Source organism: Plutella xylostella, chromosome 14 (assembly GCF_932276165.1).
Source record: "Plutella xylostella chromosome 14, ilPluXylo3.1, whole genome shotgun sequence".
Classification (NCBI taxonomy): domain Eukaryota; kingdom Metazoa; phylum Arthropoda; class Insecta; order Lepidoptera; family Plutellidae; genus Plutella; species Plutella xylostella.
This window is the reverse complement of record NC_063994.1, coordinates 1,958,291-2,064,319: the sequence shown is the minus strand read 5'-3', so window position 1 is coordinate 2,064,319 and position 106,029 is coordinate 1,958,291. Positions and strand designations below refer to the sequence as shown.

General features: G+C 39.1%; 1 protein-coding gene across 1 annotated transcript; it reads left to right on the top strand.

The window, feature by feature from the left end:
• Positions 1–17,477: 17,477 nt before the first annotated feature.
• Positions 17,478–102,529, top strand: LOC105393020 (transient receptor potential protein). Its single transcript, XM_048625241.1, has 22 exons — positions 17,478–17,815; positions 30,486–30,536; positions 46,235–46,347; positions 48,445–48,589; positions 51,258–51,353; positions 53,131–53,273; positions 69,770–69,971; positions 72,241–72,414; positions 82,168–82,266; positions 83,194–83,329; positions 86,549–86,701; positions 90,698–90,843; positions 91,263–91,503; positions 91,734–91,857; positions 92,184–92,379; positions 92,805–92,969; positions 93,405–93,633; positions 93,869–94,031; positions 94,209–94,369; positions 99,190–99,378; positions 100,701–100,823; positions 101,148–102,529. Exons 1-22 carry the CDS (start codon positions 17,720–17,722, stop codon positions 101,837–101,839), a joined length of 3,837 nt encoding a protein of 1,278 aa, XP_048481198.1. The 5' UTR covers positions 17,478–17,719; the 3' UTR covers positions 101,840–102,529.
• Positions 102,530–106,029: the final 3,500 nt, after the last annotated feature.

Sequence of the window (106,029 nt, the reverse complement as noted above, 5' to 3'; positions counted from 1 at the left end):
TGCGCGTAACTAGTGATGTCCCGTTATTTCTCAAACATATCGATATACCCTCGCTGTACAAGAACTATCAACTCAAAATAAATAGACTGAGCGGGCCGCCAGATCCATACTTAAGCAATGGCATTAAGTTACGGTAAAATTGTAGAATTTCTGTTACAAATACAAAATCAAAAATAGGTATCAGGTAACAATAACGATATCTTGTACTTCTAAGTTTAAAGCTGCTCCCTCACCGGAAGCATTCACGTGTACTGAAATATTATAGATTCGTCTTTGAGCATTACATTACAATAATGATAGTCATTTTGCTGCTGTTGCTTCGGCAGCAGTCGTTAAGCCTGGTCAGAGGCCTGCGGACGGCTTGGAAACATCTGACAGTCGGGTTGCCCACTTACCCGACAACTCTCTCAGCACAAGCCTGCCTGTGTTGGGGTCCACCAACCCACCCCCACCCATTCCTTCATTGGAAGGAGACCCGTGCCCAAGCAGTGGGTCGTGATGATGAATGACAATCATTTGCGCGTAATGTAATCAAATCATACATATTATCATTACAAGGTGCGAATTCGGGGAGTCTCATAAGTCAGATTGTCTTTTTCTGACTGTCCCGTGTGCGCCAGACAGTGATTGATGTATTTTATAATAGGTGATACGATAGACGGTACTTTATTTATTTCTACGGGAGGCTCCTTTCATGCGCCTTTTTTTAAAATACTATCGATAGAAAAAATAAACACTTGGGACATCCTTTGCGTATAGCGGAGTAAGAAAAATAAATTGCTCGCAATGCGTCCCATGCTTGCGCACTTAGAAGTGCAAAGTGAATCTTTATCAAATTTGCTTCCTTTTGCCAGACTTGTTTCCTTTCCTACTGCGAGCAATTTGGACTAAAAGATGACTGTGGACGGAGAGTGTATTATTAATTGTATAATAAAACTTAAGTCGCTAGTTAAAAGCATTTTATATATTCATGTTAAGTGTTCCATAGCATAAAAAATCGATCAGATTCATTCAGGTCTTCTTCCTTTATGGCATAATTTCACAATACCTACAGGAAGAAACTATCTGTCAAAGAATCAATACTAAACCTAGATAAAACATGGCTTAAAATCGGCCATGTAGTCCGTAAAATCTGGTAGACTAGTAAACATCGTCTCCAATCCACTCCATCATGGTTACTGGTCGATAGCTGTCATGTCCCCAACACAGAAATGCATATTTCAAAACTGAATCTAGGTTAGGTTTTCCTATTAAGTACTAGAGTGCGACGAAGCTAAGTTTGCTAAAGAAACAAGTGTGTATCTTGGTAATTTCTGACATTGTCATGACTTATTATTTCTTACATTATGCAAAAATGAAAATGAAAAATATCTTTATTGTAAGAAAGTGGTTACACATTGTGTCCTGGCTCCCAAACTAGGATACTCTGTACTACGAGTATGGGTAGCCAGATTTTTTTACTCGATAATCGGTAATTATATTACATACTTATTCATTTATTTAGGGCTACCATACTAATTTTAAGAAAAGAGAATCTCCCATATTTTAACCGTTTGTTCCTTTATAGGCGATGTTACAGGAGCTAAGTAAGGAATATTGTTTAATATCTTAAATGCACTTTATAAATCACGTTCTTTACGTGCCAAGACTTTTCAGCTAAGTGGGTGTATCCCAGGGGCAATTATACCGCTTCTGCAGTGGGTCATGTTGTTTTTGCTATTATTTTACATGATTTATCCGGTTGTTTCTGTAATATTTATTGAAAAGTGTTACTTAGTCACTAATTACTTAACAAAACAAATATTGAGATTCAAACTTTACTGCCGCTGTGGTTCAAGGTACAATTAGGTATACCGATTGGGTGTATTTTTTGGAACATGTCATTAACAACCTTTATTCATATAAATAAAATTCTAGACTTAGATTGGCGAACCACCTAAGGGTTTCTATACAAAGGCAATTAATTACAATATCATTACAAAAGAATGAGATATTCAACTAGAGTACCTACATCACAATTGTAGCAAAATATGTATTTAAAATATACATTTCAATATAAATTATCGTTTTGTTAATCTTGATTAGGTATATTAGGATTAAATCAACATTGGTTCAAACTGTTATAACTGTACCTAGCTACACACAATACAATACAATAAAATTAATTAAAATAAAATGAGTAATGTTATGTAATAAGTTCATCAACTTTATTTAAACTTGACTGTCTAGCCGCTTAATCTTCGTAAAATAAATCTCATTCCAATACACAACGCTTAGCATTCTTCCAACAACCCACTATGACGATCTGATTTACACTAGCAAAGGTCATTAGGCCCTACTACTGAACCATCTAACCATCAATCTCGCTTTCAGCACTCGCCTGTTCACTCATCCGTTATAGTATTCGGTCAGATGACAAATTATACAGCATTGTGATACAAGACGAATGGAAAATGGACGAGTACTGGGGGGTCACTTTAGCTTAGACAGGGATGCACGAAAGATGCCTTCCAGAGTGACATATAAGAGCCCCCGCAGACTGCAGACTTTTAGTCGGCTGATAGTTTGGTCGGGCTCTTAATCAGTATGGAGATGTATGGTAGTGCACACATTCAACGATTATGTATCGGCCGATACTCCATACTTATTAAGAGCCCGACGAAACTATTGGCCGACTAAAAGTCTGCAGTCTGCGGGGGGTCTTAACCGTACTTCATTTATACAGTAACGAGCAATGACAGAGTTCCATCTGCCATTGTCGTTCCATATGTCACTGGAACTTTTTAAATGCTTCTGAGTGTTATATGTCCGGCGCACCTTGAGCAGTCAGCGACAGACGCTATTTTGATTGGCTAATCCATTCGCCACGGTAAAAAAAACCCTGGACATGCTAAGAAGAAGAACTCTAGATTACGAGTAAGAAAATAACTAAATTTTGAAACGATTCTGCGCCTGCCGACGCGACGTCTCTATCTCGTTGCAATAAACGTACCTATCGGTTGCACGACAGCCCTCGTTTGTTTTTTGTCAAGCTGGCGTACCCTTCAGATATTAAACTTTGATTTGCATGATATTTACATAACGGCTTGATAGCCGTTATGTAACGCCTATCTGTGGTTAAAAATAGCTATCTACTCACCCTGCATTATTAAATATTCGTGCTTACAAAATTAATGTTTTGTAACTTACAAATAAATAAATAAATAAATAATAAAAAAAACTTTCTGTAGTTTTACGTGAAAGGGTAACAAACATTACATGCATCCATTCATACTTACAAACATTCACGTTCTTCGGACGGCACGTTAAGCCGTGGGTCCCGGTTGCTGCTTCGGCAGCAGTCGTTAAGCCTAGTCAGAGGCCTTCGAGCGGCTTGAAAACATCTGACAATCGGGTTGCCCACTTACCCGAAAACTCTCCCAGCACAAGCTTGCTTGTGTTGGGGTCCACCGACCCGCACTTGGCCAGCGTGGTGGACTAGGGCTAAACCCTTCCTTCATTGGAAGGATACCCGTGCCCCAGCAGTGGGGACGTAATGGGTCGTGATGATGATGAGTGTATTAGGAGGATTGTGTAGCTTGCCGAGAAGGCTCCATGCTTGTCGAAGGCATTCGTACCAATATTTCCTTGGCGCAAATACGAAATACGTGGAGAATCTAGCTGCCTGTCTGTCTGTCTGTCAACTGCCGTATGTGTATGATATTACAAGGAAGATCGTTCTAAATGCAAAGCTTCATTTTAAATTCAATCATAATATTCCTAAACCAAAAATTTCAAACGGTCATAGCTCTATGTCAGCGTCTTGGATAGAATCATTGATTTTCACCAAGTAAGTAGGTAAGTATGTTACTTATAAATAAATAATAATAAATAAATATAAGGGGACATCTCACACACAGGTATCCGACCCCAAGCTAGGCAGAACCTGTGTTATGGGTGTCGGACAGCTGATATATCTACACAAATACATAGATAGATAGATACTTAATACATATAAATATCAACACCCAATACCCAAGTACAAATATCTGTCTTTAAACAAATATCTGCCCCAGCCGGGAATCGAACCAGGGACCTTCGGCATAGCAGCCAGGGCCACTAACCACTACGCCATTCGACCGTATTATAACTATTCTGTTTATTACGGATAGTTAAGGGTTTAGTAAACGTCCGTAAGATGATAGTGACACAACTTATTCTAAAAAAAATATCTCTAAATGCAACTCTTCAGCACTTTTGCCAAAGAGTAAGTATTCAATGCAAAAATTTGGTTCGGCAGCCTCATAACACCCCTCTTAATTTTGATAAACTAGAATAAGTAATAAACCTATTAAGTGGGGGAAAATTATGGCTGAAAACATTAAAGGCATCAAAATTGATACGGAAATTAATAAAAGGAATTAACACACAGGAAAATTTGCTAAATATATGTAAGTACATCAAAAATGTTATAAAGAAAATACCGAGTTTTTTTATTTACTTAATTTAAAAACTGTAAAAGACATGTACTGGAAATTACACCATAACTTTTATGTGAACATGCATACGTAAGTGGGAAAAAAGTTAAATTAGATACTTACCTTAGTATTTATATTTCAATATAGTTTATATTTAACACAAATTACAGTCTGCTGCTATACCACAGTAAAATCTTCCGCCCTAAAGTCTGTTTTTTAATCGTAGATACTAAATTGACAGACGGTTCATTACCAGACCACTGTCTGAGATTAAAACACAGACTTCAGGTCCATATCAACTGTCGTATGGCTGGTGTTAAAACAAAAAAAAATTGCTTTTGCATTCGTCTAAGACTGAATTTTATACTGAATCACCCTAAAAGTCTACTTTAGCACTTCAGCGGAAAAACACGAGAGTAATTAGACACTCTATTCAAACAGCCGTAGCAGCCATGAAAGTATAAGTATTCATAGCGACTGTAGGGTGCCTTTCCACCACAGATGTGCTATAAGCTATTCAGCGATGATGTAAACGAAATATGTTCTCACCAAAGCTACGTAATTGTACAGACCTATGTGAACCTTAAGCCGGGTCCAGACGAGTGTAACGCGAAATGTAACATTACGTCTAATTTAGCGTCAACAGTGTGGACGGCACACGAACTCAACCAAACGAGCACTGCGCGCGCTTTTGTGTTCGCGCGAAAAACCGACAGCCGATGGAACCGCGAGCGTTAGGCCTGGGTCTCCTATTTACACCGCAGGTCGCGTCACAATGCTCACTATAGAAATGTACTGATGCGGTCTCCCTCACACGCCGACGTTTGCGCGTAGATGTATGAGCATCGCGACGCGGCCTACGGCGGTGACACTTGACGCGACCTACGGAGTAAATAGGAGACCCGGGCCTTACATGTAATGCTCGTTGTGACGTCCACACGTAGAATTCGTGTTACATTACACGGTAAATTACATTACACGTTACACTCGTCTAGACCCGGCTTTAGATTAACGATATACGAAATACGAACAACGAAAGCACGCATTTTGTTTACCGTTAAACCATTTTGTTTGAGACACACAGACACTCCATCTTGTTTGTATATCATTACTCTTAGATGTGAACAAATACACATTATTGGTGGCTATCAAACGAATCCATAGCAACATAGCATAGCGAACCTAGTAGAACCGCACCCTTATCAGGGGCTAAAACCGCCTGACATCGTAAAATCTCTCATAACTCCCGCTGAATGAGTCATGCAACCCTCATCGTGAATGCAAGGCTGCTACGCACACAATGCCGCTACAGCCTACAGCCAGATATAACCGGATTGGCTGCATGTCGAGACACGCGAGGACGAGAGTGTAGCATTGCCCTCACGCGTCCGGGCCGAGTCTGCTAAATTGGAGTCAAAAAAATTGACTTGTGGAGGAAAAAAATGTTAAGGCCTAGACTTCACCAAAGCGGAGACAAGCGGTGATGTTTAAAAAAATAATCACCTTTAAAATCTAAATATTCACATATCGCTTCTTCGCTAAGCTCCAGTGGAAATTGCTAACCTAAATCTGCGCGATAGAAAGAAAGAAAGAAAGTAAAAATACAAAACAATAACAAAATACATAAAATTATACAATAAAAACCCCTAATGGCTAGATAAGTAGTCCGGCTAGATCTAACTTGCTAAAGGGTGCCGCTATGATTCTTACCTACCACAACTATCCGTTCTTGGGCAGATATGACACATAAGATTTTTGGACAGATATGGCCGCATGCGTAAGTCTTATACGCTGAGTTGCTGAAACGAACTTTAAGCTTATGTCGGCCTCAAATATATTTCTGCCTTGCTTTGACAGTAAACGGACAAAATGTGACAGACATAGATTTAATGTCGACATTAGCTTAAAGTTCCTTTCTGCAACTCAGCAATGGTGTCCTGGCGTAGCGCATTCATTTTCGCAGCAGAATCAGACCCGGTATGCTAGTAAGCTGATTACGAAGCCAGTGGTTCTCAAACAGTCTGATTAGCCATGTACCCACATGTGGGCAAGTGTTTGTTCTGCTTATTGAGATGTAAATTGACACTGCACTGCTGTATTATTGACACTGGTAATTGTTGGTGATTTGACAGAAATAGTTTGATGTATTCTCGGCTGAAAACCGCATGTAGACAAACGTGGCGTCGGACGCCCTTCGGCCTGCTGATGATGTTAAAGATTATTATTTATTACAAAAACTTTTTTTGCACCTGTCTACTTGTTTTCCTGTACCTCCTTTTGTATACTTATGTCATATTTGTGCAATAAAGTATCAAATAAATACATAAAAATAAATATACTTATTACTAACTAAGAATTAAATACATATTTATACTTACTTATTATGTCTTATCTGTTATATACAGATACAAATATCTGAGGGTTAAATATACTGTAATTAAAGTAATTACGCACGTACATTTCTACTTGGAAACTTATTAACTCTAACAACAGTCTTACTTTTGTCTTGACTCCGTAAGTAAAACGCCACCCATCGCTGTATATGAGAATTTATGTCATTTTTACTGAAGGAAGGGCATGCCTCGCCTCCTAATATTTCGGCTAACAAGCTACATACATAAAGAAGTCATAAATCAAGCGTTTTATCTCAGATTCTTTCATAGTATGGCTAAAAGACACAACAACTAGGAGCTATTTATAGATCTTACTTTCAGGATCTGAGAAGGACAAACTTTTCTGTTAACGGAGAGTTTTTAAACACCTGATAGAAAAGGAGGGGAGTTATAAGATTAAATGATCTGTGAATTCGTGTTTGTATTTTTCTGTGGTAGCGTAGGTTCCAAACAGCTGAACTTATTTTCGTTTTGTTTTTTTGAGTCATACGTAATAATGTTACCCTGAGTGCTCTTGAAGCATCCGTAGTCGAGCGGGCCTCAGTGATCGTAACTGATCGCTGAGGATAAGCAACAACTGACACGGTCAGCCATTGGATGGGTGACCAATTTCAAGTGGTGCTTTTCTGGACGCTTCCGTGCTTCGGACGGCACGTTAAGCCGTGGGTTCCGGTTGCTGCTTCGGCAGCAGTCGTTAAGCCTAGTCAGAGGCCTTCGGGCGGCTTGAAAACATCTGACAGTCGGGTTGCCCACTTACCCGACAACTCTCTCAGCACAAGCTTGCTTGTGTTGGGGTCCACCAACCCGCACTTGGCCAGCGTGGTGGCCTAAACCCTTCCTAACACCTAACCCTTCTAACCTTCCTTCATTGGAAGGAGACCCGTGCCCCAGCAGTGGGGACGTAATGGGTCGTGATGATGATGATGAGTGCTCTTAGCCTTTTATAAAAATCAGTTCAGCTGTTTGGGCGCTACGCAACTTTTAGTGCTGAATGTTGGGGTTTTTAACGTTGGTTAGGTAAAATAATCTTACTGAGATGCAGTACACATAAAAAGGTGCATTTTATTCCAATACTTAACCTCTAAACTGAGCGGTACGGGGGACCATACTAACCTCAAATTTTATTTACTTTTATTTCTTTATGTTTAAAGTTGCCTGTAATAGATCGCTCTTAGCGATAAGGCCGCCTATTGTTCATTGTTCCTAGTTTATAAGTTCTCTTTGTATGTTTGAATTTGTGGTGACCAATAAAGATATATTCTATTCTATTCTATTATTTTCTCAATGTTGAGAACCGTATTGACATTCCCCAGAGCTGTGGGTCGCACTGACCGCCATTCTAACACCCTTGTGCGACCAAGGGGCAGGCTGCGACCAAGTTTACACAATCAATTCATTGTCGAGTTTACGCAACTTGTTACTAGTGGGAGGTTTCCGTTGGTGGCTGAAATTGCCAACATCAATGTAGGTTGTATTTGTGATAAAGTGCATTCATTTATGAATATGAATGTAGGTATACTTACATACAATACAACGTCAAATTAACGAGTCACATTTTTTTTATTACGAGGATGGAATCTAACCAATTAAAGACTAAAATAAATAGTATTGACGAGTAAGGAAACTAACGACTTAGGGATAGCAGATTTATATAATACATCAAAATGATGAAATATAACGAAACTGACCAGTAGTATAAACCATCAACTAATAATTCTGCTCTGATGATTGTTCCTTTCCTCAAATAGTTAATCAACTCTGTCCATGAACTACCGGATACTTATCTAAGGTCATCGGTCTAGGATACTGAGGGTGTCCCACGCTAGGTAATCCCCACAACAGACAAAACCCTGGTTGTACTCATACTTATGTACGTTCACGTGGCAATCACCTATGTAATCTTAGGGTAGTTTAATGAAAAATAATAATAGAAAATGTAGTAGGTAGTCTAGTCTTGTTTCCGCCTGAGACGCTATTTTTTGCGTTCATTACTTAGACTTCTACATTTTTGGTACTGGATAGTGGGAGGTAGATTCTAAAAATTTTAATTAGATAGCATGAAGAGGGAGTGAAACAGTCAGTTTTAAGAAAAACGCCTTCAAACGGAAGTTAAGTATGTTTTTTTTTTAATACTGCCGGCGGCGCTAGTGGCAATGAACCTTAATTCTGAAACGACAACATTGAATAAAGGTGTCTATTTATTTCGCACGTGACAAAAACTATGAAATTGCAATGATTAATTGAAGGCCAAATTAATGGCAAACGATACCTATACATTGCCTATGTAGTGATGTAAACAAATATAAATTAAACTTATCGACCTAAACGGCGGTTGGCGGACTTATAGTAATGTCATTAGCGAACGACACAAAGTAGGTACACTAGGGATGGGCCACTGTGATTTGATCGTGTCGATAAAATATTCGTGATTTATTTAGGTACCTACTTAGTCATGCTTTTAAAATAATCTAATTAAGTACCTACTTACTTATAACAAAAGTCTATATATTAAAACCAATTAAGTCTGTAATTTAAGTTTACTACAAGAAATATAGATTACAAGCATAAAATTTATGCAATATTGTGTTAAAGGAAGACCTTTTATCAACCACACAAATAATAACACCGATCTCTATCTATTCCTCACCCTCTGGAACAAAACCAACACACGAGCAACCCCTTGTTAGCTGTAAAAACACCGGACTAAAGCGATCTTACAGCACCTGACATATAGCTCACAATCGCCTGTGGTTTTTTGCGTAGCAATCGCATACTTCAGTCTTCAGACTATCGATATTGACAGTGTAAGCAAATGGCCCAGCCCACACCGCAAATTCGATTAGTAACGTATTCACTTAGAATATTGTCCAGTGTCCCCATGGGTGGACCTTCTGGAGCTACGCACGAACTTTGACAGTTTTTTTTTAAAGTGCCCCGCGGCCGCGATCATGATTTAAACAGCCAAGTGGATTGAAAAAAGGTAAGTTTTGTTTTTTCTTAATTTTTATTTCAGTTGGTGGATGTTCTCTTGGTGGCCAGTGTTTTTTTTTCAATTATGATACTACCATGGATCAATCCTTTTTTCAAGATTATCCTAAATAGAATAGAATAATCTATGTGACCGGTAATTCCTGGGAAAAATCAGAGTTGTTGTAAGTTTCACGTGTGTCAGTCTGTTGCTACGTAGTTACGCAACCTAAACCGAATGACTGATTCGAATGGTTATGCCGATCAAAAGATATAGAAAATAAACTAATATAAAAAATTAACTAACTATAAGGTATAATTTAATAAGTACACATTTTAAGTTGAATTGTAACACGTGAAATAGGTTGCTCGCAAAACTTGGCTCTTTACATCTGTTACCCTATTTCATAATGATTGCAAATGAACCTTCTAAAAAACAAACATAAAGACAATGACATGGATATAAAATTCTATCTGGGATAAACCGTTAAGAAGTCCAATTCTACTAAAATATCAAAACGCATTAAAAAGTTAATTTTCACTTTTAGATAAGTAATCAAAACTTTCAGTGAGAGTCGGTAGTTACCATGAGTGCGATGAAGTACCTAGTTGTCTAGAAAATGGTATAATCCAAATTGAGCCAATCCTTCAAAATGGATAGACTACGGTATTTTCAAAACTGTCCGGCGGATTAACTACTGTCAGTGGGTGTGGTATTTAGATAAACGTTTCATCAAAATAGTCAGTGCTGTTCAAAAGTTATGAGCACAATTATTCTCTGTATACAGTTGAAGGGATAAGTAGCTGGGTAGATAATACTAGGTATATTATGAACTATTATTTCTATTACTTATATTATAAACTATTATTTCTATTACTTCCAACGCAGTTGGTAGCGACTGTGTTAGTCGAAAGATGGTCCTCCCTATCATTGATGTCATCATCCCTATCATCACCCACATCTTGAACTCCTCTATCACAGCACAAGTTTTTCCCGCAGCGTGGAAAGATGCTCAAATAACTCCTCTTCCTAAAAAATCCCAACCTTCTTCCTTTTCAGACTATCGTCCTATTTCTATTTGGGTAGCAATAAAACGAGTGACTGTAAATTACAGTTCTAAGTGTCAAAATTAATTAATTTGGCTTATAGAATTACTAAGTGAGCGACTGACTGCGAGTGACGAGAAATCAACAGAACAGCAACTTACAAACATTAATTTGAGTTACTTAAAATACAAAATGAGCAGCTTCATAATATTTGAGCGACCTAATATTTGTTTGAGTGTCAACGTTACGTCCTGCTTTTTTTCAATATTTGGCAAATATATTTTTTATACTGAGCGGCATTTTATCTTAAATGAAGTGTTTCGAATACAAAAACCACTTTGAAAAATAGGTACACTAATGAGCAGAGTATAAAAAACATACACTCACGCCTTGTACTAATGTACTCCCTTGCGGGGTAGGCAGAGGTGCATTGCTGCACCCAACTTTTCGCCAGAGCGTTATGTTAGTCCCAATGTAATAGGGGGCGGGCCTATTGCCATTTTACAGGCACATCCAAGACCCGAGAACAAATATCTGTATTTAAACAAATATCTGCCCCAGCCGGGCAATAGAACCCGGGACCATCGGCTCAGTAGTCAGGGTAAGATAAAAAAGATAAAAAATATTTATTCGGTGACCAGCACCACACACCAAAAATACACAAGGAAACAACAAATAAAACAAAAGAACTTATATGACTAAACTTATAGTATAGTTTAAATCTGTAGCATTTTCGTTGCAAAGCAAAGCAAAAAAAGCGTATCAAATTAAAAAACATAAGCCCTCAAATAGAATATCAGTAACCAATAATCATTAATAAAGCAGCATACAAAATTTTGATCAAAGTGAACTTTTTAGTAGTTCGCTAAGTATAACCTCACTTAGAAAAATCGAATCTATCTTATTATTGAAGTTGCCCTCTCTGTATTTCCAGTCGCTCACTTATAATGTGGCAAGTTACTTGGCGACCCTCCTTGCGGGGTGAAAGAAGTGGCGGGGGCGAGGTAGCACGACATGCTACACACGTAGAAAAGTGTGCCCGGATTAATCTCGCGATAGCTTGTAACTATTTCTGACGTAAGTAAAATTTTATTCTATGACTGTTCCCGTAAATGTCATATTTAGCTTAAAATTTATAGTTTGACAGCATTAAAATTTGGATGTTTACCTTCAGAATATCTACCAATTTCAATTTATTTATGTAAAAGTGTTATATTTTATAAATTAATTTCCATGTCACTTTCATGTTCACTCTCTGTTTGAACTTGTTCATCATCGTCGTTATCCTCATCTTCATCATCGTTTTCATTAACTTCAATAATAAATCTAAGACAAAAACCAAAAAACATTATACCTACTTTGAAGTATATAATGTACTAGAGTACGCCAGTCATATTAGTTCAGTGTACACCTATAATATTTTATGTTTAATTTACATTAAATTATAAATAAACAATAACATACCTGTCCAATACATCGTCAAATACTCTATCAGATTTATAATATTCGTCTTAATTTTTTATGACATGGTCGTCACAATTTCTCCACTTTTTAGGAGAATAATTAGAGAAAAGCAACTCAAAGTCTTTATCTCTTTATCTAAGTTAGAGTCAATCGACGTTCTTGCGAGCTCGCCTTTCACGTACCCCCAAACAAGTTCAATAGGATTTAATTCCGGGTGGTATGGGGGTAGGCGAAGCACGATATGACCATTTTCTTTCAAAATTTCATCAATTTTGTAATTTTTCTCTGTGTTTTGCTCATTAATTACTTTCATTAAATCACACAGTAGAAAGAAGCATGTTGGGTTTGAAACTGAGAGACAGGGTGAAGAATTTTACCATAAGAAAGCGGACTCGAGTCACAGATGCAGCGGAGTTGGCATGCCGGCTAAAATGGCGATGGGCTGGTCATTGCGCCCGTGCCAAAGACAACCGATGGAGCGAGCGAGTTCTGCACTGGTGGCCGCGCGATACACCTCGCCCGCGAGGCCGCCCGCGCCGCCGCTGGAGCGACGACATCGTGCGCCTGGCCGGCCACACCTGGACGCGACTGGCACAATGCAGGGAGCATTGGAACAGGATGGAGGAGGCCTTTACCCGCTTATGGGTGCTTCACAATTAATATAATAAATAAATTTCAATTAAGTATGTAACTACAACTGTAAAACATATTTAATAATAAGTAATAATAATTAATTATAACGATGTATAAATACAATTAAATTTAATTCGAAATGCATGAAACTGTAAAATATATTTAATAATAAGTAATAATAATTAATTATAATGATGTATAAATACAATTCAATTTAATTCGAAATGCATGATAAGCTTTGTGAAATGTCAGGAAACTGATTAATTACTTACCTATAGTATTTTGTCAATTTGTAAAAGTATTGTAATATATTGTATTTTGAAATTGCATGATAGTGAAAATAAAAGGCTATTTTTTTTTTTTTTTTTTATAAATCACATAAATTTTGGTTGCTTTCCTAGTTACAAGAACTGACAACTGACGCACTGTCATATGGACTCTTCGTCTTTGTTGTTTACTTTTTTGTATCTGACTGCGCAGTACCAACCTTTAGCCGCGTAGCATGACTGATCCGGTACGCTATTCTACAAGAAGCCCCTATATTGAGACATTATAACATTTGTTGTTTTTAACGTTATTTTGTTGATGAATTATAGATACCTAATAATAATATAATGATAATATTAAAAAGGCCTCAACACTCATCCTAAGACTAATGGTCTCAGGATCAATGATCTCATGTGGGTCGCACTCAAATTATGACAGACTATATAAGACATGTGGCCGCCTCGGCTGCGCGGCCGAGACTGCCGTAACAATGACATGCAGTGCACGCGTTGCCCTTCCCCGCTACCCTCCCGCTACCCGCTGTCGTCTTGGGTACCTCGTCCCCTCCACGTCTTTCACCCCGCAAGGAGGGTCGCCAAGCAACTTGCCAATCTATAGTAATTAAGTCGCTCGGATAAAATTTTAATATCTGAAATGGATTTATCATAATCCACTTTTTGTAAGCTCGTTTTGGATTTTATTATAAATCAATATTCGTCGTCAGTTTAGTTATTTTTTCGCTTACTCAAATTCATACCGCTCAAGTTATTAAAACAGTATGTCATCATCAGTCGCAAAGTTTTTTTTTGTTCGCTCGTTTTATAATTCCCCTTTCTATTTTACCATTCCTCTCAAAAGTTCTCGAACGTTTAGTTCATAATCAACTAAGTTCCTTCCTCTCCCGAAATAATCTCCTTAATCCCTATAAATCTGGTTTTCGTCCTGGCCACAGTACGGTTACGGCCTTGATAAAAATTACTGATGACATCCGTTGGGGCATGGAAAAAGGTGAGCTTACTGTATTGGCACTGCTTGATTTCAGTAACGCCTTTAACACAGTCGACTTTGAAATACTGCTAGGAATTTTGAGTTCACTCAACATATCTCCAGGAGCTGTTGGCTGGTTTCATAGTTATTTGTATGGGCGCCGACAGCGGATTCGTGTAGAGGATTCCTTTTCTGCGTGGTGTAACTCTTCTGCCGGCGTTCCACAAGGTGGCGTTTTATCTCCTTTACTTTTCGCTGTCTTCATAAACAGCATTTCTCATAAATTTTCTTCTTTCTACCACTTGTATGCAGACGATCTCCAAATATATATGCAGTCAACACCGATAGATCTTCCTGATGCGATTTCAAGTGTCAACTCCGATTTGAATAGCATATCAGTGTGGTGCAAATCCTACGGATTGAAAATTAATCCAACCAAAACACAGGTTGCAGTACTAGGCAGCCCCAGATTGAAGTCGAGAGTTGACTGGCCCCAGATACCTCCGATATCCTTTGATGGCAACATTATTCCATTCAGCAATGTTGTAAAGAACCTTGGTATCTACATCGACAGCAACCTAACTTGGGCTCCGCAAATGGCTGCATTGAGCCGAAAGATATTTGCGTCTGCTTCTTCATTAAGGCGTCTGCGCAATTTTCTACCAACATCTACTAAGGTTTCGCTTGTTTAAACCCTTCTTCTTCCTCTACTCGACTACGCTGACGCCAGCTATCCGGATCTCACTGAGGAGCAATTAAACAAACTTGAGCGCCTTCAAAACTTCTGTATACGAATAATTTTCGGCTTACGAAAATTTGACCATATTTCAGAATACCGCACTAAACTCAAGTGGCTCCCGATTCGCCTCCGACGGAATGCACATATTCTTTCTCTCTTGTACTCAATACTTTTCAACCCATGTGCACCAAACTACTTAAAGGAACGGTTTGAATTTCGTTTGAATGCGCAGGGAAGGCCTATGCGTTCATCTCAGCAACTTCTACTGGAATATCCTGCGCATTCGACCAAATTTTATACCGACTCTTTTACAGTTCAAGCAATTAAGCTGTGGAACTCTCTGCCTCTAAGTATCCGTAGCTCTAAATCACTGCAGGTTTTTAAAAATTCTGTTAAAAAACATTATCTGTCTCAATAGTTACTTACCTACTTTCGAGATGTTGTATGAATATAGGTATTTATTGTATATATATAGGATGTATGTATGTTTGTATGTATGTAAATAATGGTATGTAGGTATATTAGTTAGAATATGTAACTTATGTTAGTATTTATGTAGCTATAGTATGTATGGTTTATTTAGCTATATTATAAGTAGTTAGGTAGTAGGTACACCGCCCTCAAATTTTCTTTAGTTTTTATTTCTTTATGTTTAAGGTTACCTGTAAGAGATCGCTCTAAGCGATAAGGTCGCCTATTGTTCATTGTTCCTAGTTTATAAGTTCTCTTTTTTATATTTTAATTTGTGGTGTTCAATAAAGATATATTCTATCCTATATTATGGTTATTATTATTTCAATTCTAATGTGTTTCAATTTAATACGTCTTCAACTAGACCAAGACCATGAGTCAGGCACGACATTATCATTGATTAATTTATACTTATTCTTTGACACGATTAATAACTATTTTGACTTATATATTATTTTTTATTTTAATGTCTGTACAATTTGATAATTTATGTAATTTGACTTTCTTTATGATATCATAGCATGACATAGCATGACATTTAAATATTTTATATAATCAATTTATAACTAATATTATTTGTACACCTTTACGGTAGACCATAGCAGTAGATTTAAAAATGACTTTGTAAACACCTGTCTGAAACCTATGTGTCACAAATAAATGATTTTGAAGTTTGAAGTTTGACCAATTTTTACAGTTAACGTCTAGACATCTCTTTAGTTAGAATAACTTGGTAGCCAAAATCATAACTAAAATACTGAAATCAGCCCCAGCACCCGCGCAACTATAAACGCTTAAATAGCTCCATATACCTTAATAGTTGTTCTGTTATCTTTGATCCCAACTGCATCTCGGTTTGTTTAGACTTCAGCCTGAAAACTCCAGACTTGTTCGTGTAAACTACTCTTTGTAAACAAAGCAGCAGTTGAAAAACTCACAAGATAATAGTTAAAGAGTAAAAGACGTTATTTGATTGTAAGTTGTACAATGAGAGTTTTTAGAGGTAAAAAACTATTGGAACTTTAAATGACCTAAGTAGGTAAGTACATATTTGTTACAATGCGTTCTTACTATGACATACAAAGCACAGACAATACTTTCTATTTATCAATAATTTTTTTTATCATAAACTTAAATACATTTAATTAACGATGAGATAATACGAATTCTAAACAACAAGATACTTCGATATTATTAACAACTGTTGATACTCTTAGGTAGTAAATAAAGCTTATATTCTGCAATATACACTCACGAGTAGTGAAAGGTTCCAGCCACCCTATTTACTACGTCAATGTTACTTCGGTTTGACTTCGCGATAGGCCCCCTCAGGTAGCTCAGTCGGGTAAGCGCCCGCTTCTCACGCCAGAGATGCAGGTTCAAATCCCGGTGCTGACATGTACCAATGTGTTCTTTTAACTCAAGTACAATGTATACCATCGTTCTTACGGGGAAGGAAAACATCGTGAGGAAACCTGCATATCTAGATCTAGCACATCTAGATATGTGAACCCACAAACCCGCAGTGGACCAGCGTGATGGGAAATGGTCCAAGCTTAGGAAGGCAGTTTAGACCTTGGGGATATGCACAACAGTTCTATTCGAGAGAGCCAGGTGCAGGTATTTACACCCCCACAGAGAATAGAATAGAATAGAATAGGCCCCCAGTGACATATGGAACGGGTAAGGCACGTGGAACTTTTTCATTTCTCGCGAGTGTATATTCTACAAAAATCGATTAACTTTAATCGATCACCTAAACCCGACGAGAGAGCGAGCGTTATGACCGACACACGAGCATTTCCATTCCCAATACCATGATTCACTTCCGAAGTACACCGATGATATAAAAATAGAACCATCAGTCCAGGGGTTACTCTGGCTTACGAAAAACGGTGCTTTAAAGCTCTACTGCGCGGACCACGACTCTATCTCGTTGCATTAAGTGTACGGATTGCATGAACGATCTCGTTCGTTTGTGTTTTGTAAAGCTACAGTCTCCGGTTTATAAGATTCTTCAGCGAACGTTCAGTTTACCATTGATCGTATTTGATGACCGACTTAAGTTTAAAGTACTCTATTTTATACGTGAATCTGAATTCTTAGAAGTGATTAAAGTAAGATTTTGTAGAAAACATGAATATTTCGAAATTTACACGGCAGTGGAAGAGCGGTTGTGGAATGGATTTTGAATTCACAGTTATAAATATTATGTTTCGCTGACAGTGCAAAGTGGTTTATGGGATCCATTTTTTTTTCTGTTAGTTGTGCTGTGATGCATATTAGTGTAAGAAATGTGGTGTCCCTGTGTAAATAAAGATTGTAATATTAGAATGAGGAGGCGAAAGAAGAAACATAAGGTCCGGGTCAGATTTGACGCCTATAGCATGGTAAGTGAAGGTACATAAAAAGCATTTTTTATACGCTTCACATGTCTTTGCCAAACATATTAAGGATATATATGTTTCACAATGTCTGGATTATGCTTTAGAGAGTGACAGCATTTCTTTTATAAAAGGTACAGGTAAAAATTGGGTTGCTACCAGTAGAGTTATAGTTTATGAAATGCTAAAATGTTATAATGGCACGCCCTCCACCCAACTAGACCGACGACCTGCGACAGGTTTACTGGATGACATCCTCACGCATTCCCGAAGGAAAACTTTTAAAGAGGTTGCGGGCGACACAGTCATAAAATAGGCCTTAAAATAAACGGAAAAGTGAAAATGTTCACGATCATAAAATGAAGCCTTTGAGGCAGTGATGTTACGGTCACAGCAAGAGTTTGGTACATAATGTAAAGTGTAAGGCTAACTAGTTAGTTGCTAGTTGGCCAGATAAGTTCATCTTAAGTGACCATTATTTACTGAAGACTTATCGTTTACATAATAATATTCGTTTGTAATGCGTATTGCGAATATTTTAACAATCGTAATTAATTCAGTGAATAGATAGATCTACTCTGATTTCTATTTAATTAGTGTTACATAGTAGATTCGCAGCCCAATAAAACACCAACAGATTTTTTTTACAAAACTGAACAACAAAAATCATGTAAAGCCGGGTCCTATCGAATATTTGATCAAAGAGCAATTTTTTACGATGCCATTTTGTTTACATATTTATTGACATCCGCAAAATGGCGGCATACAAACAAACCGTTTAACAAGATTCGCTTATCGCGACAGGATCGCGGGGGTCACTTTTCAAATCGACGAAAGAACAAACGAGAATTGTCACGCAATCGGCACGCTTAATACAATGAGTTAGAACCGTGGTTCGCGCAGCGCTCCGAAGCTTCGGAAAAACAAAACTGCTGCACTAACCATCGCTCTATCTCGTTGTATTAAGCGTGCCTATTGCGTGTCAATTTTCGTCCGTTCGTTCGTTGATTTAGAAAGTGACCCCCCAGTGGCGGTTTTTGCCGCTAGTACTAATGTGACAATATGGCGTCACCACTCTAGTATTACCATAGACCTACGAATACTACAGAAATAGGGCATTATTAGATAGTCCATACAAAAATAAAATCGCTCATAATTTAAAAAAAAAAATCAGTCCAACAATTTCCCTGGATGGGCCCAACGATAACGCTGACTTGCAGAAAGGAACTTTAAGCTGATGATCGCATTAAATCTATGTCTGTCTCTTTCTGTCGGTATACTGTCAAGCGAGGCAGCAATATATTTAACGCCGACATTAGCTAGTACCTTTCTGCCCCTCAGCGTAAGTAGCATAATTTTACTATAATATCTGTCATCGGAGTAGCTAAGGTGGACCTAATCAGTTTCCCTATCATCGACTATAAATATACCGGCCACCTATCTAATTTCGTTGATAAAGGGCGTCCCACGCTTCCTTAACCTGTTGGCTGAACTCTACTTAAGGTCAACATCACCTGCTCAATTCATTTTATTCAGTTTTTCATCCCATTTTTTAAAAGCAAAGGTCATTAACATTTAGAGGTATACGTACTTACTTACAATAGAAGTTACTTAAGGTTTTAAAATAAGAATCATAAAAAAAACTGCTCAAAGTATTGAATTTCCTTCTTTGTAAACAAGCTATTATTTTGTCTGTTCAAAAATTTCTTTGAAAATTTTACAGCTGATTAGTTTAGAATAATTTTATAAAAAGGATACGATTTTCCCTAAAGAGAAATAAAAACATTAACATTTTAAATTCTGTTGTGTTTGCGCTACAATAAGGCAATTGATAAACATAGACTTCATTGCACGATAAACCAACAGCTACGATTAATTTCCCATTTTTTTAAAACTGAACAATTGCATGCTTATTATGATTAGATTTTCAAATGCTTTTGTCAGTTTTTTGGATTACTAACGGCCAGTTTCTAAGTCGATTTTGTCGTATATCCTTAGGGCCAGTTTTTCAACCCGTAGTGAAAACTCAACCATTGGTCAAAAATCGTAACCATTTGTTAAAAACCAGCAAAATTCGTATGAAGCTTTCATGCTTGACACGTGACTTGACTAATGACCACGCATTAAAAAAAAGCCCTTAGTGAACTTGAAAATTAGCAAAATTAGCGTCATTCCCACGCCCCTGGGGGGTCGCTCTATATATAACGAAAAACTAAGTGCTCCGAAATAGAGTCGTGACTCGTTGTATTAATCATGCAGCTTCGGCAACAGTCGTTAAACCTAGTCAGAGGCCTTCAGGCAGCTTGAAAACATCTGACAGTCGGGTTGCTCACTTACCCGACAACTCTCTCAAATCAACTCAAAGCAAGCTTGTGTCGGGGTCCACCAACCCGCACTTGGCCAGCGTGGTGGACTAGGCCTAAACCCTTCCTTCATTGGAAGGAGACCCGTGCCCCAGCAGTGGGGCGTAATGGGTCATGATGATGATGAATCATGCAGATTGCACGACAGCTCTCGTTCGTTCGTTTTTCGTCAGTATAGAGAAACCCTCCTGTTCCGAAAGTGCATAAAACTGTTAACACATCATTTGTATCTCTTGTTCTTCCCACGAAAACCTCACAATAGCGCCTAATAACACTGTCTGAATTCTAGGATTCCCTGGATCTACAATACAGGATGTTACAAAAATAGCTTACAGTGAGCCAAAATAGTTAACGTACATGTGAATTTCCAAAAGTAGTTCAGAATGACCCACACCCTTAACATTTCAAAGATTTTATGGCAAAATAAAATGTCCATTATGATTTCTTTTAACCTAACAATAATAACTAATCTTGAAGCTCAGTTTAATATACTAGTCATGGTAGTCATTAGCGATAGAGCACGACCACGATAAATAAATACTTATTAACTTTTCTAGACAGGGGGTTACTACCACAGAAGATACACAGACACACTGATTCGCAGACCTTAAACCTAAACATACAACCCTCTTTTTCGTCGAGGGTTAAACATATTTGTGCGAAGTATAACAAAAAGTGCCCCGTTTATTGTTCAACAAACAAAAAGTTATTTTATTAACTATTAAAGTCATCAAGATTAATGGTCTACAATGCGATTCGTGGTTTCTTTGTTTGTGTTATCTTGTTATGACTGGTAATGTGGAATATGTGGATGCATGCCTTGTGATCTCTCATACCACACCACAAATTACGGTGATAAAATAAAACACAGACTCGACAAACGCGCAAATTTCAAGAGGACGATTGATACAAAAAACATAATTTGACGAAAAAACTACTAGGTAGGTACTGCCGCTACATGCACGGGTTTGTTATTGACGTAGATAAACATCTCTAATTCTCTATATCGTGATTCGCCATAAATACAGCGCTATGATTGGTGGAACGCAAATTGTACGAGTTTATCGACGTCGATAACAAACCCGTGTTGGCCGCTGTTATTCTATCTTCTCAACTATTGTGTAATGATGAGATCTCGTCTTTTTCGGCTCAGCATTTGTAACATTTTTTTAATACGAATATTCAATATTTCCCACAGTGATTGTCCTGAATACAAAATCATGACTACTCATATTTTAATTAATTTCCATAATTCCTGTTATTATAAACGTTTTGATTAATAGATATTGTGCACCAGTGCATCAGCTATTGAATTCAATACTGTTGTAATATTTACACTCGAATTAACATTTAACAAATTCAAAACATATTCCATTATCAATTACTTTACCAATTCAATTATTTAAACACTTTATTGTATGTATACACAATTGCAAATTATATTATTTAAGTACACGTTCTAATGAATTATTTTACTTTTTTATTATATGGGTATAAACAACGACTTATCACCTAAATGCGATTTCTTCCAGTCCAACCTTTATGAAAATACAAACCAACCGAAACCCCAAAATGGCGATACGGTTCACAACCTATAACGTGAGTTACTAACTGAGAAGCGGATGACTCGCTTCCGAGTCACCTCTGACTAATATATACTATGTACATGATATGCGGTGTAAATTATAGGCCAAGGACGTTCGTATTAACGTAAAGAGTACTGGCTATTGTACAGTCAGCAATTGCGGTAAGTAACTAGGGCAAAACACCCAGTAACTGACCATGTGCCAGTAACTGACCACCTTCCTCTTCAACTCCAATAAATAAGAAATGTAGCCAAGCAGGGCCATCTAGTGAACATCCAGTCTATTTTGTGGTTCATTGAGAGCATTACTGATACAAAAGATTTTGCCAGCCGCCAACAGATGGATAGTGAGCGATCGAAAAAGTTCAGTTGGCGCGCGAACCGAGGAAATTGCAGTTGTGACTAACGTATTTGTTAAGGTAAGTGAATTTTTTGATCGTAAATTTTACCATGAAAAATATTGAAATCAATAAAAGAAAAAATTATACCATATAGATTTAATTATAAAGATTACGTTTTTGATAAGATTCAGCTTGTTATTTCCCGTTTGATTGTATTTAATGGGGTTGACAGTTACTGGACGACAAAACAGCGATTTTCCAATAACTGACCACCTATGTCGGTTATTGGGATTTTTGCTTGAAGCTGAATTTAGGCAAAATAAGTACGTAATATTATAGCTCATATGTGCCATTTTCTTGTGTCAAAATATGAGCATTCTATCTTTACTCCTTCCATTTACTGACATAGGTGGTCAGTTATTGGGTAAATTGGTGGTCAGTTACTGGTATTATTATATATGACATATTTTTACAGCTTTCAGCGAGATGAAGAAGCGCCAAGATAGCAAAAAAAGTATAGAAAAGGCAATTCCACTTGTCTGAGACAAACTAGGATCAACAAGACATTCCAAAATAATTCAGGGTCACATGCAAGCACCTTTTGAAATATAGGGAATTCCAACACAAAGTCCAAGTTTGTTCCAGATTCGGTATTAGCTGATGAGGAAGATAAAAACACTAGTGGAGCATACTATCAGCCTAGGATAATGTGGATTCTCCAGGATAAAGACAGATGTCACCATTTTTGCTTAAAGATAATCCTTGGAGCAGTCCCTTCAAGAATGCAAGACCAGGAGACAAATGGCTTTCACCATCTCACTCTATGAAAAGATACTCAAATGCTATCTTCAGAACAGCTGAAGGCATACCTAACCAATGCCAGCGCTTGTGAACCAGATGAAATTGGTTCCCCAAGCACAAAAGCACTTGGCGAACAAGACCTCAATGACGCTATTAATGACCCAACCAGAATATACGTTACCGACGAAACGCGCCTACACATTTGTCCAAAGACAGGCAGAGCCACTTCAGCAAAATAGGAAAAAGAAAGCATCACTACAATGCTAGATAGCCTCACACCCTCAGCTGGTGCACCAACATGCCCTTCAATGGCATTATGAACGGCCAACGGATTTCAAACAGAACGGTAAAATTGCCACACAAGAAATGGGGCATTCTTCTATAAGTTGTTACCACGACCAACACCCCAGCCATTTGGAACCGATACCACAACTATCCGGAATCCACTGGCAACGTTATAGAATCATTGGCGGACACATTAGTCCAGCAGCGGAAAATGCAGAAAGTACAGCGATGTTCTGCTTCAGTGACGCCTCTTCAACGAGGCAAAGATTCCCTGTCCCCCTTGCAGAAATGACTACTCATGTCTTTGGCAAAATACTTACCTACGAAAGCATGTTTCAACAGCATCATAAATATTCCAGTTGAATAGTCAACAAAGTCATTGAAATCCCGTTCGTCAAGGCATCCATCTTTGTATCCTGAAAAACTAACCTCCAATATCTGATTCAGTGATAATTACAATGGCTAGCCTCAATGACTCTTTTACCCGCACTGAAAGTCTCTGGGTGGGGTTTCAGCAATAATGAAAACCATCTATCTCTGGTCCTACATCCCTGAAAGGACCGGCGGGGAAAAGGCCTACCTTTCCGGCGGGGAATTTATATTTTCCCAGGTTGACAATACAATCCGCCACGATTCCTCCTCCTCATCAGTTGATACCGAATATGGAAAAAACCCGCTTTAGCGCTTGGATTCGCTACTTTATATTTAAGAAAATGCTCGTTTTTGGCACCATGAATGCTTCATGGGCCTGTCCCACTGATCCTGGCTTGTTCCAGACAAACGAAATCGCCCTTTCTATGACTTATCTGAAAGTACTACATTGGGGCCTCTTAATCTCCCTGAAAATTGTAAATTTAAAATGCGTGCTCACTATGTGCATGTGTGTTTACTTCTTTGTTTTTAGTATTTAACAAAAATGCATAAACTTGTGTTTTTAATAAATAAATGGTTGAGTATTAGGATATAATATCATTTGAATTATGCATTAAGCTGATGAATTAATTTAATGCACTTTTCAGTTAAGAAACCTTGAGCAAAAGTGATGTGTCACACATTAAAAGAGACCAGAGGATCGGTACTATTACATAAAGTAATCAAATAAATAAATAATGATAAGATTTAATGATAATCGGAAGATGGAGGGTGCAACAACCAAACGCATTAATAGCGAAGCCGACCTTCAGCAGTTGCTGCAATGACTAGCATTAAGTGCTAAGCCTATAGCTGAGTTCTTTCTCTTGTTTTATATTTTTATTATTAAATTTGCACTCACAACTTTGCACACACCCAATACACACACACAAAAACACGAGTACACAAACAAATACAAACATACCCAAACACATTCAAAAAGTGGATCATCCATAAAGTATAAACCTAGCCTACTCATACTCAAGTCTCGAAAGCTCACATTGCCGGCACTAGTGCAAAATCCTAGCGGTATATGTTTACCACGCATAAACCTTGAAATTCACCCTGATAATAACACCAACAAAATTCAATAACCTACAATTAGCTCAAGATATTGACTCAACGTGCAATATACCCTGCCATAAAATAAACGACTCGGAAGTTATTGACCAGGAAATTTACAGAAACAAAAATCTAAAAGGAAGGCAGTTTAATATAATTTCACAGAATATTAGAAGCGTTAACAAAAACTTGGACAGCCTTTTAATATACCTTACGAGATTTAAAACATATTTTGACATACTTGTTCTGTCAGAATGCTGGTGTGACGCTTCTTCTATACCCCCTATAATTGATGGCTATAATATGCACTTTACAAAAAAAAGTTACAACCAAAATGACGGTGTTATCATGTATATTAAGGCAGATATTGATGCCACCGTAACTGAAATAGACCTAGAAAACTCCAATTGCTTAGCTGCTAGAATTGGCAACACAACAGTACTAGGAATCTATAGACCACACTGTTTCGAGAACCCACAGACCTTTATAGATTCGCTAGATAGAAATCTTACAACCATACGCTCGCGAAATGTAGTGTTAACAGGTGACATTAATATAGACTTGCTTCAAACTAACGACAAATACACCATGGACTACACAGAAATCTTAGCATCACATGGACTAGTCCCAGCGGTAACCATACCGACACATGGCCGCACATGTTTAGATCATGTTATGATTAAATTAGCGGGTCGAGCTAGATGCTTTGTATCTGATACAGACATTACTGATCATAGCTCTATAATATTATCGCTGGCTGGCTCTCCCACCGACAAGTCAGAACCCATTAGACTACTGACGAGAACCAAAACGGATTACGATTCAATAGGCAAAGCACTACAGGAATACGACTGGACAGAGTTTCTAAACATCAACGACGCTAATGAAGCTGCTGAGACCATCATGACCTTACTTAAAAATCTAATAGCTGAAAACACAACCACTGTTACGTATGCTCGCAAACGAAAACCGCTTAAGCCCTGGATTACCAGCAATATTATTAGATGCTTCCATAAAAGAGACCGACTGCATTTACAATTAAGAAAAGACCCTAATAATATTATACTCAGAGCTCAATACTGCGCCTACAGAAACACTTGTAATGATACAGCGAAAAACCTACGTACAATGTACTACAAAAATAAACTCCAGACCAGCGTTGGGAACAGCGGAGAAACATGGAGAACTATTAAGGAAATATGCAATCTTCCAACTCAAAAATCATCAGCAACGTCCCTACTTAATCTGGCTGACACTCCAAAAGAGTCCCTGAATATAGTTAATAAATACTTCACATCGGTAGGAAGTGATCTAGCCAACGAAATATTGAGAAAAATTGACACAACAGATACAAAATTGGTGGCCTCCCAGCCACTTGGGGACAATGCTTTTTCTATAACCCTGCACCCTACCGATTATATAGAAGTAGATAAGATAATTGCCGGCTCTAAAACCAGAAGTGCCCCTGGTGCGGATACTATTTCATCTAACCTCCTGAAAAAGTTCCGAAGAGTACTGTGTTTCCCAATTGCCCACATGTGTAATTTAAGCCTTGCAACAGGTGTTTTTCCAGCAGTTTTCAAAGATGCGCTTGTTACCCCCATTCACAAGGCAGGGTCCAGGGACACCGTGTCAAACTATAGGCCAATATCTCTACTAAGCACTATCAGCAAAATCCTCGAAAAAGTTGTCAATGGTAGACTAACCAGTTATTTGGAAAAAAACAATCTTTTAGCTAGCAACCAATTTGGATTTAGAACAGGGAAGTCTACAGAAGACGCTGTGGCTACACTTTCGAAACTAATAACCGAGAAGCTTGATAGAGGACAAAAGTGTCTTGGAATATTTTTAGATCTTCAAAAAGCGTTTGACACCGTGTCTATACCACTGCTCCTCAAAAAACTTGAGAATATGGGAGTCCGTGGCACCCCGCTTGACTGGTTTACGGACTACCTCATGAATCGTCAACAAGTTACCAAGGTTTTAGATAATTCTAGCAATAAAGCCAAAGTAAAATACGGTATTCCGCAGGGAAGCACTCTGGGCCCGACCCTATTTCTGATCTACGCTAACAGTTTGTGTAAATTGGAACTCAAAAATGGTCAATCACTCGCCTTTGCCGACGATACTGCACTCATTTTTTATGGGTCCACTTGGGAATCTGTAAAAGAAACTGCAGAGAAAGGTCTTATGGCAGTTACCAGATGGCTGGAGGATAACCTGCTCACCATCAATGTTCCCAAAACAAAATACATATGCTTTAGAATTACAAACGCAAATAAGCCCACATCTAACTTTAACATAACCGTACACACATACCCCTGCAACCGACAAATTAACAGCTCCGACAACTGTAGTTGTAAAAAACTGGAACAGACTAGCAACATTAAATACTTGGGTGTTATAATTGATGAGAAACTCAACTGGCAGCCACAAATTAAAGCTCTTAGCAACAGAACCAGGAGACTTATCCCAATATTTAAAAATCTACGAGATGTCGCTGATAAAAGCCTTTTATTGACTGTCTACACCGCCCTATGTCAGTCATTGCTTTGCTACTGTATACCAATATGGGGCGGGGCAGCAGCTACACACCTAATAGAGTTAGAAAGGGCGCAAAGGATGGTTATCAAGATCATGTTCCGGAAGCGCAGACGCTACCCTACTGAGCTACTGTACAAAGAAACAAAAATACTTACAGTTAGGCAGCTTTATATTCAAAACACGATCTTGCGTTTCCACAAACATAACCCCCCAAAACCATCTGAACCTACTAGACGACGTAGACGCGTGCCAATCACACGGGTCAAAACAACTTTTGCCAGTCACCAATATACATTTAGAGGTCCGATTTTATATAAAAAACTTAACAACATTAAAGATATCCCGAAACTTAGTAAATATTGTCTAAAAAAAATACTGAAATGCAAGCTTAACGAACTAAACTACGACAGCACTGAGAAATTTCTGAATCCACTTTCATAAACACACCTTGATACATACACACATACTCACACGCACAAATACACAACACGCACACACACACACACACACTCACAACACACACACACACGCACACACTCACAACACACAAACACACACACACACACACACACACACTCGCACACACACACATACTACATGCATGTTAGATTTAGTTGTACTTACCGATTCACATTTTTTTATATAGTTATACCTTTTCCAACTGATGTAAATTTTTGATTGTAATTTCATACTTTCTTCTATATACCTACAAAATTATATCATGATCAATCTTCATGTTCATTTAGCTATGTTCAATCTTCACTGCTTCTGTTATTTACTTATAAAAATGTTCATTGAATGGGAAGGCACTGACTCTCAAGATACAGGGTTACCTAGTTTGGGAGTCAGGGTTTTCATGTTTTATGTTTACTCTGCTTGTTTTCAATAAAGATTATTTATTATTATTATTATTATTATTATTATAATTCCATTTTTTTACCATTTTAAATTGGTGGTCAGTTACTGGCATCGAGTGTGGTCAGTAACTAGATTTAAGTGGTCAGTTACTGGGAAAATCACTACTTTTTGTTTGCAAAAATATATAAAAAAATGAGTAATTTCTACATGTTTGCTATTTACTCAGGAATGTAGCTCTGTTATTCTAGTTTTTAAAACAAAAATCGGATTTAATAAGCGATAAGAATTGAGCCCGCTACAGACAAATTACTGGAACAACTCCCTTAAGGTGGTCAGTTACTGGGTGTTTTGCCCTACCGCCAGAGCAATAATTTTTATCAGAATCATAGGTAAATTATAAATAATATTTATTCAATACCAATGGAATGATATTTATCATTCGTCCATACATTTAAGTATGAAAGCGTAAGGGGTTACTAATCTTTTTTGCTGTCTTTACTCACAGGGGTAAGTAATACGAGGTATAAAAACGAATAGTATAACATTGACAAGCTATACGCCCATATTATATAAATTTATTAAGTATAACGTTCACTGTGTATAACAAACGGAAGGTATAATTACTAAATACATAATTTCGTAAAGGATAACGTTCAAAAAGTATAATTTCATTATCATCATCATCATCATCATCGATTAAAATGTATAACGTTCATAATATATATCGTTTATAACATATATAATTCAACGGAAATAATATCATTATGTATAATGAACAAAAAAATATATTATTATTGGAGCTATGTTGGGAGATGCTCCGCTTTGGTTTCGACGAACATGTGCACCTAACACGCTCCTCCTCGCTTTGCTCGTCGTCGCACCTATCTTTAGGATTTGGTACTAGGGGTTTTCACAGCATTATTATTATTGAAGCTATGTTGGGGGTCGCTCCGCTCCGCTTCGCTGCGCTCCGCTTTGGTTTCGACGAACATGTGCACCTAACACGCTCCTCCTCGCTTTGCTCGTCGTCGCACCTATCTTTAGGTTTTGGTACTAGGGGTTTTCACAGCGTTATTATTATTGAAGCTATGTTGGGAGACGCTCCGCTCCGCTTCGCTGCGCTCCGCTTTGGTTTCGACGAACATGTGCACCTAACACGCTCCTCTTCGCTTTGCTCGTCGTCGCACCTATCTTTAGGTTTTGGTACTAGGGGTTTTCACAGCGTTATTATTATTGAAGCTATGTTGGGATACGCTCCGCTTTGGTTTCGACGAACATGTGCACCTAACACGCTCCTCCTCGCTTTCCTCCGTGCTAGGGGGTTTGACGGCGTTGGGTAATTAACACAGATTATGTGATATGAGAAGAACTTTATACAAAATTTTAGTATATATTTTAATTGATATACGTAATGTATGTTATACGAATTGATATTAGTCCTCGTGAGTGTTAGTTATTTTGATATTATATGAAATGTACGTTATACCAAGTGAAATTATACATTTCGTTTTTATACGTCGCAATACGCACCCTACTCACAGTTGAAAGTCCTGTGGAATCAGCACATGGGAAGCCATACTTGAACTTTAGGAAAAGGATTCCTTTGCTGTCCATAATCGCCATACCACTACTCCAGAGAGTTGAGAATTGAGTTTCATATACAGTAATAAAATATTTCAGGCTAATTATAAAATCAAACGATACTTACTAGCTTTAATTGGAAAAGCTTTAGAAGATAACATATATTTCACTGTACAACTTATTTACTTAGTTGAAGAAACAAATCTGAGCGAAGTGATCTCCTCAATTTTCCGATAAGAACAGAAGATCTGGCGAATTAGATTGTAGAAATGTGTTAGCCCGGCGGCGAAAGTCTTTCTTGAGGAAAACCTTTTCCAAAAACTACTTACCTATCACTGCCAGCAACCTCTGTACGAAACAATTGTTGAATTTATATAACTTAACTTTATCCCCGTTTAGGTTTACAAAGTTTAAAAGTACCAAAGTACACCCTAAATACAGAAAAAATTTAGACTTAATTTTTTAACATTTTTCCTAGCTGTGAATACCTAGCTTTTATTATACTTAATAATTAGTGTAGGTTAAGTGTAACGGTCCATCAACATACTATTCTACAGTCCATTTAGATTGTGGTCCCACGGAATTTTTCGCCCTACAAACGTTTCGTTACAAATTTTTACTCAGTAAATTCTATGGGCTAACAGTTCATGGGTAAATCGATTATACGAGTAGAACCGTTTCAGAGGCCCTATCACGAAGTCCAGAAATAACATTTTCAAAGTGTCGTATGTCAATACAATTTGATACCGAAAACCGTTGTTAAAACAAGTTCGCGATAGGTGCACGGATTCGTAAACAGATTAATTATCTGCCTGAATGTCAAAACTTCTTACCATTGTCCCCAGACGAAGATGAACCGCGGGTCCCGGGAGGAGCTCCTCGGCAGCAGTCAGGAGGCGCTGCGGAACAGCCAGCACGACCTGCGCAACGTGTACGAGCGGCCCCTCACCAGGGAGGAGAAGACGTACCTGCTGCACGCCGACAGGGGCGACTACAAGACTGTTCAGAGGTGGGTGTCCCACGCTCTATATACGCACTATACTAACACTCTATATACATATGCGAAGCATATGAGGAAGGGGACTCCCACGCTCTATATACTTATGCGAAGCATATGAGGAAGGGGGCTCCCACGCTCTATATACTTATGCGAAGCATATGAGGAAGGGGGCTCCCACGCTCTATATACTTATGCGAAGCATATGAGGAAGGGGGCTCCCACGCTCTATATACGCACTATACTAACACTCTATATACATATGCGAAGCATATGAGGAAGGGGACTCCCACGCTCTATATACTTATGCGAAGCATATGAGGAAGGGGGCTCCCACGCTCTATATACGCACTATACTAACACTCTATATACATATGCGAAGCATATGAGGAAGGGGACTCCCACGCTCTATATACTTATGCGAAGCATATGAGGAAGGGGGCTCCCACGCTCTATATACTTATGCGAAGCATATGAGGAAGGGGGCTCCCACGCTCTATATACGCACTATACTAACACTCTATATACATATGCGAAGCATATGAGGAAGGGGACTCCCACGCTCTATATACTTATGCGAAGCATATGAGGAAGGGGACTCCCACGCTCTATATACTTATGCGAAGCATATGAGGAAGGGGGCTCCCACGCTCTATATACGCACTATACTAACACTCTATATACATATGCGAAGCATATGAGGAAGGGGACTCCCACGCTCTATATACTTATGCGAAGCATATGAGGAAGGGGGCTCCCACGCTCTATATACTTATGCGAAGCATATGAGGAAGGGGGCTCCCACGCTCTATATACGCACTATACTAACACTCTATATACATATGCGAAGCATATGAGGAAGGGGACTCCCACGCTCTATATACTTATGCGAAGCATATGAGGAAGGGGGCTCCCACGCTCTATATACTTATGCGAAGCATATGAGGAAGGGGACTCCCACGCTCTATATACTTATGCGAAGCATATGAGGAAGGGGGCTCCCACGCTCTATATACGCACTATACTAACACTCTATATACATATGCGAAGCATATGAGGAAGGGGACTCCCACGCTCTATATACTTATGCGAAGCATATGAGGAAGGGGGCTCCCACGCTCTATATACGCACTATACTAACACTCTATATACATATGCGAAGCATATGAGGAAGGGGACTCCCACGCTCTATATACTTATGCGAAGCATATGAGGAAGGGGGCTCCCACGCTCTATATACGCACTATACTAACACTCTATATACATATGCGAAGCATATGAGGAAGGGGACTCCCACGCTCTATATACTTATGCGAAGCATATGAGGAAGGGGGCTCCCACGCTCTATATACTTATGCGAAGCATATGAGGAAGGGGGCTCCCACGCTCTATATACGCACTATACTAACGCTCTATATACATATGCGAAGCATATGAGGAAGGGGACTCCCACGCTCTATATACTTATGCGAAGCATATGAGGAAGGGGGCTCCCACGCTCTATATACGCACTATACTAACACTCTATATACATATGCGAAGCATATGAGGAAGGGGACTCCCACGCTCTATATACTTATGCGAAGCATATGAGGAAGGGGGCTCCCACGCTCTATATACTTATGCGAAGCATATGAGGAAGGGGGCTCCCACGCTCTATATACGCACTATACTAACACTCTATATACATATGCGAAGCATATGAGGAAGGGGACTCCCACGCTCTATATACTTATGCGAAGCATATGAGGAAGGGGGCTCCCACGCTCTATATACTTATGCGAAGCATATGAGGAAGGGGGCTCCCACGCTCTATATACGCACTATACTAACACTCTATATACATATGCGAAGCATATGAGGAAGGGGACTCCCACGCTCTATATACTTATGCGAAGCATATGAGGAAGGGGGCTCCCACGCTCTATATACTTATGCGAAGCATATGAGGAAGGGGACTCCCACGCTCTATATACTTATGCGAAGCATATGAGGAAGGGGGCTCCCACGCTCTATATACTTATGCGAAGCATATGAGGAAGGGGGCTCCCACGCTCTATATACTTATGCGAAGAATATGAGGAAGGGGGCTCCCACGCTCTATATACGCACTATACTAACACTCTATATACATATGCGAAGCATATGAGGAAGGGGACTCCCACGCTCTATATACTTATGCGAAGCATATGAGGAAGGGGGCTCCCACGCTCTATATACTTATGCGAAGCATATGAGGAAGGGGGCTCCCACGCTCTATATACGCACTATACTAACACTCTATATACATATGCGAAGCATATGAGGAAGGGGACTCCCACGCTCTATATACTTATGCGAAGCATATGAGGAAGGGGGCTCCCACGCTCTATATACGCACTATACTAACACTCTATATACATATGCGAAGCATATGAGGAAGGGGACTCCCACGCTCTATATACTTATGCGAAGCATATGAGGAAGGGGGCTCCCACGCTCTATATACTTATGCGAAGCATATGAGGAAGGGGGCTCCCACGCTCTATATACTTATGCGAAGCATATGAGGAAGGGGACTCCCACGCTCTATATACTTATGCGAAGCATATGAGGAAGGGGGCTCCCACGCTCTATATACGCACTATACTAACACTCTATATACATATGCGAAGCATATGAGGAAGGGGACTCCCACGCTCTATATACTTATGCGAAGCATATGAGGAAGGGGGCTCCCACGCTCTATATACTTATGCGAAGCATATGAGGAAGGGGGCTCCCACGCTCTATATACTTATGCGAAGCATATGAGGAAGGGGGCTCCCACGCTCTATATACGCACTATACTAACACTCTATATACATATGCGAAGCATATGAGGAAGGGGACTCCCACGCTCTATATACTTATGCGAAGCATATGAGGAAGGGGGCTCCCACGCTCTATATACTTATGCGAAGCATATGAGGAAGGGGACTCCCACGCTCTATATACTTATGCGAAGCATATGAGGAAGGGGGCTCCCACGCTCTATATACTTATGCGAAGCATATGAGGAAGGGGGCTCCCACGCTCTATATACGCACTATACTAACACTCTATATACATATGCGAAGCATATGAGGAAGGGGACTCCCACGCTCTATATACTTATGCGAAGCATATGAGGAAGGGGGCTCCCACGCTCTATATACTTATGCGAAGCATATGAGGAAGGGGGCTCCCACGCTCTATATACTTATGCGAAGCATATGAGGAAGGGGGCTCCCACGCTCTATATACTTATGTGAAGCATATGAGGAAGGGGGCTCCCACGCTCTATATACGCACTATACTAACACTCTATATACATATGCGAAGCATATGAGGAAGGGGACTCCCACGCTCTATATACTTATGCGAAGCATATGAGGAAGGGGGCTCCCACGCTCTATATACGCACTATACTAACACTCTATATACATATGCGAAGCATATGAGGAAGGGGACTCCCACGCTCTATATACTTATGCGAAGCATATGAGGAAGGGGGCTCCCACGCTCTATATACTTATGCGAAGCATATGAGGAAGGGGGCTCCCACGCTCTATATACTTATGCGAAGCATATGAGGAAGGGGGCTCCCACGCTCTATATACTTATGCGAAGCATATGAGGAAGGGGGCTCCCACGCTCTATATACGCACTATACTAACACTCTATATACATATGCGAAGCATATGAGGAAGGGGACTCCCACGCTCTATATACTTATGCGAAGCATATGAGGAAGGGGGCTCCCACGCTCTATATACGCACTATACTAACACTCTATATACATATGCGAAGCATATGAGGAAGGGGACTCCCACGCTCTATATACTTATGCGAAGCATATGAGGAAGGGGGCTCCCACGCTCTATATACTTATGCGAAGCATATGAGGAAGGGGGCTCCCACGCTCTATATACTTATGCGAAGCATATGAGGAAGGGGGCTCCCACGCTCTATATACGCACTATACTAACACTCTATATACATATGCGAAGCATATGAGGAAGGGGACTCCCACGCTCTATATACTTATGCGAAGCATATGAGGAAGGGGGCTCCCACGCTCTATATACGCACTATACTAACACTCTATATACATATGCGAAGCATATGAGGAAGGGGACTCCCACGCTCTATATACTTATGCGAAGCATATGAGGAAGGGGGCTCCCACGCTCTATATACTTATGCGAAGCATATGAGGAAGGGGGCTCCCACGCTCTATATACTTATGCGAAGCATATGAGGAAGGGGACTCCCACGCTCTATATACTTATGCGAAGCATATGAGGAAGGGGGCTCCCACGCTCTATATACGCACTATACTAACACTCTATATACATATGCGAAGCATATGAGGAAGGGGACTCCCACGCTCTATATACTTATGCGAAGCATATGAGGAAGGGGGCTCCCACGCTCTATATACGCACTATACTAACACTCTATATACATATGCGAAGCATATGAGGAAGGGGACTCCCACGCTCTATATACTTATGCGAAGCATATGAGGAAGGGGGCTCCCACGCTCTATATACTTATGCGAAGCATATGAGGAAGGGGGCTCCCACGCTCTATATACTTATGCGAAGCATATGAGGAAGGGGGCTCCCACGCTCTATATACGCACTATACTAACACTCTATATACATATGCGAAGCATATGAGGAAGGGGACTCCCACGCTCTATATACTTATGCGAAGCATATGAGGAAGGGGGCTCCCACGCTCTATATACTTATGCGAAGCATATGAGGAAGGGGGCTCCCACGCTCTATATACTTATGCGAAGCATATGAGGAAGGGGACTCCCACGCTCTATATACTTATGCGAAGCATATGAGGAAGGGGGCTCCCACGCTCTATATACGCACTATACTAACACTCTATATACATATGCGAAGCATATGAGGAAGGGGACTCCCACGCTCTATATACTTATGCGAAGCATATGAGGAAGGGGGCTCCCACGCTCTATATACTTATGCGAAGCATATGAGGAAGGGGGCTCCCACGCTCTATATACGCACTATACTAACACTCTATATACATATGCGAAGCATATGAGGAAGGGGACTCCCACGCTCTATATACTTATGCGAAGCATATGAGGAAGGGGGCTCCCACGCTCTATATACTTATGCGAAGCATATGAGGAAGGGGGCTCCCACGCTCTATATACGCACTATACTAACACTCTATATACATATGCGAAGCATATGAGGAAGGGGACTCCCACGCTCTATATACTTATGCGAAGCATATGAGGAAGGGGACTCCCACGCTCTATATACTTATGCGAAGCATATGAGGAAGGGGGCTCCCACGCTCTATATACGCACTATACTAACACTCTATATACATATGCGAAGCATATGAGGAAGGGGACTCCCACGCTCTATATACTTATGCGAAGCATATGAGGAAGGGGGCTCCCACGCTCTATATACTTATGCGAAGCATATGAGGAAGGGGGCTCCCACGCTCTATATACGCACTATACTAACACTCTATATACATATGCGAAGCATATGAGGAAGGGGACTCCCACGCTCTATATACTTATGCGAAGCATATGAGGAAGGGGGCTCCCACGCTCTATATACTTATGCGAAGCATATGAGGAAGGGGACTCCCACGCTCTATATACATATGCGAAGCATATGAGGAAGGGGGCTCCCACGCTCTATATACGCACTATACTAACACTCTATATACATATGCGAAGCATATGAGGAAGGGGACTCCCACGCTCTATATACTTATGCGAAGCATATGAGGAAGGGGGCTCCCACGCTCTATATACGCACTATACTAACACTCTATATACATATGCGAAGCATATGAGGAAGGGGACTCCCACGCTCTATATACTTATGCGAAGCATATGAGGAAGGGGGCTCCCACGCTCTATATACGCACTATACTAACACTCTATATACATATGCGAAGCATATGAGGAAGGGGACTCCCACGCTCTATATACTTATGCGAAGCATATGAGGAAGGGGGCTCCCACGCTCTATATACTTATGCGAAGCATATGAGGAAGGGGGCTCCCACGCTCTATATACGCACTATACTAACGCTCTATATACATATGCGAAGCATATGAGGAAGGGGACTCCCACGCTCTATATACTTATGCGAAGCATATGAGGAAGGGGGCTCCCACGCTCTATATACTTATGCGAAGCATATGAGGAAGGGGGCTCCCACGCTCTATATACGCACTATACTAACACTCTATATACATATGCGAAGCATATGAGGAAGGGGACTCCCACGCTCTATATACTTATGCGAAGCATATGAGGAAGGGGGCTCCCACGCTCTATATACTTATGCGAAGCATATGAGGAAGGGGGCTCCCACGCTCTATATACGCACTATACTAACACTCTATATACATATGCGAAGCATATGAGGAAGGGGACTCCCACGCTCTATATACTTATGCGAAGCATATGAGGAAGGGGGCTCCCACGCTCTATATACTTATGCGAAGCATATGAGGAAGGGGGCTCCCACGCTCTATATACTTATGCGAAGAATATGAGGAAGGGGGCTCCCACGCTCTATATACGCACTATACTAACACTCTATATACATATGCGAAGCATATGAGGAAGGGGACTCCCACGCTCTATATACTTATGCGAAGCATATGAGGAAGGGGGCTCCCACGCTCTATATACGCACTATACTAACACTCTATATACATATGCGAAGCATATGAGGAAGGGGACTCCCACGCTCTATATACTTATGCGAAGCATATGAGGAAGGGGGCTCCCACGCTCTATATACTTATGCGAAGCATATGAGGAAGGGGGCTCCCACGCTCTATATACTTATGCGAAGCATATGAGGAAGGGGACTCCCACGCTCTATATACTTATGCGAAGCATATGAGGAAGGGGGCTCCCACGCTCTATATACGCACTATACTAACACTCTATATACATATGCGAAGCATATGAGGAAGGGGACTCCCACGCTCTATATACTTATGCGAAGCATATGAGGAAGGGGACTCCCACGCTCTATATACTTATGCGAAGCATATGAGGAAGGGGGCTCCCACGCTCTATATACGCACTATACTAACACTCTATATACATATGCGAAGCATATGAGGAAGGGGACTCCCACGCTCTATATACTTATGCGAAGCATATGAGGAAGGGGGCTCCCACGCTCTATATACTTATGCGAAGCATATGAGGAAGGGGACTCCCACGCTCTATATACTTATGCGAAGCATATGAGGAAGGGGGCTCCCACACTCTATATACATATGCGAAGCATATGAGGAAGGGGGCTCCCACGCTCTATATACTTATGCGAAGCATATGAGGAAGGGGGCTCCCACGCTCTATATACGCACTATACTAACACTCTATATACATATGCGAAGCATATGAGGAAGGGGACTCCCACGCTCTATATACTTATGCGAAGCATATGAGGAAGGGGGCTCCCACGCTCTATATACTTATGCGAAGCATATGAGGAAGGGGGCTCCCACGCTCTATATACTTATGCGAAGCATATGAGGAAGGGGGCTCCCACGCTCTATATACGCACTATACTAACACTCTATATACATATGCGAAGCATATGAGGAAGGGGACTCCCACGCTCTATATACTTATGCGAAGCATATGAGGAAGGGGGCTCCCACGCTCTATATACGCACTATACTAACACTCTATATACATATGCGAAGCATATGAGGAAGGGGACTCCCACGCTCTATATACTTATGCGAAGCATATGAGGAAGGGGACTCCCACGCTCTATATACGCACTATACTAACACTCTATATACATATGCGAAGCATATGAGGAAGGGGACTCCCACGCTCTATATACTTATGCGAAGCATATGAGGAAGGGGGCTCCCACGCTCTATATACTTATGCGAAGCATATGAGGAAGGGGGCTCCCACGCTCTATATACTTATGCGAAGCATATGAGGAAGGGGGCTCCCACGCTCTATATACGCACTATACTAACACTCTATATACATATGCGAAGCATATGAGGAAGGGGACTCCCACGCTCTATATACTTATGCGAAGCATATGAGGAAGGGGGCTCCCACGCTCTATATACTTATGCGAAGCATATGAGGAAGGGGGCTCCCACGCTCTATATACTTATGCGAAGCATATGAGGAAGGGGACTCCCACGCTCTATATACTTATGCGAAGCATATGAGGAAGGGGGCTCCCACGCTCTATATACGCACTATACTAACACTCTATATACATATGCGAAGCATATGAGGAAGGGGGCTCCCACGCTCTATATACTTATGCGAAGCATATGAGGAAGGGGGCTCCCACGCTCTATATACGCACTATACTAACACTCTATATACATATGCGAAGCATATGAGGAAGGGGACTCCCACGCTCTATATACTTATGCGAAGCATATGAGGAAGGGGGCTCCCACGCTCTATATACGCACTATACTAACACTCTATATACATATGCGAAGCATATGAGGAAGGGGACTCCCACGCTCTATATACTTATGCGAAGCATATGAGGAAGGGGGCTCCCACGCTCTATATACTTATGCGAAGCATATGAGGAAGGGGGCTCCCACGCTCTATATACTTATGCGAAGCATATGAGGAAGGGGACTCCCACGCTCTATATACTTATGCGAAGCATATGAGGAAGGGGGCTCCCACGCTCTATATACGCACTATACTAACACTCTATATACATATGCGAAGCATATGAGGAAGGGGACTCCCACGCTCTATATACTTATGCGAAGCATATGAGGAAGGGGGCTCCCACGCTCTATATACGCACTATACTAACACTCTATATACATATGCGAAGCATATGAGGAAGGGGACTCCCACGCTCTATATACTTATGCGAAGCATATGAGGAAGGGGGCTCCCACGCTCTATATACTTATGCGAAGCATATGAGGAAGGGGGCTCCCACGCTCTATATACTTATGCGAAGCATATGAGGAAGGGGGCTCCCACGCTCTATATACGCACTATACTAACACTCTATATACATATGCGAAGCATATGAGGAAGGGGACTCCCACGCTCTATATACTTATGCGAAGCATATGAGGAAGGGGGCTCCCACGCTCTATATACTTATGCGAAGCATATGAGGAAGGGGGCTCCCACGCTCTATATACTTATGCGAAGCATATGAGGAAGGGGGCTCCCACGCTCTATATACTTATGCGAAGCATATGAGGAAGGGGACTCCCACGCTCTATATACTTATGCGAAGCATATGAGGAAGGGGGCTCCCACGCTCTATATACGCACTATACTAACACTCTATATACATATGCGAAGCATATGAGGAAGGGGACTCCCACGCTCTATATACTTATGCGAAGCATATGAGGAAGGGGGCTCCCACGCTCTATATACGCACTATACTAACACTCTATATACATATGCGAAGCATATGAGGAAGGGGACTCCCACGCTCTATATACTTATGCGAAGCATATGAGGAAGGGGGCTCCCACGCTCTATATACTTATGCGAAGCATATGAGGAAGGGGGCTCCCACGCTCTATATACTTCTGCGAAGCATATGAGGAAGGGGGCTCCCACGCTCTATATACGCACTATACTAACGCTCTATATACATATGCGAAGCATATGAGGAAGGGGACTCCCACGCTCTATATACTTATGCGAAGCATATGAGGAAGGGGGCTCCCACGCTCTATATACGCACTATACTAACACTCTATATACATATGCGAAGCATATGAGGAAGGGGACTCCCACGCTCTATATACTTATGCGAAGCATATGAGGAAGGGGGCTCCCACGCTCTATATACTTATGCGAAGCATATGAGGAAGGGGGCTCCCACGCTCTATATACTTATGCGAAGCATATGAGGAAGGGGGCTCCCACGCTCTATATACGCACTATACTAACACTCTATATACATATGCGAAGCATATGAGGAAGGGGACTCCCACGCTCTATATACTTATGCGAAGCATATGAGGAAGGGGGCTCCCACGCTCTATATACGCACTATACTAACACTCTATATACATATGCGAAGCATATGAGGAAGGGGACTCCCACGCTCTATATACTTATGCGAAGCATATGAGGAAGGGGGCTCCCACGCTCTATATACGCACTATACTAACACTCTATATACATATGCGAAGCATATGAGGAAGGGGACTCCCACGCTCTATATACTTATGCGAAGCATATGAGGAAGGGGGCTCCCACGCTCTATATACTTATGCGAAGCATATGAGGAAGGGGGCTCCCACGCTCTATATACGCACTATACTAACACTCTATATACATATGCGAAGCATATGAGGAAGGGGGCTCCCACGCTCTATATACTTATGCGAAGCATATGAGGAAGGGGGCTCCCACGCTCTATATACGCACTATACTAACACTCTATATACATATGCGAAGCATATGAGGAAGGGGACTCCCACGCTCTATATACTTATGCGAAGCATATGAGGAAGGGGGCTCCCACGCTCTATATACTTATGCGAAGCATATGAGGAAGGGGGCTCCCACGCTCTATATACGCACTATACTAACACTCTATATACATATGCGAAGCATATGAGGAAGGGGACTCCCACGCTCTATATACTTATGCGAAGCATATGAGGAAGGGGGCTCCCACGCTCTATATACTTATGCGAAGCATATGAGGAAGGGGGCTCCCACGCTCTATATACTTATGCGAAGCATATGAGGAAGGGGGCTCCCACGCTCTATATACGCACTATACTAACACTCTATATACATATGCGAAGCATATGAGGAAGGGGACTCCCACGCTCTATATACTTATGCGAAGCATATGAGGAAGGGGGCTCCCACGCTCTATATACGCACTATACTAACACTCTATATACATATGCGAAGCATATGAGGAAGGGGACTCCCACGCTCTATATACTTATGCGAAGCATATGAGGAAGGGGGCTCCCACGCTCTATATACGCACTATACTAACACTCTATATACATATGCGAAGCATATGAGGAAGGGGACTCCCACGCTCTATATACATATGCGAAGCATATGAGGAAGGGGGCTCCCACGCTCTATATACTTATGCGAAGCATATGAGGAAGGGGGCTCCCACGCTCTATATACTTATGCGAAGCATATGAGGAAGGGGGATCCCACGCTCTATATACGCACTATACTAACACTCTATATACATATGCGAAGCATATGAGGAAGGGGACTCCCACGCTCTATATACTTATGCGAAGCATATGAGGAAGGGGGCTCCCACGCTCTATATACGCACTATACTAACACTCTATATACATATGCGAAGCATATGAGGAAGGGGACTCCCACGCTCTATATACTTATGCGAAGCATATGAGGAAGGGGGCTCCCACGCTCTATATACTTATGCGAAGCATATGAGGAAGGGGGCTCCCACGCTCTATATACGCACTATACTAACACTCTATATACATATGCGAAGCATATGAGGAAGGGGACTCCCACGCTCTATATACTTATGCGAAGCATATGAGGAAGGGGGCTCCCACGCTCTATATACGCACTATACTAACACTCTATATACATATGCGAAGCATATGAGGAAGGGGACTCCCACGCTCTATATACTTATGCGAAGCATATGAGGAAGGGGGCTCCCACGCTCTATATACTTATGCGAAGCATATGAGGAAGGGGGCTCCCACGCTCTATATACTTATGCGAAGCATATGAGGAAGGGGGCTCCCACGCTCTATATACGCACTATACTAACACTCTATATACATATGCGAAGCATATGAGGAAGGGGACTCCCACGCTCTATATACTTATGCGAAGCATATGAGGAAGGGGGCTCCCACGCTCTATATACTTATGCGAAGCATATGAGGAAGGGTCTCCCACGCTCTATATACGCACTATACTAACACTCTATATACATATGCGAAGCATATGAGGAAGGGGACTCCCACGCTCTATATACTTATGCGAAGCATATGAGGAAGGGGGCTCCCACGCTCTATATACGCACTATACTAACACTCTATATACATATGCGAAGCATATGAGGAAGGGGACTCCCACGCTCTATATACTTATGCGAAGCATATGAGGAAGGGGGCTCCCACGCTCTATATACTTATGCGAAGCATATGAGGAAGGGGGCTCCCACGCTCTATATACGCACTATACTAACACTCTATATACATATGCGAAGCATATGAGGAAGGGGACTCCCACGCTCTATATACTTATGCGAAGCATATGAGGAAGGGGGCTCCCACGCTCTATATACGCACTATACTAACACTCTATATACATATGCGAAGCATATGAGGAAGGGGACTCCCACGCTCTATATACTTATGCGAAGCATATGAGGAAGGGGGCTCCCACGCTCTATATACTTATGCGAAGCATATGAGGAAGGGGGCTCCCACGCTCTATATACTTATGCGAAGCATATGAGGACGGGGGCTCCCACGCTCTATATACGCACTATACTAACACTCTATATACATATGCGAAGCATATGAGGAAGGGGACTCCCACGCTCTATATACTTATGCGAAGCATATGAGGAAGGGGGCTCCCACGCTCTATATACTTATGCGAAGCATATGAGGAAGGGGGCTCCCACGCTCTATATACGCACTATACTAACACTCTATATACATATGCGAAGCATATGAGGAAGGGGACTCCCACGCTCTATATACTTATGCGAAGCATATGAGGAAGGGGGCTCCCACGCTCTATATACGCACTATACTAACACTCTATATACATATGCGAAGCATATGAGGAAGGGGACTCCCACGCTCTATATACTTATGCGAAGCATATGAGGAAGGGGGCTCCCACGCTCTATATACGCACTATACTAACACTCTATATACATATGCGAAGCATATGAGGAAGGGGACTCCCACGCTCTATATACTTATGCGAAGCATATGAGGAAGGGGGCTCCCACGCTCTATATACTTATGCGAAGCATATGAGGAAGGGGACTCCCACGCTCTATATACTTATGCGAAGCATATGAGGAAGGGGGCTCCCACGCTCTATATACGCACTATACTAACACTCTATATACATATGCGAAGCATATGAGGAAGGGGACTCCCACGCTCTATATACTTATGCGAAGCATATGAGGAAGGGGGCTCCCACGCTCTATATACTTATGCGAAGCATATGAGGAAGGGGGCTCCCACGCTCTATATACGCACTATACTAACACTCTATATACATATGCGAAGCATATGAGGAAGGGGACTCCCACGCTCTATATACTTATGCGAAGCATATGAGGAAGGGGGCTCCCACGCTCTATATACGCACTATACTAACACTCTATATACATATGCGAAGCATATGAGGAAGGGGACTCCCACGCTCTATATACTTATGCGAAGCATATGAGGAAGGGGGCTCCCACGCTCTATATACGCACTATACTAACACTCTATATACATATGCGAAGCATATGAGGAAGGGGACTCCCACGCTCTATATACTTATGCGAAGCATATGAGGAAGGGGGCTCCCACGCTCTATATACTTATGCGAAGCATATGAGGAAGGGGGCTCCCACGCTCTATATACGCACTATACTAACACTCTATATACATATGCGAAGCATATGAGGAAGGGGACTCCCACGCTCTATATACTTATGCGAAGCATATGAGGAAGGGGGCTCCCACGCTCTATATACGCACTATACTAACACTCTATATACATATGCGAAGCATATGAGGAAGGGGACTCCCACGCTCTATATACTTATGCGAAGCATATGAGGAAGGGGGCTCCCACGCTCTATATACTTATGCGAAGCATATGAGGATGGGGGCTCCCACGCTCTATATACGCACTATACTAACACTCTATATACATATGCGAAGCATATGAGGAAGGGGACTCCCACGCTCTATATACTTATGCGAAGCATATGAGGAAGGGGGCTCCCACGCTCTATATACGCACTATACTAACGCTCTATATACATATGCGAAGCATATGAGGAAGGGGACTCCCACGCTCTATATACTTATGCGAAGCATATGAGGAAGGGGGCTCCCACGCTCTATATACGCACTATACTAACACTCTATATACATATGCGAAGCATATGAGGAAGGGGACTCCCACGCTCTATATACTTATGCGAAGCATATGATGAAGGGGGCTCCCACGCTCTATATACTTATGCGAAGCATATGAGGAAGGGGGCTCCCACGCTCTATATACGCACTATACTAACACTCTATATACATATGCGAAGCATATGAGGAAGGGGACTCCCACGCTCTATATACTTATGCGAAGCATATGAGGAAGGGGGCTCCCACGCTCTATATACTTATGCGAAGCATATGAGGAAGGGGGCTCCCACGCTCTATATACGCACTATACTAACACTCTATATACATATGCGAAGCATATGAGGAAGGGGACTCCCACGCTCTATATACTTATGCGAAGCATATGAGGAAGGGGGCTCCCACGCTCTATATACTTATGCGAAGCATATGAGGAAGGGGGCTCCCACGCTCTATATACGCACTATACTAACACTCTATATACATATGCGAAGCATATGAGGAAGGGGACTCCCACGCTCTATATACTTATGCGAAGCATATGAGGAAGGGGGCTCCCACGCTCTATATACTTATGCGAAGCATATGAGGAAGGGGGCTCCCACGCTCTATATACGCACTATACTAACACTCTATATACATATGCGAAGCATATGAGGAAGGGGACTCCCACGCTCTATATACTTATGCGAAGCATATGAGGAAGGGGGCTCCCACGCTCTATATACGCACTATACTAACACTCTATATACATATGCGAAGCATATGAGGAAGGGGACTCCCACGCTCTATATACTTATGCGAAGCATATGAGGAAGGGGGCTCCCACGCTCTATATACGCACTATACTAACACTCTATATACATATGCGAAGCATATGAGGAAGGGGACTCCCACGCTCTATATACTTATGCGAAGCATATGAGGAAGGGGGCTCCCACGCTCTATATACGCACTATACTAACACTCTATATACATATGCGAAGCATATGAGGAAGGGGACTCCCACGCTCTATATACTTATGCGAAGCATATGAGGAAGGGGGCTCCCACGCTCTATATACTTATGCGAAGCATATGAGGAAGGGGGCTCCCACGCTCTATATACATATGCGAAGCATATGAGGAAGGGGACTCCCACGCTCTATATACTTATGCGAAGCATATGAGGAAGGGGGCTCCCACGCTCTATATACTTATGCGAAGCATATGAGGAAGGGGGCTCCCACGCTCTATATACTTATGCGAAGCATATGAGGAAGGGGACTCCCACGCTCTATATACTTATGCGAAGCATATGAGGAAGGGGGCTCCCACGCTCTATATACTTATGCGAAGCATATGAGGAAGGGGGCTCCCACGCTCTATATACGCACTATACTAACGCTCTATATACATATGCTGTGCATATGAGGGGCGGGTGTCAGGAGGCGCTGCGGAACAGCCAGCACGACCTGCGCAACGTGTACGAGCGGCCCCTCACCAGGGAGGAGAAGACGTACCTGCTGCACGCCGACAGGGGCGACTACAAGACTGTTCAGAGGTGGGTGTCCCACGCTCTATATACCTAGGTATGCGAAGCATATGAGAATGGGGTGTCTCACGCTCTATGTAGGTCTGTGACTTTAAGACTTGTTCAGTGGTGCTCTAGTCTTGGCATGTCTTTTACACTATAGATATCGAAAATCTAACGAGAGAACTGTCACGCAATCGACACGATAAATACAACGAGATCAAGGTGGGTTTATGATTCATTTTGTAAAACTAAAAGAGCTTTAAAAAAACTAAAGTGGACAGATAGCAAAAGGGTATGAAATGAGAGCCTCCTTCAATTCTGGAGGGTTATGATTATAATGACTACGTTTGGCAGGCGGATTAAAGAGCTATGCTAATCAGTAAAATAATTGTTCTCACTAGACGAAAGCGAAGATGAGAGCGAAATATGGCGTGTTGGTGAGATTCAAATGTTAAGGTATTCAGTGAGTCAGTGAGTATTTACGCTTACTACGAGTAGGTATGCCCTAATTTTAACAGCCTGAATATTCAGGTTTATTTGATGAAAGTGTACGTATCTATTATTTACCTACCTTACTAGTCTAGCCGGCGGCCGATTCTACTAATTCCGCGTCGCTAAAACCCCAACCAGGTAGATGGAGGGGAAACTGTACAAGTGTCATGCGTCCGCTAATCTTATTTATAAATAGATAAACCCCAGTTTACATTTCAGTCTTCATGATCGAAGAATCGTAGATTTGATAAATCCAGAATTTCATTCGTTGCGAGTGTATGATAAGATAAGATAAGATAAGATATTCTTTATTTGCACACAAAAATATTGACAACAATACAAAACTTAATCTAACACATATGTACAAATGGCGGTCTTATCGCTTAAAGCGATTTCTTCCAGACAACCTTTGGGTGGAAGGATATTTAGATGTAAAGGGTAAAGTGTTGCAGGAATAAAGAATATACAATAAATATTTAATATACTAAAATATACTACCTACAATATATTTACATACATAATTTATATACCTAGCATCATAATATATAATATATTAAAATATATATTAATATATAATAAACTACATACCATGTTACTTATATATAATAATAAGCATATTAAAGAGGATATAGTGATCTTCAATCAAGAGCCGAGGAAATGGTCTTTTAACATCCTTTTGAATGAGGCCAATGACGGTGCTTTCCGTATACTAAGTGGGATATGTGTGTGATGATAAGTGTATGATCTTAATAATTTTAAATCTATTCTTAAGTATTTTAATCTATTCTTTATTCAATCAAAAAGATCGATAAAGTTTAGTCAATTAAGACTGGTTGTAAAGAAACTCTGAAAGAAAAATAAACATTATAAAGAATAAAAGATAGCTTGTTTGTTTTTAAAACGGGCTTTCAATCGAGTCACGTGTGAGATAGAAAATAGAATCGATTATTATATTCTCGTTGGCATCAATAAATCATATCATAGGCCGGTAAGAATAAATATGTTTATGAAAAAATCGCTGAATGTAACAAAATTAATTGTGAATTTGAAACAAAACAAAACAATATCTACCTACTATTTAATTGGCTAAAGCTTTTTTTAGGTATTGTTAAAAGTTATAAATCGCATTGTTATTTTATCAACGGAAAATGCGTAACCGCTTGTTAAAGCATTATTATTAATTTAATCAATACGATAAGAGGAGGTATTTTTGACACAATTTAGGTTAAGTTTTTTGTAAAGTGCATATTTATTTGTTAATTAATATAATTTTATTGTTTACACAATAAATAATTATGTCGTCCTTCAGTGTTTTGAACAAGCGTTCATTCGCAAATTCGTTAGTCGCTTTACCGTTCTGTCGCATACCAGTTATTCGCATTTCCAATTTTCGAACTTCAGTATTGACGACCGAATGGTGTAGTGGTTTTTGACCCTTACTGCCATTCCCGGCCGGTGTAGATATTTGGTTAAAGACAGAATATTTGTACTCTTGTCTTGGTTGTTTGCATCTGTGTAGATATATCAGCTGTCCGATACCCATATTACAGGCTCAGCCTAGCTCGGGCTCGGATGGCCGTGTGTGAGATGTTCCCACATAACGTATTATTTATTATTACTTTTCTCCCACAGACTAATAGACCAGTACAAGTCATCTCCCGACGTGCTGGACATCAACTGCGTGGATCCTTTAAACCGGTCCGCGCTCATCGCCGCCATCGAGAACGAAAACATAGAGCTTATCAAACTGCTGCTGAATGCTGGGATTAAGGTTAAGGTTAGTACAGCATATATGACTATACGTACCTAAGGGCTTGTACACAAAACTGAAATGCGACGTCGCATCGTAAAAATGTGCGACAGTTTTGACAGTTTTTCAGGGCAAATGCTTGATTACTGTCGCAGATTTTTGGGATGCGAGACGTCGCGACTGTCGTCTGTTTGATGTTGGGCATTTTTTATACCACCAAGGTGATTGTACTTTAGTGTACCGTCTAGGAAACAGTTAAGAACAAAACAATAAACTTACATTATTCCTTACTATAAACAAAACAATAAACAATTCAATAGTTTCATAAAAAATCTGGACAAAAAACTTAAAACCTTCGATTTTTGAGAGGCCACTACTTACGTAAATATCGTTTGCGTTGTATATTTTTTAAACCAATAATATAATGACTGGTTATATCAGTTATAATTAACTTGCAGTGGTAAACTAACACTTGTGGCGTAGAGTTTGTTAACCTTTTACCCTGAACGGAACTGTAGTAGGAGTGGGAAATTGTACATAAATCAGACACGGGAAACTTAGGATTTAATTGAATATTCTAGACATAATAAAGTGCTCTAGGTTTATCGTTACAGCATTGAATTGTAGCTTAAGGTAAGTACTTACTTACTCTTAACTAAATCAGGAAAAAGAGTACACCTATGTAGTGCTTTACTGTACATCAAAGTATGTAAGTATATTATAACTTAATGAAAAAATAACAGAAACAAATAGGTAGCAATAAATAAATAAAAATAGTATTTGCGTTTTCTCTAAAAAATAATTCATTTCGTATTAATAGAATTTGAGATGATACTAAACTAAAATGTTATTGCAATACCTACTTACAGATAAGTTAATAGTCATTTAATTTAGTAAATGTTATTAAGCTTTACTATATTGGATAACTTGGATACTTTTTTGTCTTTCATAGCTACCTACTTGTATTTTGAGACAAAGTGCGCAGTTACAAAATAGCTGGTATTCTCGTGGGAAATCATTTATTTCCGATAGTTTTTCATAGTTATCCGCTGGCGATTTTCTCAGCATTTCTCTTGAAAATTAATATTTAAAATTCACTTATTCGTCTTGAAATAACTTTCATGTCTAAAATATTATTATGTCGTATGTTTTACGGATATTTTGACGAATGTAAAATTTACACCAGTAATCCCAAGGGATGTTTCAAGGAACTTACAAAATAACTTATTGGGTACTGAAATACACATTGGTAAATACACAATTTAGTATAAATCAGATTACTATTATATATGAAGAATGCTCCAAAACTGTATCGCTAATATCAAATCGACAAACAAAAACTGTCCACAAATAATCCACTTTGTAAAAAGTAATTGAATTAAGGCTAAATGTGTTACCGGGCAGGTTCGGCCGCGGATCTGGGTCACTAACAGCATTACTCACATGTACTTAAAAGTGTCCCAGCTTAGCCAAATATTGCTATCACACGAGGAAAACTTGTGATTTTTAGATGAAAATCTGAAATTTTCATGCATTTTTTTATTGTTACCTTTTTAAACTTTGGTGTGTACTTAGCACAAATATAGCATAAAAACTTATTATCATCACAATAAAAATTATGTAGCGATTTGAATAACCCATTTAACAGTTGTACAGACCAGTCTTACCACCACCATCATTCTTGTCCAGTGCCTATCAGGTTTCAATATCTATATCTAAGTAGATGACTTTTGTCTTTGATACGATTCTGACATATATTATACTAGCTGATCCCGCGAGCTTCCCTTTGCCTTAATAGGTTTTCCCGTGGGAATTCCGGGATAAAAAGTAGCCTATGTTTTTTTCATTTCATTCAAATTCGTTCAGTAGTTTTGGCGTGAAAGAGTAACAGACAGACAGACACAGTTACTTTCGCATTTATAATTATAAGTTAGGATCATTTAATAGCATCGATAGATATAGTTATTGAAACTTTCAGTAAAACATGCTTACCGCTTAACTTTTTAATATCACGGAAGTGGTGCGGTGAATTTGCGTCATCATAATTCATTAATGATTCATTAATATCCCCCAGAAAATTTAACAACATGAGTAGCCTTGCGGTTGCTAACAATAATATTATTTTAATTTAATATATGCACGTGTTCTTATTTTCATTTATCTCCACAACCATTTATTAATCAGTTAAGTTTGTTGTCATGTCAGTACCTACCCTGAAACAAAATGTTTTGAAGTTATTCTCCTGAATTTTATTGGTGTAAATTTTTTGATTGTTACCCTTTCGCGTAAAAACTTCTGTATAGATTTTCCTAAAACTTGGTATGCAGGAAACTGAAACTCTAATTCAGAGTTTCACGTCATCTTCATAAGCTACTTTTTATCCAGGAATTTCTTCGAAAAATCTTTTTAGGCAAGCTCTTGGTAACAGCTAGTTTTATAAACACTCTATAACTTCTTCTTCTTCTTCCCAGTGTGTCGGTGACAAACACTAGAGCCGAACTCTATATCCAACGACTCATCTCTTCAGTCTATTGTCACTATCATTAGGTTAGAAAATTTCCCCGCTTGTCAATCATCATCATCATTACCATCACTTGCCAATACCGTTTCTGTACTTCCTCCTCCAATCCCCAGGACCATCATCATCATCATCATAATCAATACCGTTTCTCTACAACTTCCCTTCAATCCCCAGGATGCCCTCCTTCACGCCATCAAGGAGGAGTACGTGGAGGCGGTGGAGCTGCTGCTGCAGTGGGAGGAGCAGAACCACGTGCCCGGCGAGCCCTACGTGAGTCCCGCGTAGACTAACAATGTGCGAGCTAGATGGAGTGTCAGTGCAGCAGTACGTGGCGAGCTGCTGCTGCAGTGGGAGGAGCAGAACCACGTGCCCGGCGAGCCCTACGTGAGTCCCGCTTAGACTAACAATGTGTGAGCTAGATGGAGTGTCAGTGCAGCAGTACGTGGCGAGCTGCTGCTGCAGTGGGAGGAGCAGAACCACGTGCCCGGCGAGCCCTACGTGAGTCCCGCTTAGACTAACAATGTGTGAGCTAGATGGAGTGTCAGTGCAGCAGTACGTGGCGAGCTGCTGCTGCAGTGGGAGGAGCAGAACCACGTGCCCGGCGAGCCCTACGTGAGTACTTGTACTGAAATTAATAATATACGAACCAGAATTATTATAATTAAGATTATATTAAAGTTTGGGGTAGAGGTGACTCACTATTCGAATTTCATTTTTGTATTGAAAATAAAAATGAAAAAATATTTATTTAAATTTAAGATTATGAAGATAGATACAAAAAATAGAGGTTGCAGTGTTTTTTAAAAATTTAAAGGTGGTGATGTAGCAAGGGCTACCACACTAGGTAGGCCTGTGTCGTGGACAGCCAGTAAACAGGTTTTTAACAATTTATTTAAATATAGAAACAGGTGGCGTAGTTTAACAGTTTGAAATTTAAATTATATTGACATAAAACTTTCAAACTACTCATAAATAGGTAACTGCATGTCTGCTTTCTTATCCCCTAAGCAATTGTGACAAAATAAAGATAAAAATTTTAGTAAACGTAACTAAAATAAGTAAAATCCGGTTAGGAGCGTGGAGAGTCACATTGCCACAATATTGTATTTTTTACCACAAGGAAATAAATCGTACATAATATTTTCGCGACAATTTTCTTCCGGCTTTCCTTTAGTAGTGTGCAAAGTGGTGTTCAGGGAATAACTTAGGTACTTTTTGGATGAGTCGCATCATAACCATTCCTATTATTACTACTTTTATTGTGTGTTTGGGTACTTTTAACGGAGATTCAAACAGGGTGTTGTACCTACGTTTGTGGTGTGAATCAGTGTGCAACCACGTGCTAAAACCGATTTTTTATTGATTAATTTAGAAGTTGTAAAGAAGATGTAAAGAGAAAAAATCCGAAACTGGACTATTTGAATGAAATGGTTTGACTATTTTAATTCAGATTGCAAGTCTGTGTAAGTAATACCTATGTAAGTGCCTGACCTATCGACCATGATACTGGACCACTAGCTGATATTGTATGCAAAGTGAGTAGATGTAGAACAAGCTAAAAGCTTCTTAAGTGGATGAACTTTGCGCATTTACTAATCAAGTTAATATACATACTGTAGGTACTTATGTGTTCGGGTAAAATTAAAACTTACGAAGGAGTAGGTATCTTGATAAGAATAAAATTATCTCAGTCATCAAAATTCATAAAAAAGGTGCCTGTAAGGACATCATCATAATTCTTGTTGGTTACAGAAACCTTATATATATATATATATATATATATATATATATATATATAACCAACGTTAAAAACCCCCGACATTCAACTCTAAAAGTCGCATAACTTTTCAACGGCTAAGCCGATTTCCATAAAAAACAGCAAAGTACATAAGAACACTGGAGGTAATATAACCTATAACCCAAAAAATATTACAAATCAAAAACGGTTCAGCCGTTTGGGAGCTACGCTACCACAGACACATTCACACACACACAAATCCTTAGACATGCCAAACTTATAACACCCCTCTTTTTCGCCGATCCACAGAGTTGGGAGTCCGTAGACGCGTCAGCCGCCACCTTCACTCCAGACATCACTCCGCTCATCTTGGCCTCCCACAGAAACCACTACGAGATCCTCAAGATACTACTGGACAGGGGAGCCACGCTGCCCATACCGCATGACGTCAAGTAGGTAGTAACTCTGCTAGCCTAGCATGGGGCGCAAGAGGGAACGTTAAGGCGTGACAAAGGTTTTCCGTCGCTACCAAAGCAGCGCCGTGAAGGCGATACAAAAAAATTGTCGCGTCTTGGCGTCCGCGTCTTGCGCCCCGTGCATGGTCTTCTGACATAGATTGAATATACGTAGATAAGGCATACGGTATAAAGGTACAGCCTAAGCCTGCACAAGTAAAATTTTAGGTATAACAGCCCTCTATTTCTGTTGGTGGTTACTGATCTAATGTAATAATGCGGCGACGGCGATAAAATGTCTAGTTTCTAATTTTAACCGCGCGATGGCGCTGTTGGGCGGTCCTACATCGCGGTATGGTTTGGTTTTAGTTCGTGTTAAGACTGTTTGAACATTTGTGAACTGATCACAAACATGAAAGAATATATTATTTGACAAGATTGACAAGAATTTTTGAAGATTGCTGATTCATGTCTTGTTTTATAGACATGATATCTGGCAATCAATAATTTAGCTTTCATCATAGTACAAAGTCACGCGACCAACAAAGTTTCTATGAAAATAATATACCTATGTAGGTATAATTTTCTCGAATATTGACCTTCTGATTTCATTTTAGGGCTTAGATATAACATGCTGCACACGTAGGTTTCGGCTTAGATACTATTTTTGCAACCCCCTGTCATCATCATCATCATCATGACCCATTATGTCCCCACTGCTGGGGCACGGGTCTCCTTCCAATGAAGGAAGGGTTTTAGGCCTAGTCCACCACGCTGGCCAAGTGCGGGTTTGTGGACAGCCCCTGTAAGTATTATTAAATTTATTAAATACAGATAATATGCTTTGAATTGATTTAAGTTAATATACTTAGGGATAGGCTATACGTATACGTATAATAATAAATAATATTACTTGGCTCGTAACATAATACTCGTAAGTCTTGGGCCACGGGCACTATTGGCAGATGGGCATACTCAGTTCGTCACGATAAACAATTTTTGTAGGTAAGTAGGTACTGATGCGCTTGGCGAAGAATAGAGAGGAGTATTCAGAGCTGACCGCCAACCTCCAGTAGTGGATGCACTTGAAGAAGAATGATTAATCTCTTTGTTGAACAGTCTAAATATCATGGAAATCTTAAACTTTCAATAATTCGCCCAATATACAAAATTGGAAGCTACAGTGAAACCACTAACTATCGTCCCAATTCTTTCATGTATTAATAAAATTGTAGAAAATCAATTACAGGTCAAATTATGCATTTCCTAACAAAGCATGACGTCATCTCACCATCACAGTGTGGGTTTCAAAAAGGGAAAAGTACTTCAACACTGTTATCACGATTTGCTAATGACGTAAATAAGGGGGTCATCTTCATAGACTTCAGGAAGGCCTTTGATACACTTGATCATGAGGTCCTCCTGAAGTCTATGGAGAACTGTGGTATTAGAGAAGGATTTAACGACTGGTTTAGGCAAAATCTGAGTTACAGAAAATTAACAGTAAAAGTAAACTGTCAAGTAAGTGCAAAAATGTCAAGTACGGGGTAGCAACCGGGTCAGTGACCGGGCCGACCTGTTATATAATGCATGTAAATAGTATGCCTAAAGTTGTAAAACATTGTAACATTTATATGTTCGCTGATGATACTTGTCTCATGTACCTACCTATGGCCATAAAGATTTAAATAATAAATAAATAAATAGTCATTTATTTCAGGTAATGCATAGGTACCCATATTGTCTTAAAAATAATTAAATATAATTAAAATTAAAATTTAAAATCTACATCTACAGTCTTAGGTCTTACAATAATAACTACTAGTACCTATAATGTATAGGGTTACACTAGTTATTTGCAAAAGACAGTCATTTGCGATTCGCGTCCTGATGAACAGATATCCAATGCTTGTAAAAAGGATTGGTGATATCTTGCGATACAGCATTCAAGATTGCATTTCCGGAGCTGCTCAGCCCCGACCAGAAAGAAGCGATACGTGACCTGAGGACGGCGAAAAAGTCGGGCACCCCCGCCTCCGCGAACATGCTCGACGCGCTACAGAAGCGTGGCAGCCGCATGAGCGTGCGGTATGCATCATTATACTGCACCCTCATGGTGCTCATCGCCCTTCTGGTGTACTTGATCCACAGATGGCAGGTGTACATATTTTGGCAGTATGCTTTAAAAAGAGTAATTTTGACATCACTGCTGCATCTATGGAATCTACGCGCGAGCATGTTGCATCTGATCGAGAGTGCCCGCCTCTCCCGCTCGATGTTACACTCGTCTCTCAGGTCCTCCGTCAAAATATGGCCAAGGTACTTGAACCGCTGCACAACCCGAACTGGAGTACCATTCAGAACTACCTCAGGGACCCTCTCCGGACCTCTGCCAGCCCTAAACACCAACATCTCCGTCTTAGATACGTTGTACTTCAGCCCGTGAGAATTGGCATAATTCTCACAGACTGAAAGTAGCTTCTGGAGACCGTTGATCGAGGGGCTGAGGAGCACCATGTCATCCGCATAACTGAGGTTGTTCATACAAACCCCCCCGACATGACAACCGACCTTGGTGCTCCTCAGACCCACGATAAGCTCATTGACGTACAAGTTGAAGAGGTCCGGAGAGGTGAGCCCACCTAAATGTAATACAACAATGTTTATGGGCTCACGATAACGGTATTATTCTGAATGTTTAAAAGACTAATATTATGTGCATCTCGTCAAGTTTTAAGAATCAATGTACCTAATGGACCTTTTATTACACGCTGAAAAAATTATAACATTAAAAAAAAAAAAAAACCTAATGGACTAGTTGTTAAAGGTCATAGCTACAATTGTCTTCATAATAATGTATATTGTACTTGTAAGCCTATTGAACAGGTTAACGAATGTAAAAACCTGGGTATAATTGTGGATTGTAAATTTAGCTGGAAAAAACATATAAGCTTGCTTGTAGGAAAATGAAGGGTATTATTAATAAAGTTTCATTAATTAAAATACAGTGTATCTAGATCTGTCCTGTATTGCCTCTATTTTGCACTAGTAAACTCACTAATATCATATGGTATCATAACTTACGGGGGTTCTTTTAAAACTTATATTAATAAAATAAAACAACTTCAAATACGATTCTTAAAAATTTTTGTTGATAAAAAAAGTTAAACCACAGTATAAGGACAATTACGAGGGACTATTTAAAAAATGTAACGTAATTCCGGTTGATAAGAAATACCTATTGGAGATAGCCAAGGAAGAATATTGGGATAAAAGATACAATAGTAAAGTTAAAACCAGACGGGTGAGTAAGGGTAAACTATTTGTACCGAAAGTTAATAATAATTATGGTAAAAGACAAAATAATATTTAGTTCCTAAGATATTCAATAGTATGTCTGATTCAACGAAGAGTGTACTACGACATAAAGTCTGTTCTAGAAACAGGGCACTTAAAAAACATTTCCTTGAACACTTTTTTTTTTATTGTGACAATTTTATTTTGGATAAAATTATTTAATTTTAACTTTGTTGTACTGATGTATAACTTTTAATTTTGAAATGTAATGAATAATTATTAATAAACAAATCTAATCTAATATATTCTCGTAGTACTCTTAATATATGTTTCTTGGTGGTGGTGGATGACTTTTTGACAACCGAAATTATACGTCGAATTTCACCCCATTTTAAGGCGGATTCGACCAACGTCGAGTAACTTTTTACTCACGAGTAAAGTACCAGTTACTCGCGAGTAAGCAGATTTTGCATTCTACCAAACCTGAAACCAAGATAAGTAGCTTATCCCAAGAATAAAATGTTATACCGCCAAAATTGACCGTGTAACGAGCTTATCCGAGAGTAATTTTGTAATGGCGGCAGCACATCAGCTGATTAGAAAACCGTCATAATGACATATAAACACATCTGTCAAAACATAAACAAAAGTACGTTAAAAGGCAAAGTCTCAGAATAACAACAGCGAATAAAATATTAAAACATAAACAATTTCATACTTTTATAATCCATTCAAACTAAGTTGGCATGTCATTTCTATTGCATGCTTTGAAACGCAGCTATTTTTATTTTAGTTGCATTACAGTTTCGTTCCTCGTTCATTCAATTTAATCACGGTATAACTTGGTAGAATGCAAATGTACTTATCCTAGATATTTACTCGCGTATAAATTTTCACCCTTAGGGTGAATTCGTCCAAACATCACGTTACACGAGAATAACTATACCGGAATAAAATTTATACGCGAGTAAATATCTAGGATAAGTACATTTGCATTCTACCAAGTTATACCATGGTTAAATTGAATGAACGAGGAACGAAACTGTAATGCAACTAAAATAAAAATAGCTGCGTTTCAAAGCATGCAATAGAAATGACATGCCAACTTAGTTTGAATGGATTATAAAAGTATGAAATTGTTTATGTTTTAATATTTTATTCGCTGTTGTTATTCGGAGACTTTGCCTTTTAACGTACTTTTGTTTATGTTTTGACAGATGTGTTTATATGTCATTATGACGGTTTCTAATCAGCTGATGTGCTGCCGCCATTACAAAATTACTCTCGGATAAGCTCGTTACACGGTCAATTTTGGCGGTATAACATTTTACTCTTGGGATAAGCTACTTATCTTGGTTTCAGGTTTGGTAGAATGCAAAATCTGCTTACTCGCGAGTAACTAGTACTTTACTCGTGAGTAAAAAGTTACTCGACGTTGGTCGAATCCGCCCTAAGAAATATAAAATAAAATAAAAGGTACGACTATTTTGTCAAAGTCAAAGTCAAATATTTTTATTCATCGTAAAAAAATAATATTTTTTGATGAACGTCAATTTTTACAAACTACTCTACTCTTTTTCACATACACACATTAGAATTTCCTTACATCTTCCGTTGATTTTTTTTTTAAATGTATTAGTTGCTTAGATACACAGGGTATGTTGTGGGACTCGCACATCGAGTGGTTGTGTGGTAGCCTTGGAAGCGCGTGCTTCGGCCTTCAGCGGCTGGCAGCGACGGTTCCGCAAGATGTGACGAGATCCTGCTACTTTGCCACTGTTCAGTCCCTCCTCACATACGGCATTGGGCTGTGGGGCCGTGCAGCGGATTGGCATCGGGTATTCATCATACAAAAGCGGGCAATACGAGCTATGGCCCGTATCAAAATCGGCGAATCGGCTCGACCATCATTCGTCGACCTGCGCCTCATGACGGTGCCCTCCTTGTACATACTGCGTGTTCCCCTGTTTGTCAGGAAGAACATGCAGTTGTACAAGGTGAGCCAGCGAGCCCGCCGCAGCGGCCTCCTCCTCGCTGTGCGGCACAAGCTCGCGAAGTGCGCGCAGTCGGTGTATGTGTGTGGCCCGAGCATCTACAATGCCATACCAACTGAGATACTTACGAGATGAAGAGCAGAAGCTAACTACATTTATATTTAAATTAAAAAAAACCGGCCAAGTGCGAGTCGGGCTCGCGCACAAAGGGTTCCGTAGCAGCAACATTACAGTTAAATCAACCTATCTCAAAAACTATAAGAGATACTTTGATCAAACCAAAAATCGTTGAAAGAGTTAATTAGCATGCATCACCTCTATTTTTTTTAGAATTTTATACCCCGTAGTTATAAAAATAGAGGGGGGGGGGACATACTTTTTACGACTTTGAGAGCTGATATCTCAAAAACCGTTAACTTTAAAAAAATGTTTTTTAGAAAACTTTATATCATTTTAAAAGACCTTTCCATTGATACCCCACACGGGTATGTACATCGAAAAAAAAAATTTCATCCCTCAGTTACATGTATGGGGGGCCCCACCCCCAATTCTTTTTTTTACTATTTAGTGTCATATTTTTGTAGCGGTTCATACAACACATATTCCCATCAAATTTCATCACTGTAGTACTTATAGTTTCCGAGTAAATCGGCTGTGACAGACGGACAGACGGACAGACGGACAGACGGACATGACGAAACTATAAGGGTTCCGTTTTTGCCATTTTGGCTACGGAACCCTAAAAATGGCTCATTGAACAGGCTTTCTACACGGTGCATGAATTGATTAACAGAAAGAAATAGAATTTGTATTACTTAGATAATTTGGTTAAATCAAAATTCGTATTAGGTAGTAGGTACCTAAGTAAATTATTTTAATTGTGTCAATTTTTATGACACTTACAAATTTACATTTTATTTTGAATTTTTCGAATCTTTGACATGTTAATTACTTATTATAACTTGACTTACGATTATTTTTATGTTAACGCTTATGTAAAAAAATGTTTATAAGTAGCTATACAAAAGAATTGACATGTAATATATAATTATGAAATAAAAATCCTAAACCACATGTAAAATTTTACACCTATGTATAATAGCCCTCTATTTCTGTTGGTGGATACTGAACTACTAATAATGTAATAATGTGGCGACAGCGATAAAATGCGAGTTTCTAATTTTATCCGCGCGATGGCGCTGTTGAGCGGTCCTACATCGCGGTATGGTTTGGTTTTAGTTCGTGTTAACACTGTTTGAACATTTGTAAACTGATTGACAAGAATTTTAATGACAACTGACAAGTTTGTCAAGAATTTTTGAAGATTGCTGATTCCTGTCTTGTTTTATAGACATGATATCTGGCAATCAATAATTAACTTTCTCCCTAGAATAAAGTCACGTGACCAACATATACATAACTCATTGATAGGATATGGTATAAGTAGCTATGGACGAACATTTTCATCTAATATTCAGCTAATTTACAACATCCAACTTAGACTATTAAAGTTAATTGTTCCCAGTCGTAAAGATTCAATTTGAAGGTGACGATGCTGGCCTATTTCGTTACTGTAAAGTAATTTGTGTCCATAATAAAATTAAAATAGCAACCATTTTTGAAGAAATTTGTAAAGAAAATACATTAAAACGTAGAAATCGGCCCGCTCAGTTACGAAAACTAAATTACCTATCAAGGTACGTGTTACCGCATTATAATAACTTCTATGGGAAAAGAAAATGGGAATAAATGTTGTCAAAATCACTAAACGAGTTACCTACAGAAGTGCTAGACAGTCTAGATACAAATAAAAATAAAGTAAAACAGATCCTAAAACAACATGCTACTAAGCTATGATAAATTTGTTATGTAGTGCGACTCCTTACCCACAGTCAAACCATATTAACATTTGGTTTTGTGGGATGTATGTAATAGCATAAGTTGTTTTCTTTGAATAAAGATTTATTCTATTCTATTCTATTCTTTCTAACACTACCTAAAAGTCGATTATTGATCAACAGATTTTAGGTGGTGTTTAGAAATGTATTTCAAACAAGTAACTATGTATAAGTTAACATAAGTCGTGCGAAAATGGATCGTAGTATTTGATACTGGGATCCATTGTCGCATGACAAACAGCTATATAAGTCAATATTAAATTGTGATTTCTTTTTGTATGAACAGCGATTCAGCTCCCCCCATATAAACCTCGCGGTTTTCGAGGGGTGGTTTTTGTAATAATTATTGTACAAACTTTTTATGAAAGTAAATAAAGATCAGTCAGTACAAATATACCTAAGCAGGAACTGTTCTTTTTTTATGTTGGTGCGGTGACAAAGTAATCTGAAGAAAAAATATGGCACTAACTTAAAAAAAGAACAGTTCCTGCTTAGGTATATTTGTACTGTCACATACGAGTAGAATTTGTGTAAACCTTAAATTATTTCTTACATTTTAGTGGTTTTTTGAAGTCGGTTTTTTATTTTTTTTAATTATTATTTTATTTTATAGTTTTTAGTTTATTTGCAATAATTTTCAATCAAAAGTAAGGTGCAAATGATACCAAAAAGTCCTACTAATCAATACGAATCATTCAAGCCTAAACACGAAGTAGTTGCTATATACCGTTGAGGAGTTCCCCTGACTGCCTTCCGTTTCCATCATCAGATCAGCTCAAGGTCACCATCATATTTTTTTGATATAAGAACTATATTTACGTTCTTAATTTCATTTTTCATTAGAATCAGTTAAAATGTGCCCAAAATGGAAATTCATACCCTGTTTTTACCCCTTTACCCACCCTTGGGGGTGAGATAAAATTCTGAAAAAAATGGGACCACCTGGGAGCTCAACCTAATACAACAAAAAAAAATTTCAAAATCAGTTCATAAACGGCGGAGTAATCGGTGAACATACCTACATAAAAGAAAAAAAAATAGATCCCGACGAATTGAGAACCTCCTCCTTTTTTTGAAGTCGGTTAATTAAATACCGATAATATGTTATGAATTGATTTAAATTAATATACCTAGGGATAGGCAATACGGCACAGCTTGGCTCATAACATAATACTCGTAAGTCTTGGGCCACGGGCACTATGGGCAGATGGGCAGACTCAGTTCGTCACGATAAACAAATTTTGTAAGTAAGTACTTTTGTAAAAAAAAAACATCTCCCCTTCTACTACATCCAGGGTTGCCAAAGCTAATTCATCCAAATCCCTAAAAAGTCTTATCGAATTCCCCAAATTTGGGCATCCCCTGATTCCCCAAAAATTCCATTCAAAAGTTTTTTTTTTAAATGAAACTATAATCAGTCTACATCCCCTTCACAGCCTGCTCTTGTACAGCCATTGCCTCCACAATGCCTCTAATATTCCATCTCAATCTCATCATTATATCCCATACCCATGGTATGATATCCTTTATGTAAATCCCCTTGCCCTCTCAGTTCTCCTCTGGAAGGTATTCCATAACCATAGAGGTAGAATAGAAACCTAAGTGCCAATTTCACCATTTCTCGGTTAGAGTGTAACCAGGGAGTAGTGGTCTGTCATGAATTTTATATGGAGATGACGTTTAATTTATAAATCAATCCCTGTCGGTTAGATAACCGACAATGCAGAAATTGGCACTAAACATAATTGATATTGAGTCACATAACAACGCGGACTCGGGTGTACCCTCGGGAAGCGTCATAGCGATCTTTCTTGATACAAAAAAGTCTGCCAATTTTTGCGGGGGGAAATTTTACCGTTTACCATGATTATGTCTCATGGGACATATCATTATGAGTTTTAATTCCCAGCAATAAGGGTTACGTGAAGTGACATTTAATAATGAACACAGTGTCTTCATTTTTCTTGCCAATGGATGTAACAATTATCGATAAGTGTTATCGATGAATTCGAGAACATGGGTTAGAAATACTAATTTTAAATTAATTAGGTAAGTAGTTAAATTTAATTATGAATGTTTAATAAACGAATTCACCCATTTTTAGCTGTACATTTATACTCACGTGATAGGTCGCGAGCCGTATCGCCGTTTTTGAATGAGTACAATGCACTGAAGTTGTCGGGTAAGTGGGCAACCCGACGGTCAGATGCCCTTCGGGCGGCCTCTGACTAGGCTTAACGACTGCTGCCGAAGCAGCAACCGGACCCACGGCTTAACGTGCCGTCCGAAGCACGGAAGCGTCCAGAAAAGAACCATTTGAAATCGGTAACCCATTCAATGGCTGACCGTGTCAGTTGTTGCTTAACCTCAGTGATCAGTTACGATCACCGAAGTCACCTCGACTACCGACGCTTCCCAACTATGACCTTTTTTGTCGATTAATACATATCTACTTACCGGTACATCACTATTGCATTTTTTTTGACATTGGTTGCTAGGAAACAGCTTATAACAATAAACCATGACCAAATCTGTGATCAAAACCGGAATCCGGATATTCTATTAATTAAAGCTGTCATTTTAGTATTTAAACAAATCATTTTCTATGAAACTAACGCTTTGCCAACTAGATTGAGTCTAGTGAAAATTGAGACTGCAACTAGTTTTTATAAATCGGGCCTTTCTGGCCCACTACCCCGCCAGAGGGGAACGTCTGCCTATTTCGTCTCCAGACCATTCATACTCAATGTTTAGTCATTTCCACCCCTTCGCATCCCATTAGAGGATGACAGTATCTCCCGTCCGCAACGCCCAATTTAAAAATCGTTGTGGTTTTCCTAATCTGTGACCCGATAAATAAAATAATTATACAAACAGTACCCGCCACTAAACCTTTGTGAAATAGTGGCGGTATTCTCGTAGTACTTATAATATGTTTCTTGGTGGTGATGGACTGATTTTTTGACAATCGACTAATTATTGTAAAAATATACGTCGAATTTCACCCTATTAAAAAATCTAAAATAAAATAAAAAGTCACATACGTACACACATTAGAATAACCTTACATCTTCCGTTGATTTTTTTAAATTGTAGTAGTATTAGTTGCTTAGACACACACCACAGGGTACCTACCACAGACCTGTATTTGAATAGACAACGCTTGTCTCATTCCTTGTATAGAAACCAAGCGTGCCATTATTTTTATACATACTGTCACGTCAGTCACGTCACTTGAACGATTTAGTTTAGGAACGTCCTTAATGACACTGCGCTAAAGGAAGATAATTTCACTCCCTTTTTACACGCGAAGTACATGCACTTGCGTTGTCTACTCAAATACAGGTCTGTGGTACCTACCTATGTATCAAATTGTAGTTACAGCCCCGGCGGTAACTTATTGAAACTGGCTGAAAAGTGCGGAAAGTGGGTGATTACACGTTAGTGTTTGTAGAAACGCAGAAACCTGTACAAGCTATGGTTTGACAAAAAACTAACCCCCTTATTCATAGAAAAGTTACAATACGTTTTAACTAATACACTGTTTTGTCCCTCTCTGTCAAAGAACAAATTGTTCTTGTTGTTGTAAGTTTCGTATAGCTGCGGCGCGAGCCACGACTCTATCTCGTTGATTTAAACGTGCCAATTGCATGACAGCTGCTCCCGTTCGCTATTATTTCGTCAATATAGAGTAACTCTTCTGGTAAGGCAGCGCGGCGGCGGCGGCGGCGGTCGCAATTTGAGTTTCTAACTCCACCCGCGCGATGGCACTGTCGTACGTTTCTACATCGCGGTATGGTTTGGTTTTAGCTCGTGTTATGCTTCTAGAATGTCTCTCTGCTATAATTACACCTTTAAATTTGGTATACATGCTACACCACAATGAATTTCGTTGATATGTCGTGTATTTTTGAAGACTGTCTAATGCTACTTTGCCATGGCATTAGACTGTCATAATACTCCCACGACTCAGGTGCAAGGAATCAGTTCCACTTACATAATGCAAATAAAATACCAAATAGCCCCGTTTATTTACAATTAACGTGATAACAAAATATTTACCTAAGGTAAATGTCCCAGTAGTTGACACAATAGTGGCAATAACAAAAGCGTTGTTAGGGAAAAACTTTTATTACGAAATCAGGCGGTAACTAAGTAACAAAATTTGGTAAATCAGTCTTCTATCTAAATTATCTCCTTACAATCAAGTATCTAATTAAACGTTTTTTACTATTTTCCGAGAAAATTCAAACAGTCTCAAAATGTACCTATAATTGATAGGAAATTTTTCACTTCGACAAAGCAGTTTTACATTCTGTGTTCCAGTAATTGATATGAAGTCATCAACAAAAAAATAAAATAAAATACAAAGTATTAAAAATCTGTCATAGCAAAAGTAAAATAATTTTCATACATAAAAACACTGAACATTTTACACGTCTTTATTATAATTACGTTAACGTTGTTATTATAATGAGACCTTATGAAATTCACCATTAAAAATAAGTATTATACAACAGTATAAATGTTTAATAGGAAAAAACAATCATTTAAACTTCTTATACAAATCAACAAATTCTAGAAAATAGTATAGTCATCACTCTCGAGATCATCCGTACTATCATGAGGAGGCACCCACTTTTCGGCTTCACTTTCACTTATAGAATATAATTAATCTTTTTTCTTATTTCCGAAAATATCTGTTTTCTTTTTCACTGTAGTTTCCTTGGCTTTAGATTTATCCATTTCTTGTTTCTTCTTTTGTCTTAATCGTTCTTATTCGTCCGTCTTTCTCCATTATCATTCTTATTATTTTCTTCCTGTATTTCCACATCATCTTCGCTTGAAGAATCAAACAATACTTTTTTGGTCATTTGCAAGGCGTCTAGATTCTGTTGTGATGCAGTTTTATTTGCTAAATTCTTTTCTTGTTTAATCTTCATGGCTTCATCTTCTTCTCTTTTTTCTATGTCTTTCTTCAGCTCGTTTTTCTTTCGGTTCTATTTTTTTTTTCTTTTTCTTTGCCATGCTTAATATCTCCTAAACTATGGTGTTTTCTTGCGCTGGCGATAAAAAAGTTTTTGGACCCATACGCCAATCAAGGGGAGTCTTACTGTTCACTTTATAATCATAATATAAAGTACATTGTATTTAAGGGCTGCAGCAGCTATTGGTAAACCAGATTTTACCTCTTCATAAGCTCGTAGCATTGAATCCTCACTATAAGCAAGCATTTTAACTATAATTGGTGGCATCTTATCAAATTATTATTGTACCAGCAACGAAAATTTTATTGTAATTAAAAATGTGTATAACCAATAGTTGATAGCTAGATGACCAGTACTTGATACCCTATCAAGTACTAGACCCGTGCAATATTTTCAACCCAGAAATAAACAAAGACAAATTTTATTGTATTGTCACCCTTATACCTTTGATATTACGAGCAAATTAAAAAAATAGTTTTGACCTATTACTTGATAGGGGGTATCAATTACTAGGTATTTGGGTTTTTCTTGTCCTAGTAGATGATACTCGTCATAAACAAGTAAATATAATAAAAATTGGTAAAATAAGCATGAACCAGCGCAGTTACTTTACATGCAAAGGTAATAAAGACAATACTTACCCGTAAAACGCCATAAATCAACTGCAATATCGTACCGGCGAACACTCCGAGCTTAGTTATTCAATTAACGAAACACAAGTAAACGCGTTGATGCAAACGGCTGCACGGGAAAAAAATTGTAACTTGAAATTGAATCGATGCAGAATACTCACACTTTGGTTGTCAATTTAACAGACTTCAAAGTTCAAATATTGATAGGAGTGCGTTTAAAAACTTAATTAGTTTTCTTATCGTTCAACCATAAAGTTGAAACTATCAATTACTGGGACCCTATCAACTACAGGGACGTTACGTTACGTTGCAAATATTCTGAGGCGCGCTAAATGTACTGGCGTTATTTAGTTTTTTTACGTTTAGGAGTAGCCGAGTAGGTAATTGGGTTATTTTCTCAATGGAACTTTTTTATAGTGTTTATCATACATAGCATAGATCTGATAAACTTCGGTGAACATTTTAAATTTTTACTATTGATCCTAGCACCAGATTTTACCGCCGACCTTATAAAGGTTGGTTGGCAGCCGAGGGGACAACAACAAGCCAGACCACAATCACATAGATAGAATATTTTTTATTATACATATATATTATTATTTTTTATATTTTATTAATAAAATTAACAAGTTGTTACTAAACCAGGGTACAAGGCGGTCTTACAACTAAAAGCGATCTCTTTCAGGCAACCTTTAGATGAAGACTGTATTGTTATTAATGTATTTCAATAATTTAATGTAGGTAGGTATATATCATAATATCATTAAATTGTATGAGTCTACAATATTGATATTAATTGGCAAAGCAGGCAAACTCAGTTCTGCATTCTGAACAGAATAATTACGTTAAAAAATACCTATTATAATATATTTTCCTTTGCTCACTAAATATGTACTTACTTATAACAAAGTTGATTAGAGAATAAAAATATAAAAAAATGATTACTTACAAAAACAAAAAATCAAGATTTTGTAGTTAACGATAAATATCATTTTTGCAAACTCTGTAGGTATTGTGAAAAATTACAAAATATAGCCACAAGAGCAAAATGGACTTCACAATAAAACATTTTTTTTCACCCTAATTTTCGTAGCTGTTAGCCTGTAACAAATTTCTTTCGTCACTACATCAGTCACTTGTTTTTTCGCAACTAGGTAAACACCTCTCTACTATCCTATCCACATGCGGATTGCGGGTGTGACTAATGCATGAAGTCCTTGACTATTGCCATTATTATCAGTCACTTTTTTTTTTGAAAGAAAGAAACCTTTATTTAACACACTGAAACATAAGAAAATAATACAATACAAAACAAATAAAGCTCCAGAGCGTCAAAACGGCACCAACTCAGCATGTGCAATGGACAATAAAGGCTTCGCAAAACAGAACAGAACAGAAGCGTTACTAGCAGTACGCAACGCAACAACGTCAAACAGACGGTATTTTACCCTATTACTATACCTTGTTTCACGGGGAAAGACATCTGATACAAACAAAAACTACCCTTATTTGAATGTAATATGGGTCCTGTCAGATGTCTTTCCTCGTGAAACAAGGTATACAATACATCTTAGCGTCATAGCGCGGCGTCAAGTTAGCTCTCCCGCACGCTATGCTTTTCTGTTTGACAAAGCTTCAGGGGCTCTTCTTCTTCCTTGCCTTATCCTTATTGTTGGGTGTTTAGTAAGTTAAGACATGTCGCAAATGCTAAACTTCTAATAAGTACTTATAAAGCACTCGCCCAATCAGTTTTATGTTACTGTATAACTGTGTGGGGTGGAGCAGCTAAGACCCATTTTATAACCATCGAGAGAGCCCAGAGAGCCCTTATAAAAGTTATGCACTTTAAGCCGATACGGTTCCCAACTTATGAATTGCATAACACATATAAATTACTGACTGCGCGGCAAATGTATATTTTAAATATTATATTAAAAAAACATAAAAGCTTACCATTTGACAAACAACATATGCTCAAAAGAAGAAATGACATTGTCTGTAGGTCTTCCATATTTAACACTAAATTTGCCAAAAAACAGTTTATGATCCAGTGTTCATCAATCTATAATAAAGTAAATAAAATAATTCAAATTTATCCTTTGACTATTAACGAAATTAAAAGAAAGTTACCTAATCTATTGTTAAAATTTAGCTATAAGGAAACAGAGAATCTTGTTAATTAAAATGTTAGCCCATTGTCACATACACACCACACACACACACACACACACACGCACACACACACACACACACACACACACACACACACACACACGCACACACACACACTTTACATTACTAACCAACTCAGATAGTTATAATAATATATATACCTACAATTCTAAAACTTAAATTAATAGCGTACAGTGTTTTAATATACTGCTACTTTTAAAATAATTATTGTCGTGGTGAAAGAGCGGGGTACCTAGTAATACAGGTTACCACCTAGTACAAGGGCCCTTGCCATTTTTGTTAATGATTTGTTTGTAACAATAAATACATTTTTGATTTTTGATTTTTTTTGATTATTGAGGGTCGGCTTTGTTCGTCATGTCATTTTATCCTGTCCTCTGTCATATCCTCATTCGCTCCACACTCTCTCATATTTTCATTCACGCAATCACCTTCTTGGTCTTCCTCTCTTACGTTTTCCTTCGGGTCTCATTTTCAACACTTTCTTCGTAACATCATCTTACAAGACTGGTTTTCAGCTGGCCCTTGTGCGGCGAGCACCGGATTCGATACTATTTTCGAATCTACACGAAGGGTCACTTTTACCAAACGCTAAACGTATTTAAATCCATTTTGTACTAACTGACAGACGTATGACAGGCTACTAAAAATACGTTTAGCGTTTGGTGAAATTCCACCTAACATATGGAAAAAACAATTTCACTTTTGGAACTAACTTTGCCTTACATTTTGACAGTGACAGTTGACGATACGCAACGTTAACGGAGGTTCGAAACTTGTGCTCGCGACTCTTTTCTACCCAGATGCGGGTGCGACGAATGCGTCAATTCTTTCATTATCGTCATTACAAAATGCAACAGTCACTTGTTTTTTCTCGACTAAATAGACTAAAAACCTCCAACGAAGATTCCCTCCGGCATTCAAAAGCTTGCATTAACGCGTACCGTTATATTCTTATGTATACTCACTTCACATTATTAAGGTGGGTCTACGCTAGACGAACCTTTACATTAATTAATATCCAACTACTACAAAAAACCAAGATTGATACCTACAATAATATAAAAAATTAAACCATTTTCGTCGCAACACATTTTCTTTCGGTATTAATCACATTACATCATCATCCGTCACTTGTTTTCCATCACCTATAAACACCTTTTTTATAATTAATATAATGTTAAAACCAGAAGGAAAAGGTGACACAAAAAGTAAACTCATTTGTGAAATAGGTTCGTTTTACCATAAATCATTAATACAACTTGAAAACATGAGGATTTATATCAATAACAAACAAATTAAATCAGAAAATACAACAAGAACACGACTCCATATTCAAATCAACTCCATCCTTTTTGACGTTTCCCGCCATGGCTTATCTGCCGACCACAGAGTACGTCGTCGCGGTGTAAATACGATTGCTTCCTGTTATTATTCTGAGGTTCGGAGTTATATTTGTAACAATAATTTATAATTTCCTATTCTACCCAGATGCGGTTGCGACGAATGCGTCAAATCCTCCAACGAGGATTCGCTCCGGCACTCCCAGGCTCGCATCAACGCGTACCGCGCGCTGACCGCGCCGTCGCTGATCGCGCTGTCGTCCGCCGACCCGCTGCTGACCGCGTTCCAGCTGTCCTGGGAGCTGAACCGCCTCAGCCGCATGGAGACCGAGTTCCGGGTGGAATATAAGGTGGGTTTGACAGGTTAATTAGATAAGCAGGTTTTTATAAAGAGTCTCCGCTGTCGCTCAAGGGTTCGTTATCGACGTAGATAAATGTGACTTTGTCGCGATTCGTCATAAATACAGCGCTGTGATGGGTGCCGCTACATGGGTTCGTTATAGACATGGATAAATGTCACTATATCGCGATTCACCATAAATACGGCGCTGTCATATATACGTAAATAAATAACACTATATCGCGATTCACTATAAGTACGGCGCTGTGATATCATAGTAGATAAATGACTTTATATCACGTGGGTTTTATCGATGTAGAACACAACATTGCGATTCATCATAAATACGGCGCTGTGATTGCTGTTGCTACACAGTTTCTTTATCGACGTAGATAAATTTCACTATATCGTGATTCATCATAAATGCGGCGATGTGACAAGATAAGACAGCATAAACCCGGGCTCGCCGGGCACTCCCAGGCTCGCATCAACGCGTACCGCGCGCTGACCGCGCCGTCGCTGATCGCGCTGTCGTCCGCCGACCCGCTGCTGACCGCGTTCCAGCTGTCCTGGGAGCTGAACCGCCTCAGCCGCATGGAGACCGAGTTCCGAGTGGAATATAAGGTGCGTTTGTAACCATGTAGGAGAACACTATATCGCGATTCATCATAAATATGGCGCTGTTTTGGTGCTGCTACATTGGTTTGTTAACGACGTAGAACACTATCGCGATTCATCATAAATACGGCGCTGTGAAAGATACATGGTTTTTTTATCGACATAGATAAATGTCACTTTATCGCGATTCATCATAAATACCAACGGCGCTGTGATTGGTACCACTACACGAGTTCGTTATCGACATAGATAAATTTAACTATATCGCGATTCATCATAAATACGGCGCTGTGCTAAGACAAGACAGCATAAACCCGGGCTCGCTGGGCACTCGCAGGCTCGCATCAACGCGTACCGCGCGCTGACCGCGCCGTCGCTGATCGCGCTGTCGTCCGCCGACCCGCTGCTGACCGCGTTCCAGCTGTCCTGGGAGCTGAACCGCCTCAGCCGCATGGAGACCGAGTTCCGAGTCGAGTATAAGGTGCGTTTGTTTAGAGGGAAATACGGTGTATCAACGTAGAAAAATGAGGCTATCTAGTGATTGGGCATAAATGCGGTGCTGTGATTGGTGGAACGCGCATTAAACCAGTTTATCCACGTGGGTAACAATTCCGTGTAGGGCTCTATTTCTCTACCGCCTGCCTTATTTGGAGACTGAAATTCATTGAAAAATTCCCATCAGCATAATGGTAGGTATGGCCTATTACCTATCATAATGGCAGGAAAGATTATTGATAAGGATAAGGTAAGATAGCGTAAATCCGTCCGTCATTATACTTACCTATATTTTTTTATTTATGTAGGTACTACCTATTAATGCATAAATAAATTATAAACTTCTAGGATGAACATCAAATAAATACCTTTTTTACTATGTTCACAGCCAACCACCTGATTCCTCTTTTGTCTTGTTTATTTTTCTAAAGGGTTCCCTCTATAAAGCAAACAGGTTAAGCACACACTAGAAAAATGTGGTCTGGAGATAAAACGTGTATCTCCACGTGTTTATAACAAGAATATAAATTATTGACTTTTCCTAACAAACACAGCTTTACCTCCAATATATTTTTTATCTCTTCAACCAAAGCGTATGTAGTAACTTTGCGGTTTACCACCGATGCTTTCCCTATACATACGAGTACATTATTATTCCTGTGGTTTAGAAACGATCGCAACGATTCTAGGTTTGATACCCACACATTAAAAAAATTTAGCTGGCGCAGTTTATATGTATAAATACTAACTTATATTTTATTGGCGAAAAGTGGGTGCAGCAATGCACAAGTACAAGCATTAGTACAAGGCGTGAGTGTGTGTGTTATATTTTATTGTTTCTTTTCTAATGATTAAATATATTTTTTTCGTATATTTATGTTTTTAAAATGATTTCATGTAAACAAGTTCATTTAACTGGACAAGAAACCGCGCAACAAATTTTGCACTAGGTATTTCTCATTTTATTCGATTCAAGCGTCGGCTGAGCGTAATGATGGGAACCAATCTTACATTTATAAACTATAGAATAGATGGATAGTTTATACTATATTAATAATAAAATTTACAAGTTGTAACTTAATTAGGGTAAACAAGGCGGTTTCTTCCAGACAGCCTTTGGAATAGTTTTCTGATGACTAAGCCTAAAAAGATCGTTACCATTCCAGGCGCTCCGGCAGCAGTGCCAGGAGTTCGCCACCTCCCTCCTCGACCACACGCGCACGTCCAGCGAGCTGGAGATCATGCTCAACTACAACCCGTGGGACACCGATAGCTGGGAGCCGGGGGAAAGACAGACGTTGGGGCGACTGAAGCTGGCCATCAAGTATAAACAGAAAATGGTAAGTTAAATATAGATTATAATGCACGAGGAACACATTCTAGATTGGCTAAGATGGATGCTCTATAATTTGAAGATCTTCGAAGGTAAGGATACTAGAAGCAGTGTCTATGGAGACCATGCTCAACTACAACCCGTGGGACACCGACAGCTGGGAGCCCGGGGAACGACAGACCCTGGGGCGGCTGAAACTAGCCATTAAATACAAGCAGAAGATGGTAAGTTAAGTATAAATCATTACACACGGTGCGGCTAACCAGTTCTATTTCTCGAACTTGGCTTGACACGCTGCCGCGTGTCTTGATAATGCACGAGGAACACATTCTAGACGGGCTAGGATGGATGCTCTTTCATTCAAAGACTTTCAAAGGTAAGGATACTAGAAGCAACGAGTCTATATCGACCAGTTATATGGAGATCATGCGCAACTACAACCCGTGGGACACCGACAGCTGGGAGCCGGGGGAAAGACAGACCCTGGGGCGGTTGAAGCTGGCCATCAAGTATAAACAAAAAATGGTAAGTTAAATATAGATTATAATGTACGAGGAACACATTCTAGATTGGCTAAGATGGATGCTCTATAATTTGAAGATCTTCGAAGGTAAGGATACTAGAAATAGTGTCTATGATATGGAGATCATGCTCAACTACAACCCGTGGGACACCGACAGCTGGGAGCCGGGGGAGAGACAGACCCTGGGCCGGTTGAAGCTGGCCATCAAGTATAAACAGAAGATGGTACTCTCTGATTTTTAATTGGAAAGAATTCTGACATTTTATAAGTGATGCTACTAAAAAAGTTCTTTACCGAAAAAATGAAAAATTGCGATCCATTTCTGGGCAATAATTTTTTCTTAATATTTTTATACAAAAAGATAAATCTAAATATTTACTTGCTCAAGTAAACTAATACAAAAATAACAAATATTTCAATATAATAGCTGTTCCCGCGAGCTTCGCTTCGCCTTAATAAGTTTTCCCGTGGGAATTCCGCGATAAAAAGTAACATATGTGTTAATCCAGGGTGTTAGCTAACTTCATTCCAAATTTCATTAAAATCGGTTCAGCCGTTTTGACGTGAAGAAATAACAAACATACACTCATACATACATACATACATACACATATACACTTACAAACTTTCGCATTTATAATATGAAGTAGGATCACGACGCCGACCCATGTATCGAATTAATTTTAATTGCTTTATTTTATTCTTTAGCATGGCATCACTTCCTACTAAATTCAGGGATAATAAACCTTTTTAATCAATTTCAAAAAAATATTGTCTATTCGGTAAGTACATATAATATGTTCGGTATGTATGTAAGATTATTGGAACTGCACCATATTGACATATGACAATATACGAGTATTAGGGCTAATAAACAAATATTCAAAATTTTATAAATGTTTATGTACCTATGTACGTTTATATGCTTGTTGGTATGTATGTTTGTCCACGCATATCTCCGAAACGATTGATCCGATTGTCACTATTCTTTTTGAGGGTTCCGTACCTCAAAAGGAAAAAAAGGAACCCTTATAAGATCACACTTTGTTGTCACCACCTTTTTTCTCGGAAACGGGTAAAGATATCAAGCTGATATTTCGTATAGATGTACATAATTACGATGAAATTAAAAGGAAAACTACCTCAGGTAATTAAGTATACTTGTACGGAACACTCAATGCGCGAGTCCAACTGGCTCAGTCGGGTAAGCGCCCGCTTCTCAAGCAAGAGATGCGGGTTCTAATCTCGGCGCTGACATGTAGGTAACAATGAGTTCTTTGAATTTAAGTACAATGTATACCATCGCTCTTACGGAGAAGGAAAACATCTGTGATGAAGATACTGATGATGATGATGATAATAGTGATGATTAGGTAGAGATTTTAATAAACAAATCCATCATCATCCATCCATCGTCATACCTATAGCAGTTCACTGCTGGACGTATTCCCTCCCAAAGCACGCCACTGGATTGGACAGACTCTGCAGCTGGGTAGAAACAACTTCCAATCAGAGGTCAATAGAAGAATACAATTGGGCTGAGCAGCATTTGGCAAACTTCGTCAAGTCTTCTCGTCGCCCATACCACAAAGTCTCAAGACGAAAGTCTTTGATCAGTGTGTCCTACCGGTTATGACCTATGGGGCTAAAACGTGGACACTTACTGTGGGACTGGTTCACAAACTGAAGGTCACTCAGCGAGCTATGGAAAGAGCTATGCTTGGAGCTATGCTTGAAAGATCGCATCCGGAACGAAGTAATCTGACAGAGAACTAAAGACACCGACATAGCTCACCGAGTTAGTAAGCTTAAGTGGCAATGGGCTGGTCACATCTGTCGAAGAACCGATGACCGATGGGGAAAACGTGTTCTGCTGTCTTACTCCCAGCGATGAGTCGCTGACACAATTTCACCTGTATCGCTAATTTGGTACCTCCACCGCACATTTTAGACTCACAGTTTGCTGTGACGACACGCAAGCCAGTCAGTGCACACAATACAATTTTATAGAGCGACATCTCTTTTTTTTACCTCTATTCAAATACGAACGCAACATCGCCCTGACATCGGCGCGGCTACCGTTTCAAAAATAATTACTAGTTGTTTTTAGATATATTTTCTACGACAGCGATAATTATATAAGATAATTGAGATTATCTTTAATTGTATTTTTCACTGTTTGTAATATATTTAGGTAGGTACGGTAATTATTTCTCACCGTAGGTAAATCCCCTTTTAATTTGGAGCGCCGCACTTAATAAAATGGATACAGGGACTAAAAAAAATATATTATAGTCTCAGATGTCCAGACTCGTATTGAAAAAGTGCCCAGCCCAAAAAGGTTTGTGATCTCTGATTTGTCTAAAATTGATAACTGTCAGAATTCCGTAAGATTACTAATAACAGTGTAGGTTAAGTTATAATTATAATCCACAATGATCACATTCTTGGTTCATGCGGTGGCCTGGAATAGGTGCTATTTCTTTTGAAGACATTCGAAATTAAGGACTCTTGAAGCAACTTCAAGAGTCTAGATCGTCCAGCGAGCTCCAGATCAAAAATAGGCGTTTTGTTACGGAACCTATAGTACTCGTACGATTAAAAAACGTTACATAGATTTCACGATACCGATATTTTCCTTCGCCAAAAATATAATTTACTCACGACGGTAAATTTATTCCGTTCCCTAACTATGGGTATATTTAATCGCCAGCTTCCGACACTATAATTGGTGTTTATTAGATTGTGGTCTACGACTAACTTAATGAAATTACGCCGGTTACCAAAATAGCGCAAACATCCTTGCGAATTTTCAATATCCACCGCTACCGTTACAAACTTACCTATTACAGTCATTTTTAGGGTTCCGTAGCCAAAATGGCAAAAACGGAACCCTTATAGTTTCGTCATGTCCGTCTGTCCGTCTGTCCGTCTGTCACAGCCGATTTACTCGGAAACTATAAGTACTACAGTGATGAAATTTGATGGGAATATGTGTTGTATGAACCGCTACAAAAATATGACACTAAATAGTAAAAAAAAGAATTGGGGGTGGGGCCCCCCATACATGTAACTGAGGGATGAAATTTTTTTTTTCGATGTACATACCCGTGTGGGGTATCAATGGAAAGGTCTTTTAAAATGATATAAATTTTTCTAAAAAAACATTTTTCTTAAAGTGAACGGTTTTTGAGATATCAGCTCTCAAAGTCGTAAAAAGTATGTCCCCCCCCCTCTATTTTTATAACTACGGGGTATAAAATTCTAAAAAAAATAGAGGTGATGCATGCTAATTAACTCTTTCAACGATTTTTGGTTTGATCAAAGTATCTCTTATAGTTTTTGAGATAGGTTGATTTAACTGTATTTGCTGCTACGGAACCCTTTGTGCGCGAGCCCGACTCGCACTTGGCCGGTTTTTTAAAAGATTTTCATTGCTAAAAATGTTACTAATAAGTTGTGCGTTTTTGAGAAATCTTTATGCTTTAAGTTAATTATAATGTAACAAGTACCTAATTAAATCATCGTTTTTATTAAGTAAAATTTTTTAATTATCTTTTCAAGTCATGACCAGTCTTAAGAAAATATATATCTTTAATTTCCTCAGTGTCTACTTAAATAGCTGGATGTATGTATATTTGGGTGGGTTTTTAATGAATTAGGTATATTATTCGCCGAAATTTCTTATTTACTTTAATTCAACATGTGTCAGTTCAGTTTCATTAAAACCCTTCGCCTCCACCTTCCTTAGTTGCTGGAGACCCTAACTACTTTAGTTTTAAATTGTATTCCTTGCAATACGCGTTTTACTCCTAAAACTCACCCGTACAATAAACTTAGTTAGGTGCCATTTTTAACGCTAGCATGAATTAGTTGTGTGTAAAAATGCCTCAATTTTACGTGCGTACTATAAGTACACGTTTGTCTTAACTCGGAAACTAAAACGATATATGGGCAGTTCTTCTTTTTAACCTACATAATGAGTAAAAAATTATCCCAAATTCGAAAAAAAAAACTATATCTTTTTGGTGAACTCTTATCATTTTTATGATAGCTTCGTGTCTATTCTATCGAAAAAGGTGGTTGGCCGCGTAGTTTACCAATTTTTTCAATATTTTAAGGACATAATACGTGGATAAGGCACAAAAAATTACACCTTCGTCACATAATCTTTTATTTTTTTTTAACGAGATAGTCTTCGTCGTTTGAAATGAAACTTTTTTGATACGCTAATAAACAAAATACCATTTTAGAAAACATATGAAAGAATGGATTTTTAGTAATAACAAAATATTTATTAAGTAGTTATTACCACTCTGTCACAATTTCAGCTAAAATGAAGCTTGTTTTTGTAATAAATATTTTTTCGCTGCTAATTACAGTAAAAAATTAACAGCATAGACGTTAACATCAATGACTAAATTTAATATGATTTTTCCAAAGTTGTACTATTTATAACATTACATATAAACGACCAAAAATAAGTTGACTACCAGGAGACACCAATCGTTACAAAGTGGTAAACGATGTGACAGAGTTGTTATTCTATTAAATATTAGTCAGGGTTTTGGAATAAAACAGTTTTATTTGATAAGAATAATTTAGTAACTTACATATAAATCATTATGGTTTCGATTTAGTCAAAGAATTAACTGGAGATATCTTTATAATTAGTATAACTAATTAAAATCACACTTGAGAACCTCTGGAGACTGAAATATCCGTATTTCAGGAACTTAAAGGACAAATTTGTTCCAACTACATAAATTAATGTTTATCTGCACAAATAATATTTTCGACAAACTAAAATTTAAGTAATATAACGAAAAATTACGTAATTTCTTAAAGTTTTAATCAGCCATATTTCGAAAGTACAGAAGTGGCTCTTAGAACTTGAAAAACTATTTTTTTTCCTTTTTTAATTACCTTAGAAGCTGGAAGGACTTTAATGTAATCATCAAACATCCGATAAATCAATCTCCACCATATTAAACAGTCTACCACATTCATCGTCTGTTCTTGAGAACAATAGCACGAAATCACCTTTTTCACTAACGAAACTTTTTATTACTGCAGCGCAAGTGTATTGGACGTTCCTTTCGCTTCGTGCTTTAACCAAAACGTGTAGTTTCTCTTCAATTTTTCGTTGATGAATATCCTCAGGTTGGAGTGTTTGGTAAGAATGTGACAGATTTGTCGTGTGACAGAGGGGTAAAATGTATTGCAAAGTCGAATAGTATTTAAACAGTAACATAAAATGTATTATTCACATGTTGATTGCAAAGTAATCGTTATTACCAATGAGTAAATAACAAAATAATAATTTAAATATATTTTATTTTAACAATTACCTACGTGACGAAGCTGTCGCCGAATAAACACACGCACCTCCTGTCACACTTTGCGGGTGGCCGATACGCGGTGTCTGGATCTCTAAGGGGAAATCTTACCAAGGGGGAAAAGGAGATCTTAAACTCTGATCGATGGCAATAAGGACGAGTGGCTCAAACAAATATTTTAAATGGCAACCTACGTGACAGAGTGTAACTACTAAAACATTGGGTAGTGAGAGACAATTTTTCAAAATTTTTTTTAAATAGTTCAGAAATATTTTAAAAATATATATTTTGTTTTACTAAATAAGTAATATCTTCTGGAGTTTAAATAAAATTTTATATTTTATCTCGTCATATATTTCTTTTCTAACATTATGAAATATACGCAGGATGAAGTGGCAGGAGACAGCCAAGATTCGTATGAAATACACCTCTGTCACGCGGATTTACCACTCTGTAACGTAATTTTAAATACAAAAATATAAATTTATATTTTTGTAAACGTTCACAGCCGTTGTGTTTTTAGTACAATGCACGTTGAAATATAAATAAATAAATAAATATTTGTAAAACTCATGATATTTTCCTCACAACTGGTGGAGACACAGTTATGTAGGTTAAAAAGAAGAACTGCCCATATCCAGTCAGAAATAGGGACCTTAATCTGGGTTATATTTTAAACAGAAGTACAATTTTACACTTCAAATTCAATGCTTACAATTAATTACAATACAACCCTCTTTTACAGATAGTACCATGAACTGAGCACAGTATGTAGGAGGTCTAGATTTATAGAACAAACTAAGAATGACTGAGTTTACAAACAACTAGCTCCCTGAAGAGCTTTCGGAGTCCACTTCCTTTCAATTTTCAGTGTAAAAGTAACTAGGGCAAAACACCCAGTAACTGACCATGTGCCAGTAACTGACCACCTTCCTCTTCAACTCCAATAAATAAGAAATATAGCCAAGCAGGGCCATCTAGTGAACATCCAGTCTATTTTGTGGTTCATTGAGAGCATAACTGATACAAAAGATTTTGCCAGCCGCCAACAGATGGATAGTGAGCGATCGAAAAAGTTCAGTTGGCGCGCGAACCGAGTAAATTGCAGTTGTGACTAACGTATTTGTTAAGGTAAGTGAATTTTTTGATCGTAAAATTTACCATGAAAAAAATTGAAATCATTGAAAGAAAAAACTATACCATATAGATTTAATTATAAAGATTACGTTTTTGATAAGATTCAGCTTGTTATTTCCCGATTGATGGTTTTTAATGGGGTGGACAGTTACTGGACGACAAAACAGCGATTTTCCAATAACTGACCACCTATGTCGGTTATTGGGATTTTTGGTTGAAGCTGAATTTAGGCAAAATAAGAACGTAATATTAAAGCTCATATGTGCCATTTTCTTGTGTCAAAATATGAGCATTCTATCTTCACTCCTTCCATTTACTGACATAGGTGGTCAGTTATTGGGTGAATTGGTGGTCAGTTACTGGTATTATTATATATAATATATTTTTACAGCTTTCAGCGAGATGAAGAAGCGCCAAGATAGCAAAAAAAGTATAGAAAAGGCAATTCCACTTGTCTGAGACAAACTAGGATCAACAAGACATTCCAAAATAATTCAGAGTGACAAGCAAGCACCTTTAAAAATATAGAGAATTCAAACACAAAGTCCAAATTTGTTCCAGATTCGGTATTAGCTGATGAGGAAGATAAAAACGCTAGTGGAGCATACTATCAGCCTAGGATAATGTGGATTCTCCAGGATAAAGACAGATGTCACCATTTTTCCTTAAAGATAATCCTTGGAGCAGTCCCTTCAAGAATGCAAGACCAGGAGACAAATGGCTTTCACCATCTCACTCTATGAAAAGATACTCAAATGCTATCTTCAGAACAGCTGAAGGCGTACACCTAACCAATGCCAGCGCTTGTGAACCAGATGAAATTGGTTCCCCGAGCACAAAAGCACTTGGCGAACAAGACCTCAATGACGCTATTAATGACCCAACTCGAATATACGTTACCGACGAAACGCGCCTCCACATTTTTCCAAAGACAGGCAAAGCCACTTCAGCAAAATAGGAAAAAGAAAGCATCACTACAATGCTAGCACCCTCAGCCGGTGCACCAACACGCCCTTCAATGGCATTATGAACGGCCAGCGGATTTCAAACAGAACGGTAAAATTGGCAGACAAGAAATGGGGCATTCTTCTATAAGTTGTTACCACGACCAACACCCCAGCCATTTGGAACCGATACCACAACTATCTGGAATCCACTGGCAACGCTATACTATCATTGGCGGACACATTAGTCCAGCAGCGGAAAATGCAGAAAGTACAGCGATGTTCTGCTTCAGTGACGCCTCTTCAACAAGGAAAAGATTCCCTGTCCCCCTTGCAGAAATGACAACTCCTGTCTTTGGCCAAATACTTACCTACGAAAGCACGTTTCAACAGCATCCTAAATATTCCAGTTGAATCCTCGACAAAGTCATTGAAATCCCGTTCGTCAAGGCATCCATCTTTGTATCCTCAAAAACTAACCCCCAATATCTGATTCGGTCATAATTACAATGGCTAGCCTCAATGACTCTTTTAGCCGCATTGAAAGTCTCTGGGTGGGGTTTCAGCAATAATGAAAACCATCTGTCTCTGGTCCTACATCCTTGAAAGGACCGGCGGGGAAAGGGCCTACTTTTCCGGCGGGGAATTTATGTTTTCCCAGGCCTCTCTCTCCTCCTCATCAGTTGATACCGAATATGCAAAAGACCAGCTTTAGCGCTTGGATTCACTACTTTATATTTAAGAAAATGCTCGTTTCTGGCACCATGAATGCTTCATGGGCCTGTCCCACTGATCCTGGCTTGTCCCGGACAAACAAAATCGCCCTTTCTGTGACTTATCTGAAGGTACTACATTGGGGCCACTTAATCTCCCTGAAAGCTGTAAATTTAAAATCTGTGTTCACTATGTGCATGTGTGTTTATTCCTTTGTTTTTAGTATTTAACAAAAATGCATAAACTTGTGTTTTTAATATATAAATGGTTGATTATAAGGATAAGATATCATTTTAATTATGCATTAATCTGATTAATTAATTTAATGCACTTTTCAGTTAAGAAACCTTGAGCAAAAGTTATGTGTCACACATTAAAAGAGACCAGAGGATCGGTACTATTACATGAAGTAATCAAATGAATTAATAATAATAAGATTTAATCATAATTCCATTTTTAAACCATTTTAAATTGGTGGTCAGTTACTGGCATCGAGTGTGGTCAGTTACTAGATTTTAGTGGTCAGTTACTGGGAAAATCACTACTTTTTGTTTGAAAAAATATATAAAAAAATGAGTAACTTCTACATGTTTGCTATTTACTCAGGAATGTAGCTCTGTTATTCTAGTTTCTAAAACAAAAATCGGATTTAATAAGCGATAAGAATTGAGCCCGCTACAGATAAATTACTGGAACAACTCCCTTAAGGTGGTCAGTTACTGGGTGTTTTGCCCTAGTGCAGTTAAGTTTAGTTTGAACAGGATGTGATGTAATAAATAATCGAAGTTACAAACTTTCGAAACATTGTCAACCAACTTCCTCTACTTAGTTGAGACAAAAAATCAAGCAAAAATTCACCTTTTAATATTGAACTTTTACTCGTTTCTTAATGCAATATTTTTAGGTCCGACTTTTGAGTCTAAAATTAGCGTTGAATGAGACAAAAATTGCATGACTTCAAAAAAATATGATGTACCAAACTACCTACTAAGCTACTACTACTCGCAGAACAAAATTGGTTCAGAATGACTCCCTTAGTCACCCTCTTTCGGCTTATTATACGCTTTTTGCAACACCCTGTATAAGTATTATGTTTTTTTCAGTTTGTGGCCCACCCAAACGTCCAACAGTTGCTGGGAGCCATTTGGTACGAAGGACTGCCCGGATTCAAACGGAAAAATATTGTCGGACAATGCGTTCAGGTTAGTACCAAACGCTGGAAGAGCTCATGACCGCTACCAGCGGTGCAGTATCAGTGGCCCAGTTCTGGGCATGTATTATTTAGCGACTTTGTTGGTTTGTCGTCAACACGATAAGAAGAAGAAGTACCAAATAATATCGTAACTTGGAACCAGGTTCCATAGTCTATCTTGAAGATGTTCTATTCTTTATCAAACAGTATTGAGTTGACTACATGTTAACGGAACGTAGTTTTTAATTTATTTAATATCTTTGGATCGTAAGGCAGCGCTGGTTTCATTAAATCGTGACCTAAAAACCATATCCTCTTTCTGTGAAAGTCGGTAGAAGTTCATTTCCGTTACGTACTTACGTTTCTTTTTGAGTGACATCCTTGATCATCCGGGAAATCGTTTTTTATATCCGGTTTGTATAGATACCTAGACAAACACATAACACGTGTATACCTACATGATATACCACGATGATGCCAAAATAGCACACTTTACTGAGAGTAAACATTTTTAAAAACAATACACTCTGCATTTACTTAACTACCTTTTTAACATAATCGCGTGACTGTCCATAATCGATTGTTGCAATAAAATTAAAATTTCTGTTTTCGCCGTGTTTATTTTTATGCCCCCACAAAAAATTAGTGATGTCGTTGTAGGTGTATCTGTCTGTAGTAGCGTAACTACCAAACGGCTGAACCTATTTTAATTTAGTTTTTTCTGATGGTAGATAATGATACCTCGAGAGTCCCTAGCCATATTTTCAAAATATCTAAGTCGTTCAAAAGTTATGCTACCTACTTTTAGGATTGAATGTCGAGGGTTTATAAGTTATTTGGTATTTACGAAGCTTTTGTAAAGGAATTTCCACAAGAAGATCTTCCGAGGCGAAGCGATGCTAGCGGCAAATACTAACTTACATATTATTGTCTCCAGGTAGCCAAACTAGGTATAATGTTCCCCGTGTACTGCACGATCTACATGCTGGCGCCCAACTCGGAGTACGGCCGCTTCATGAAGAAACCCTTCGTCAAGTTCATCTGCCATAGTTCATCTTACATGCTGTTTCTATGTGAGTGATGCTTTTATATTTGTATGTGTTTCTTTTATATTTTCACGGTTATGTGTGTTTTCGCTCTGCAGTTATATTTTTTGGGTACATAGCAGTCATGCTTAATAAAAATTTAAGTACCTAGCTGACTATATATATATGTTTTTTTGGGAAGGTTGGGCTTAAAGTCTGTTTTAGAGAAGTATTTTTGTGTGGAAATGGACTAGCTTACTCACACTTTATCTGCAATATTAAATTTATAAAAGTGTAAAGGTGCATTTTTTTTTTTTTTTTTTTTTATTAGTCTGTGTGTTTTCCCACTGCTGGGCAAAGACCTCCCCTTTAATTTTCCACTTCTCCCGATCCAATGCGGCTACCTCCCAATCCGGCAAATATTTGACGAGGTCGTCCCGCCACCTCCTTCTCGGCCTGCCTCTCCGCCGGCGCCCGTCGCCCGGCACCCACTCGGTCGCTATCTTGGCCCACCGGTCCGGGTGCATTCGGCAGACGTGGCCGGCCCAGTTCCATTTGAGCTTCGCGGTCTCGACACCAACATCGATTATGCGGGTTTGGGAGCGTAGTGCGGTGCATTAGTAATTATTTTTTTAATTAAAACTGTAAACTGTTATTCAATTTTTGTGCTTACCAAATTTTACCTTCGTATTCACAAACGTGAAAACTTTTATCTCCATACCTAGCGCACAGCAATGTAACTGTACGAATACTTGAGATAAAACTCAGATTATCTACACAAATGCAAGTTAACCCTGAAAACGGCAGATACGCTGCTGTAATCCTGTAACTTTGTTCTTCTTTGCTGAAACTACAATTTTCAATAGTCGTGTAGAATTTAAAGCGCAAATTAGTAACTTAACTTTGCTTTACAAAACTGAAATTTGTTCTGCGTACCTGTTTAACATAGATAATGGATGTAGGATTGTTCGCCCCTAGGGAATGTAGTAGATAAGTGTAAGTGTAGTTACGTCGGTAACTAAAAACTACGTAAATGTAACATGTTAGCTGTAGCGCTTTTGGGGAGACCTAGGTACCTATGTCCTAAAATTGACTGATGGTAAAATAAGGTGTAAAAAGTTTGCATTCAAAGTTAGTTCGTTCGCATAGCTGACAAGCTTTCTTAAGTTACTTTATTATACTGGTCTATAATATATCCTAATTTGAGCTGATGATCTATAACTCTAGTTATCCCGCCACGTAAGCCCATTTATTCGGATCACACATTCGCACCCGACACCTAAAACGAGTAAACAAAGAAACGGCAACAGATAGACCATTATCAAGATAGATTTGCGATCACGCGGAGGCTCATAAACCGCATTAACGACCTACGCGGGCCCTGATGTACTCACACTATTACTATTACAAATATATGTCGCGTGACTTGTATACCTATCATCATCTCATCAGGCCCTGGGATCCCTAATCAGGGATATATACTAGGATAGACTATCATTAGGATCATTACATTAGTTTGACCACGAGGAAAAACTATTCCACGAGGTCAAATAAGTTTGACAAAATAGTTTGAAGATGGGTCATTTTATTCTATGTAAAATTTTACAATAACATGGTCATTGCCAAGATGAATACCACCACCATACCACCATTTCACAAAGGCTCAGTCACTGAGGAGAAAAAATATATTTTATTTACGGAATCTTTTGAAACACGATAGCTATTTACCGTGTCCGAAATACTTTCCGACATTTTATTGTATATGCCTATGTCCTGCTTTTAATCACAGCGATATAATCGTACTTACTACTTTCTATGTACATTTGAAGTTCTTAAAATTACTGTTTCTGTACCTTTGCATTCGCGTAACTTAGCTGTTCCCGATAGAATTAGGTTGAATTCATCCAAGCCCGTATACCCATCCCATAGCGTATGTAACCCAGGTATTCTCCATTCTGATTTACAACGTCCGCCATCACACTAAAGAGAACTGAGGGTTAAGCCAGACACTTTCTGTACACGGCAGTCAAATAGCTGTTAAATATATTTTATTGCTTTAATATTTATTGCGAATAAACTGGGAGTGGAGTCAATCATATTATAGGATATAAAATTCAAATCATTATCAACGTCACAACACTCTTTCCTGGGTCTTCCTTATATTTATTTATTTAAAAAAAAAACACACACACGCACTCACGCCTTGTACTACAGTACTCCCTTGCGGGGTAGGCAGAGGTGCATTGCTGCACCCACTTTTCGCCAGAGTGTATGTTAGTCCCAATGTAATAGGGGGCGGGCCTATTGCCATTTTACGGGCACATCCAAGACCCGAGAACAAATATCTGTGTTTAAACAAATATCTGCCCCAGCCGGGAATCGAACCCGGGACCATCGGCTCAGTAGTCAGGTCACTAACCACTACGCCATTCGGTCGTCATTTATTTATTTATTTATTTATTTGATACTTTATTGCACAAATATGAAATATAAGTGTACAAAAGGTGGACTTAATGCTAAAAGCATTTTCTACCAGCCAATCTATATTCTATTCGATTAGAATGGAGAATAGAATTGGTCTTTCTTATTCATAAACTATACGGTTAACTGGCTGACTTAGCACACTTTTGAAGCTAATAAACATAATATGGTCGACAATGTACGAATACTTTATTGCTTACCACTCGCTCTAAACAGTTTTGTGACTAAAGTAAAACTTTTATTGACGTTCATCAAAAAGTTGTAATGAAGTAAGTGTAATTTCTGATGAGCTAACCGTCTAGATTGTAATTGAGTCGAGCTAGATCACGCCAGTAGCCTATTAATAAAACATTCGCTCATGTCTACCTACCTAAACGCGACTTTTTCACACAAAATGACTACCTAATTGCTGCTCCCTGTATCTGCAGATTAATTGGTAGAAAATACTTTTAGCATTGAGTCCACCTGAGAATAAATGTGTACCTCAGAGGTGAACAGTGATACTCCACTTTTTTGGGAGTTTATTTTTTGCATTAGTGTAATAGAGCTTATTTTAATTCTCGTGACTATTTTATGTACCTAAACAGATTCTCTTATATAGTAGACCTATTACTGTTTACAATACAATACAATAATCTTTATTTGCACACCATAAAAAAACTTAAATAACAGTGAGGCACAAATGGCGGTCTTATCGCTAAAAGCGATCTCTTCCAGACAACCGTTTACCTCTGAGGTGCCTACAGAAATAATATCGCGATTTTAAAACCCATCCACCCATTCCAGCTCTCCTCTCGCTGGCGTCCCAACGCGCAGAGTTCCTGGTGCTGGAGTGGAGCGGCGTGCGCTGGCTGCAGGAGCTGGTGGAGTACTGGAAGCAGCACGAGCGCGGCGCGCTGCCCGGCCTCATCGAGTTCACCGTCATCATCTATATAGCAAGTAATGAAGACTGGCTTATGCGATGTTGGGGATAGGCTCGGGCTATTATTGGTTATAAAGGGCTACGACGACGACGCAACGCACCAATGTGGCCTCTCCCTGAGAGTGATGGAACAAAGGCGATGCGTGTGCCCTCCATCGATCTCAGTTAGTCATTCGGGTTAAAGAACGTCACCAAACCGTTACGGTAGCAAAATGATATTGTAAAATATTTTAAATCCACATTTCCCTCACTAAAACTTTTAAAGATATTCCAAAACTGTCGACCCAATGCAAGTAAAATCTGCTGGATATTTCTCTTCTTGGAAAGTAACTTACTATTGACACTTTCACATTCAGGAGCTTTTGCTTCTAGAAGCGAAGCAAAGTTGTATTTCCTTTTTGAAAGTTTACAACCTTAACCGTATGCAAAATAATTGATTGTTTAAAATAAAATACCAATCATAAATACACTCGTCGGTGCCTGCTTTCTAATGTGATAATAGGATAAATTGATAGGTAGAATTTTATCGACTAAACATAAAGCCCTTACCACAAACACTAACAACAGTATTTAACAGATGTTTAGCGCTGTCAAACGCCTACAACATCTGTCAAATTTTAAACACTTGTTAAACAGTGTTTAAAGTTTTTTGAGGTAGTACAGACAAACTCAAAAACTTGAACACGTTCTAAAACTGCAATTAAAGTATGCTACGAAATTTCGTAGCAACTTTATGCTACGCCGCGCCGTAGTCACTCGTAGCAAGCGTAGTCTTTTTCTCAATAATGTACCTACCGTTAAATTTGAATGTACTCAGTAAACTGTCCTTTATTTACAACACAATTTAATTCGTTTATTTACTTACCTTCTAATTCATAATTATATTTGCTTTGTTAACACGTCGTAGGTGGAATTCTACTTCTAAACAAAGCCTTCGGGCGTTTAATTCGGTTTTCTTTAACCTTGTAAAGAAAGTTTTGCTTCACCTTTGTACAGTAGCGTATAACTTCGGTCTTTATCCCCAGTTCTTAATGTAAACTTCATAAGAGTTAAATTTAAGATACAATATTGTTTTTATCTATTTGACCAGGTTTTTAATTCGTTATTGTAAAAGCAGGCGCTTTTATTACTGCACAATTGCACATGTATGTCTTAGTGCAATAATAAAAGTACCAATTTTTTGCTTTAAAGCTTCGAACATACCTCGAAGACTTTTGATCGAGAATTGCCCCCCGGTATATACAACGGTAGGTTGACTAGGAAAGACAGTGAAAGGTTTTTTTCTGCCTCACAATCCATACCAGTATATCACGATTTACGGCCCTCTGTTCGTTACCTCGTATAAAAAACCGACTTCAAAAAACCACTAAAATGTAAGAAATAATTTAAGGTTTACACAAATTCTACTCGTATGTGACCATTGAGTATGAATGGTCTGGAGACGAAATAGGCAGACGTTCCCCTCTGGCGGGGTGGTAGGCCAGAATGGCCCACCGATTTATAAAAACTAGTTGCAGTCTCAATTTTCACTAGACTCAATCTAGTTGGCAAAGCGTTCGTTTCATAGAAAATGATTTGTTTACATACTAAAATGACAGCTTCAATTCATAGAATATCCGGATTCCGGATTTGATCACAGATTTGGTCATGGTTTATTGTTATTAGCTGTTTCCTAGCAACCAATGTCAAAAAAATGCAATAGTGATGTACCGGTATGTATAGCCAAACCAGGAATATAAAAACCCTGTATTAAATGCGCCACATTCGCGTTGAGGACTGCAACACTAAGTATAGTCATACCAATGTGAATTGGCTATGCTCAAATTTATAATTGTCATTTTTTTATTATTTATTTTGAAAAGAGTGTCAGTACCTCAGTGAGTGGATATCCTATGGGTTATTTGGAACTTAAGTAACATTATTTGTACTAACAGTCTTACGGTGAAAGAAAACATCAAGAGGAAACCCACATTTAGATTACAGTTGTGTAGGTATTTACCTTGTAGGTACTCATTAACGGCAATTTGAAAATAGTAAAATTGTCCTGAAGGCATATATATTTGCTGAAATGGTATTAAACGTTCAAATGACAACAGTTAGTGGCTTTATATTTCCCATCCTCACAGGAATTCGAGATAAACTACATCTTAGCCTTGCATGCAGAACTATGTATATTGTATGTATGTTTTATCCAGGCAATGGGTTTAACTTTCTTATACCCATTTCCTGGATAAAATATGTGTTAGGTATAATCAGTCAAAACTACAGTTATAGCTTACAAATTTGCCAAATTCATTTGCTCTTACTATACTATATACCTACCAGTCATTTTGACAATAGTATCAGTTAAGTTATCAAGTGGAAATAAGTCCAATCCCTCGGACTTTTTCTCCGATAAATACTTGTGTATGTGGTAAATTAGTTTCCTTTCACGGCTATGGATAGCTTTCGGCATTTGGAAACACAAAAAACTCACAAAAGCTATAATAAAACCTACGCATTGACAGCACCACAGTTTGACAACAATAGACAAATGACATTTTGAGTCAATGATACCAGTGCAAGAAAAAAGTTCTATTGCTTTTCCGCAATATGGCGAGGGTTTTTATATTCCTGGTTTGGCTATAGATATGTATTAATCGACAAAAAAAGTCATAGTTGGGAAGCGTCCGTAGTCGAATTGGCTTCAATAATCGTAACTGATCACTGAGGTTAAGCAACAACTGACACGGTCAGCCATTGGTAGGTAGCAGCATGAGTTACCGATTTCAAATGGTTCTTTTCTGGACGCTTCCGTGCTTCGGACGGGACGTTAAGCCGTGGGTCCCGGTTGCTGCTTCCGCAGCAGTCGTTAAGCCTAGACAGAGGCCGCCCGAAGGGGCGGCTCGAAAGCATCTGACCGTCGGGTTGCCCACTTACTCGACAACTTCAGTGCATTGTACTCATTCAAAAACGGCGATACGGCTCGCGACCTATCACGTGAGTATAAATGTACAGCGAAAAGCGGGTGACTTCGTTTATTAATCATTCCTAATTAAATTTAACTATACCTAATTAATTTGAAATTTGTATTTCTAACCCATGTTCTCGAATTCATCGATAACACTTATCGATAATTGTTACATCCATTGGCAAGAAAAATGAAGACACTGTGTTCGTTTTTAAATGTCACTTCACGTAACCCTTATTGCTGGGAATTAAAACTCATAATGATATGTCCCATGAGACATAATCATGGTAAACGGTAAAATTTCCCCCCGCAAAAATTGGCAGACTTTTTTGTATCAAGAAAGATCGCTATGACGCTTCCCGAGGGTACACCCTAGTCCGCGTTGTTCTATGTATGTGACAGTACAAATATACCTAAGCAGGAACTGTTCTTTTTTGATGTTGGTGCGGTGACAAAGTAATCTGAAGAAATATGGCAAATTATTTCTTACATTTTAGTGGTTTTTTGAAGTCGGTTTTTTAATTTTTTAAATTATTATTTTATTTTATAGTTTATAGTTTATTTGCAATCATTTTCAATCAAAAGTAAGGTGCAAATGATACCAAAAAGTCCTACTAATCAATACGAATCATTCAAGCCTAAACACGAAGTAGTTGCTATATAACGTTGAGGAGTTCCCCTGACTGCCTTCCGTTTCCATCATCAGATCAGCTCAAGGTCACCATCATATTTTTTTGTTATAAGAACTATATTTACGTTCTAAATTTCATTAGAATCGGTTACTAGGTGCCCAAAATGGAAATTCATACCCTGTTTTTACCCCTTTACCCACCCTTGGGGGTGAACTAAAATTCTGAAAAAAAAATTGGACCACCTGGGAGCTCAACCCAATACAACAAAAAAAGAATTTTCAAAATCGGTCCATAAACGGCGGAGTAATCGGTGAACATACATAAAAAAAATATATAAAAAAAAAAGATCCCGACGAATTGAGAGCCTCCTCCTTTTTTTGAAGTCGGTTAATAAAAAAAATTAACATTTACTAGTCTTAATCGTATTGCAGGTCTAATATGGGCTGAAATACGATCGCTATGGACCGGTGGCATTATGGAATACATCAGTGATCTATGGAACATAGTAGACTTCATAACTAACATGTTCTACATCGCTTGGATAAGCCTCAGGATCTCATCTTGGTATATTGTTCAGGTAACTTTAGGAATACTTTTTTAATTTTAATAATTTAAAAATTAAATTATACAAAGTGGTATGGTTAGTCGAATGGGGATCACTCAGGGGCTCATTCTGAACAACTTTCTTTCTACGAATTTCAGATATTAATCAAAAATACAAAGTTTCTAAGGAAGCGTAGCGTTCAGAAAGCCTAACACGGGGCGAAAGACGCGTACACCTAGACTTTTCAAAAGTTTTGCGTCGCGCTCACTCACATCGCGAGGATTCGAGAGCGAGTGCGACCAAAAACTTTTGTCACGTCTTGACATGTGCATTTTGCGCCCTGTGCTAGGTCTTCAAAATGATTCCTTCAATTAAGTACCCCTTTTCGCCTTACATCTGAAACTACTTTATTATGAAATTTTACTATAAATTTACATCCATATTTCTTCCAGCGTGACTACAAGAACGGGCTCGACCCCTGGTACCCGCGCGAGCGCTGGGACTCCTTCGACCCCATGCTCCTGTCAGAAGGAGCCTTCGCCGCCGGCATGATCTTCTCATACCTGAAGCTCGTCCACATCTTCTCCATCAACCCTCATCTAGGGCCGCTGCAGGTGTCTCTGGGACGCATGATCCTGGATATCATCAAGTTTTTCTTTGTTTATATGCTGGTGTTGTTCGCTTTTGGGTGTGGTGAGTTTGGTCTTATTTTAACATTGCCTGCATAATAATCTTTATAGTATTTGAAAGCAATGACCTACTTTGTCAATGTCCTAGTTCTATTCTATTCTATCTTATTTTATTTAGGAGCTCTCCCTATGTTAAATGTGTATTTACTTTACGAATCGCTAATTCGGTTTCCGTTAGGTTTATACTTACTTCTCCATTATTTATATATATTTTTCAACGCTAATTTTTTAAAGGTCTAAATCAACTAATGTGGTATTACGCTGAGCTGGAAAAGAACAAGTGCTACCACACGGCGAACGGTCTGCCGGACTTCGACACTCAAGAGCGAGCCTGCTCTATATGGAGACGATATGCTAAGTAAGAGATTAACTGCCAGTTTCTATAACTCTATCTAGCTGAGTTTAAGTGAGTCAGTGCGTTGCGTTCAAGGAGGCGACTAAAATAAAAATAAAAACTTGTGAAAAAGTTTACACATAAATTCTCCCAATACATTAACATGACATTCTTCATCACCATGCACCGTTTAATCATCGTTTGTATCATCATGATTATTCCCAATCACCGGTAGCTATATGTATGTAAAAACCTAAATGGTGTAGGGAATTCTACCATAATCAACTTTGTCTACTACTACCTACATCATTTTTATTTCATCACACTTTAACAATTCCAATCTCTCACAGCCTCTTCGAGACCTCCCAGTCCTTGTTCTGGGCATCATTCGGCCTGGTCGACCTGACGACCTTCGAGCTGACGGGCATCAAGTCGTTCACGCGGTTCTGGGCGCTGCTGACGTTCGGCTCGTACTCCGTCATCAACATCATCGTGCTACTCAACATGCTCATCGCCATGATGTCCAACTCTTACCAGATTATCTCTGTAAGTGCGTTTTGTAGCTATTTGATGATTAGGATGAATGCTTTTGCGATGAAAATTTCTGGTTCTGGTGCTATTTATAATTTCTAATAATTATTATTGATTTATAATTTTATTGAATTTTTTAAGTATCTACAAATCTGGTCTATATAATATATTATGTATACTAATCTTATTTAGAATCTATGGTAATAATGGACAAATTTAATTATTCATTTGCTCTCAAACAACGCTAGGCATCACACAGTAACATAATAATACAATAGTCCTAGATACAAAAAAATTAAGAATAGGGAAAGTTAGAATTGCATAAGGAAAATTACCCTGACTCAGCATGTGCTGTGTTGAAATTCTATACAGCGCTTGGTAACCTATGACATAAACATGATTATGGAGAGAATAATCTACATCCACCCCCAATCCACCAGGAACGCTCAGACATGGAGTGGAAGTTCGCGCGCAGCAACCTCTGGATGTCGTACTTTGAGGACGGAGACACGGTGCCGCCGCCCTTCAACATCATCCCCACGCCGAAACACGTCGCCTGCTGGGTCAAACACTGCTGCTCTAATCGGGATAGAGGCTCTATAATTGTGAGTGACTGTTTCTTGTTAGCTAATAGGTCTAACGCTGAGATGCAAAAGGCTAATGTCGGCATTAAATCTATGTTTATCTCTTTATGTCCGTACTCTGTCAAAGCAAGGCAAACATTTAAGTTCGACATTAGCTTAAAATCCCTTTCTGCAAACTCAGCGTTAGAATCCGTAAGATGAACACATCACCTCACCATTTATGACTGAATTTTATGACCCAAACCTGGTACTATAAAACATTCAACTTATCCAATTTACTCAAGATTTTAACGTAGTGATATATTATAATCAGTTATGATAACGTGTGTTAATGGTGTGTCTAATAATAACGTTCACCAACAATCAAAAGGACATCTTTACATTGAAAATCTGTCTTGCCCATTCTTAAGCATACCATAGCATTAGCGTCTCACTCCAACACCATTTTCCTCACAGAACAAATCCCGAGAGAAAGCGAGACAGCAGCACGAGGCAGTAATGCGTGTACTAGTCCGCCGCTACGTGACCGCCGAGCAGCGCGCCCGGGACGAGACCGGGGTCACCGAGGATGACGTCATGGAGATCAGACAGGACATCTCCACGCTCAGATACGAGCTCATTGACATCCTGGCCAATAATGGCATGAAAACGCCGAGGATCAACTTGCAAGATACTGCTGGTAAGGGTACGTCTTTTGTGACGCTTACATGAAGTTAACTTCATTAGGTTTTGCATTGCAATCATGGCATACTATAATATACATAACCGGGTTGGATGGTACTTTATCATCTTTATCAGCATTTTCCTTTGGGTCTATCAGCTTAGGGATTAAATGTGCACTTCAATCGGTCACATAGACAAATATAACCATATCATCACCATCATGCATAACCTATCTTGATGAGCTTTTGATTTTACAGTTGCTGGTAAAAAGGGCAAGGTGATGGAGCGGAGGATCCTCAAGGACTTCCAGATCGGGATTGTCGAGGGCATCATCAAGGATGTCATCTCCAAAGAAGTCAAGCCTAAGGATGTGTTTGGACAAATTGCTAAGGCTATTATTAGGAAAGGCAGCACTGATAGGTAAGGATTTCATTTGATAATATTTTATTTGAATTAAAATTGAATCCAGTGCTCAAAGAGCTCGTAATCTTTGTAAGTAAGTTAGTAAACAAGCAATAAAGCAACGACTATTGTCATGACTGTTAGCATTTATCTTTAGCTTATCTTCTGGTAAAACAATTATTATGTTTTTTTCAGTAAAAAGCGTGATTGGAACTCAATGGTCCGCACTAGCACGGTTCGCAAGGATCCAATAGGAACCACTTCTGAAGCGTTGTCTAAGAGAAGTCGCCAGTCCCTCCGGGCTCACATCCTGGAAAATGTTGAGGCCAGAACTATTGACCCACAGAAGTTGTTAGGTAAGAACTGTGGTGTTTGGACCTTTTTCATATAGAAGTTTGTTTATATGTTTAGGTTGTCTATTACCGAATAGAAGAATGGTGAACAGCAAACTCGTATATTATTTCCCTAAATATCACATTGGCGACGAATAAGACCCCACGCGAAGTGTAAATAGTAAATTAATACACATAGCAAGAGCGAAAGGTATACATTATGAGTTCTAGCACATGTATATTCGGTGGTAACCTAAATTTCGACCACGCCTGTCAAGTATGGCAAATTTTCAAAGACCGGTTTGTACAGTTCTGCATAGCAAACGACATTACCGAAGAAAACGATGCAGCAGGCCTTAAAAGGAGAGCCTTGCTGCTGACGGCGCTGGTTGATGACACATACCGGGTCGTAAAAGACTTGGCCTTCCCGACCTTACTAGACAATGTGGAGTACAAGGCGCTTGTAGCATTGCTAGACCTGCACCTGGAGCCAAAGAGGTGCAGCTTCGCAGAAAGGTGCACTTTCTACAAGGCGGAGCAGCGGGCGGGAGAGGGACTGGCCGAGTGGGCGGCTCGAGTGCGGAGGGCGGCGCAGTACTGCGGGTTCGGAACGGAGCTCGACACGGCGCTGCGCGACCGATTCGTCCTCGGACTGGAGGACGCGAAGGAGAAGGAGCGACTGTTCACGGAGAGTGTGGAGACGCTCACAATGAACAAGGCACTGGAGCTGGCGCAGGGCGTGCGGTGCGCGCGGCAGGCGCTGCGCGGCGCGCGAGGCGCCGGGGAGCCGCCGCAACTGCTCGAGATGCGAGCGGGCAGCGGCGCGGGCCGCGCCACGCCGGCGGCCGCGCCGTCACCCGCCGCGCAGACACGAGCAGGCAGGTGTAAGGTGTGCGGCTACCGGAACCACACGACGGACCAGTGTAGATTTAGTAATTTGATGTGTCAGAATTGCAATAAGAAGGGCCATCTCAGAAGAATGTGCAAGTCTAGGCGGAACAATTTCCTACAGCCGGAGGACAGCGACAGCGACATTGTAGACGGTAAATATTGCCAATTGTTTCACATCAAAACTTATAATGGTGAGCCTATGCGACAGATCGTAGCGATAGCGAGTGAACAGATTTCGTGCGAAGTAGATAGTGGAAGCGCTGTTTCTGTGTTACCTAAAGGGATGTATGATAAGCATTTCAAACATAAATATAAATTGAAGCCGTGTCATATGATACTGAATTGTTACAACGGCACCAAAATAACACCGATGGGCTGTTTACATCTGCCAATATCATTTGACAATTCTGTCAAAACGATTGGCATGTACGTCATTGACACAGATGAAAGACAACCAGTGTTACTAGGGCGGGATTTTATTGGCGCATTCAATTTGAAGTTATGTTCTGAGAACTGCCTTAACATTCAAAGGGGTGACTATGAAACGTACTTAAAAGAGAAATATGAGAAATTGTTTAGGGACGAATTAGGTACGTTCAATAAGCATAAAATAGAAATTAAGATTAAAGAAGGTTCACAGTTTAAGTATTTCAAGCCGCGGCCCGTTCCTCTTGCATTGAAGGCAAAGGTCGAAGAGGAGCTGAATCGCCTCGTGGAGTTAGGGATTCTGGAAAAGGTTGAGCATTCCGAGATCGCTACTCCTATTGTGCCGGTTTTGCGGCCCGATGGAAATATACGCCTGTGTGCTGACTATTCGGTAACGCTGAATAAAATGGTTTGCATGGATAATTATCCTATTCCTCGCATTGAGGACCTATTTGCAAAGTTGCACGGTGGTCAAGAATTTTCGAAACTTGATTTGTCTCGAGCGTATAACCAACTGGTTCTAGACGATTCAAAGTATTTGACGTGCATTAACACACATAAAGGGTTGTTTTGTTTCAACAGATTGGTGTTTGGTTTAAGCAATGCCCCGTTCATCTTCCAAAGGACGATGGAGACTCTTTTAGGTGATATTGAAGGTGTTTGCATCTTCTTAGACGACATTCTGGTAACTGGGGAAAACAAGAACATTCACCTTAAAAGACTGGAGGAAGTGATGAGAAGACTAGAACAGGCAGGGTTGCGTTTGAAGCAGGACAAATGTGAGTTATTCAAAGAGTCTGTAGAGTATTTGGGATTCTTGATTGACAGACATGGCTTACACAAGTCTCCGAAAAAGGTAGAAGCCATTTTGAACTCTAAAAGTCCCAGGAATGAGTGTGAATTGAAGTCATTCCTAGGTATGGTGAACTATTACCGTTGCTTTGTGCCGAACACTTCAAGTGTTCTGAGTCCGTTGCACGCGCTGTTACAAAAAGGGGTCAAATGGGTATGGGGGAATGAACAAGAAGATGCATTTCAAAGGATTAAAACTGAATTAGCATCGGATCAAGTTCTTGCTCATTACAACCCCGAATTACCGACCATAGTGACGTCAGACGCGAGTCCGCACGGGCTGGGCGCGGTGTTGGCGCAGCGGCAGCCGGACGGCACGGAGAGGGTCGTTGCTTACGCTTCGCGTTCGCTTTCTAAAGCGGAGTGTAACTATGCCCAGATTCAGAAAGAAGCAACAGCCATAGTGTTCGCAGTGAAAAAGTTTCACCATTACCTTTATGGACGTGGAGAGCCGTTTGTTCTGAGGACTGATCACAAACCGTTGATCACCATATTCGGTAACAAAAAGGGCGTACCGGAATTAGCGGCGAACAGGTTGCAGCGGTATGCATTGTTCTTGACGGCTTACAATTTCGAGATAGAGTACGTTAGAAGCCAGGATAATGTTGCTGATTTTCTCTCTCGAGCAATAGGTAGCTACAAAGATGATAATTCCGAAAATAATGAAACGGGACTGTATATACATTTTATGTCAGATTCTTTATTGAAACCGATCACAATAGCCGATGTAAAAATTGAAACCAGCCGAGACCCAGTTTTGATTAAAGTGTCGAACTGCATTAGGAATGGATGGCCTGCCAAATGTAATGATGATGATTTGAGGCCATACTATAGGTGTAGATTAGAACTGTCTCGAGAGAACGATTGCATTATTAGGGGCTATAAATTGGTTATACCTAGTAAATTTCGTAAACAGTTACTAGATGAACTGCATAGCTCTCATTTTGGTGTAGTGAAAAGTAAAACAGAGGCTAGAGCACGTATGTGGTGGCCCGGCATCGACCGGCACATCGAGGAGATAGTCGGCTCGTGCTCCGCGTGCGCCGCGCTGAGGCCCGCGCCGCCGCGCGCGCCGCTCGCTGTCTGGACATATCCGGAGCGGCCGTGGCAGCGCATGCACATAGATATGTTTTCACTGCACGACAAGCAGTTCCTAGTTGCTGTAGATGCACATACAAAATGGGTAGAATGCTATGTGATGAGCAAAACGGACACTAAAAGTGTGTTAGAAAAATTAGAAGAGCTTTTTAGCAGATTTGGATTGGTGGAGATCCTAGTGAGTGATAATGGGCCCAATTTTGTGTCAGCCGAGTTTGAGCGTTTTTGTGGGCACAATGGTATAAGCCACATCACCAGCGCACCGTACCATCCGGCATCAAATGGCCAGGCAGAAAATAGCGTTAAGACGGTAAAAAGGGCTTTGAAGGTGATACTAAAACCGGGAGATAGTCAAACAGCTTGTCAGAGTGGTGTAAATAGATATTTATTTGACTACAGGAACTCGGTTCATTTGACGACAGGTTTTTCTCCTGCGCAGTTAATGTTCGGTCGCACGTTGCGCGGTCGTTTCGATCTGTTGCGAGGCTCACCACCGCCGCCAGCTCCGCAGGATGCGCCGGCTACAGTGTCGCTGTCGGCTGAAGCTCAGAGAAATGTTTCTGCTCAGCAAGACTCTCAATGTAGACAGTACGGTGGCCATAGGCGAGCCAACTTTTGTATCGGTGACTATGTTTTGGCTAAATGTTTTTTTAATAATGGTAATAGGACTGAATGGAAACTGGGCAAGGTTGAAGAAAAGATAGGTGCCATGATGTATATAGTGTACATAGGAGACTTAGATGTGAAAGTTAGAAAGCATGTTGATCACCTCCTGAAATATAAGGGTATTGTGGAAGATGATGATGATGTGCCATACTATGACTGCACCGATGGTACTGCTGGCACTTCTATAGAGGGGGAGGAGAGTAGAGGCGAGGTTGCTCCTCAGCCACCAGTGGGTGACAGTGGTCGGCCAGTACGTTCCACTAGGAATCCGAATCCTAGATATAAGTAAAGTATAATAAGAAGGAAATATTTTATGTAAATAATTATTTGATTTTGTTTTGTTAATGATTTATTACTTTAGTTGGATTAATGTGTAAGGATGTATTGATTTTTAAGTTGCTTATATTGTTTTGTAAATAGTAGGGGAGGAATGTGGTGTTTGGACCTTTTTCATATAGAAGTTTGTTTATATGTTTAGGTTGTCTATTACCGAATAGAAGAATGGTGAACAGCAAACTCGTATATTATTTCCCTAAATATCACAAGAACAATGTCCCAAGACTCATAACTTTCATCATCATAAGCCTAAGCCCCTTTATTTACTGTAAGGTTAACCTTGATATAATTTTGATATAAGCACACGAAACTATAAATCACCACTTTAATCGTGAATCTTGTAATGAAATAAACCTTTATATTCCATGTTCTTTTCTGATATAGAATATAATAGAATAGAATATTGCTTTATTTAACACCACATAAATCAGACACACTAAAACATACTTATAAACTAGAACTAATGTACAATAGGCGGCCTTATCGCTGAGAGCTGATATATTTATTTTATTTTATGTACCTACCTAACTGCGGAAAAAAAAATATTAGCCTCTAACCTTACCCCCCATTCGCAGAATACAACCCGAAGCTCTCCGACGTGACGCCCACGACGCGCGTCGCCTACGCCAAGTTCATGAAGGCGAAGATCAAGTCCGACTTCTCCAAGAAGGAGAAGCAGACGGACGAGAGCTCCGAGACCAACTTCGTCATGGAGGATGAGGTGTTCGAGACGCCTAAAAGGACGAAGTCGAGGAAGAGGAGCGGTAAGATGCTACTAATATCCTAATAATATTATAAATTCGAAAGTAACTGTGTCTGTTTGTCTGTCTGTTACTCTTTCACGCCAAAACTACTGAACGGATTTGAATGAAATTTGCTGAGAAAGAACATAAGCTACTTTTATCCCGGAATTCCCACGGGAAAACATTTTAAGGCGAAGCGAAGCTCGCGGGAACATCTAGTTTAATATTATAAACCTATAAGTTTGTACGGATGGATGGATGAATGATAGTTACCGGTCTACTCTTAAGAGCGAAAAACGGCTGGACCATTTTTTATGAAATATGGCATGTGATAAGCTGACTATAACACATCTAATTGGCTTTTTGTCATGAAAAGGGAAATCTTTTAATGTGAAGCCAAGCTCGGGAAAAGCTAGTAAGTATATAAAATAAATATTAAAATTATTGAAGTGTTAAACTGTGGCGCTGGACTGTTTTTAGTGGTCTTCTGCGCTTCCCTGGAAGCCCGAGATAAAAAGGTTCTACTGCTGTAGTTTATTTTACTTAAGTACACTTCTATTGAACTATCTACAAAACTGATGTCTTATAAAGAGTACAATCAACCTTACTTAAGTTGGAAAGCTCCGCGCTTTTTGAGTGACTTACCACTATTAACCTTCAATAGAAAAAATGTAGGTACTTATGTTTTTCTTTACCTACTTTAAAACTACGTATAAGTTCGTGTAACGATAAATATCCAGTACCTTCACACTAAAGTGATAAAATTGAGCGCAAATCAAATCAGAATATTCATAGTTGATCAACGGGAAATGGCTACATTCAATTAGAGAGAGCAACGAACATATTTACATAATTGAATTCATTCATTCAGTTTGCGAACCAACGACGACGCTTAGATTTGTTTGTCAAATAACTACAAGTTAGAAATGATTACTGTTCTCTCTAGTCTTGATTTTGTCCCCGATCAGCGATGTATTCAACAAGGAAAGGTATAAAATAAGTCATTATAAACCATTTTTCAAGAGTAGCTGACACCTGCCTGTGCCTATATGCGTTATTTCTATTCGAATGGGTATTCATAACTGTATATTTTGACATATATCTGAGGCATAAGCGGCTTTTTCTGATTTCTCACATTACATTAAACTACTTATTATATCTACCATTCCAGCGGCCGTTACACGAAATTGTTATCGACGTCGATTAACTCGTTTAAAGCGCTTTCCACCAATCACAGCGCCGTATTTCTCAGAAATCGCGACTTAGTGTACATCACTATCTACTCCTAAAAGGAACCCGTGTAGCGGCAGCAGAGACTTAACATTTCATTTTATGTCGTACAGATGAAGACAAAGGTCGTCCGCGGTCGTCCCGGTCATTCCGCAGCCGCACCCCCATCCCGGAGACGTCCGACGACGAGGGACTCAAAGACAACGAGTTCAAAGTCGAAGTCGATGTTGAACAAGGTAACAATTACAACTTTACTGAGGTAAAAACGCGAAATTGACCTGAAGTAGATATAAATTTAAACTAAAAATGGGACCATGTTGTACTATCATCATTACAATGGATTTTTAAAACGCTGAATACCACAGAGGAACTTTAAGCGAATGTTGGCGTTAAATCTATTGCTGCCTTGCTAATGCTTGACAGAGGAGACATACTTTGTTTAATTTAATACAGATTTAATGCCGACATTACCTTAAAGTTCCTTTCTACAACTCGGCATAAGACATAAAATAAACTTATCATTTTAAAAGGTACTCAATGATAAAATTTTCTCAAAACAGGATCACAAGGAACCGGCACCTCAGAACAGACGAGGCCACTGAAATCCTCGTCCCAAGAACCTTCAGAGCCAAGCACACCAGCCTTCGACCCTGTCACCGACAAACGTCTACCACCACCCCCACAATTTGAATCCACACCAGACCACATCATACAAATAGAAGAGCCCGAACCTACCGCTTCTAAACCACACCTTTACATCACTAAAGAGGAAGACGTCAAACTGCAAAAACCTATAACACCAACTTCGTCCATTAAATCTAGTTCAGATTCGCAAATATTGTCAGCATCAGCCTTAGAATCTAAATACAAAGAAATGACTGCCTCACCAACACCTTCATCTCGTCCTGTTAGCGCCACATCTGTTAGACCAGAAACTTCTGTACCCACCAGACCTGGCACTTCCACTTCTACAAGACCAGAATCATCACCATCATCATCTACTCCAGTAATTCCTGAATCTACCTCACGTGCATCAATCAAGCCAGAAGCCTCATCATCTCTTAGACCAGGTTCGTCAACTTCAGAGTCTTCTAAACCGAAGACTCCAGAAGCTAAAGGACCTAAGAAGTCTACATTAGCGAGTCAAACAGCCAGTATTAGTCCATCGCCTTCGCCGTCACCTACTCCAAGTTATCGGTCAGATAAGGGGAAATCTAAGGTGACAGGTAAAACGATGTCTGGTTGGTTGTAATCGTAAAAATGAATTCGTATTGAATGTATTTTGTTTTGTAGCGCAGCTTAAATGAAGTAAAAGTATTCAAGTCTGTTAAATTGTAATAGCATTCAAGTTTAAAGTTGTGATGAGCAGATGGGACCGATCGATGGTAATAAGGAATATGAATAATTTCTACCTTTTTGTCGTGGGAATTGTACTAATTTATGTTTAAATAATCACACTTAAATAACGTGCAATTGCCAGAAGATTTCATTAAATAAAGGCTCGTTTTAAAATCTAGGGAAATAGTGGTGATTAAACTGTACTCGTATTTATATGTATTTTTATTTCATTTCATAAAGTGCCTGAAAAAGTGATGTGTTTGCGTGTAACCTACAAGTACATCTAGGTATTTAACTTACTCAAGAGTAATTTAATTATTTTCTAGTCTAAACAAATGTGACATTTTAGTGAGAATGGTAAACTCGGTAATATTATGTAAAAGTAGGTTATACAATTTAAGCAATAATAGATATAAGATAAGAATAATACCTCCTTAAAATAAGAAGTATATTCGGTACATACCTAATCACTAATCATCACAATCATCACCTTAGTACGAAGTACTACATAATATCTGTTCTATACCTGTACTTGTCCATGTATTTACTCAGGATTGTATAGTTGGTGTTATATCTGATCTAAGTATTATTTTTTCATGAAGAAAGTAGCAAAAAAAAAATAGTTACGTACAGATTGACATAAATAAGTATATTTATTCTAAAATTCTTACTCAGCTATGTTCCTTGCAAAAAGTTTGTTGATGTAGTTCGTAAGATAGTCGTAAGTAGCTTTATCGGTAGTCAATAAAATGTTAAACCCTCCCTTTTTGTTTTTTTTCTGACCAATCGCATAATATTCCACACAAAACTATAAGAAACATAATAACATTATGAATTATAGACGTATTTTGGTATCAAATATTACTTTTCGAGGAAAACTACCTACGCAGAATAATTATTTGGTTGCCATCAATTCGTAATGTTTTATCCGGTCAATGTACTTACCCAACATGCTGATCAACTTTCATTATGAAACCTATTCTGAAATCATGAGGTAAAACGTTCCATAATTTTAAAATACAGGGTGTTGCAGAAGATATATGTTAAGCCTTGGGGTGTAGAGGTGCTCTCTAGGAAAGTTAAAACAAATGAAGTACCTAAAGTTATAAACAAATGAAGTACTTAGTAATTATTTTTCTAAGATAATAATTAGGAGTTATTCTTTTCAATACTTTAAAATGAATAAAATGCTGTTTTTGTATATCATATAATTTATTTATTAGTAAGTCCGTAAAGGTAGAAAAATATATACTTAACCAACTTCATGGCAGACAGAAATAGATAAAATGTATTTAGAAAATTAATTTAATTTTATCAAGTTATCAGTTTTTCTGTTAAATATTATTTAGATCTTTATATAATACATAACTGATTCATTAAATACTTAGGTTCATCTCCCTATACATTTTAGGTCATTACATAATTTTTAAAACACATTGCTTATCTGAGATAAAAGGACACTTGGGCATTATTTACGTTTAACATTAGTACATAAGTAAATAGGAAATATATCTACGAGTGACGCAATGAATTTATAAATACCTACATTCGTATTTACGATTATGTTCCATTGGAGATCCGCGAATAAATAAAAGTAGAGACAAATAATTAATTTAGGTACTTACATAAAATAATTATGGTCACAAACCGAAGTACTGGTTTAAAAAAGTTTAATGTAAGTACATACTTACTTACACATTGGAGACAGAAATGGCAGCAATATAATTGTATTATCCTCTAAGCTTTTTAAAAAGATATTTACCTTTTCGGGCGGACATCTTCCTCAGGTTCTACTCGTGTCTCAGTACTCATACAAATTTCTAATGCACCCGATTTAATCGAATAAAAAAACACACTCTACGAGTACCTAGGTAGTTTTTGCCAGCAACTTTTCAAGTGTATTCGGAATCAAATTACCAACATACAGGCGACAGGGCAGTCTATCGGACATTCATATTAGTCATGAATTTGACGCTCCAAAACTACAGACCCTCTTCGAGAAATAATACATCGGGTTTATATCATTCCTCAATACACTTGAGAGTCCGATTTCAAAGACAGTATGAGATAAAGAATAAATGCTATGAGAAGAGTTTTCCGTAGGTCTGTTTTCACACGCGTGTAAAAGTAATAGAACTCGATGCCTGTACAATGAATTGATATTGGCAAGATTATGTCGTGGCAGTGGATATAAATTCTAAGAGCTTTCTTATAAGGATAGACAAATTACACGTGTATTTTTTAAGGGTCAGAAATATTATCTTTCGAATAATGAAACATGGTTGGCAGTTTAAAAGTACTTAAGTTAAATATATTATGCTAAATATAAATATGTATAAATATTCAGTTACTCGTATAATAGACGCATTTTTCCTGAAATAAAAATGACATATTATGTATCTAGCCTATCTGAAACCTAGTTAAACATTGTGAGATATGGCGTTTCGACTTTCTCCGTGTTCGGCATCATAAGGGTCACAGTGACAGTTAAATAAAGTCCATTTTTCTCTCCACCTTTAATTTGCAAGGTGCGGGTGCCTATATAAATAGAGTGAGTCGCCCGCGCGCCTCAGTTGTAATATCACCATGCAGAAATGACTAGGTTTCAGATAGGCTAGATACATAATATGTCATTTTTATTTCAGGAAAAATGCGTCTATTATGTAGTCTGAGCCTATCTGAAACCTAGTTAAACATTGTGAGATGTGTTTATTATCGCATGGTGGAGAGAAAACCAACTGTGACCCATAAGTTACTGATGAGTATATCAGTAGATAAATATTTGAATCTATAAATTTATAATGCATAGATTTCTAGGTAATAGATATACTAAAAAGAAAGGTATAAGTATACATAAGATTTAAGTACTTCCTTATTATTCCTGACTTGTCAGAAAGTTATGGAAGGTATGTACCTATACATATAGGTAGGTATTTATACATATGGATACACACAGTGCCTCTTCGAAAGCAATACTTATAAGTAATTATTGATCAAAATCTTGTTATTGTCAAGGCAATATTTTTAACATACACTAGCCGAATGGATGGAACCAGTGAAATACTTTGCAACAATATTTAGAAGCTGTAAAATGTAGAATATCGATCCAGGCCGCTGGGGCTCAGGTCAGCGCATGCTGACTAGGGTATGTAATTCTGGACTGACCTCAGAAATGCAGCAGCAGACCCTGGAGCCTCGAGGACCTGCTCAGTCAGCCCTGTACGACGACACGGCCTGCAACACCTGGCGCGGCATCTAGTCCTTGGAACGAGGAGTGGTGCTTGAAGGGAAGATAATTTTACTAAATATCTCAGCCTCATCAGCTACTGGAAAAGATTAGATGAAGGCTGTGACACTGGCGCATAACTAAGTATTCAGTTTTTCAAACAGGTCACTATATTCATATTCTAGATTGACAAGTAACACACAGTCTAATTTTGTATTCTAACTAACTCGGCGGTTAACGAGTTCCTGTGCAGTCCTACTAGGAAGGAAAGTTATTTTATAAGCCTTTGCACCGATTTTGTGGGCTACTATCATTCTGTATCATCATGTGTGAATATTATGAGCTCTGGCAGCATTCCTTGGTAGATGACATCAATTAATAAAGATTGATTAACACAACAATAACAATTGTAATAGTTGATAAATGAAACCCGGCTAACATGTCTTAGCTGGGTAAGTAAATGATCAGTCATGCCACCAGGATAAGTAAAATGTTCAGTACTTCATATGAAAAACATTAACAAGGTCACCTTTAGGTATGTTCGTCAACACTAAGGGCAGGTCTCGGCCAAAACCTTAAGGCTTCGCCTTGTTGCAACTTCAAAGGTACGTAGGTAGGTACCTACTTACATTGTTGTAGGTTCGATTTTGAAACCATTAAGTCAACCTAGATAAAACAAAATAAAATAGCACGATTAAATAAAGATGGTACGTAAAGATGTTAGTTGTACCTGATCAGACCTGATGCAACGACAGCCAACATAGACTCTCTAATCTGTGGAAGCAACAGTCATGGTGGCGGGAACATGGACAGTTGGACGAGCCACCTCGAGCCTGACTTATCAATCAAAACTGACAGTTCGCCAACAGCAGATAGCT

Bases quoted from the DNA above. Each gene is read 5' to 3' on its own strand.
- LOC105393020 (XM_048625241.1), top strand. From the start codon at position 17,720: ATGTGGTGTCCCTGTGTAAATAAAGATTGTAATATTAGAATGAGGAGG. The intron at 30,537-46,234 runs GCGCTGCGGAAC...GGGTGTCAGGAG, and splicing joins TCCTCGGCAGCAGTCAGGAG to GCGCTGCGGAACAGCCAGCA. The intron at 51,354-53,130 runs GTGAGTCCCGCG...GCCGATCCACAG, and splicing joins ACGTGCCCGGCGAGCCCTAC to AGTTGGGAGTCCGTAGACGC.